Here is a 144,179-nt window from a genome sequence, read left to right on the forward strand (position 1 = left end):
GTCTCACTGCAAGTCTAGAAGGAACAGATGCCTTCTCTCTGTTGGCACAACTGAGGTCAGAGCTTCACAACACACTTGGAGCACCAGCTATCTTAACACGCTGTTTCACTTCCAGAACTTGTTCCTGCTACCACATATAAGCAGTTGCCTGTACAGTGTGTGTGCTACTTCACTCCTGGGCTCCCTTCTGGAATATACTTATCAGTGTCCTCAAACAAGAAACCCGAGTTGCCAGGACAGTTTGCTTATGGGTGTGCTGCAGATCAGAGAGAACAGATGTGCCTTGTTTGACACCCAGCACTTGGAATAATCCTGCCCTACTTCAGGCCAGAAACACTCAACCACCACAATGAGCCTTCATGCCATGCCCTAGATGTCACGTCAGGCTACAAAAACCTCCCTGCAGGCCGCCAAACAACCCTTATGTTACATCAGGCACTTTGAGCTGGAAAACACACACAGAAATAATCGTGTCTTTTGGCCACAGGAGTGGTCACTGAACCTTAGAGAAGAGAGGGACCAAGTATTATTGCAGTTGGGATACAGATGGACCCATCCGCAGGGCCCAAGTCAAGACAGGGTAGATGAGAGTCACACGTTCTACTTGATTCAGGGGCAATGGCCTATGGTGGCTGTTTTTAGCAGCATAGATGCTGCCATGAATGCCGAGTGCCCTGAAGGATCCACAGAAGTGGCAGCAGAGAGTAAATGGGTTGATGCCCTCATCTAGCTCCGTACCAAATGGCCCTGTTCAGCTTTAGTGTGCTACCTCCACCGTAGCAGTGTGCCACGTCACAGACACTGCACGCCCTTAGACATCTGTCACCTCCAGCAAGATCTGTGCCAGCAGTGTAGGCAATGATTCCCAGACATGCATGGTATGCTCATCACTGCGTTTTTGAAGTACTTTAGGTTCCTTCAAGGTGAAAAATACTTTCTATCTGCCTCTATGGGAGTATTTGAGAACTTACAAATGTAAGGTCATTAACATGAGAACGTAGTACAAAGCGATACTTTTGATTGAAATCGCATCTTTCTACAGTTGTATTGTAAAAAAATGTCTTTCCTAAGCGTTTTTCTCCTCTTTTGCCTCCCACAGACCTAACTTACTTATTTAGACACTGGAATCTGAGACAGTTGGGAAATATACCATATAAAAAACTTTCTTTAATGACAACTTCAGAGGTCTTCTGCCATTTTTTTCCCTTAGATTTTTTTTTCTGATAAATAAACAAGACTTGAATAGTGACCTGAAAACATCCCTAATGGTGAAACTGATGGTGAGATTATTTAACTGATACTACTTATTCCATTAATTGAAAAAGGATCCAATTCTTCCTGAGACAAAAAAAAACCACCAAAACAGGTACACACATACAAATATACTTCCCACTTGTGTACACACAGAGATACACATTACTTGGCTTTAGAATTGTAGGATATATTTGTCTTTTAAATTTTTGCAGTTTAACGTTTTACTTTTTCTCCACAACCAAGAAAAGCAATTCATTCGTTTATCTTCATGGTGGAAAGCAGCAATTTTATGAAAAAACTGGTCTGAAAACTAACAAACAGAAGCCATCAAAAATTACAAAGTAGGCAATAAATGAATGGCAGCTGCCAGAGCTGTAGAAACTATAAATGTGATCAAAAAAGTGACCAATTCAGACGGGAAAAGCTGGATAAGTGATAATATTTTTTTTTAAGTCATTTTAACATCATATGTGCAAAGGAATTTGTTAAATTAATTATATTTAAATTACATTTTGCACTCATGACACATGCCAGCTTGGCAGTGCTGGAAAGCAAAGGCTTCATTTTAGCGATACATAGTTCTAGGTCACAGCCTTCTCTAATTTCCTGATTGTTTTAGATAAAAAAGGAAGAAGAGACCTCCTGGTCACAGCACTGAAGGGGAAAAAAAAATGTTGATCTGAAATAGTCCTTCTTTCCTTAAAGAAGGGTTCTTCCCCTGCTTCCAGCTCTTCCCCCCATTGCTGCTGACCTGCAAGAGCAGAGGACTAGCTGATGACATGTCCTTGCACATCCACCTGTTAACAGTTCTTGCTGTGGAAATGGAGAGGCACATGCTAGTTCCAAACTACAATTATCTTTTTTTTTTTTTTTTTTTTTTTTAATATAAGCAGCGCATGCTGGGAGAGAGCATCTCCGTCTTGATGCTTCCTCAGGACTAGGGCTGCTGTACGTACAGCAAGCTACACCAAACCGGTGCTTCTTTACTGCTGTGTTCAGCAGCTCTGAGAAGTTTAGTGGCTGTGGTGGATCATAAAACACAAACCTCCTCTTTAGTCAGCCCTGGCTACTGTGCCTACATAGACAGAGTAAGCATAGGATAGTAATGATGTGTATATTTTTGTCACTTAGAAGTGCGTGCAATACTTACTGACCGTGAGGTTTGTTTAAAATCATACAATTATTTACAATATGTACGATGTGGGTGATTTTCTTGCCTGTGTCAGATGTAGAGTCATTCTATATTTAAACACACAATTTTATTTTCCGTTAGATCATCACTGATCACCTACTGCTGCTGACAGCTGAGGCTTCAGGAAAAACCTAACAAATGAGCAAAAACCACTCCCAAAGTAAGCATGGCGAGACTCGTGACAAAATCACCACGATGAATTCAGTGACTAACCTGTAATGTCCAGGTCCCGCACAGCATTTGCTGCACGGTGGCAGAAGGCAACCGCCATTTCTGCTCAGCCTCCTTCAGAGGCCTAAGTAACATAAGCGCAGAATGATTGACTCTAAAATTACCTGGTGTGCGACTGCCCCTGCACAAAGATGAAGCATACACTCTGAGTGCCTCACAGAAGCAGCACCTGACTGCCAGGGCACAGAAGAGTTTCAGAGGCAAAGAATTTGGCTCCAGCATGAAGAGTCACACCCGGAGGAGAGAGACGTTGAGAAATCCAGGTGCTGCCAGGCCTCCCGCCAGAAAACAGAGCAGGAGTCAGAACCTCGAAAACGGCAAGCACATCAGTCTGGTGGCAGCTCCCTCTGCCCTCAGGCGGGACAGCCACGTTTCTCGCACCGGTCTGGGTCGGCGGCCATGTTGCCATGCCTCTCATGGAAGCCGCCATCTTGCGTGCCGTACAGGCGGCGGCAGCCATAGTGCTGAGAGACAGACGTGGGCGCAACCATCTTGTGGCCGCCCACCCTGCTGACTGAGGCTGGCGGCCATCTTAGGAAGGGGCCATTCCAGCGCTCCTTCCTCCCTTAAGCAAGATGGCGGCGGCGGCGCATGCTCAGAGCGAGGCGGCGCACAGGCGGCGGGCGCTGATGGCTGCGGGGTGCTGTGGTGGAGGGGTCGGGTGCCGCTGAGGCGGCGGAGGAGGACTGGCGGCAGCCATGGGCGAGACCGAGAAGCTTTATTATGTTTATAGCTGCGACTTAGACATCAACGTGCAGCTGAAGATGTAAGTGAGGGGGGGCCGGGATTTGCAGCGTCCCCCTGCTCCGCCGCCGACGGCCGGGGCTGTGTGGGAAGCGGCCCGGCCCCTGAGGGTTTGGGGGAGGCTGGGCCGCTTGCCCGCTCACCGGAGCTGCGCCGGGTCCCGAAGCCCGGTTTCCCCGCGGGAGTCCGGGTACGCGGCGGTGCTGTCTCTGTCTCCCCTCGCCACCACCGGCAGCTCCTGGGTGCCGCCGCCGCTTGTTTCCCGGGGGGCTCCCTGTCCCTATCAGCGACCCCCGCCGCCGAGCCGTCCCGTGGGGAGGGGAGGGGACGGTCAGGGGGGCCGCGGCGGCAGCAGGGCCGGGGTTGTAAGCTTCGCTCTAAACGCGATACAGACGTTCGTGGCCTTGGGTCCCGCCGTGCAGGACGATGCTTTAAAGGCAAAGAGTGATGGTCGGTTCAGGGCTGATGTCTGAGAGAACCTTCCACCTGCTGGTGTCACAGCGCGCTCCTCGGAGTTAGGGGAAGGAGATAAACTGGCGACATTCTTTTTCCTACTTGTTTGCATGCTGCTTTGAAAGCGAGTTCCTCTTAATCGGGGTCTTTGTTGTAGGGAGATCCAGGTGCTGCAGCATGTAAGTATGTTCCTAACTGGGTATATGCGAGCACCCTGGTTGAAGCTGGCATTATCACATGCTGATGTATTTGCTTGTTCATTTTTAAAATTTTTTTAATATTTGAGTTTGGGATTTTTCTGCATCACAGCACTGGGATGTTTACGTTTGTGTAGGAGGGACGTGGCTGGCTCTGAAGTGTAGTACACCTGGTGTTACGGCGTTAAGGTATATCGCACTTTTTTGGAAGACTTGGGGAAGCTCTGTTCAGGGGTCGTATGCCAGATGCATGTGCCCTCTTTGCTAATTTATTCTGTCAAACAAAAATACAACTAGGATTTTTTTGTGCGTGGGAGTGTATGTCATCCTGGAATGTGCTATGCTACTTTCTTGCCAGAAAGTTGTTCATCTACTCTAAAGTGGTTTTGTGTGCTGATGGATTTTTGTTTGCTGGAAGATTTTTCCCATCACCACCACAATACCTTTTTTGTTTTCACATATGCATCCACAGTCAGATATTTCATATGAACGATTGTTTTCATGGTGGTGTCGCTGAGACCTGAGAAATTCCATCAATTTACTCTAACACTAGCATTCTGCAAACTGTTGCAGGGCTTTAAACAAGTTTAATTTGAACAGTCTGCTTAGTAGAGCTTTGATTTGTTGTTGATTTGAGAGACAACTGGCATCCAAAGCAAGCCACACATTTCATATTTCATACATCTTAAAACCAAGGCTTTTCTTATAATGTCTTTTTTTTCCCTCCCAAATAGTATTTTGAGCACATGTTATCTGATGTTTGTTTTAGTTCTTTAATATTGTCAGCGTATGTCATCTCACTGTTGCCCTGCTTAGGGTACCTCATTTGATGCTGCCTGGGAATCTACAGGTTGTACTAAAAGTTATCTCCGTTGAAAAGACAAGCAAGTAGTTCTTCCCTGCTTCCCCCCACCTCTAAATCAATATAGTAATAAATTCTGTATTTGTTCATCACTTCGCATCCTGTGTTCTTCCCTGATATTTGGATTTCACTGCGGGCTAGCACTGCAAAGTGAGGACAGCCTCAGTACTGGGCGATCTAAATATAAGCTATAGAAATAGAAAGGATTTTTACTGTGGACAAAATAAATCTTGGGGTTTTTTGTTCCCTCCCCCCCCCCTTTTTTTTTTCCCCTTTTCTTTTTTCCATCCCCATGTAGAGGAAGTCTGGAAGGGAAAAGAGAACAGAAGAGTTACAAAGCTCTCTTAGAAGATCCAATGCTGAAGTTCTCAGGACTCTATCAAGAAACTTGCTCTGACTTGTATGTAACTTGTCAGGTGTTCGCAGAAGGGAAGCCTCTTGCTCTTCCAGTCAGAACTTCCTACAAAGCTTTTAGCACTAGATGGAAGTAAGTGACTGCCTTTTATTTCTCATTCCTCTTAGTCACCGGGGCATCGAGTTATATAAATAAATCTATGGGGTTTTTATTTGTGTCAAAAAGATTTGTTTTCTATATCTTCTTCCAATAAGTTGTGTTTCTTCAAGTCTCTGTGTGGTTATTAAATATTGCTCTGATATCGCAAAACCAACCTTTTTGTGTAATGAGTAAGTAATAAAATTGTTACTTCTGTGTTTGGGCTCGGCTTATTACTTAAATAACTTCTGGGGCCTGAACTGGCACACTTTTGTAATGTTTACTGGACAGGCTGATCTTTGGTACTTTGTCATCTAGCTAGAGTATTTTTCGTTTGGTCTCTAGCCTTTTAATCATGCTCAAGACAAGTATGTGAATGGGTAAAGTGCAGAGGAAAATAGTCCATAGGCCCTTAGAAATTCATATTCTAAGGAGTATCTGTGTTGTATAAACTAATACAGATAACTTGAATTCTAAAGCTTTTTGACTAACAAAAAGTGTTTCTCTGCAGCTGGAATGAATGGCTGAAGCTGCCTGTGAAGTATCCAGACTTGCCTCGCAATGCACAAGTGGCTCTGACCATCTGGGATGTATATGGACCTGGTAAAGCAGTTCCTGTGGGAGGAACAACGGTCTCGCTCTTCGGGAAATACGGGTATACTGCTTTTTCTTCTACGGTGTAGATTTGAAGATCACTTGTAAGTAGTAAGGTAGCAGTGGTTGGGAGAAGTGGGTGGTTTTAAATTTTTTAAACCACATTGATAGTTCCATGTTTGAAATATCAGATACATAGATGATTTATTCTATTTCTTCCTGAGTGTAACTTAGTACATGCTACAGTGTTGTTAAAAAAAAAAAAGTCTTCTCTTGTATAACACCAAAACAAGCCTTTTTTTATTTAGATCTGTAAGTTTGGATTTTAAGGTAGCAAATGCTGAAATCAGTTCATATTTATACTTTTATATTACGTGGATGCCAGTACTTATTACTTAATGTAATTGATTTAATTGACTTGCAGTTGGGCTATTAATGTAGTATTATTTGTAAGGAATGAAGTGTAAGTCTGTAAATCGGGAGTTTTCAAAATTAATAACCTGATCCAGTGCAGGCTGCTTCAGTAAATTTCTGGATGGTAACACTAAGCTGGGAAGGGTTACAGGTGTGCTTGAAAGTAACGATACATCAAAAGGATCTTCACTAAGTGCAAAAGGGACTGAAAAAAAAGTAGGATGCAGGCAAAGTATGAGGCACTGGTACTTTTTGCAGTTTACTGTAGTCAAATACAGAATGGGGAGCAGCTGCCTGGGAAAACAGAGGGAAAGATGTGGGTTTTAGAGTGAACCTTAAGTTTTTATGATTCAGCATCAAGATGCTCTTGTGACATGTGCAAACAACATTGAATGTATGAGCAGTTTGCACGTTGTGTGTCACGGACAGTGTTGTATCCTCTTCCTCTGTACTCGTCCACTTGGCTGGGTTATGTTCAGTTCTATACAACTGACTTTAAGCAAATTGCTGACTACTGGGGGTCTAAGGGAGTCCATATCATTGATTGTCTAGCAAATAGGTGTGATGAAGGGGGAGGAAAGACTAGTGAGGCTGAAGAAAGGACTATAGGAACACTTTTCTAGTATGTAGGTGGTGTTGGAAAATGGGGAGAAGTTTTTTGTCTTGTCAGTGGGTAAGAAGTAATAAGGCTAAACTGAAGTGCAGGAAAAGCTGTTCTAGTGATACTTGAATGCAAAAAAGGTAGAGGTGGTATTTCTGTCATTGGAAATAGTGCTTTGACAAAAAGATTGACATTGTCTTAGGGCAGAAAATTGAATGGATCGATTGGACTGTGTCCCAAAGGCTGCTGGTAGTTTTTAAAGCATTATAGTCCCTGGAGAAAGACACCATTTATAAACGAAATTTACTTCCACCATATGAGGTCTGGGGGAAGTAGATGGACAGAAAGCGACAAATAACTTGGAAATTTTGTATTTGATTGTAAATGGAAGCACTTGTAGTAGTATTCCACAAAGTGATGTGTAGATTCAAAGTCAGATGGTACTTCTAGTCAGTATTTCTCATTTTTAATGGTTGACTTTTTAAAACATTCCTTCCGGTTGTATTTACCTGAAGTTATTAGAGTTAAGTGATCACCTCTTATTGGCAAAAGTAATGCACTTGATTTCTTGCTGCGTCTTTTATAGGTGAATCAGCACAAATACACAAGGGAAGCAGAGAAAAGGTGTGGTCAGTTGCCCTGCGAAGTTCTGTTCACAGTTTCAGTTGTCAGTTCAATTTCAGGCATTGATGGAGCAAATGGTGTGTTGAGGGTTGTGGGTTTTTTTTTTTATTTGGCAGCTCAGAAGACTGCTTTTTATCAGTCAGCTTTCAGATGAAACTTAGTTGTTTAGTTGAATTTTTTTCAGACTGGCAGACCTAGTCAGTATTATAATTTGCAAGTCAAGAGGAATACTTTCTGCTTTACTACAAGTAATGAAACTATGAAGGTCAAGCTCTGTCCTCAGTTTGCTTTTGTACCACCTCACTTACTTTGGGAATTACCCATTTTCTTTCACTTGCCAAATAACTTATCTCAGACTTACTCATTTTCCTCTAAACTCCGTGTGCCAATAAAAATGAAGGCCATAGAGGGCACAAGGCACCAGGCACTTTCAGTTAGATTATGCATGGCAGTGCAAGTTTCAAAGTTCCGCAAAGGAAGCTACTTTGTTTTCTTGCAGCTGCTGCTGTACTTTAGTTCCTGACAGCTGTATTATTTTGAATTTACTGAAGTGATTCTGCATTTTTCCCTGCAGTATGTTTCGTCAAGGAATGCATGATTTGAAAGTCTGGCCCAACGTAGAAGCCGATGGCTCAGAGCCCACCAGAACTCCTGGGAGAACCAGCAGCACAGTTTCTGAAGATCAGATGAGCCGCTTGGCAAAGGTAATGGAATAGAGAGTAACCTTTAAGATGTATGGGAAAAGCTTGCCCTTCCACTGGAGTGAAATGAAGACAGGCTTCAATGAAGACAGACTTCTCATGTTGTTTCTCATACAAAAGCTGTCGTCCTCTGATTGTTTAGATATTTCACAGGATTTATACAAATCGGTAAACTAGATCATACTCACTTGCTTCTGAAGTACTTTTTAAAAGGGCACATATAAATAAATACCTTTTAATATACATAGCATTCTGTTGTAACAACATCTTAGTTCTTTGTAAAGAATGAAAATGTGATCATGCCTTGAAGATGCTTGAAGCCAAAATTCTTCGTCAGGTTCAGTGACAGCAGTTCCTAACAGTAACTTGTGAGGACACTCTAATTTCTTTCAGTAGCCACCCTTTAGATTTAAGGCTGTCTGGTGTAGTGTTCAGATGTGTACAGCATACCTCCACGTTAGAAAGCATTTGAGTAGAACTGCAAAAATTAACCAAATTTTCATTCATTTATGCTCATGAATATGTGTGTATATTAGTATTCTCCTAGCTTGATGGCAGAGTGTTTTTTTGCCATCAAAATTACTTCTGGGATTGATCAGTAAATGTTAGTTCTTGAACTCTTCTACTAGCTGATCTCTCTCATTCTTCAGGTAACCTTACCCTGAGCTTGCCAGACTGCTCAGCCCTCTTACTCATAATATTCTTTAGTGTATTTTCTTAATCTTGATCTCCTGGTTTTCATCCTCACCTTTGTGCAACTCGCAGTGAAAGACACATTTAGTGCCCTAAATATATCCATTTTCTTATCTAGAGGTTTATCACAGCAATAAATTACTTTAATTTAGGGTCTGTCTTTTATTAGTCTTGTTCGGCTTGAATTTATAATGGAAAACTCAAAAGTTTTCTGCCAGTGGTGGTGCCTCATGTCTTGATCTTAGTAGAATACATCCCCTCTAGCCTAAGGAAGCTGTGTAGACAGACACTAAATATCAAGTGTTGTTTATAGTTCATCAGATGGTTACATGGTGTAGGCAGTGGGTTTCTGAGAAAGGATTATATTTTTTAAATTTTATTTTATTTGATTTTTTTAGGGTGTGGGCCTTCCCTTTCATGTTGGTTCTGTTATGCAAACGTGACCATACCCTACCAGTGTTTTTTTTTTCTCCTCTTCCCTTCACTCCTGTATGCTCGCTAGCTCAAGAAATACAAATAATGTAGAGTATTTCAGTCTTAAAACACCTGGGTCTGTTCTAGCCTGTACCTTTGGCATATGGAAGATGAGGGTTCAAAGCTGCTGAGGAAAAGGAGGGAATTCTCACATCCCAGTTGAGAGTTCTAGTTCATGGCCAATAACAACACTGCCCCCATTCTTCTCTTCTGAAAGATGTTTTGGAAGATACTAATTTCTGAAAGATGGGAGTGTTTTCACTGATATTTTGTTGTGTTCATTTATAAAAACACTTTACCATCAGACGGTAGTGAAGTGAGTAGGGTTTCTGGGTACTGTGTCTGTGACAGCTTTCATTTACACAGCTGTTTACACAGCAGATGAGGTTCTTGTGATTTATCATTCCTAAATAGCCATTGTTTGAGCACAGTCGGCTTCAGTTTTTCTATGATTTACTCATCAGTTGCTGATTGCCTCCTGATGCTACTGTATGTGAATATATACATAAATATGTATATATTTAAGTATAGGTAAGAGGAGTAGGAATAATTAAATACAAGATGACTTTGTGTGGACTTTGTTATTCTTAGTTTGGGTTGGGTTTTTTTCTGTTTATTAGAGAGACTTGCCATTTATAAGTGTCATGGTATTGACTGATGTCTGATACCAGAGGCCAAATTAGAGTCCTGCAAATGATAAGTAACTTGAGGAGAGCTTGCTGAAGGACCCTTTCGCCATCTAAAAAAATAACTTTTTATTTTCTTGCCATGCTTCTGAGTAGGTGTGTGTGTATGTGTGTGTTATTTATTATTATAGGGAATTTGTGTAAAATAAAGACTGGCTGCTGGGAGTTTGCATCCTTTTGCCTTAAATAATGGATACTGTGGCAAGTCTCTCACTTCATGTTAAGGTGCCATGTGGTTGTGCTGTTATAAGACACTTGATTGTTGCTTGTGAAATTGCTGCTGATGAAAAAGACATGACTTTGCATCCTGGAGATCTTTGTGAATGCAGATTTTTCCTCTACTAAGGAATATTAATGGGAAGACTGGAATACCTTAGCATGCTCAAATATTAATAACATTAAGATGTTTCTCCCATGAGTGGTGTGTTAATTTATTCTACTTACAACAAAAAGTACTCAAGTTCTTTTTGATCCATTCATTTCCCTCACACCTGCTGGCTGAATGAAATGAAATAACAATGCTGAGATAGTATCTGAAGGGATGCCTCTTATTTAGGAGCAGTTGATGAATGCTTCTTTCCCTGAAGGGAATGCACTTCTCTCTTGTTTTAAGGTTTAAATATTAATCCAAGAGAATGGTGTATCGTATGTGTGTGTGTGTGTATATATATATATGTATATATATATACCTACAGTTCTTCTGGGTCTTGTGTGCAGGTCTAACTAGTTGCTGGATTATAACCTTTTTCCTTTCTATAAGGGAGTTTTGCAGGTTTAAGAGATTAATAATTTTCCTTTAAAAGAAGGAATGACTTTTTTCTTTAGTGCAGTGAACAAGAAAATGAACTAAGAATTTGTGACCAAGGTATCTAAGTAACATTTTTTTTGCCAAGGCTTTGATAAGCGCTATCTTAAATCTGTGTATCTGGGTGGGAATACAGGGTATTCTGAAAATTTTAGTGCCTTGGTTTAAGGTAGTGGCAATAAGAAGGCTACCTTGAGTCATAAAAAAAGTAGGGAGTAATTTAGAACTGGCTAAAATGGTGGAAATGTAAGAGTAAGGAATTCCTTCATTGCTGAGAATGAGAAGACCTTTCCTGTGAACTAGGTAGGACATCTGTGAATGCACGAGGTGATCATGTCCAGCCTGCCTGAAACAACCTTTTGGGTTATAACTGGTCTGCATGCTGCTGGTTCTCTACCTTTGAAATATGTTACAAAGTCACATATGAGGCAAAGGCCAAGTCTTGTATTATCCTGTTAGTACAGTCCTGTACACTCTGTCTCTGTAATATTGCTGAGATAGAATTTGATGAACTTGCTGCAGAATATAACATAAGACAGCAAAAAATTGTTACTATTTTGTGCTCCTGTTTAGAATCCTGCTGATAAGTTGAAAGACCCCAAAGATTGTTTTTTCGTGCTTTGGTTGCATCCAGCATTCTGAAACGTTATCAAGGATTATGCTTTGCCCCCCTGCCCTTCCTTTTCCCTTTGTACTGCTAAGTTTCTGAAGTTTGTTGAAGCTAATCTGAAGATCAGATGTCCCAGAGTTTACTGGAGACAAATGAAAAAAAGCTCCTACTATAATCTGAGATAAAATTAATTCATAGAAATTGCAGTATTCTTTCAAAGTCTTCATCAAGGTCTTATTACTCCTGTCAAGCTATACTGTGGTCTAGAGCTTAAAGAAATGTTAGGTGAGTCAGCTGCTTTAAGTAAACAAACTCATAATTGTTACAGGGATTATATTTTTGTGTTTCATGGAATGAGTTCAGAACCAAGGGCATCAGATGCTTATTGATAATTTACTATTTAGTGCTTCTTGAAATGGCCAGTTCCTAGCAAATCTGGAATAAAAAAAAAAGAAAGCAGTATTTTCCTCACAACTGAATAGCTTTTTGACTACTTTTAAAATTGTGACGGCTTTTCATTAGTCCTTTACTGTGGTAGAGCCCATAACTATGGTTGAGAACGGATATTCAGTGGAAAATTTTAAACATCTCTAGTAGGTTTAGTAGGAACGGAGATTCAGAAAAGCTGAATTAGATAACATTTTTGTGAAATGAGTGCATTCGGAGTTAAATGTCATGCTTGCTTTCATAAGTAATCTGCCTTAAAATTTAATTCGTATCTTGAGAGGACACAGAGGCCATGATGTGGGCTGTAGTGTATTCCAGCTCTTTCTGATATAAAGTGTTTCCAAGAAATCTAAATTAATTGCAAGTTTTGGTTCCTGTTTAGAGGTAGGAACCAGTATCCAAAGTGTTGTTAGACCATAACACCAGATTAAACTCTGGGGAGGTGAACAAGAGGGGAAATTAAAAAAAACAATGAACTTGTCTTAAACAGCAGGAACTCACTCTGTGGAATGTGAACAAGCAAGATTGTCTGTTGTTGGATATGAAGGCGCAATTGATCAAGGTGTTAAGGATAAATACTTAGCAGCTGGTCTTTGACGGATCAGTTCCACTGATACAAGAACACCTGCAAGGAGACAGGAAAACACTGAAATTTTATTTCGTTAATGGTTTTAATGGCTGTTTACAGTCTTTTGGAGACTAGACAATTATTTGCCCATTATGTCAGTCTTGCTTCCTTAGGTGTAAAAAAAGCCTATCTGAATCTGAAGCCCGCATAATTTCTGAATTCTTAAGAATTTTTCATGTCATAAACTCTCCAGGTCTGTCAGGAGCTGTACCTGGACATGAAATCGATGCTCTTTTCGGAGTACATTGTGATGGGGTTTGTAATTAGCTCAGGTCATCCTAAAAGAATGTCCAGTAGGATATCTGTGCAATAATACTTGTGCCCCTACTGCTAAGACATCAGTTTACTGGGGGTTTGAGTAAGAATAATGGGACAGTACTACTGGTCCAAATTCTTAACTGTTTTTCTTCACAGTTGTCATGGTTTGAGCCCACCCAGCACCAAAAATCTCACGCAGCTGCTTGCTCACCCCTACCCAGTCCTCTGAAGGATGGGGAGGAGAAAATACAACCACAAGGCTTGAGGGTCCAGACAGAGGACAGGGAGGGCTCACTCACCAGTTATGGTCACGGGCAAAGGACAGACTCGGCTTGGGGATAACAACAGACATTTAATACGAACAACCACCACCGTCAAGGATAAGGACAGATACAAGGATAAGGAGAGGTCTTAAATACAACGCACCTTCACGCCCCAACCCCTCCGGCCTTCCCGGGCTCAGCTCTGCTCCCCCTTCCCCCCCAGCAGCGCAGGGGCAGGGAACGGGGGTCCCAGCCCGGCCGGCACAAGGGGTCTCCGCTGCTCCTTCCCCCGCAGGCAGAGGGGCCCTCGCAGCCCTCCCCTGCCCCACCGCGGGGTCCCTCTCCCGGCAGACATTCCTCCGCCAACCGCCCCCACGCGAGTCCTTCCCGCGGGGCCGCAGCTCCCCCACCCGCCCCAGCGCGGGGCCCTCCCGGGGCTGCCGCCCTCCCACCCACGGGCGGCTCCAGCGCGGCCGCAGGCGCGGCTGCTCCGGGCCCGGGCCCTGCTCCTCCGGCCCGGGGCCCTCCGCGGGCTGCAGGGCGACCTCTGGGCCCCCGCTGGGCTCCGGGGGCTGCAGGGGCTCAGCCGCCCCCCCCCCCCCCCCGCGGGCCGCAGGGGAACCCCTGCTCCGGCACAGCCGCCCCTCTCCTGCCTCACCCACCGGGCTGGCCGCAGGGCTGCCTCTCTCCCACCCCCTTCGCTCACCGGCACAGACAGACAGAACACACAGACGCGACCAGCGGCCTCTTTCACCCGGCCATAGTTATTGGCAGAGGCGCCATTGGCCTGGCCTTGGCCTGAGGGGGGTCCGAGGTTGGAGCCGGGGGAGCTTCTCGAAGCCTCTTCCAGGAGCCACCTCTGGAGCCCCTTCCCCCGCTGCCAAAATCCCGCCAGATACCAAACCACCACAGCAGTGATTTATTCTTTTGTATTTATAGTGGTGAGCTGCTGAAAATCTAGTGAGAAACTGTACTTGGAACATGGTTTTGGTCTTCGCCATGATTGGTGGTTTAGATAGTAAAATTATTTTTATGGCCTGGCTTATCTGTTTACAAGGACCTACTGTGTGTGTACTGGACAAGTATTTTTTCCAGTTCTTTTACTTTTTCCCCTGATTTTATGTTAGTGTCTCTAAATTATAATTTTGATACTCTTTTTCATGGTCCGAGCAAAGTGTTATCATTATATTCTTTTTCATGCAGCTCACCAAGTCTCATCGGCAAGGTCACATGGTGAAAGTGGACTGGCTGGACAGGCTAACCTTCAGAGAAATAGAAATGATCAATGAGGTAGGTCGTTGTACGTCAGATTTGTAATTTTTTTTTTTTTTTTTCTCTTGCTAGTATGGAACCTCCTGCTTGGGAGACTAAGTCTAAGCACTTGTCCTATTTTTCTTCAACTGCCAATGTGTATGATATGAGGAAAATGAATTCTTTAAGCTTCCAAAGTTGATTTTACTTCGGCAGTAATGAGAATCGGAAACTCAGAATGGTTTGGGTTGGAAGGGACCTTTGAAGGCCATCTAGTCCAACTCTCCCTTCAGTGAGCAGGGACACCTTCAGCTAGATCACGCTGCTGAGAGCCCCGACCAACCCGACCTTGAACGTTCCCAGGGACGGGGCATCCACCACCTCTCTGGGCAGCCTGTGCCAGCGCTTCACCACCCTCATCGTAGAAAAATTCTTCCTTATGTGCAGGCTAACTCTACTGTCCTTTAGTTTAAAACCATTACCCTTTGTCCTGTAGCTACAGGCATTATAAAAAAGTCTGTCCCCATCTTTCTCATAAGCCCTCTTGAAGTACTGAAAGGCCACAATAAGGTCGCTCTGGAGCCTTCTGTCCTCCAGGCTGGACAACCCCAACTCTCTCAGCCTGTCCTCATAGGGGAGGTGCTCCAGCCTGATCATCTTCATGGCTGCCTCTGGACTCACTCCAAGAAGTCCGTGTCTTTCTTGTCCTGAGAAATCTTGTTCTGAAAGTGAATGAGTTGCAAATCTAATCTTGTAGTCCAAGTTTAATTTGTCTCTGTCATGGCTCTATCTAGAACAGTGATTTCCCCCCCCCCCCATCTTCAGTTTTTTGACTTTGACATGCATCATTGTGTTTAATGATTTTTTTAAAAAAAAAAAAAAAACCAGCACAAAACCCCCCAGCTGTCAGGTTGTTATTCCTCATTGCCTTTTTGCAGACCTTTAGTCCAGAGTTGCAAGCCACTGATGAAAACAAGGTGTTAAATGTGGGTGATTATCATGAAGTGGGAACATAAGGCAGTAAGAATGTCAGGAAGAAGGTGATATGGTCTCAAGTAGTGCTATGAAATGATTAACTGAATAATTGCTACAACAACTGATAATCTAATTAATCAGTTACAGCATAAAGGAAGTAGGGTAATTGCTGTGCTGAGAATGTTGAAGATTGATGCACTTTAATATGTGATACACATCTGTGGTGGTTCTTTTCTCAGAGGGAAAAACGAAGTTCTAATTTTATGTACCTGATGATTGAATTCCGTTGCGTCAAGTGCGATGATAAAGAATATGGAATAGTTTACTACGAAAAGGTATGTGCCTTACAGGCTTTAGGGTCGTCTTTAAAAAGTAACATATGCATCTAAAGTGGATAGGTTTTTCGGCTGAGGTGAAATATTCTACGGCAGGATAGTGGCAGACAGCTGTCAGTGGCAACTGTTTATGTACATACAAATCAAATAGTATAGATGCAACAGGATGGCAGAAGTCAATCATTTGTGTAGTACAGTTGAAGACTATAGAATTTAGTAAGTGTGAATGATTAAAAAGTTTTTGATTTGTGATTCCTTCAGTCATCTAGCAGTACTTTCAGAGTAGCTGTATGTAAAAATATGTCTTATATCAGGAAGAAATACACCTGTATTGATTGGTAACTTTATAAAAGGTAAGTTATTAAAACTCTGCACAGGAGCCCTGCTGGCGAACATTTCCTCTAAAATGAACAAAGTTGAGCCTTTGCTGCAAAATGCTTTTGAAGTCAATTTAAGTAAAAAGACTTCTGAATTGGAATGTCTTGCATCTTTTCTGTCTTTTTTACAAAACAGATCTCCAAAGCAATGCCTTCAGTGTTTTTTGTACGTTGAAATTTAGTGGAACAAAGGATTAACAGTGAGCTTAACAGACATCAGTGTGGCTTTGGAAGGTATTATCAGTACTTTTATGGACCTCTGCACCGTAGAAAAACCCACTGAAACAGAAAAAGCAGTATATCTATAATCTCGTTTCAAAAATAAATTGTCAATATTTGCCTCTTAATTTTCAGCATGTTTAGATTCATAAGAAGTCATAAAGTTACCAACTACTGCAGGTTTATGGGAAAGAGAAAGAATATAGAAAAAGAGACTGGAGTCCTGTTGAGATCAGAGGGACTACCTTTAAGCAGCGTCTGTTCTGAGAATTAAAAGAAACAACTGTAGTTCAGTATATAAAATGTTAATACAATGGAAAATAGGTTGCAAGTATATCTGTGTATGTGACATCACCAGTTGATCTGAACAGAAGAACTGTGAATAACATAAGATTCTAGAAGAAGATAGTGAAAAATAGAGTAATAAATTGCAAAAAACAGGATTCCGTAGAAAAAATTCTCAGAAGGCACCGATCAGAATCTGCCTCACCTGTATGCTGTGTTGCAAGTTGAAGCTTAAGAACGTTTGAAAAAAGAACTGTTCAGACGCTATTAGTCTAGTTCTTTGAATTAAGGTGTTATTGAATATCTGAAGCTATTAACAACAGTAGTCTTAGAACTTAATTTTAACAGAAATGCCCCTATAGAAAGAAGAAGTTTTTAAGGCTGTTTTTCAGATTGCTGTAGCCATAACAAAAGTGAGTGCCTGTTTAAGAAATTTTCGAAGCCCTTATAAGAGTTGTATCTTGCAGACATGGTATAAAAACAATGGACGTGTATAGCCATGCTCTACCCATGTATGCCATATAGTGGTAGCTGCCTTTGTAATGCTTCTGGGGGAAATACCAGTTCCTCTTGGCACTTAGTGTCTCCTCCCATAGTCTGAGGCAAATATTCGGGGGTGTGTTTTGGAGGAGGGAGTTCCTTGGGGTTTTTGTGTGTTGCTTTTTTGGCGTTTTTTGTTTCTGTTTGTTTGTTTGTTTGTTTGTTTTAATTTGTTGGGTTTTTTTTGGGGGGAGGGGAAGGATGTTGTTCATTGGCAGTTTGGTTTTTGTAGGGTTTTTCTTTCGATGTGGTTTTGGGTTTTTTTAAGTTTTTTTGTTTGGTTGGGTTTTTTTTAAGTTTTTGGTGAATTTTGGTAATTTTGGTGAAACTGCCTTAGGCAGATGTCTAGGTTAGCTCTTTAGCGTTTTGTTTTGTGAACCATAGTTGATAATGGGTCCTCTCCCTACCTTTCCAAGTCTGTTTACCTTTAGAATGCCTTGTTTCATAGTGCTTCTATACCCTTATCCTAGAACTAGCTGTTGTAGTGGACTTGCTGTTAAAAAACTGCCTTATATTACAAATCAGGATGAAGCCTACAATGTGTCAGATTCCTCCATGAAACAACATAAAATCATTTACTTCTGTGTAAATCAAGGAAGATTTTTTTCTGGAGAGCATGACCAAAATACTGAAACATTTTACTAACCATTAACTTTTTGCCTTAGAATGTGCAGTACTTTTCATAGGTGCGAACTGATGGGCGCGGCTACTGTGTGGCTTTGTGTCTTTGGCTCTTTTATTTTTATAGCTGAATGTGACATTCCTAAAAATGATTTCTCTCACTCACCTCCCGAAACCAACCATTGTAGATGAATTACTCCCAATTTACACAGAACTTTTTTTGTCATCATTATGGTTTTACAGATGCAGGAAAGAAGAGTCTGACTTTGAGCATGCATCTCTCTTTTAACAGATGTTTCTGAAGCATATTAAAAGTACGTGGAACAAAATAACTATGAATTGGCTGCTCTTGTGGAAATAAAGTAATTGAATCTGTAATAGTACATGCTAAAGCTATAACTAACTGCAGTTTGAGGGATTTGTTGTTATGAAGTAGCTTTTCAACAAGTTCTTGACCCTTTTCTGGCAGCAGTAGGAAACGGTACATAAATTAGTGGCTGTCTCCTCGGTTTTGTCATGCTTCCAATTACAGCGTACAGTATACTATCCGGCATCACCGATCCCCTATACTGAGTCTAATGAAAGTAGGTTCTGTTGTCACCTGCCTGTGACCGATAGTCGAAGTGGAGATTACTTGTCACTGGTCTGTTGATAAATTTGTTTTCAAGTGTTTGCGAAGAACTACCCTGTTAAACAGTGGCTGATAGAATTTGAGATTCTTTGACTCAACATTCAATTACATTGACGTGGCAGTGGCTCTTTCCATGTTCTCTGTTAACTTAATTTCAATGCAGTGTTCAAGATGTGAAGGATAGCAGCCTGCTAGTAACGAGAGCATCGCTTCTGATTCTCTATTTAGGCAAAAATTCAGTGTGACTTTCCAAGTGCAAATAACACCAGCATTTATCATTAATGTGGTTTTGTGTAGGTTTCAAGTGAAACCTTTGAGTAAATAAATTGATTGCACTGCTGCATCCATTTTACTGGGAAAAAGAAAAAAGTAGTCTTACTGTCAGAGCCTTTTTCATGGCTTGAAAGAAAGAAAAAGTAGTGTCTACAGCATTGGGTGTCCATGTATTTTTGTGTGGGAGAAGTTGGATCCCATTGGTGTTCCTTGAAATGATGTTCTGACTAAAGAGTAAGATAAATAGAACCTCCTTATTTATTTGTGTGAAACTGATTTTCAGGAAAGTGCGGAAGAACCTTGCTCGTTCAGAAAATTCCGCAAGTTTTGTTTGCTTTCTTAAATGGACACTAATATTTATATGAAGTCACACACACTGACCGTAGTGTAGTGAAGTGCCTCTAAAGCTCTGTAACGTGGTAGTTTAAAGCAAGTGGTTTAAAGTAGTGTAAATGCTGTTTAGTATTGATGTTGCTTTTGTTTCCCAGGTCATCTCAGGTTCTGGCTGTGCTAGCCAAGTGACACAGCCAAGAGGAGCAGATTTACAGAGTGAGGAGGTCACTGCAGTGTGCTCTTATGCTTGGGACTAGCTTTAATCAAGTCCCACAGGCAGAATGACTGTTGGCAGCTGGAGGACATTAGGTATTTCTAGAACTTGAACTAAAGTGCACTGCATGGGGATGGTCAGGAGAGACAATTCAAAGGCACTTGACCAGATTCAGATGAGAGTTGACCCTCAGGCCTTGGTATATTTTCATTGGTCAGGGTCACAGTGATCCCTGTGATGCTCTCCAAACGTGACAGAGAATTAGAGCTGCAAGTTAATCTAATCGGAAGGCAAATTTAACAACTGACGTCCTTCACAGGCAAACTAATGGCATTGTGCTTTCTTGAGGATTTCATGAAACAGTCTGTTCTGAAAATGTTGTTCGTTCCTGACACACTGATTTGTCCCACAAATGCTTGGCAAAACTTTTTTTTGTAGCAAGTTTTGGTTGAAGCTTAAGAATTTGTTCTAAAATGCAATGAAACACTGAACAGATTTTTTTAGTGCTTGAGCTGAGTAAATAGAGCTTTTCCGCTTGGCTCTTTAGCATAATGTAACTGCATTTGAGAAGAGAAGAACAGTCATTATAGTATTTCTTTTGAAAACTTAAAGAAAGAGATGTCAGCAATGAGTTTAGAAATCTTTCTTTTAACACTAGTTTTGGAAAAAGTCCCCACTCTTTGTTTTAGAGCGTATTATAAACAATTTGACATGAGGCACTGGAAGGCTTTGCACATTTTTTAGTTTTGTAAGTAAGCAAATTTTAGGCAATTGAGCTTTTGGTAATAGCTGTCATAGGCTTTTGGTTGTGGGGTAGGTGCTCTATTTTTACCAGCCTAAAAGCTTTGTCAGATTCTTTCATTTTATAGCTGTTTTATCTGAATGTTTTTGCTGAGAGAAAGATGTAGTAGTATGGGTATTAGTACTACTACTTATCCCTAGAGAATCTACATGGGATATGGATGTTATAAATGCCTCGGTAAGGCAAGAACATTTATCTATATAAATAAATATAAAAAACCCCCCCTATATATAAAATATGTTTATTTATATAAATGAACATTTATTAGTTGCTAGTGAGTCCTGTGTCAGGTTTTTCCTACAGTACTTTTATGTGAAGGGTCTAAACAGAGTGGAAACTTGTTTGTCACTGGGGTGTTGGTAATCCTTTGTTGTTTTACAAAGGTCCAGTTGGGTTGCAGCCTTTTTGTGGTTTTGATTAGGAAGATCACCAATTAGTAGATGGAAATTGGTCTGTCATCTCTTGTCATCAGCTGCTTACTTTCAGAGGAATTTTCCCCTCCAAACAGTTTCATTGTTTTTTGTGTAATTTGACTTTGTAAAAGTAATGCAACATGATCTGAAAGTTCTGCCTGATGAGACAGCAGAGGTTTTAGTACAATGAGAGCGCTGCTCTGTCAGCATGGCTCTGACTCAGTCCAGTCTACTGTTAAAGTGATACTGTAGTATTGTGTTATAATGGAAGTGTTTTGGAAATGGTATTAATTCTATAGAATTAGGTTAACGCTAAGTTCATTATTATGGCAGTGGGGGTTTAAAACAGAGAAACTGTAAGCAACTGTGCTCTTTGTCCTCTTCAGTGTTTCCACGTGTACTTTTTAAAAGATTAATGGGAAAGGCAGTCCTACTCATGTTCTGGGACCATCATCAACCACAGCCAGGTTGATATGTGTATTTCTCTTACCTGGGAAGGATATGTGTGTTGTTACTGCCCTTCTTTTGACTGTAAAACTGTTACTTCAGAAATGCATAGGATACTAATAAGTGTAACAGAAGTGTCTGTCTTGAACATGCGTTTTAATAGTAAGAGATCTTTTGCTGTAGTCGGCAACACAAAATTTATGTAGCTGGGAAAAAATGTTTCTCCTGAAAGGTTACTGGCAATTTTAAGTCCTGTGTCTTGCTGGTGGTGAATGATTCTTTTCTTCGCCTTGGTAAAAGCTCCTCACTTCTTTGAAAATTAACTTTGAAAAGTATAAAAGCAAAGCCATCCCAAGAGGCATATGTGATTAGAAAAGCAGGAGAGAAGAAAAAAAAGGAGGGTGGGGGCAGAAGGAAACATGAGGAAGTTATCTCAAAACTTATATTATTGAGGGAAATGTTGATATGTCAAAAAAGCTTTGTTCTGAGCTGGAATTTACTCTAAAATAAATGTGAGCAAACTAAGTATAAATACAGCACAGCATGTATCATGGCAGTGTTGTCTTGGTTTGTTTTTTTTTTTTTTTTTATGTTTTACCATTTTATATTGTCTTCTAAATGAAATGTTCTTCTGTAGATCACGTCAACACTTAGTTACACTTCTAAGGTAAAAAAATGAATCCCGAACTGATGAGTGTGACTAGAAAAGAGAAACAGTTGCTGTTTTTGTCATGTGGTGGCAGGCTTTGTATTTTTACCTTCTGCCTGCTCAAACAGAAAACTTAAAGCTTCTCCCTTCCCTTATTTATGGAGCAGCAGGTTAGAGTCCTCCAGGGAAAACTAGTGTGCTCCTGTCGTACTGCTCCAGAGCAGTACAGCACAAGCTTCCAGAAGAGACTATCCCGTTCCATGTGGAACCTGTGATAGATAGGCACACGTCTTATCTTCCTTGAGTTTGTCTGTGTCAAACTATTAGGAGGTATTTTCTGCAACATGGTTGTTATTTCTAGGAAATGATTTGGTTTTGGTGGAAATGAGGACCCTGATTTGATTTCTCTTTGTGCTTCCAGAGGACGCATGTAACGATAATGGCAAATTTCTGCACTCACCTGTGCACCAGCATGGTAGTGAGTTGCCAAGCTGTGTTTCCCCGGATGAGCTTTCATCCGTCTTCCCACCTTGTTTGTCTAACTAGACTAACAAGAAAAAGAATAAATCTCCTATTTTCTGTTTTCCACTTTAAAACTATTGAAAGTCAGCAAGGTGCAGTTGCATCATTCTCTAACTGTAGTATCATTTACAATACATCAATATAACATGTTGGTTTTTTCCTAAAACTTGATATGTGTAATATGTCTTTAACTGTTTGTCATTCAGGATGGTGATGAGTCATCTCCAATTCTGACAAGTTCTGAAATTGTTAAGATTCCAGATCCCCAGATGTCTATGGTAAGCATGCTCTGTGTAAAGCAATCTGTATTATGGTATTTTTGTTGAAGTTTTCATAAATGGAAACAAAAGCTTGCCTATATAGCTATCTTCAGAATTTTAAAGTTCCTGTGGAAAGATGTACTTGACCAGTTGAGAAATATCAGTGGGTTTGACTTTTTAATCAGTTTTTTTTTCCTGCTGCTGCTAGATTAAAATAGAAGAATTGATTTAATGCTTAGGTTCATCTCCTCCTATCCATACCTGATGCGCTTGCTTCTGAGGTTTAGGAAAGGAGAGGAGGGGGATTGTTGGCAAAAGAGGTCAGAGGGTGGGAATAGAAGGTAAGAGGGAGCTGAAGAAGAGAAATTTGGAGGATGGTGCAGTAACTCTTAGTCACTTCGTCTGTTAAAATGTTTTCTCCCTACACTCTCTTGTATGTTGTCTTTCATGTAGACAGTGCCTAAGTATTCTAGAAAAGATTTCCATTATTGTGGATGCCAATTCAGTGGGACTGGTATTGGCAGCTTTGGGAACCTTAATGTAAGTGGGCTTCTACTGGCAACACTGTTTGAGCACTGTGTAACCTAACACTGCAAGAGCAAGTCTGACTGCTGAAAACTGCCTTGGCTGCTGAAATCTCGTTGACACTGTGGCTCCTATTGTGGCTCCTACTGTTGCTAACATGGTATTAACAGTGGGAAAACTTTTTGAGATGTTTCTTGCATACAGAGCTTTATACTGCAAACATCATCCTAAATAAATGTGTATGAAGTGGCTAGCACATTTGAGTGCTGTCGAAATCATGGATGTGTTGATTGAAACGCTTACATTTTGCAGCAATTCACCAAAAGGCAAGATAGGGTTTATAATTGTGTGAAGTAAAAAAACAAAACAAAAACTCAAAATCCCCAACAACCCTCCACATACTATTGAAGGAGTTTCTTCTAAAACAACAACAAAAAAAATCACGAAGACACTGTAGTTGTAGATGTGAATTTTAATTGCCATGCTTTATTCAAGATACTGGTGAGTCTTTGCTAGATGATTTAATTTCAATAGTAATTTTCTCCGGAGTTTAAGTATTTATAAATACTGACTTACCCTCTGCATTTAGGAGAACTTAGTAGAAAGCAAACATCATAAGCTTGCTCGAAGTTTAAGAAGTGGACCTTCTGATCATGATCTGAAGCCTAATGCAGCTACCCGAGATCAGCTTAATGTAAGTCAGTCATATGATGATTAAATTAAATTTTATTAGGTAGGTTGGTATTGATAGATGGTGACAATTTAAGGAAAATAAGGTTAATTTCAGTTTATGTATGAAGTCATTAATGAAGAAATATTGAATGTTTCTTCCAAGTGCTTAGTTGGATGGGACCAACTCAGAAAGGAGCAGAAGGTGCTTGCTCTTTTGTAAAACAGTTTTGGGGCAGTAAGAACACATATTGTGCACGTATCATCTAGGTATAAATTGTAGTCTTAGAGTAACTGTGTATGTTTGCCTGCGCTGCGCTGCCAGCTTAATCAACTTTGTAACTGAGGAACATCACCACCATAGCATAAGAACTTTCTGTCATTGGAAAGTTGTTTTTTTTTTTCCGCAGCTATTTTTATGTGTTGTCAGTGTTGTGCTTTGTCACAGTGTAGTCTGTTAACTTGTTGATTGTGTCTGTTCATGTTTTTTCATGTTTTTAAACTCATTTTCTCACTGTGTATCTAATAGATCATAGTGAGTTATCCACCGACAAAGCAGCTGACATATGAAGAACAGGATCTCGTTTGGAAATTCAGATATTACCTTACTAATCAGGAGAAGGTACGTTGTATGATTTGAGAGGACTTAGTAATGCAGGAGGTGCTTGATCTGACATTCTACAATAATCCTGTCCTTGCAGATAGACAGAGCTTCAGTGTCTTAGAAGCTAGTCAGGGTTATTTTAACTTTTTCTTACTGATTTTAAAATTAGTGACTGTAATTTTCTCTCTTAAATCATGTGAACTAGCTATTACTAGAGCAATCTTTTACAAACACTGACAAACAGCTTAAAATACCGCTGTTGCCAATTTTGTCTTCAGCAATGAAGGAGGATCTTCTTCATCCCGTTTGGACTAGGGTTAGCATTACCAGAATAAGTAGCAGCACACCAAAAGCCCAAACTAAATAACTAAATAATCCCCTGGCAGTGGGAATTTTTTGTGTAGTGGTAATTATGGTAGAGCATTAACCATTAACTTTACTTTTTACATAACTCATATGCAGTTTTTGGGTACATATTAAAACAATCCACTATTGTATTGTCACTTACATCAGTAAGGTTCCCCAGGTCTGTGCTGATGTAAATACAGTCTGAATATAGTTCTACCTTAATGTGAAAAATTAATTTCTGAAGTAATTTGTTTAGCCTGGCTTTTCACTGGTGAATTGTCCCATCTCTTTCTATTTAGGCCTTGACAAAATTCTTAAAATGTGTCAACTGGGACCTACCACAAGAGGCAAAGCAAGCACTGGAGCTGCTGGGCAGGTGGAAGCCCATGGATGTGGAAGACTCTCTAGAACTCCTGTCATCTCACTTCACCAACCCAACGGTTCGGCGCTATGCTGTTGCCAGGCTTCAGCAAGCTGATGATGAGGTATTCATTGGTCTGTGGGTACATGTGAAAGTCAGGTCCTGTCAGGATTTTTAGTCTCATTGAGTACTTGAAACGTTTGCTATTTTTTTTAAGGCATTTAAGTGAATAATAGTGATGGAAAACCAAAAAAAAAAAAAGAAATTCACTGGTGCTGTTTACTATAAAATCTTTATGGAGCAAAGTCTTCACATTATTAAGCGGCACTCATTGATGATAGTCTTAGTGTGAAGAGCCAGTGATAGCTGGTTTTGTCAAACAAAGTGAAACAACTGTATGTTCTCCACAGAAACCAGCAATAGATTTTGAATGTTAACCTGCATAGGAGTACTCTGAATTTAAATAGTCTACTAAAAGATTTCCAACAAATCCACCTGGTAAATTGAAGCAGTGTATTGTCATTCTCTTGCTGAAGAAAGTGAGTAGAAAAGCATCTGTGGAGATAAGGTATTTCTGATTGTATACGGATCAGAATATAATGAGCTGTGGCTTGTGAGTAGAGCCCGCTTAATAGATGCTAATCTGTTAAATTTTATTTATATGTTTTATTTTATTTTGACAGTAAAAATAATACTTTGAATATATTACCATAACTCTTGAATCTTTGGCAATCAGTAGAGTTCAAAATAGGGAGCACAAGTATATCAAGTTTTTGCAAGCTTACCTCAATAGCCAAGTTCATGCTGCTTTGACTTTGAAAGTACCATTTACAAAACATTTGAAGGGAACTAAACAGAGCAAGTGGAATAGTAGCAGGAACAAATTCATTACAAAGAGCAAGCGATTAAAAATCTATTCTTCAATCTGGCATAGATATGTGGGTGTTTTTTTGAATTGCCAGCTACACAAGGGGTCAGGAAAAAAAAAGACAGTGCAGAAGAGAGGAGAGAACCTGAATTCCTGGTACCAAGGTTTTATGCTTGAATTTTCTTCTTGGGAGCCACAAACTGAAAAGTTTCTTTTGTGGATGCTGGAAGCAAGTAGGGCATCTTAACGAAAGAGACCTTTAAAGTAGTAATTGCACTCAAATATTTACTTAATTAGCATTTAGTACCTTAGAGTAACAGAAAAATAGTACTGTGATAATTCAGTATCTGTGGGGAGTTAAACTTTATCCTACACCAGTATTTCTATTGTATATTGCTTGCCAGGGAGACCGCAGTTTCCATTTCTTTATAGGTCACTAAATCATGGCTAAGTTTTTCTATAAATTAGAATTCTGAAAACATATGGAGTCCTAGTTAGCTTCGACTGACCAGCTCAATTCATTTTCATTTTTTTCCTCCATGAGGATTTGCTGATGTACCTGCTACAGTTAGTCCAGGCATTGAAATATGAAAACTTTGATGACATAAAGAATGGTCTGGAACCTAGCAAGAGAGACAGTCAAGGTTCAATGTCAGAAAGTATGACAACATCTGGAACTAATGGTGCAGAAATAGACAGGTAAGAAGCTTAGATTTCCAGTAGAAAAGCAGAAACATGGAACATTGTAAGCCCTCAAATTCTTTCTCATTTTTAAGGACCATTGCCTAATCAACATCGTATTTTATAATCTGAAGCGGTGACATAAAAAGTAATAAAAAACTAACCCCTGAGCTTTCACGGAATGTATGGCATGACTACAGATAGTTTACAGAGCAAACTCTCTTAATCTTGAAGTTGTGGCCTTTGGCCTTTACTGCACAAAAGGAAGACAACTTCTGGAGAGCAGCAAAAACACTGGCATTGCTTCCTTCTGTCCTTGCAAAAGTTAGGATGCCTTCAGTGAAGTTGCATGAGGCTCTGTTTCCCACTTTCATCAAAGAATATGGATCTGAAAGTCTGAAATAAAAAGAAATTTGTTCCTGCTCCTGCAAAAGAAGGCGTTAAGGAGAGTCCTGTGAATCTAAAGGAGCTGAAGGAGCACACTTTTGATTCCTGCAGGCATCCAAAAGAAAGGCTGATGTACCTGATTAATACAGTATTAAGTAAGGTGCAAACAAACTTGGTTAACTGAAGTCTCCTGTGAATATTTAATACAAATTTCCAGGATTTTTAGTCTTAAGCTTCGACATCTAATCACTTGTATCACTAGGGTATACTTCTTGTATTACGTGTATGCTGCCTTGCTGCTAAGCTGTAGAGTGGGTGTCCTGGGATGCATGGTGTATTTTGAGGCTGCAATGACACTTAGGCATTAGTAGAGCTGTTTGATTACTTCCTTCCAGGTAAATTTACTGTCTCATAATTTTCCAATTGCAAGCATTGGGTTTGTCTACGTTGTTATGTGTAATTGCATTCCAGAGACGAGTGCTTGCAGGTGTTGAGTATTAGCAATTTCAGCTTAAGAACGTTTTTAAAAAAGCTTATCCTGAAAATGTGTCCTTGCTAAATTCCTATCTATGTCTGCTTATTTTTTATGGAGGATGAAACAAATGGCTAAGTTTGATTTTAAGTGAATGTCCTTCACAGCCATAAGCCCTATATCTATCCAGGCACAGATTTTTGCTGTTTTCAGGAACTGTGGCTGTCAAACTTGCTGTTCATGTAGTTTGTTCTGAAACACGGTTGAGATACTGCGTTCCAAGATACTTCGCTTCCATTTTTCTGAATTTATTATTCTGTGGAAGTGAAATGCATTGCTGTTTCCATGCATGCCCCCTGCTCCCCGACAAAGAGCTTTGAATCATGCCAGTTACATGCTTTCCTTTCTGTAGTTCTCAGATCATGAGTCCTATTCCACCTGTTTCCTCACCACCTCTTACTTGTAAAACAAAGGAGCTTGCAGACAGTGAAAACCTTGATGTAAGTCATGTGCTTTACCTTGTAATTTTTGATACTTTTTTAGTGAGCTGATACTGCTTTTAGTTTCTGTTTGTGAATATTTGAATCTTTCTACTGTATCTTGCCAAATACTTAAAGTACTCAAAGAATATAAATGTAAACTAAATGCTAAGAAACTAGCAGTAGCTTAACTGAATTGCTTTTTTTTTACAGGCCATCTATTTACATAGTCACATTATCCAAAACTGGGGGACTGGACATTGAATTAATAAAATTAAAGTACTCTCCTTTAAAGGAGAAAATTACTGGAAAGGTTATCACATGCTGACTAGATAATGACACTTGCATGTGTTTGAGGTGTTTTAAAGCAGGTTTTTTAATGAAAAACAGTTATCCAAATGTTTTAATCTCTGCAGTCTGTTCTTCCTGTAGCCATGTTCTTTGGCATGGATGTCATCTTTTTTTGAACCTCAATGAGGCACTGTGTTGATTTACATCTGCCAAGGATTATACTCAGTTTATACCACAAGTAGGAGAGTAATAAGTGTGGGACTGGAGGGAGGGAAAGATAGAAGGTAAAGACAGTTTGAGGGAATCTGATTTTAATCTGATGTGCAGTTAACTGGGCTTTGAACTAAAGATCTGTTCTCTATTACAAATATTCCTTTTTGAGTCTCAGTACTGCACAGAAAATAAGCCTCAATTTGAGTATATCAGTGAAGATACACGGATTTCTTATTAGTTGGAATATTAAACCTTGAAAAAGCAGCTAAGTGCTCTGTATCCTCTACAGATTTTTTTCTTTACGTTAAAATGAACATCTTAAAGAATTGTAGATGTTCTGGATGCAAAACAGGGTAGCAAATCCCTTTCAGGCTTGAAACTTATAGCAAGGGATAATTGCATAGGAGGAGAAGGGCAATATATTGTAAACAGAAACTTTACATTAAAAGGTTTGCAGTTGGTGAACATCATGCACTTTTGACACGTTAGTAAATATGTTACTGTAGTAGCACACCTTTTTTTACTTGTAGTGTTGCTGCTGGATTTGGAATAATACTAAAACTAATGTGATATATGTGTTAGGTTGGGTCGGATTCAGATTTTAGAAGGGAATGTATCTCTCAAAACTCCTTACAGTTATTTGGGTTTTTTATCTTAACTTCATCTCTCTCTCAAGTGCTTAGACTTCTTTATAACTTAATTTTGCTTATCTTAAATCCCTTCCAGCAAGACCTTTGCACTTTCTTGATATCACGAGCATGCAAAAATTCCACATTGGCAAACTACTTGTACTGGTAAGTTAGAAACTATTTATTCATACTGTATCAATGTCTAATTGAAATCAAAGCTATAATGCCCAGACGGATGCACAGCAAAGGACGACCTGTCTTGAGAACTTGAGAATCTCAGTTTCTCTCAGGGTGAAGTAGTAGACTTAAAACACTATGCATTTGAACAGAATAATAAGTAAGAGAAGGGCATTGGTTTTTAAAATGCACAAATATGCTTTACTGTTAGGCAAAGGAAGGTGATTTGTAGGCCATTAAATACAGTGGTCAAAACCAAAAAAGGCCTATATAGTTTCTAAGTTGTCGTTCAAATTGGTTATGGTGATGGGGAGGAGATAAAGTTCATCTTCTGATCTGCTTTTCTGTTTGTATTGTGTTTATAGTTTTTGACAATGTTGGTTAGGATATTGGAAGTTAGGCACTTCAGTATTAATCAAGAGTGTACTTTTTGAAGGTTCATAAAGCACCAATTTTTTTGTGTTAACCTTGTTATTTTTTAGATTCCGTTTGTGGTTATGTTATGAGCACAAATGAAATGTCATTGCTTTCTTAAGGGAGAGCTATGGTTATAAATAGTTCCTCTAGATAGTTGAGGTAAGACTACTTAGATAAGGATCTTGTCTCCCTTCAGTCATTTAGGAATTAAATTAGATGCCTAAACTAATTATCTGCATGCCTTCTGAGTAAGCATTTGCAGATAGGGGTTATCTCATTTGAAGAGTTGAGACGAATAGAGCTGTACTCTGTGAAAGTGTGGTATATGTATTAATGTACATATATACATATACACAACACATGTATTTTAAAATAGAGAGCCCAGATGCCTTTTGTGTGGCTAAATTTAAGTCAAATGTTTCTTTTTTGTGTCTTTTGTAGATCTATTTAATCTAATAATTAAAACTACTAATACACATGATCATGTGATCATGCCATGAGTATTAACAACACATAAATCGTGAGTTGGGAATGGAGTGTGACATGTGATGTAAACCTACCAAACTGTTCTGATAAAATTCTTAACCTGTCCTGAGAGTGATTCCATTTGTAAATGTCTTTTACATTTATTATTGTTTTTATTATTTCCTTGTTTTTTCAGTAGCTTGAATTCAAAATATTTAAATGTATGACTTAACTACAGTTACTTACTGTACATACTTCTGTTGCAGTGGTCAAAGATAGTATTTGGCTTCAGAAAAAAGTGGTGTTAAATTTAAATGATTAAAATAATTGCAGGCTGAACTGACGTCAGTAGAAACCAAATGGTTGACCTAATAAAATATTTTTCATTACAATCAAGTGTTAGTAGGTTAGCTTATTTCTATCATGTTGATAGAAACTGTGCACTTCGATATTGTCAACATTTCTGACATTCATTCTATAGAAAGTTCCAACATCCAGAACTCTGAAGTTTTTTTCTGACTAAAAAAAAAAAAAAATCCACCAAAAAAACCCAGCAAAAAACCACAACAAACCCACCCCAAACCCAGTCAATTTATTTTTTGTTTTCTTTCCAGACATCTCAATTTTTCAGTGACAAAATACAAATGTTGCAGTCACTGTTTGAGCTGATGTAGCCATAAATCCGCTTGGCTGCTGATCAATTACTTCTTTCAACCATCCAGACACAGCATGCACCTAAAATAATCAATGGAAAAAGTACAGTAACCCTTGAAAACCAAACCTCCTGCTGAGTCACTTGTCATTGTAAAGCTATCCTATCCTTACACATTAACAGTGGCTACAGAAGTCAGCGCTGCTTCTTTTTCGGTCTCTTGTTCGGACATATGAGACACCTATCCACGTATGAAGCATTACTCTTACTTTTTGTTCCAAGATAGTTTTGAGAAACTGTCTAGGGCTTTTTGACAAATGAAGATGAAAATGGCATGTTTCAATTCATTACTTCTTATTTTCCTTGAAGTTTTGGTGCATGGACTTTGTAAATACGCACTTATTCGTACGTGCATATTACTGCAATCTAATTTTGTCGTTTTAGTGAGGGAATGATTTAGAACAGTGTGTTGGCAAAGTTCTAGAGGTAATCTTTAGTTACAGTTTTCATTGAGATAATGCTCATGGAATAGGTTATGTGTGCCTTATTTTAATGTGTGTAATAGCACCTCCCCTGTGAGGACAGGCTGAGAGAGTTGGGGCTGTTCAGCCTGGAGGAGAGAAGGCTCTGGGGAGACCTTAGAGCGGCTTTTCGGTACTTAAAGGGGACCTACAGGAGAGGTGGGGAGGGACTCTTGAACAGGGAGGGTAGTGATAGGGTGAGGGGAAACAGTTTCAAACTGAAAGAGGGAAGATTTAGATGAGACATTAGGAAGAAATTCTTGACTGTGAGGGTGGTGAGACACTGGCACAGGCTGCCCAGAGCAGCTGTGGCTGCCCCCTCCCTGGCAGTGCTCAAGGCCAGGCTGGATGGGGCTGGGAGCAACCTGGTCTGGTGGAAGGTGTCCCTGCCCATGGCAGGGGGGTTGGAACTGGGTGGTCTTTAACGTCCCTTCCAGCACAAACCGTTCTATTATTCTGTATATGTTGTGTATTTATAAATAAGTAGTCAAATCTGATCAGCTTCAAATGACAGATGTGTAATCTTGTCCCATAATCATTCAGTTGCAAAGAGATTCTCCACAACTGAATAAGGAAGGGGTAATTCTAGCTGTCAGCATGAAGTACAACTGTATTTGTTGAATGTGTAGAGTCACTTTTGAATCCAAATGCAGTGTTTGAAAATAGACTGACTTGCTGATTTCTTCCGTTTTTTAATAGCAGGGTTATATGTTTTTACTGGGTAGTACTAAGAGATCAACAGAAAGAAAACGCTCTGTACATAGCTGCTTTTTGCTTGTCAGTGCTCTGAACAGAAAAAAGCACAAAAGCATTCGAAATGACTGGTTAACATGTCAAGAGAAAATTTCACTATAACTGTCCCAAATTGTACTGTTTAAATCTTGTACCTGAGTCATAATTTTAGAAATTTAACTTATTTTGGAATGTGGGCTTTGCAGTGCTGCTTCAGGAGCAATACCGTCCTTCCACCATTGCTAAAGGTAAAATAGGGAACAGGTAGGATGAGATTCCTCTTGTTTCTGCAGGTATACTTGAATAGCAAGTTCGCAGCCACTATGTTATGTAGAGAGCAGTAGCGCAGTGGAATGCTGACTCCTCCCACGTGTACTCCTTGCTTGGATTGTTTGTATGCTTTGGACTTCTGACTTATCCTGTTTGTGAGTGAAAGACCTCAGAAACTTTGATAGGCTGTCCTGATCCAAGTGGGAATTTGTGACTGTGCCATTTTGAAGAGTTCACCTGTTGGTTGAGGTGGAGATTTCCTTCAAAGATCGACTTTATTTGTAGCATATTATAGGCCTATAATACAGGGCTACTGTATTTCATTCAAATGGTGCAGCAGGAGAGTATGTCATAACTTGGGTTGCTTTTATGCTGCAGGTATGTGATAGTGGAATGTGAAGACCAAGACACTCAGCAGAGGGACCCAAAGACTCACGAAATGTACTTAAATGTGATGAGAAGATTTAGTCAGGCTTTGCTGAAGGTAATGCTTCTGTGTAAGGAAATATTAGTGTTTTGGGATAGTTATTCTTTAAAAAGGCACTGGTGTGTAGGAGGACAACAGTCTTTTGTCGTATGTATTGAAATGTTAAAAAAGCTTCCACTTTTACTTGAATTTTGAGCTAAATCAAAGAAATTACTGAAAAATAAAAAAGTAGTATTCAGAATTCTTAGCTCTATTTTATTGCTTGTTCCTGTTAGTAACATGCTGGACCTGAAATCCTCTGCCTTGTGTAATCAGTCTGTTTTATTTAACTGTTTCTTTATTTGGAAGCACTTGTACTTGTGGCGCAAATGGGGACGAGAGACCTACCTCTTGAATGAATTCATAAACAGTGTTGTTCTGTGTATCGGCAGCAGGGGATGCTGGAGCAGTGGGGAAAAAAATCAAAAACAACCCTAACTTTTGTGAACTTCAAGCTATGATCTATAGCAGATGTGCAGTCTTCCCTGATTTTCTTGTATCTCACACTTCATATTAATTCTGATTTTAAGGACGTTACTCAGATCTGTCTGTTGTGCTTCATAAGAATATTTCAGTGTGCTTATCCTTACTAACTGGCTTTGGCTGTGTGAATAGGTTTGTCATGCATGACTGTTCACCACTGAAATTGTTGATGCAAATTGAAGTGTTCTAGTGGGTCACCTAATTGATTGCCAGCTACAGTGACTCTGATTGTGTTTTACAGAAAATACCTTTCAAATTGACAGAAAATTGATCGTTATTCACTTACCTCTTAAAAGCCCGAAGGTCTAAGAATAAAAGAATAATTTCTAGATAAAATAATTACAGAACAAAGAACTAATTTTGTTTCTTTTGATTCACTTAGGGTGATAAGTCTGTCAGAGTTATGCGTTCGCTGTTGGCAGCCCAGCAGACATTTGTAGATCGGCTGGTTCATGTAATGAAAGCAGTGCAGCGTGAAAGTGGGAATCGTAAGAAGAAGGTAACTAAAGGATTTGAAAACTTATCTCTGGCTAGAATTTGACAGTAGGAATGTTAGCTTTTCACTAAAACTTCCTATCACTGAGGTTTACAACAGATTTTCTGTAATAATTTTTTATTACTTTAAACAAACTTTGGAGAGGTTTAGGTACGTCGAAGTTCCAAAGTGTTCTGAAAGTTTGTAGATGAAAAACAAGAGGCCCTTGAAAAAACTCGTTGGATATTTTGGGAAAAGGAAGATATGAGAATAACTGATCAGTTGATGATCTAACAGTGAACAAGTTGTGGGAGAGGTGGGAAGGTAGCAGAGATTGTGGTGTGAGAGTTATGCCAGGATAGATAGTGAAATTTGACTAGCAGCAAGGTTTTGTTTGTTCCAAGAGCAGCAAGACTATTCTTTTATAAAGTGTGTGTTTAGCAGAACTTTGCCTTCTATTGCAGCTTGAGGAGAAGGATTTCTATCATAGGTGTGTCTTAAGAAACTTTGTCCTTCTTAGTTAAAATAGTTTCAGTCAACTTGACAGATGAGTATGAGGAGGAAGCAGGAATGCCGGAGGGGTTGCTGTTTGTGTATTTTCCTCTGACACACATCAGTATTTTTAAACAGGGATTTTTCAGTGTAATAATTTTTGTCACTTTCTTTCTTTAAATCTGAGGGGGGTATTTGTGCAGGAAAATTAAAAACACTTGAAGCATAGCATCATTTTTATGAAATGTTGTGAATGTGCTGTGTATCTGTAATAAAGATGTAATCACTAAAAGAGGAGGGGGAGTTCAATTTGTAAGAATGTATTTCCTGGTTGTGCCATGTATTGGTAACGTTCTGTCATACAGTCTTTTATAATTGCCAGGATACTTCTGTAAAACTAAGAAATACATGGCTTTGATTTTTGGATCAAAATCTAGCTATCAGCAATGAACCACTAGAAGTATTCGTAACAGTAGTGGGCTACCTTGCTGTGTCTTTATGCCTGTTATATTCAGCAGGGGAAAAGACTAAACACTTTTATGTGTTTGACCTTTATTATGTAGGACACCAAGTGTATAGTACTCGAAGATTGACAAGTATTGTATTTCTGGTAACTACAGGTGTAGGAACATAGAGCAAGCTCTGAAATCAGATCTATGCAATCTGTTAGCAATTTGGTTCGTTGGTGGTAGGGGACCTCCAGTTTTGTTCAGGGATTTAAAGGATTGGAGCTAAAGACTTGAACCAACTTTCTGAAACAGAACTAACATTTGATACTGGTATGGAAAACATATCCTGCTACTTGTGCAGCCAATTTTAGAAATAAATTTTTGTAAGACTATTATATTTGGCACTTATAAAATTACTTGACTGTACTCAGACTACATGGAGTATTTGCTTCCTTATTCAGATTACTGCAAATAGAGAATTTTTATTTAGCTGGATTTTGAGAGTCAAACCTTGATTCTTTGGAAAAGTAAAGAATTGAGTAAATTGGATGGTTATTAATAACATATCTTTGTTAAAAGACTTTTTAACTGTTCCTATATACCTAGTATGTTTTATGGTGTTTGTGTATTTTTTTAAACAAGTTTTTATTTTATTCTTTTAGAATGAGAGGCTTCAGGCATTGTTAGCAGATAATGAAAAGATGAATTTAGCAGATATGGAACTTATTCCACTTCCGCTGGAACCTCAGGTGAAAATTAAAGGGATAATCCCTGAAAAAGCCACGCTTTTCAAGGTAAATGAGACCTGCATCACTGACGTACAAACAAATCTTATAAGCACTAAGCTTATGAGCATCAGTTGAATGATTTAAAGGGGCTGACATAGTCAAGGCAAGATGTAACTAACTGCAAGATGTACTGTGCTCTTAAAGTGGTTAAACAACTGTATTTTCTTTGTGAAACTTTTTTCCAGCTTAATACACAAACTTTAAAGCAGCTTGTATAAAACTGGTGAAGTTTATGAAGTCCCCAAGCTTAAGGCATGCTTCCTAGTTCAGGTTTCTTTGAACTTCAGTTAGACTGTGTTTAACAGGAATACCACTTATGACCAAAATCATACAAATCAAGTGCTGCATCTCAGGTAGAGGTATGCATCTATGGCGTTGCAAAATAAAAACATTAAACTGTTAGAGACAGGAAAGTGATAAGATGGTCCATTTCATGCTTTTGCAGTGCGCTGACAGGTGGATCCTGTATCCCTGTGGTTGATAAGTCCTTAAACTGATCTGTAGCAGTTGCTTGTGATCCTGTGGCCATCCCTGGATCTCGTTATTAAACAGTCAATACACTGTTGAAAGGGCTGGGGTTATTTTGCTTCCTGTACTGCTTGGAATGTAAGTTATTGCCTGTGTCCAGTGGGGTAGGACCTCTTTGTAAGTTTACTTTGAACTCGTCTAGGTGACTGTGATTTAATTTTAAGATGACCAAAATATGCTTTACAAGTCAGGCCTTGTCCAGGAGGCATTCTCTGCCGGTTAAAAAATGTACGAGCTGCCGTGACAACCAGTGTTAATCTGTCATCTCTACTAGGTCATCTCTACTAAGTCATAAATTTATTATACCCAGTAGATCCAAACTTTGACAGGCTGCTTGTTGACTGGTACGATTTGTGTCTACTTAAAATCAGAGAGGAACATTTTTGCATAGTTTTCTACCGTACTGTCTCTTGGTTTCCCAGCTTCCTCATATACCAGTTAGTCTTTTTGAAGAGTACGCTTCTTCCGTTGCACACACTTGCACCTCAGGTTAGAGGCAACATTGGAAAGATCTTGTCAGGAAAACAAGGTTTTGCAAACTTGAGTTAACTTTCAGCGTGAATATGACTTGAGGGTTGGGGGAAGAATGTTGACATGAAGACTGCTGGAACAGCAACTAAATATTTCCTATCAAGAATAATAGCTCAACTTGATCAGGACAATCTCAAGTCAGGTAGTCTTCTATGTAGTGATCTTCTGCAGTGGTGTTGAAAGTTTAGGACGAAAAATAGGAGATGTAACTTGTTTCAAAATCAGGGATGGTTTCAGTTCTCCTGATTCTGAAATGTTACAGATTTTGGTTTAATCTCTCGTTCTGTACTATGGGATAAAAAACAAAGGGAAGAATGACTAATTTTTGATGCTCTTGGACATCACATGGCAGCTTTTGTCGGACTATTTGGAGAACCATTTTTCCTTTATTTATGGGACTTAATAATTTTGAAACATTCATTGCATGTAAAAATCTAATGTAACTGCTCACATATTAGACTCTGTGTCCTTAATTTTTTTTTTTTTGGTTTGGTTTTGAGGGAGGTGACTTGGTCAGTTGCAATAGATCAAATCATTCATGTAGGTAATAGATCCCCTTCAAACCATTTTATGCAGAGAAATTACGAACAATTAAATTGGCTTTCTCAAACAACAATGTAAAAAGTCATTTTTGCTTTTACTAAATAGATTAAAGAAGCAATTAATTGGTTGAGATGTCTTGCTGCTAGCATTTCTTTGATGTTTATCCTATAATTGTGTCTCTTTTTGATCTAATCAGTTTAAATTTGTTTTGTTGTGACCTTTTGCATAGTGCTTCTATGTTTGTAGGAATTACATGCATACGAACAGAACTTGACTACTTCTGTCCTTTCTTCTGCTACTCTGGGGGGGTGCATAGGGGGGAACGTATCTTTCACACTCCTAGCTGAAAAAGAAGGAAAGCCTTAAGTTGTGGGGTTTTTTAAAAAACGTGCCTAGATCATGCTTTTGGTAACTGGTAATTATATATTCTACCCATTTAGTCCTAGACAGCGAGTAACTGCTTTAAGGAGCTTTGGAATTGCTTCTTTTCTACAAACTTGAGGAACATGAAAAGAGCTATGGTGCTTGCTGCCCTGCAGCTGGTATTCAAATGAAACTATTCTAAACCTTTTTGTAGGCGAATTTGATACTTGAATCCTATGACCTGGTACTTGCTTAATTCACTTATGATCTCCAATGCCATAAACGAAGATTTATGTTTAAGAACTGTAATTTAGCAACATGTTAATATGAACATTGCTAAAACCAACTTAGTAGAATGTTTCCTTTTCCAGAGTGCCTTAATGCCTGCTCAGTTATTCTTCAAGACAGAAGATGGAGGCAAATACCCTGTAATTTTTAAGCATGGTGATGATTTACGTCAAGATCAGCTTATTCTCCAGATTATTTCACTCATGGATAAGGTGAGAGTTGTTGATCCACATCGCTGTCCTTCTGTGTTCTTGGTTTTCCTTATAAAGAGCAAGACTGTTAAAAACTGTTAATGCAGCTTATGGTGTTAATACATTCCAGAGTTCTGAGACCTTAGGTGTGTCTTTTTTTTCCTTTTCTTTATAGGCATGCAATGATCCTGTGTAGATTTTAAAAAAAACAAACAAAAGAAAACCCACAAAACCCCCAAAATAAATTGACGAACAGGCTTTCACTCGTTACTAATTTCAATGGAGAGCAGTGGAGATCAGTATCCAATATGCATTCCTTTTAGAAATAGAAGCTGCCTTTCAATGCATTGATGTTTGCTTTTGTGTTGTTTTTTTCTTTTTTCCAGCTGTTAAGAAAAGAGAATCTGGATTTGAAGCTGACACCATATAAAGTGCTGGCAACTAGTACCAAACATGGTATGCATATTTTATTTCTTATAAATACAGTATTGGGAGGAATCTTCTCCCTCTGCTCATAGACTGTGTTGTGGCACACTGTTTTTGAGAGGTGTTTTGCTTAGTACAGCGTTTTAAAAGAAGCTGAAATGTGTAAGAAAATCTTGTTGCAATGTAAGTCATGGAAGTAAGCAACTTCTATGGCCACAGTATTCAATAGGTGACTCAAGTATCTTCATTTAAAAACAAAAAACTGGTTGTGGATTTTGGAGCGTGTGACAACAAGTAATCTTATCTTTGCTACTAGCTTTCTGTGTGATCTTGGACAAATGACTTAACACTCGTGTTTATAGATCTCTGCATAAAATGGAGAGAAAAAAACAAGACAAAACAAAATCAGACTTGCTATGGTTTTAGATACATTCTGGATAAACGTTTGGAAAGCCATTGATTTACATTCTCTTCTCATGAAAACTTGGAACAACAGATCTTTTGGAAGCTAATTTGCTGTTAATGACAAGTTGTTTGAAAACTACTGAAGGTCGAAAATTGGGACAAAACTTTTTTTTTTGCTGATGAGAAGCAGTTGAATGAAAATGTGTATTAGTGTTGTCCTTTAATAAACCTGCGTTACAGAGTAGCTTGAAAGTTCTATGCATTGGAGATTTTCTTTCTGGTTTCTGTCACAGGCTTCATGCAGTTTATTCAGTCAGTACCAGTTGCAGAAGTTCTTGCTACTGAGGAAAGTATACAGGTATGTGATGGGGAATTTTTAAGTTGTCTTCTGATCAAACAGGATAAATTGCAGGCTTAGTTTTCATACAAAAGTCTTTAGTCTCTCAACTGATTTTTGTATCTGTTGTTAGAAGGGAAATTACCCCTTACATAAGGGTATTTACAGGTATTTTAAAAAATTATACTTAAATCACCGCATGAGCAGCTCATGTCCTAAAAGTAGTACCATTTAAAAAATTAAAATGTAATTTAGTTGTGATACTGAAATTCTGGGCTTGCTGTCATGGTGAATGGAAGATGCATGACACTTTTCTGTACTGTTTTGTTTTGAAGTATTTCTGTCATTCCTTCCAACAGCTTTGGCTTGATACCTTGCAAAGTATGTTTTAATGATTTTTTTGATGGAACTACTAAATAGTTTGTTCATACAATGTCTGAAGCCTGTTTCCCTGCCATAGTGGATGTAATGGAATTGAGTAAGGATGCATAGTTGAATAGTGGCACACAAAATTCATGCTAGTTTCAAGCACAGCACACAAGCTGGGTAGCAGAGCTCAGATGGTTGAGATAAATATCGTTAGATAAAAACATACCAAATTGCCATGTGACATATGTACCTAATAAGTTTTTTAATGAAAACACAGCATGTTTTTGTTGGCTTCAGTTTGTCACAATACCTTTTTTCCCCCTTTTTGTAGTTGATCACTGAAGTTTGCATTTGTTCATAGCTCAGTTACTGGGAGCTTATCATTTGTCATTATTATTTGCTTAAGAAATAAGCATATCAGATGCTTGTCATTAATCAGACAATGACCAGCATCAAGTTGCATAAGTTTTTTTTGAGCTTTCCATTCTGTAAAGATTGTGATAGGGTACTTCTACATGTTCAGTAATCATACAGTTTTATAAAGTGTTTTCTTAGCAATCCTTTGTAATCTTGGAAATGTACTATTCATATCCTAGTCCATTATATGTTTTGTAAAATAATGCACTTAGAAATGCTTGTGAAATTGTCATTTTGCAATTACTTATAATAACATATTCCAATCTGAAATAGATGCCCCACTGCTTTAATTGCTGTGCAGACATGAGGAGCAATTCTTCCTGTGAATAACATATATCTAAATAGACAAGATGCCATAAGAATGTGATCTAAGGTTACTTCACAGATCAATGGCAAAATACATTATAGAGCCCAAATTTCCTGTGCCGAAGCACGATAAAATAGCTTGGCATTGTAGGGCAAGGAAATAAAAACTTAATGAACGTTTTTAGGTGTTGTAAACGTTTGGTTTATTCTGTTTGCAAATGTTCATTTTGGATATCACAGTTGTTTTAGTAAAAATGGATACTATATATAAATTCTAAAAAATGTTTCACTTCTGGAAAGATTACTGCCTGGTAATGCAGAACTGCAGGAAAGAAAAGGTGTTTTGATATTTGAGTGTTACTTACCTTCTACCAACAAACTTGAAATGACAGTTCATATTTTGGAGGTATTTCTGTTCCACACTCTGCAATTTAGCATTTGGATGATCCGAAGTCTTGTGTTGGGTGGTTGTTTTTTGGTTTAGTTTTGAGTGGCAATTTGTTTGGGTGTGTTTTTCAGTTTACGTACAGCATGTAAAATTCTGGAACAGTGGAAGTAGATTTCTATTACCTTGTTAACCAGTTAAAATTTTTCTTCCATATTTCACTTAGGGATTTCATTTAATAGAATCTTTCCACTCTATCAGCTTTTTTAACATCTCAGAAGGGCTTGTTTCTCTGTAAGCAATGGTAATTAAAGCTTTCTTCAGGCCTTGAAACTGATATGTGTTACAACATGACTGCTTTTCAAGCAAAGCTTTCTTGAATAGCCTGAAGGTACCTTTCTTCGGTACCATCTCCTTTTTTAAGATTCCCTTCATTTTTTCATTATGATTTTAGTCATTTATACGTCATCCAGATGCATACAAAGCTCCCTTTACAGTGCTTGCTTGGATTTATGTTTGCTTACTGGAAGAACTTTATGCTTAGGCTTGGATTTAATTTAGTTACCTTTTGTTTTGGTCAAGAAAAAAAAGTTTTTTTCTGAGTGGTGGGGGATGGACTGTTTTAGCCCTGTCCACATTTCACAGGAAATGTGAAGTTTCCCTTTGATGACTTAGATTTTCCTTTTAAATGCAGTAGCAGTTGGTTTTATTGAGGAATATGGAGACATACAATGATGATACAACCTTGTGAGAGTGTGTATCCCAAATGTAGTTACTAATGGACTATTAGCCCTGTTTTAGTTTTTTTGTTGTTCTGGCCTAAACAGTTTCCTGTGGAAGTATTTGCACTCGTAGTTATTCATTAGTGACTTTTCAATGCATTGTTAATTTTATGAAGCTGTATTAAAACACGCTCCTTTTCAATTTGAACTTCGGATCTGATTCTGTTGATGATTAAGACAGAAAATAAATAAAACAATATTAAATTAGATCTTAACTAGAATTTTTAGGAGTGGTTGTTAGTTTAACAGATTGTAATAATAGCCGTTTGTCTTGATTTAAATATTCTTTTCTACCAGTTCTAAAGATCCTGTTTCAGATCATGTGGAATAACAAAATCTGTTGATAACTTCCCTTCCAGAATTTCTTCAGAAAACACGCACCTAGTGAGACTGGCCCTCATGGAATAAGTGCAGAGGTGATGGACACATACGTTAAGAGCTGTGGTGAGTTACAGTCTTTCAGTTGGTAACTTCATATCTGAAGTATATAGGGGAGGGTAGGTGAGGTACTAAGACGTGTCAGTTAAGGTAACTGCAGATAGGGCACTATGCAAGTACTTGCTGTAGGAATCCCTATAAACAGAGTAGTTTTGGGCCTGGTATGTCATACACAATTCCTCTTCTCAGCCCTCTTTTTGTTCTACTTAAAGGTGACTAGAAGTTAAATTCTTTCTGCTTTCTAACAATAATCTTACCTCTGCCGTCTCCACATCACAAGTTAGATCTTTGTAATTCAGGGAGATATAAAACAGTTGTGTAATAAGTCATCTGTATTTGAGGTAGATAATCTCAATTTGTTTCTAAAACGTCAGGGCTTTTTGAGGGGTGAGGCTGCCTTCAACTTCTTACTCCATATGGATGGCAAGAAAAAGTGGTAGGGTAGTTCCTGTTCAGTAAACTGAGGGCAATGTTAAACGGTCTCAGTTGCTGTCCATTAAATTAAAAACAGTTTCATTCTACAAAAATAAAAATAAAATAATAATTCGGTTGTTGCTCTACAGTATCATCTTCTTTCCCCTTCTCTTTCTGGTGGTGCGGTCTTTATAACTGCTTTAAACTGTTCTGGTTAGTGGGTGAAGGTGACAGTTAAAACCTTTCACTGTTTATCACTGCGTGGCTGGCTGCCCAGCTTCTGAATGCTGCTGACATACACATTCGTGTCTAATCCTTGTTTACAGTTGCCTTTAAATATCTTCACTTCAAAATATGTACATTTATTTTGCTCTAAATGACTCTTCATCTTCCTTCGAAGTATCTTAATCCCAATAATGAATGAATTTAGGCTTTTAGAGTTAAGTGTATAATTGTATAGTAAGAAATTAAAATCTCAGCAGTACTGAGTAAAACTTCAGAGTTTTAATTTACTGCTTCAAATGTTCTTCATAGTGTGGATAATCTTGATTATTATTTACCAGCACCACCCCTGCCCCCTGTCTGTACTGTATTTATTACTAGTGAAAAAGAACTAAGATACTGTCATATGCTGTTGTTAATTGTGTGGAACCTGTTGAGCTGCAGGAAAGGTACTTATATTGATGTTTACAATTTACTTATTACAGCTGGTTATTGTGTAATTACTTACATCCTTGGAGTTGGAGATAGACATCTGGATAATCTTCTGCTAACAAAAACAGGTAATTCTTTTTAGCAGTACAATTTCATAACAGCAGTTGTTTAATTTCTAATGTGTTGGTACTGTTTTGCTCCGTTTTCCTTGTGAGTATAACCCACTGAGTATTGTAGGTTAGAATATTTTTTCAATGTAAAGTTATATTGCCTTATCTAAGGCAGTATTTGATCCAGTGAATCAAAGTTTAGGTTTAAACTGTTAGTAATGTGGAGTTGCAGTTGTAGAATAAGAAAGCAAGTAGATTGATTGCACTCTAAACAGCTTAGTAGTCAAGTTATGATATAATGTGTATCCGATATGTGGTTTTGATGTCAGTTTAAGAGCCATTTATACATCTGTAGGTAATGGAAGTCTAACATCACCTCAACACAGACTTGTTTTTAAACACTGGGGGTTTTTTATGGTTTTCACTTGTCTTATTTTACAGTCCTGTGTTCTTCTGTCACATTTTTTACATTGAAAGCTGGACCTGTAAGTTGTTTTTTGTTAAACACAAGAATTTTCCTGGATGGTGTTACCTTTTTTGAAAGTAATATGGACATAGTATATGGTAAAATTTGACTACCTTTACCTAAAACCAAGTATTTCACTGTTACCTTAAACTTGGCTAAAATCATAATTATGGTGGTTTTTTTCAGAACTCTTAGTGCAAAGCTGAATAAAAGATGTATTCATCAAAGTGATTGCAGTCCCAAGTACCTTAAACATTCTTTAGCAAACCATTTAATTTTTCATTAAATTGTTACATTCCTCTTTAGTAGCTTTTTCTAATGTGCTATCAGAAAGCAAACTCAGGATCTCCTAATTGGATGCCAATTGTATTTTAGCAGTTGTCAAAGAATTCTGCTTTTTTAACGTACGCTTTTCTAAATACAGTAGATATTTAGATAAGTAGTGTCAGTATAGTAGTGTATATTAATATATATTATGTTAGTGTGTTCTCCTGTTAGGCAGAGCTGTCACTGTCTGCCCAGGACTTCTACGTTCAGACTTGGATGGTATCCAAAGATCCTCACATTCTGGATGTGGAAGGGCTGGTGCTCTTTTAGGAGCAGCCTGCTAGGTGAACAGGGAGAATCATCTTGTTTAATCTGTCACACAGTCCACAGACAGGTTTTTACCTTGTCTTTCTTGCAGTAAAGTAAACGTTACTAAGCCAAATAGCTTCCGTCCCTACCTGTACTGAGATGGCAGACCAAAGGACCTCACTAGCACACTGTCCCCCAAACATGCCATCCCCAGGCTTATCTCTGGCTTTATCAGCCTGGTTTTATCCCTTTCCCCCTTCAAATCTAGTTCAAAGCTCTTTCAGAGAGCCCTGCTAGCCCCTGTGCAAAGATCCTGTTCCCCCTTTGAGATAGGTGCACCCTGTCTGTTGCCAGCAAGGCCTGGTGTTGTGCAAACTGACTCGTGATCAAAACACCCGGAATTCTGCCGGTGACACCAGGCTCAGAGCTTTAACATTTTTTGGTGTGATAATGTACGGCTGTAATACAGATGACAAAGGGCTGCAGGCACCTAGCAGAGGTGTTAAAGAGGAGCACGTTCACAGCTGCTCTCCAGTGACTGTGTAGGGTTTAGTAGCTTTGGGTAATAAGCAAGCTGAATATTTCAGCCCTCTAGTAAATGTCTAGCTATATTCAGATTGCCTGGCATCTAAGTTCACACCTTGCTGTTGGATGGAGAAATGCTGCTGGCTTTTGGTTTTGTGTTTGTGGTTTTTTTGTTGTTTGTTTTTTTTCCTCCACTTCCTTCTCCAGATTGTGTTCTGGAGCTGCTCTTCTCCTCAGAGAGCTGCTGCCCGAGCACTGGAGGATGCTGTCATGAATGCTTAGCTACCCAAGCTATCCTCTGTTCTGCTGTCGTCACTCGGGTACCAACAGTGGAACACCAGATTAGCTATCCCAGTCTGGGCAAAGCTGCTCCAAAACTAGACCAGAGGAACGGGGCTACTTAATGTAGTTAGTTGACAGAAGCCATCTCTTTGTCATCATCAGATCACTTATGTATCTAGTATATGAAGGAAACTTAAAGAGTTATTTTTGGCCTAGGATACGAAATGGAAGGTCTGGTATAGGTGCTTTGGAAAGGGTACAAAGGGATACCCTTAGTATGGGCTATCTTGGCATCATCTCTGTGAGGTGATGAAAATTACCTGTTTCGGAGACAGAATATAAGGGTCGTATGAAATTATGTGTAATCTTAACGACTTCATGGAGATGTCTTTGCAAATTCTTGTCTCATGTTTGACTTTCTTTTAAACAAAGTGGTTCTGTCCATATGTTTTTTGAAGAAATTTGCATGATATGTCCCAGAAGTGAGAATGTCGTGTGGGACCTATCAGAGTAGGATTCACTTCAGCATTTTCTATTCCTTATGAATCTTGTTTTCTTGATCAAAACACTTTACAGCAAAAATCCAAGTGTATCAGCATCAGCCTAACTGAGCTGCCTGGACCATTCAGCTCCAGTTGAGATTATATGTATTTTTTTTAAAGTTGTCTCTAAAAACAAAGATTGAAATAGGCTCTGTAGTGACCCACTCATTACAAATTTAGAGCTGGGGGAGAGAAAGTAGTAGAAGTTACTGTTTAATCAAGTACATCCTTTAGACTGCAGCAAAACCTGTGTATCTTGAAAGTTCAAAATAGCAAATACACATTTTGATTCTCCCTAACTTGTTTTAACTCTTTTAATGTTATTCTTTGTTGCCATCTGTATGGATTTATAACAGACCAGGTAGTGTGAATAATTGTAGTGATTCTAAATAAATAGAAGATCTCTCTAGTAGGTGAAATGAAGGATTTGAAAATTAAGCTACTTCAACTATTACAATCTATGCCTTGGGGTGGAGGGAAATGCAAGTGTTTTCGTTGGCAGTGAGTTCATGTGTAGCTGCATGAACTTCACAAAAGTTTTAACAAACAAAAATATTTGCTGTAGGGGGAAAATTTTTTGGACTTTTTTTATTTGTTTGTTTGCTGGGTTTTTGCTTACTTACTTTTGAACTGCATCTTCTGATAGGAGTTCTGATGCCTCAAATACCTTCATTATTGATGAAGAGTTAGAAATTGTGGTTAAGTATATTATAATAAAGTGAAATTTTTATTGAATGAGAAACATGTAAACAAAAAAATCTTATTTGGGGAAGAGAGACACATCCATGTGGAAGGCTTGTTAGTTTACAGATAGGGCTGAAGAATATATTACTTTGGATCAGCGTGAATTCAGTATGAAAGAGCAGAAAATTTACCATTCAGCCTTGATTAGGGTAAAAGGTCTTGCTCTAAGCACATGGGGGAACAGCTAAAGCAAGTGTGTTTTTCTTTATCTGCTTGGAAATGTACAAATGGGGATTTAAAAATCTGTCTTGAGAGGTGTCTATCATTCACCTAAGGTGACAGGTATAAACCTTTCCATAGCAGGCACTATTTTATTTAGTTTTGATTTGGGGTAAAGTGCATCTTAACCTGTCTATCTGTGTTAAAAAGCAGAATAGCTGTTAGGCTTAGTGGAAGAATTTAGGCAGTACAGCAGAGGGCAGCACACATCCATGGTACATGCTGCATCCGAAATTGTTTTCATCAGCTACCTATGCTCTGTCACATACAGCAAGAGGATTTTTGGGCTATCAAGAGAAATTCTTACATTCCAAATACAGCAAAGGCTTGTTTCTTGCTACTGAGAATCCCTTAGACTTAAGTTGGAAAAAGCTAACTTCATTCTTCTCATGAAGAATGGAGGCTGTGAGTACCTTCTTCAAAATTGTATGTCCCCATATGCATCCTTTCTTGATGATATTTAGTGAATTTAAGCTTTCCAGTAGGGTAAAGAATGCTGAGTACCAGCTGTGAGTTTTCTTGGATTTATATGGCAATATATATCGTTAACCTTTTTTGGCTCTGCCTTTTATTTTCATTGATGTAGCCACATCTGTGTTGGGACTCCTTTAAAGAGAATTGTTGCATCATCTTCTAACATACAGATGTCTATGCTTGTAATAGATGTGGTATAATTTAAATATTAAGCAATAGATACTGAAGTTCATAAAAACAAGTTGTTTCCCACCCAGCTGTTAGAAATGGGCTTTTTTTTTCCCTATAGAATGAGAATGTCTGTTGTCTGGGTAAAATAATTTCTGCTGTCTTTTATGTCTGATCTGTGCCTATAGTTCTAGAAATAGGATGACTTTTCTTTTAAGTAGTCTTAAACAGATACTTAGTTTTTCAGATTTTTTAAATGCTATACATTATACTTCAAGGACAGCTGTAGAACTTTGTTTTGAAAGAGATATAGGGAACCTTCAGTAAAGACATCCTCATGTATCAGTAATGTTAAAAATCACAAGAATACTTGCATCAGTTTCATAGATTTGCCTTAGCTTGTAACCTGAATATCTCATTATATAGTCAGTATTGCGTTACAGGAATACTTATTTTCTCTGGGAACTTTGAACTTCCTACTTCTGGAGATGAGACATGTTATCAGTGGTTGTACGTTTTAATTTCTTGTTTCCAGGCCTGTAACAGCAGATATTACTGTGACTTGCAAATAACAAGAGACTGTTTTGCAGCTGAATACCCATCTTTAACATCAGTTCCTCGTTGCAGGATTACAGAGTGTTTTGTATATTAATGCCAGCATCTGACCTAACAGCTTGTGTGCCCTTTTTTCCGTTTGGAAGGAAGAGCTGAATGATTGTGAAGCTGGATTGTGATAAGAGAGATGTAGCATGTTCGGTTAACTTACATGTCATATGTGTTATCCTGGCATGTTTCAATTATGTCATTATGTTTTCCCTTGAAAATACTTTTTTCTGCATTTGTTGCACTTCCTTTTTTGATTGCTGAGTTGGATCTGGTTATTGATATAACACTGTTCATGTTTGCTAAGGCTTGTAAAGTCTTGAGACAGTCAGTACAGTCATCATGAGAGCTTAGATATTGTTTGAGCTATGATAGACAAGTGAAGTCTCCTATCCTATTTGAGTTACCTTAGGAACTGCAGCTTGCTTTGTAGACAGACAAAGGTTTCACAAAGGTCCTGTCATGTTTGCAGGCTATGTGCAGATATCTTAGGGTATCCTAGACATTAAAATGGCATTCTTGAGTAGCGCTGCATGTGTATGTCTGAACAACAAACCTTCACCCTAGTGACTGGCCAGCTTAATCTTTCAATAACCTTTAGGGACCTGTATGTAAATTCAAGTTCCCATTACAGGTTCCCTCAATACAGGTGCTTTGATCTGAACTCTATGCCTGAAATTGCTCTGTAGCAGTAGAGGAAATTGCTAAGTGGAAAAAAATGGGTTATTAGTATCTGAGGGCAGGTCAGAGATTGAAGGCTCAGAATTTTAAAACCACGTTTGTTTTTAGCATCATGTGTAGATAGGTGAAAGAACTGGGCTGTGTTCTCATTTAATGCTTCGAGCTGTGGTCTGTCTTCAGTGTGAAGTGTACCAATTGACATCTGATTTATTCTAGTCTCAGGTAGAAAGTGTTGCCAGGTAAGACAGCAAAGATCTGAACAGTTCCATATGTGAGATGACACCTTGTGTTTGTGCTTTTAGTGCTTTTCAGTTAAAACGATGTATCCCAAAGCAAGTTTGAAGATGACAAAAATAGAAAAACTATAGAATTCAAAACCTCTTTCTATATCAGTGCTTAGATAAATACATTGATAAATACGTTTATTAATGTTGCAGACTAGTATGTAAAATACAGTGGCATTTTTAAATATGTTTAAATGTTACTGGGTTTGATAGAGGAACATCCTTTTTTTAAAAAAAATAAAAAATAAAAAATTAGCAAATACTGTTATTCTTTAATTTCTCTCTGCAACTTGGAATTTCTGTGATGCCCACCAAAAGGAATATAAACTTTTAGCTATTGGTCTGCTAAAACATTTTCTCTTATAGGTATCTCCAACATTATTTCTTATTTAACAATACATATCTGACATCTTTTTGTCTTACAATATGCCTGTATGGAGCATGTTTTGGGAATGGACAGCTTGAGGTGAGGGGGGAAAATTACAACGCTTAGCACAAGTTGGGCCCTTACCCATTATATGGATGATGATGATAAACTTTATCTCCAGCTGTTGCTGTGTACTGAGTTTAAAACCTGTGTCCTGAATAAGTCCTTAACAGTGCATGCTACTTTCTTCCATTTTTGTATAGTCTTAGAAAAGTTTACAACCTCTAGCTGATGAAAATGATGACAATAAATTAGGCATTTCTGATATTTTTTCAGCGTAGTAGTGCTCTGTTAGCAAAGGAGAAATTTTGACGGTAATATCAGAGTTTTCTGGGAAAGCCAGGAAACCACTCACACCGTCCATCCACTCATTTTCATCAGAGAAATTACTATCCTATTGCTTCAAGTTTAAAATGGGAATTCAGTTCAAATAGTCACTAAATTGTACCTTTTCTATATGAGCCACCTTAAAATAATAGTGGCAGTTCCAGTTTACAGAAAATACATTGAAACTCAGAGCTTGGGGGTTTTTGTGTTTTGGTTGGGATTTTTATTCCCCTCTTCCCAAAAGCAGGGACAGGTAAGTTTGAAATAATTTGTAAGGCTTTCTTACCTGTTAAAAGATAATTGCCACCAGACTTATTTTATTTCAGTAATTGCATCTAATTTTCTTTGGCTTCCACATTTGGTTTAACTATTTCAAGAGTCCTGTGCAGGTTTTCAGTAGATTTTTGTGACAGTCCTTTGGTAAAATAAAACTATTTCTGTGCTGCTATATGAGAACTTTCTCCTGTAGTAAAATCTAGGCATCAGCAGTAAAAGTGATGGAAAATCAGCCTCTACGGCTGCAGCTGGGTGTTATTGGCTACTGCAGGCACCAGGTATCAATTTTTAGTGTCTACAAGTCCATGCTGCACTTGATCAAAGATCACTTCACTCTCAAGGCTGAAAGGAACTCAGATGGACTTTCGAATCCCTCATGCCCTGACTGCTAGTCAGGGAAGCTTTCTACTTCTGATGCCATTTCCTTGAACTCTCCAAGGGCCTGTCCTCTTTATTCCCTGTGTTAGGAAACCAGGTGTTTAGTAGAAAAATGTAGTCAACCTCATAAAATCTAATTAAAAGAAAAAAAAAAGTTAAAAAGTACACAACAGCATCAGCTTTTAGGTTTTGAATGAAATAATTTTGTGTGTGCATGCTGTGCATTATTGCATGTTCTTGGAAACATCTCATCCTCTTCCAGTCAGTAAATGCCTTGTGTCTTGCTTTTTCTACAGTAAAATAGCTTAAATGGGGAGTGGAAAGTGATTATTAAGACACTGTTTTTTAAGGTGAGATAATCTATCTGAAGCTTTTCCAGCGGAATTTTTTCCTGCTTCCTGAAAGAGTGCTAATGTCATCTTTTAGACTTTGAGGAGTGTGCCACTTTAAACATCAGAAATGTTTGTCGAAAGCTGTGTATCTTGAACTATATGTAGGTGTTTACATATAGTGCTGCTCCCAGCCTTGAAACAGGGCAGGAAGTTCATGCGTACTTGTCTGTGGTCTCAAGGTATTTCCTGAATTGTTATGTATTTTTTCCCTCAGATGCCTAAAATCCCCCATTTTTTATAAGGAACTCAGATTTCTAAATAGGTGTCTAAAGATTTCACTGCCTAAATATTAGAAATCCAAGGCCTTTACGTCTAGCCCTACAAGAATGTAAGAGGCTTAGAGGCTGAAATCTGTTTCGACTGTTGTCTTAAGTAACTTTTCTTTTAGTTTAAAACATGAGTCAAACAAAAAAAAACCTCACCCATATGATTTAGCAGTCATTCAGGAACAGTAATAAATCAAAACTGGAAGTCCAGTTTTGTCCTTAATTTTTAAGCATGTCTAATAATTAAAAGCCCTTTAAATTAAGATGGAATCAATCTGAAGAAGAAGGATTAGAAGCTGAGGTAAAAACGTGATGGTCCATGAGATTGAAGTGTATGTGTTATGGCACTGACACTGTATATTCACAGAACCACAGAATGTCAGGGGCTGGAAGGGACCTCGAAAGATCCTCTAGTCCAACCCCCCTACCAGAGCAAAACCACCTAGAGCAGGTCGCACAGGAACGCATCCAAGTGGGTTTTGAACGTCTCCAGAGAAGGAGATTCCACAGCCCCCCTGGGCAGCCTGTTCTAGTGCCCTGTCATTCTCACAGTGAACAAGCTTTTCCTTATGTTAATGTGGAACCTCCTGTGCTCCAGCTTGCACCCATTGCCCCTTGTCCTGTCATTGGAGGAAGGAAATGTAATTGTTTTATAAAACATGGGAGTTCAAAGCCTTTAGAAGAGTGGTTGTTACACAAAGTTCACAAGCCGTCTAATTTACTGGGAGAATAGATGATAATGGTATATAAATTCCATGCTATGAGTATGGATTATTACTTACAGTGAGGGTGACAGAACACCGGCACAGGTTGCCCAGAGGGGTTGTGGAGTCTTCATCCTTGGAGATAGTCATAAACTGTCTGGGCATGGTCCTGGGCAAGGCTGCCGGCTCTAGGTGTCCCTGCTTGGCCAGGAGGTTGGACCAGATGTCCTCTAGAGGTCCCTTCTGACCTCAACCATTCTGTGATTCTGTGAAAGAGAGGTTTAAAAGAGTAATCTTCTAAATTCAGTTGAGAAGCTATGCTTTTATCAACTAGATTACATAACTTCCAGAACTTTCAAATACAAACCGCACGAGTTGAGTGACACTGCATAACTAAACTCTCTCAACACTGCCCAAATAAGGTGCAGATTCTCTTATAGAGTGTTTTTCAGTTATTGTCACTAGACAAGGTTATTTTTCAAGTATTGTCGTACCTGAAGCTGACAAATTTCAAATGAGTAGTGTTTTGAGGAGCTGTACTCTTGAAGAAAAAAAACATGTTTAAGTTGATGAAAAAATAATTCATAACTTGTTACTGGCAGCTTTTGCTTCCATCTTTACAGATGCTTATCAGGAGTGGTGGCTATGTTAGGAGACAATACGCTATTCACAGTGAAGCTCAATTCTTAGAGAATAAAACTTATTAAATTTATTTTCTGTCCTTTTAAAATTATATCTTGAGTACAGTAACTTCTAGATCAAAGTGATATTTTTTTGTTTGACGTTTGTAGAATCTACAGCAGTTGTTTATATAGAGCTGGAGTGTTCAGGTTCCTATTTTTATTCTACTCTTTCTGCTATTATTTAGTATTTTTTGGCACTACACCGTGTCAAAGAGGTACCAGAAACTTTCTCCAGCCTTGCAATAGAGCTTATACTGAGTGATAGTCTAATCATCACATTCGTTAATATAGTGACAGTGGAATTTTCAGTGTTATACCCTGATATGAATTTTACTTAGGGTGATCACTTGAGATATTTGCAACCTTTTATCTTGTTTTAAAAGATTTCAAATCATCAAATTTATTAATTTGATAAAATTATTATTTATTAACATAAATAATAATATACACTTCCCCTAATTTTCAGAATTAAATATACAACCAGTTTCACTTGTCCAAAGCAGACTTGTTCTTTGCTTGTTCCAATTGTAGTGAAGTCCTCGAGGAGAATATAAGCCAGGCTTCTCTGTAGAGGGGTCTAAAACTGCAGTCTTCCCTCAAGCTGGCTGGTTGGTCTTCACTGGTGTAGTGGCTTCAGGCAGGCACAAAGGGAGACTTCTGTCCATGTTCTGTAACATGGTATGCTGGTTTAACTGATCTTGGAGGACCCGCAGGAATGAAAATGAGTTAAGTCTGTGTTTAGTATATGGATTTGAAAACTATTAAATATTTTTATTAGGTACATTTAACGTATTTAAATGAAAGCTTTTGATGTTTTAAGTCAGCCTAAAAATCTGTATTTTGAAGTACAGTAGGGAAGCTATAAATGCATTAGCAGGATGACCTCATCTTATACTTTAGTTTCTATGAATGTCTATCAGTCAGCTATTCAAATGGTTTTGAATGTTTAGATGCATCTTTGTTACCAATTTCAATTATAAATTATCGCCTCTTATTCCCTATCCCCAGAGCAAACTGCAAGAAAATGATTTAATTACTGCCACAAGAGTTACTGTTTTATTCAGTGTTGTCTCTTGACTCTTCAAGGTGACAGGTTTGAAGAAGTGAACAGAAAACAGACCACCCCCCCTCCAACTTTTTAATTAAACATTTTTTGTAACTTAATGGTGGGAAGGGGTGTGTATATATCAAAGTGCCTACTTTGAAAAGTTAGTGTACAAAAATGAGCTTTTAAAGTAACTCCTGTTACAGCTTGAAAAAACTATTGAAGGAAGGGATGTTTTTTTGTAGCACAATTAGATATGCAGAATATAATAGTTGTGGCATTTATCAACTAGCGAAAACTCTGCCTGCTTATTAAGCATCCTTGTGATCTCCCTTAGAAAATTGGCTGTGATGGAGTTTGTTTCTTGGGTTGAAGAAGAATGCTTATGACAGATCTCAAGGAGCCTTCTCTAATGACAACATTATTATTCAATGAAGTTGGTCAAAGAGGGGTGACTTAATTGAAAAATGCTGACTGTTCCATTTTTTCAAGAGTGCTGGGCACCTAAGCTTGTGAAAATACTAAAACGAATACAGATGCTGCAGGTTAAAATACCCCTTGGCAAACAGATCTCTGTCCATAATGCTGTTCAGTTCCATAATTCTGAATCAAGACTGTGTGTGTTTTGTGCTGTGACTGTCTAGATAACAATCATGCTAATAATCTTCTATCTTCTTTTTTAAAAGATCTTCCATCTTGTATCTACGTTTCATTCACTTCTGTAAATTAGTCGTACAAAACTTAAATTTGTTAGTGTGACTGGGTAGCTTTGCTTTGGATACAAAGCTTAACCTACCTAGCAGCTCAAACACACATCACCTTTTTGTTCTTCTTAATTTATCCTGATTATTCATTACTGCAGTGTTCAGGAAGATGGTTTCTCTCTGTCCTAAGGAAATCGCTGAACACTTTTCATTTATATGTTTAGGTTTTTGTTCGTTGTTTTTTTTTTTTTAATATTTTATATAAATGTTTCCTGGCCTATCTGCTTTCGTACCATATTTTTGTAATGCAGCTCTGGTATGGCCCAGGTCGCTGTTTAAATTATGCATTTCAAACTGGAAATTTGTTTGCAGAACACTTTCAAAAACTTCTTTTTTGCTTTCTATGGTCAATATTTTCCACTTAAGGAGTGAGTCAAGAATGTTCCTAGAAACTGGCTTCCTAAGAATTGTGCTATTTTTATTTCTGTTGACAACATTTTTGTTGGGGTATTTGCGTAATATATGTACTCTTCAAATTATCTAAAACTTTTACTAAGTTGTGAGTTTTTTTTAAATTGCTGGTGTTTCAGTTGTTCATTTTGCTGCTTACTGTATCTCAGCTACGGTTCAGTACTGTTGAAAGGGGGGAATACAGTGAATGCTCCCCAATAAAGGTCTGAGCAATACTGTAAACAGTGTAGCTGCATGCAGGCTCTTGATAGGAAGGGAAGTTGCCTTGTGTGTTTGAAGCCAGAAGCGTACATAAGTCTTTGCCAAGTTAGCGCTGCAGAAACATTTTAAATGTAGTCAGTTGATCTGAGAAGGGAAAGATGGTGATCAAGTGATGTAACTCCTGTATTTTAGTACTGGAAAGGTGCAAGACAGACTTTGGCGCATTTGAAATACAGTTTCAGATTTGGAATTGCAGTGATGTTTCTTCAGTGTATTTGAAAACTGTTGATAAATTTTAACTTTACTCAACTCAAAGAATTTTGGAACAGCTCTGAAATCTTCTTTGGCGTTTAGCAGCTTCAAATAGTTGTTCTTAGGATCATGAGTCTTTTCTTCCCTTTTGTTAATTTTATGTGGAACCGAAATAACATATTTCATGCCACAGAGACCAAATGGGGAACTAAAAGCAATGCAGTGTGTAAATTAATATTTTAATTTGCTAACAAATTCTAAAGAAGGAGCAAAGAATTAGTAGTCTCTATTATATAACTGTGCGTTTATTGTCTACTGACCAGTGTGAACATCAATTCAGTCTTTATGAATATGCTCCGTATGCTTAAAAAAAAAAAAGGCAGAAGGACTCGTTTGTTAGGACGCTTAATGAATTTAAAATAGGCTTTACTTTTTTTTAAATGTATAATTTTTAAAATTTTCTTTTTTATACTCGTCATTTCTATTCTATTCCAATGGTTTATTTCATAAACCATTCTATTCTATGAATAATTTCAAATTGGCAGCTGAAGATTTAAAATACACAGTTCTCAACTTTACAGAAAACAGTGAATTATATTTTTTTGAGAGCTGCCTAGAATCTTCTAGAGATTGCACTTAAAGATTTATTTTTTTCCTAAGTTATGCATCAAGATTTGATACCATATGAAGTGTTTGCCTTTTCTTCTTCTGCAGGTAAACTATTTCACATTGACTTCGGTTATATTTTGGGTCGGGACCCGAAGCCACTGCCTCCCCCGATGAAGCTGAATAAGGAGATGGTGGAAGGTATGGGAGGCACGCAGAGCGAGCAGTACCAGGAGTTCCGTAAGCAGTGCTACACAGCCTTTCTCCATCTCCGCAGGTAACAATACTGGTTTTATTATAAAATTTATTAGAGCCACTGTAAAGCAGGAGAGGAGTAAATGAATCAGAGAAAGTATTTCTGTTGAAATTTCAAAACTTGTTTGAAGTCTGCATGTAGACACTAGAATTTGTATGAAACAAAGGAATGAAAACATCACATTTGTGTAACGTGACACTTGAATGTAATTGTCCTTCAAGTTAAAGGCCCCCAGTTTTGCTTGTTTAATAATCTAAATAGCTTTTTTCATTACTCCTGTGGGGTATTAACTTGTATCTTGCTTTTTAGATATGCATTTGCCCTTAAGCAACTTTTTCTCTGATTGATGATCAAGTAACTGTCCTTTTAGCTCTTAAGTCATTACTCATTTGATGCTTTATCCTACTCCAGCTTAGACTAGCGATGATCAGATTCTCTGGCTGGAAGATGGTGCATACATAAGCTTAGTTGGGTTCAGGTCCCGCGGGACAAAAATTAGCTGCTTGTAGTGGCGATCAAATATGTTAGCAGTTTCTGTAGATACTCAGAACTGTTAACAGCTGAAACCTCTTTAGACTGTATTTATTTACGGATGAACAGAGCTGCTCTTTAAACTTGGAATCAGCTTCATTTTTTTACAGTGACTGTATTACTTACCACCAACTTTCTAAGCCAAATAGCTCGGCTTCGTTCTGTTTGAACAGAACACAGGTAAGCAGTCTTGGCCTGTCCAGCAATTTGGTTTAGTACATCTTCAGTGGAGATGAAAGAATTTCACTCTAACATCAAGGTCACATAATGTAATCATCCAAATGGAAAAAAGTAAGTAATGTGAAAAGCGTATGTGAAAAGTACATGTAGTATGGAAAGTAGATAGTCAGTGAAATAAAAAGTGCTGCATGTAGTTTTCCACTCTTTAAGAGAAGAAAGAGTAAGGAGTTGGTTTATGAACTGACATTATTAATTGGTTAAAAGCAATTCAGCAGCCTGAAAAAACAGCAGCATGTTATTAGCGAACAATATTCATGACTTCAGAGAACAATCAGAAAGACTAATGTATATTCCACGTCTTAAATTTTGCTTAAAACTGTTTTGTAATACTGTATTTCTTATTTGTCAAGTACTTGATTTGTTTTGTTTAAACCTAACTGTTTCAATGGCAAGGTCTGTTGAGTCAGTGAAGGATTATCCATTGCAATAATTTATGCAATGATTTGCTACAAAGATCATCATTAAGTGTGGAGTATAGCAGTAATTTGGGTATAAAGCTAAACTGTAAATCAAGATGGTTTCATTTTGAATGTCTGGGATTGTAGTTGTAATTACAGCCTCTCCAATATTTGTTCAGTTTAATAGGAAAGTATTTTTAAATAGTTCTGGATAAATATCTTTAGGGCTTTCAACAAAGACAGCATAGGATAATGTTAGTATTATTATAACTATTACTTTAAGCAGCTAGAACTAAAAATGATTAAGATTACTTGCTTATTGAAAAAAGAGTAATTAGAGGTGGAATGGCTTAGTTCTAACAGTTCTGCATGTTGACACAAACCCGTTCACAGATAATTCTTCAGGCTAAGTAGTGTGAAATCATAACCTCTGATTGCTAAGACAAAATGGAAACTCTGTTTGTTATCTCTGTCAATTTGTGGTTTATTCCTCCTTCTTTATTTCCCTGGGGTATAGACAGTTCCCTACATCTTTCAAGTGCTGTATCTCAGTGTTTCCAGGATTCCTAGTGGAATGGGTGTTGCATAGTGAAAACAAAAACTATTCAAAACTTCTAAGTGGAAAAATACTGTTGTTCATTATTTTAGGTTGGAAGCAATTCTCTTATGATCATTGGTGTGTGGTTTTTTGTTTTTTTGGGGTTTTTCTCCTGGTGGGTGGGCAAGATGCTTTCCACTTTTTTTGAACAACAAAAGTAAGTCATGTGTGTTTGTCAGCGGTGCTGTGTAATGAAGGAGCATCCTCTGCCTTCTGAATATATTGCAGGGCAGACTGTGGCTGGCGGCAGAATCTGCATCCTCACTTGGGCAGTAGCAGCCTTTTAGACATTTGTTATACACATTGAGCCTATTTAAAGATGTTTGAGGCCTGTTCTGTGTCAGCGTTTCCTTTCCTCCGAGAACTCCCAGTTTACACATCCTCAGCAGGATCCAGCTGAGGAGAATCCAGCTGCAGCACTTGGGAATTTTTCCCAGGGTGAGGTTCTAGGTTGTATTGTCCTTCCCAAATAAGGGTTTTCCCTGTGATAGTCATGTAAGAAATTTGATGTTCAGTTTGAGTTAGTGGACGTAGGTAAGGACAAAGGAGTAGGAAATAACTAGGGAGAGAAGCTGGAGTCTGGGCTGAGGTTTTCTGTGTATGGATGAGGATATCCATCTGGCTGGACCAGAGTGTTTTTCCCCAGTCTGCTCTCAATGGTGTAGTGGATAGAGGAGGCTGTATAGGTCTGAATGAGAAACACTATAGGAAACAAGTGGAAAGCAGCGATGGCCCTTGGGAGGTGCTAGTTCTCTGGAAAAGTTGTAGCTAGGCAGTGCAGGATATAGATAGTCTTCTTAAAAGCTGAGGGCAGATGGTGAGGAGGGAAGAGCAAAGGTGAAACTGCATAGGATCAAGTCAGTATTGGTTGAGTCTGGACTGTGAGGAAATACTATTGGAAGAATAAATGCCATAATTTATTATAGCTAGCTGGGGCACGATGGTGAATATGGAGTATACGTAGCCTTGAGAAAAGAAGAAACAAGTCCCAGGGGGTGTCCCAAGTTATACTGCAGAAAAGGCGATCACATTTTATACTTAGGAATTTTTGAGTTAGACCATGTAAACAGGGCTTTAGTTTGGGACTGCAGATAACTGTATCCTTTCCTGTCCTGTCTTTCTAGTGGAAGTTTGTGTCTTCAAATTTGATAGAGTATTGTGATGGCAACAGCAATAATGGTTGATTTAGGACATCTGTATGCAAAGGGGCTGGTAAATATGGGCAACTCTTTCCTAATTTTTGTCTCTTGCCAGTCCATACTCCCCCCAAAATTACCTTTTCTTGATTTTTTTTTTTTTTTTTTAAATTTCATTTTTTTTAAATGGGGTTCTTCAGTTGATCTTATGCTTCCAGTGCTTTTACTTTAAGCACCAAGAACCAAAAGACTTCACTGTGAGGAACAGAACCAGCTCTTCACTGGCATCTAGCAATGATGCTTAGACCTTTGAAATCTCTTTTCCAGTCCTCCTTCACTTAAATAACCCCAGTAACCTGTAGGGCTCGTAAGCTCTTACCCTCAAGACCAAAAGTGACTCTGAGACTTTGGACTCACGGGTCAGTTCAAAGGGCGAACTACCAATGGAAGCTACCGGTGACCTAGAAGGAGACTTGAGATCCTTGTAGCTGTAAGATCTAAGCTTGTTTGAAGTGAGATTTGCTTGTTTCAGGCAAGTAGAAAAAATTGTCATTAAAACCTGTGGCGTCTGTTCCTGGCAGCAAAACAACTTGACTGCCAGATTTCTTAGCAGATCTGAAACAAGATGGTAGTGTAACTTTCCTTTCTTTCTTTTAATCTGTGATAAAAGTAATTTTCCTCACTCCAGCCCCTTGCCCCTGGGGAAGTGAAGCAGAACAGCTGAAACAAATTAGACGCTGAAGATTTCTGCCCAAACAGTCGTAACTGTGTTATAAAGAGTTAAAATTTCTATTGGAATGTGGTAGTTAGTAGTTCAAGATAATAATGAAATGGCAAGAATTTTTGATGGAGTTATGCTTTTCTAGAAATTTTTTGTTGTTGTTGAGCAGTATTTACTTTGTAAAACATGGCTATGAAGCAGTCCTTTTGTGTAGTTAAAATACTTTGTACTCCTTGCAATTGTCAGCTTATATATATTCACAAGCTTGCTAATAAACAAATTTTGCTGCTCAGATTTTAATTTTTATCGTCTGTGAAGCTCCTAGTGCTCCTAGCAAAGCAGTATTTCAGACTTTGAAGTCAGTTTACGTACTTTGTCTCTGAAAGGTGACTAGATCTCTTTACAGAGGAAGGGAAGTTTCAGTTTACGTTGAACAGCTTGAAAATTATCCTTTCAAAAAGCAACTTACAGCTCATTTCCTGCAAGGGCAAGATGGTGTTCTTTATAAGATTTGTGAGTACTTCCAATACCACGTTAAAACTGAAAACTATACTGTGCCTTGTCTTTTTTGATGGTTATAAATGACGTGTGTATTTCATGAGTGTAGCATACCTGCCAATGTTATTGCGGCTTAGCTGAGCAACTGCAGACTTGGATCTGGTTAAATCACTTAGATTCAACTTGTTATGGCAAAAATCCTTGCAGCAACTTGAAAAATCATTTCTTGAAATTGTGAAGACTTCAGCTGTTTGAGTGCTAATTTATATTATACTGCTATATCACGGATATAGTTTTCAATAAAAAATAACCTTTGAATCAATATTCTAGCATATGTTTTTCCTACTAGAGGTAGAAAGTAGCAGCAAATCTTACAACATGCAAAATCAGAGTTTATATTTGTGTCTTTGAGTAAATGTTCTGATGATTTTTAGGAAATTATAACAAAACCAGAGCAGTCTGTTCAGTTTTTGGCAGTTTGATACGGTCTGAGGGTTAAACTTTCACTGCTAATATCAGGTGTCTTTTGTTTCTAACATAAATATGTTCAGCTGAAGTGTTATGAATGTTGTCTCCTCTGAAGCATTACCAATTCGCACTAAGGTGATGATGTGTTCTTAAAGGTTTACAAAATGTCTTTTGTATAGTTTACAGAGCGTTTTACCTAATTTGCTCTTCTGCTTAGGTATTCCAACTTGATCTTGAACTTATTTTCCCTCATGGTGGATGCCAACATTCCAGATATTGCTCTCGAACCTGACAAGACTGTAAAAAAGGTAACTGGAAAGCTCCCCTTATCTTTCAGTAACCAAAGTTGTGATGTCATGAAACTTTCAGTCATTTGTGGTGACTTACTTGTAACTGACCTGAAAATAATTGCTCCTGTTTTGTAAGTTTTGAGCAATTTCTAGAATCATTGAAGTTAAAGGTGGGAGAATACACTTTTGAGATCACTTAGCACGCGTGCCCATGAGTACAGAATTGCTCTGTATTGTCCATGCAGTAGTGCACAGTCTGCTCTAGCACTCTGTTCCAAGTGGTATTTTGTCATTTTGCTAAGAACAATGATCCCACCTTACGAAACTTCTGATAAGTGAGGCAGTCAACACTGACTGTATGATGAAAGATTGTTTCTTCTAGTCTAGAACGCTGTAAGTCATGAATGGTTATATAGAACTGGTCTGCTGAAGATTTAAAACCGGTGGCCTAGTGTATCTTCATCAGCAAGAAATTTTTATTTATTGTGAAAACAAACTCATGTCCCGTAATTCTGACTTTATCCCTTTGCACCAGCCTGAGTCATTCTTCTCTATTTGACATTTCAGCAACAGTTCACATTAAAAATACTGGATAAATGTTCATCTAGATTTCGTTACGCTTACATTTTAGGCAAGTGTTGGCTTTTTTATAACCTGATTTATGGTGAAGGGCAATCTGTTTTAATTCCATAGAAACATTGTGGAGTCTGTGTATCCAATGGAAATCAGTTCAGTGTAATTTTTTTATTCAAGCAGTGGATTTTCTCTAAAATATGCCGTTCTTCAGTGTTTTCAATAAGCTATGAAAGCAGAGATTCAGAATCTTTAAATTAGTATTTCATGTTCTAATAAAATTCTCTTAAAGAAAACTAGAATGTGGTTCCAGCCAAAGTTTTCCTTTTGCCTGCCTTTCAAGCATTTCTGTTCAGAGTTTCTTGGTTTCAAATTGATAAAAAGAGTTCAGGTAGCTGTTCAACTTCATTTCCAGGAAGGCTGAGCTATTCAGAATTGCTGTATATTGTGGTAAAGGTGACACCCCTCCCTTGCCTAGCTTTTTTTTTTTCCTGAGAAACTGACAGCTAATTATTTTTCCATATCAGTATTTGAACCTCACCTCTGTCCCTAAGTGCTGTGCAAAGATGGAGTAGGTTACTCATGAATAACATGGGAGATGGAGGCTTAAAGTAGAAAACCAAAATGATTCAATAGCTACCAAATTTTGGCAGTAACTACATTTTTGTAGAGACCTTCTTTTGAAGGAAGAGACCTTCCTAACAGTATGCTTGCAGCACATGTCTACAGATTTCATCTTTATAAAGAAGACATTCTTAGTTCTGGCTGCCTACTGGAAAAGGAAAAATGGGGAGAAGTACTTTTTGGGTGTGGGTTTTTTTTTTTTTTTGTAGTTTTTGTTTGTTTGTCTGTTGGGGTTTTTTCTTGGTTTTTTTACTTCCATGATACAGTAAGGAGGGAAAAATGGTTTAGATTGCAAAGTCTACAAATAGATGTAAAATAAATCCTGGGAGAGATTGAAGTATGTATCTACAGGTAGTGCAGGGGCTAATTTTGAACAGTTTGTCGTTGACTGTCATCAAGAGATCAAACTGATGGTTTCACCGAATTCCAGAAGTGCTGATTCATTCATATTTGCAGCAGCAAGTTTAAGATTTGCTACGTATTTCAATCTTCCTCATCTCTGTCCAGAGTTCACTGTTGCTTGACGTGATAGTGTTCAGTCTTGCCTTGAATGCTCTTTTGTGAGCTCTGACATTTTTTATCAGTCTCTCAGTGTTCATTACAAATTAACATGTGCTACCGTTGTTTCTTATTAGTATCTTGTCATTGTATTTTATGTTGGTAAACTCTGTAGAAGTGCTGTCCAAGGCTATATTGCTTTCTGTAATTAATAAAAATAGGAGGTGAGATTCTGTAAAATATTTGTAAATAATTGTCTTAGTGTAGCAACATTTAAGTATTTCAGACACTTCTAAAACTCTTTTACTCTATGTAAATGTCCAGTACAATTTTCTTGAAATAACAAATCAAGGTACAGAACTGAAAGCTAAGTCTTTTCTACAGCTGCTAAGAATGTTACATTCATTGATGTTCAGCAGTTAACAGTCAAGATTATGTAAAGCGTGATTGTATTGTATCTGACTGGAGATCGTGGAAGGAAGCAACATCTGAAAGGAAGTTCTAAGAGCTATGAATTACATCAGTGTGGTTACTTCTGAGTTCCCTTACAAAGTATAGATATTAGTGCCTTCTCTGCACGAAAAGAACGTATGGTTAGTTGCTGTGACAGATCACTATTAGATCAAATGCAGCAATTAGTTACTCGGGTACTGAGCCCTGATGATGCTGCAGCTTGGTGAACTGTGACTTTTACCCTCATGGTAGGTCAAGTCTCTCTGTTCAAAGGGGCTTTAAAATGTGAAAAGAGCTAGAACTCAAGCAGTAAGGCAAGTATTTCTGATAAGGAATGCAAATCACTTTTACATTTTCAAAAGTTTTGAGACGAAAAGGTTTTACTTTCCCGAGTTCTGTAAGGTCATTTACAGAGTGTTTGTTCCTTTAAAAAACAAAACAAAACCCACACAGTAAGGTATTGTCAGAAAGGTAACCAAATTGTTTAGCTTGTTCATAAATGTTTTCTTTGTAATTCATAGACTTCTCAGCCCTCCTGCGAGCATTGTTATTTCATATACATTCTCATTTTTTCTGACAGCTCACCTGTTTTTAACACCTGTTAACTGTTCAGGTTTGGTCCTTCTGGTTCAAAAATTATCCTCTGAATATACTCCTGGATTTTGTGCAAAAATAATACATCATAATGAGTCCCTAAAGAGAGGTGAACAGAGGACCTTTCCATAAAGCAGTTGTTGACATTATGATCTACTGGATACATACAACTATGTTCAAAGCTCCTGTGACAGTAAGAGCAATTGCGGATAGCTCAGCCTTCCTGGAAATGAAATTGAACAGCTACATGAGCTCTTTGTATCAATTTTTGGTTTTATTTTTTTGCTTTAAAAAAGGCAGTTAGCAAATCTAACGGGCTAGGATCAGAATCATCTTAAACCCATTATGGAATGGTGCATAGGTCTTTATTGTTCTTTTAAATAATGTGTTAGAAAAATTGTTTTTTATGTTAAATACACATTAGCCTGTCTCAAATCAGTTATGAGCTTTGTTAGTACGAATAAAAAAAAGGAGCAAGGTGTCTGGTGTCTCGTGGCCTGAGTGGCAAGTTTGTTCAGTCATTTAACAAGATAATGCTGTACCTTGTTGTAGGAAAATTGAATAAATGCTTTCAGCATCTCAATTGATTTTTTTTTTTTTTTTCCTTAAAGCTTTAAACAAAAAAATCCATATATATTTCAACAGGCTTAAATTAGCTAAAGGTCCTTTTTGGACTGACCTGCAAAATTAAATTACCTTTGATGTGTGAGTGAAGTCAATAGCCATTTCAACCGTCATACCATGTTCATGGGAGACAAAGGTTGAGATTTACAAATGTTTCTGAATCTAAGAAGGTATCTTGCTTAATAGCATAGGTGGAAGTTCATAGCCAGCGTTTTCCTTATTTGTGCTGTAGTAATACTAATTCCCTGTTTCGTAGAGCTCCCATTTTTGCTTTAGGGGGCTGGTGAGCCACTGAGGCTGTTGTCTTATAGGCAGCTGAAGTCGTGTCACTGAGGTAACTAGCTTATCTCTAAGTTTGGTGATAACTCAGAATACCTGTTTATGATTAAACTACAAGAAAAATTATATAGTAGAAAAATAAAAGAGTTTTCTTGGTTTTAAACACAAGAATGATTACTGAAGGGAGTATTGTATTATACTTCAGTTATTTTGGCAGACAATTCGTTTGGCGTAGAGATCTTTGATACTGGAATTTTTCAGTCGATGCAGCTATACTGCTGTTACCAAGTAGGCATGAATTATTCTAAAGATTATTTCTAAAGAAAGTTTTTTCTTTCATGGTCATGGTTTTGATTCCTCAAAGTGAAAGCATTGTGATATTAGATGGTAGCTTAAGTTCCAGTCTAATCTTTAGCTTCACAAAATAACATAATGCGTCATCCTCACTTCAGACAGGCTGGGAGGTGCTTTATGCTGCAGGAAATATTTGCCCACTGGCAAATACAGTAAAATGTAAAATCATGCTAGTGAGTAAAGCCACCTTTGGAAATATTTTTGGTGTTCCCCTTTTCTAAACTCTCAGAAGGTAATCTACTGAGTTTTTACAGCCAGAATGAAGGCTTAATTTTTGTAAGCATGTGTATTCTAAATACAAATAAAATTTGCATATACCATATGATAGTGATGGCTAGAATAAAAAATAGAATGAAGAATATTACTGTCATTTTTTTTTTATGGCTTGATCCTTGTGCTTTCTTTTGTCACTTACTGTGATATGTGTGTTATAACAGGATGCTCGCTAGTTAGAAAAAGTGGTTGGAAGTCAGAGATCATTGGGCTTTATGTTCAGGCAAATAAGGAAAGATCATGAAAGAAACTATTGTGTGGAATATATCCTCTTCAGTGAGGCATCAGATGAATTGAATAGTGATTTTTTTAATTTATTTTTTAATATTTTTTTTTTGAGGAATTTCTGGCTGGTTTGTTAAGTCAGACTTTTTAGAAAAATCTGGGGGCAGAAATTACTATTGAGGAATATTATTACTAACCTGAGGAACAAAAGGGAAGGCAGTATATAGTTTGAGACTTTTTTTTTTTAATTTTGCTAAAATATCATCTGCCTTCCAGTACCAACATGACATCGCAGGGAACTAACTGGCAGAATGTGATTGTATAACCAAGCTTAAAATCTAAGCGAAACCATATTGTCCAGGTGTCGTTTCTGTCCAATAGTTGTGAAATGTCTTGGGAGAAACATGTTTCAAGTGAAGGCAAAATTGGAACAGCAGCTTGTGTCATGTACAGCTTTCTGTAAAATAAGTATAGATTACATCTATTTGATGTGGTTTATGGGACAGGATGGTGTAAGCAGAGTTGGGCATTCTGTTCCTGTCATCTGTGCAGGTACTTTCACATTCTTCTTGTTCCAAAGAGAGCAAGCTCTACACAAACTGATTTTACTTATTGGAGAAGGACAACAACATGGATATTTTCTTCCTGTTAGTGTGAAAAGAACCAGAAGTTCCCAATGACTTCAACTGGAGATGTGGATTTAAAGCATACCAAAATTTGACATTACCTTCACACTCACTTTGCATAACATTTGTTTTCAGAAATTAAATCGGTGCTGACCTTAATAATGCATTTTCACACCTAAAATTGGACTGAAAATTAGTGAGTCAGCATTGGCCTGAAAACAAAAAAAGCTCTGTTTGAAGTTTCACAGCTATTCTTTGAGAGTGTGTGAAAAAATGATCATTTTTTATTCAACCAGCTGTTCGCTTTCGGTGTGTACACCCATTATCACTAGACAAATTGCCTTTCAGTTGTAAGAAGAGCTTGTGTTAGTGACTCGCTTCTATCACTACAGTTTCAATCACTACTTTTCCACACAGAAAAACCCAGAGAACAGTGATTACCAACTACACAAAATTGTCCCCATCCTCAAAACCGTGGGAGCCCTCTTCAGAGTCTTGCTGTTTTGCTTAATAGTAAAGTGCTTGTCAATTTTTGACCAAGGAAAAGTAGCTGCAGAGCTTAAAATTAGTTGTCTTTTTGATCCTTTCATCTCCTTTTGTCCCCTCCATACTATTTATAAAGAAAACTGTCAGTCTAGTGTGCTTCATCTCATGGTTCATGACACCATCTCCTACTGCCACCCTCTGAAAACTCGCTTTGGCTCAAAAATGTCACAAAATGAAATTAAATTGAAAAGTAGCAGAAGATGCTCCCCAGTTTGCCTCTCCCTTTCTGTGGCCTCTGAGGTAATTGCCTTTAAATTTTCCACTCTTTGCTTAAGCTTTTCTGCTTCTCAGCTTTCAGGAAAAAGACTGGGCTGAAATCTCTTTATGTTGACTTGTCAGTGCATAACTGATAATACAACGAAGATTTCTGCCTGTGTGCCTTTTCTCTGCCAGTGCTACTTGCTTTTTCATTTCCAGTACAGCTGCAACACTAATTGCTAATTGTTGGGCTTTTTTAAATTGGCCAGTGCTATAAATTTAAATAGTAATGACTAAAATCTGGAGTCAATTATATAGCCAGTTTTATGTAAGGAGGAGGTAGACCGTCACTCCTCAGATGTAGCTAATGTATTCAGCTTTGTCACCTGCTCATGAAAAAAGCTTCTGATTTTTCTATAGGAAAGCCAGATGGTTTCTATCTGTCCTTCATAGCAAATTTGACCTTTAAATTAGAAAACATCAGGGACCAGTGATTCATTGGTGCACAAAGACCTCAGCAGGCATTAAAGGACAGTGTCCTAATGGACTGAGCTGTGTTTCAGATGCCCATTGATTAAAGAAGGTGCTGCAAAGATGCTGCAGCTATTTTCTTTACAGGTGAAGTGGTTGTGAACATGGATGGCACAAATACCTGGCTTCCAGCAAGCAATAGGTAACTGCTGTTTGTGAAAGCAGCCCCATTCAATTTTGATAGCGCCTTTGGGTAGGCACAGAAAAGGCTAAAATCAAACTGTTCATGAGAGCAGAGAATTTTCTTCCTATGGTGTGTGACACTGAGAGCACTCTCTGTGTTTCCAAGCCTATGCAAACATTGACTCTCATCAATGAGAGTCTCATCCCCCTTGATAAGAAAATGGGTAGTATAGTGGTTTGGAAACTAGCAAGAAGGGAGAGCAGACATGTTTTGTTCCTTTAACATTAGACATATCAAAGCAAAATTATTTTTGTTCTACAGGTATGAAAGCTGAAGCAGAGGTTCGATGTGTACTTGAGGTTCAGAAAGAGTTTCTGAGCTGGCTTGGTTCTAAGACTGAGCTAATTTTGCCAGTTTCTTCATCTGGGTTGTAGTAAAACTCCCTGTGCTCTTTTCCCCACCTCTGTCCTCCCCAGGATTCCTTCAACGGATAATTGAGAGTTGAGTTCACAACTTAGTGAAATTTGGTGCTTGACGTGCCTTTTTAGGCAATGAGTGTCTGTCCCTTCTCACCTGACAGAAAATAGAACTGGGTGAAAAGGTAGACTAGGAAACATTTATGCAATTTGTTAATGCTAAGAGGAAATTTACTTTTATAGGAGAAATAAAATCAGTTTTGTTTAGTTAGTCTGTTTCAGTATTTATATTTGCTTGCTGCTCTGGGGAGATTTATTCGTTGTAAAGTGTCGCATTGACAAGGAGCTTATTTTGCCTAGGCAGACGTTCGTCTTTTTGTCCATTTGGGTAATGACGCTGCAGGTGCACGCCCAGCTTTTCTGTTTCTAGGTTGTTGATTTTGCATGTATACGAATTAATTTCGAAATAAAATTTTAAAAAAAAAAAAAAGGAATAAACATCACAACATGAACCAAATGTGAGAACACTCCGGCATGAGAACACTCCGGCATGAGAACACTCCGGCACTCCTGTTGCTCTGTATCATGCTGTCTATTTGATTATAAGTTTTTGGCCAATATGATGAAATTCTGAGCTGGAACAGTATCATCTTTTTATACTCCAGCAGCTGAAACTCTGATTTTGGTGGAAGTTCAATTTAGAGATGTTCACTATCATCTTTACTGGCTTCTATTTAAAAGAAAAGGAAAAAAATAAAAAATTGGAGAAGCCTACACAGGCTTGTTTAGAAACTGCAGTTTGTTCAAACCAAAGCCTTGAGAACAAAAGCTGTTGTCAGTATAGTATTTCAAATACAATTGTTCATGCCAATAGAGCATCTGAATAGTTTGTGCTGTGAGTTGTTTCGACTGCAAGCAACTGAGAAAGCAAGAAAGTCTTTTGCTGAAAGGATGAAATGTGATAAGGGTTAAGCCAAGCATTTAATGCCAGTTTCTGCCACGTGAATGTTGGATGCTGACTGTTGGTAACAATTATAAGGCAAAACAGTAAAAATAATAACGAAAACTGCACTAAATACAGGTTTTCGTGTGTCGATTTTTATATGAGATTTTAGTAGTAGTCAGGGTGCTTACATCCAATGCATATTATGACCCCAACAAAAAAGCACACTGAATTTTCTATGAAATTAAAGCAGCTGACTTTACAGTGAGCAATCCCGTATTGGAGTGATAACGTAGCTAGTAGTCATAGAAAACACAAGCAGTGCTGCTTAATGTTGCTGGAAGAATAAAGACTAGAACAGCCACCAGTCTTCAGAATGGCTGACTTGCAGTTTGTCTGAAAACTAAACAGGACTGAGAAAGGTTTCTCATATGTATCTGTGATATGTTACCTCAAAATGCATTACTGCCTTCTTCAGTTATTATGAAAAACATAGCCACAAATGTTTTTGAAGTATGGATTTGGATACAGCTCTGAAATTGATAAAAGCTTCCTAAGAATTTCTGAAAAGTTTTTCTTAACCTGAAGCCTTAAGGTCCTAATCCATTTTAGGTAATATTTTTAGCAGCTAGAAGGTGCTTTCTAATGAAAAAGAAAAATTTCTGAGTTTAATACAAGAATAACTATCGCCTATACTGTACAGGAGGCCAAGCTTAAGGACAAAATAAAAAATCCATACATCTCTGCTCTTTGGTGAGGGGGAAAGGGCAGTCTTGTGGTAATAGAGCAAAAAGTGTTAAGTGAAAATCTTGGAACTTTGCAATGAAGTGCACTTACCTGCACTAGCACTATTCCCAACTGGGTTTGTGTATGATCTCTCAATCCTAAGCCTGCCATGTTCCCGAAAATACAAAATACCAAAACAGAGAAGGGTAACTTGGAGATTCAGTCAACTGAGTGAAGACACAGGCCTGCCATTCTCTCAGACCTTTAACTGCAATTTTTAATGTCATTATTGGGGTTTTCTTGAGGATTTCATCTCCTTTTTATTGCCACCCTGATTTTTATACAGTATGCAGCAATGATGGCCTGACTGGGAGTTTTCTATGAAATGAACTTCATACAACATGTTTGATACCATTTTCAAAACTGTGGTCTTTTTAGTTCTTCTTGAAGACACTTCAAGCAAAAATGAAGTGCGAGTTTACCAGCAGTTAGCCCTGCCCCTTATTCTGGTAGATGTTATGCTCTTTCCCTCTCAGTTAACTCTACAACTTCCCTTTTTCTAGTGAAATGTCACATGAAGTGTAAATACACATAAAGTTTACAGGTTTTGAGATTTCATGTCTTTTTTTTTTTTTTCATAGGAAGTATCACTGTTTTCAATGAAATGGTGTAATTTCTACAGCAGTCTTGTCTCTCATGATGTTCTACTTACCCGTAACATTTGTGCTATGGGAGTTCCTTTACTTACCGCAGAATTTAAGATGTGGGATTCTAGTTAGTGTTGTGATCAGGCTGTGAGTAGATGGATGAAGTGACCACTTGATTTTGGATTGAGGTGTTTTGTTCTGTTTCAGCAGGTAGAGGAAGAAAGGAAGTTAGTTCTGATTTTGACTGGGGTCTCACAGGTTGTTTGTATTAGGGTTGGGTTTTTTGGTGGGGGGTTTGGTGGTTTTGTTTGTTCAGGTTTTTCGGCAAAAGTGGAGTCAAAACTAATGTCTGATTTTGTTATTTCATCCCTAACCCTCCCATATCTTAGGTCCTTAATCATTACATTTAAACTATTCTAGAAGACATAATAATGTATCTGTAAACTGTGATCTGATGATAAATAAAATGTGTAAGTGCAACTTTAGACCATATTAAAAATAAATGCTGTACAAGTTCATCTTTGCTTAAAAAAGGAGAATCTTTTAGTTAATGCTTTAATCTGTAATCTCTACAGATACTGAGAAATTCATTGCATGGGGCAGCAGTAATGGAATGTGTGAAGACTGATATGTATCAGTTACAAAAAGTGAAACAAAAGTACACCTCCAACAAAACACTGCATCTGTTGCTGTATTGGCTTTGCACACTGTCCTGGAAAATGAAGGAGCTACTTAAATATCTGGCTCCTCCTCTGGTAGTGCTTTTCTCATGAGTTTGTTTCAAATGCAATTGATAAAACTGTAATTTTAGATGGAATAAGCATGGTGCAAAGTAGTATTTCTTGGTGGATTTACTGTATTTTTTTTTTTCCTTTTTTTGGCTTGTTACCTTGCAAAGTTCCCATCCTCTTGTGATTCTGCAGCAAGTGATGATCAGCTTTTTTTCTGTTCTCGTCATCAGTTCAGCTCCAAATAATTTATACTTAAATGCTTCTCCCCTCACCCACCCCCACCCCCCCGCCATCTTCTTCTGAACTGTCCCTCTGGTTTATGGCCTCTTCCCCTTTTAATTTTTATTTTCTTTGTCTTTTTGAAATTAAGAGTTCTATTGTGATAATTGACAGTAGCTTTCTTAGGACATTTAAAATTTAACTGGAGTATAATAAAATTTTTAGTCACAAAGATTCATGTAACTGTGCAATCCTGTTCTTTTACGCTTTATTACTAAACTGTCCGCTGTGCAGGGGGTTAGGAAGTGGGCAACTTGAAACCTTGAAGTTGAATGTCAGTATCTTCATGGACTCTCCTGTTCTTTATCCAACCTTTTCATTCTTAAACATTCGAATTCTAGTGGTGTAACCTGATGTTTAAAATCGATGTGTGTATACAGTCTGGGGTTTAAAACTTTCCTTTCTGGAAACAAAGCAAAAGTTTAACCAGATTCATCAATTATGTTTCTTTTCTCTTTGACAAATACTAATGACTAAACTAAAACAATTCACTTAATCTAAATGCTGAAGTGAGAACTCTTAAGTAAATAATTCAGGTGGAACGTTTTTGATGCCTTCACAGTGGCCATTCTTAAGTGTGTAGAATGAGATAATTGTATAGCTCACTGGAATTTGACACACCCCCCCCAATTCACTTTTTTTTTTCTTCACCATGCAAAAATCTCCCTCTCTGGGAGAAACTATTTGCTTTAAGAATACATGGTTTACTTCTGAACTCAGAGATTTCAAATAAAAATTACAATTTTTTGTTATAATAACTAAAAGTCAATATATATTAATCTTGTTGCTGCTCCTGCAGCTCAAGAGGTAATTTATCATCTTGCCATGTTTCTTCTTGGCTAAATTGCAGCAGTCAGTTTTAATTGCAGTGCTGAAGAACTTTCATGCAAAGATCTAGTGCTCGGCAGCATTTGATCCTACTGTTAATTGCAAACTGTTTTTAAGATCTAATTGTGGACAGATTTCTGTCCACATGTATCAGTGTGCCAGTTTGTTCCTGGGGAAGGTGAAAGGTGGGTTTAAATAGCCATTAATTCCACAGAATGAAGCTGCATCTTAACACAGAGTCACAGAATGGTTTGGGTTGGAAGGGACCTCTAAAGGCCATCTAGTCCAACCCCTCTACAATGAGCAAGGACATCTCTAACTATGTCAAGCCCCATCAAGCCTGACCTTGGATGTCTTCAGGGTTGGGGCTTCCACTATCTCCCTGGGCAACCTGTTCCAGTGATCCACCACCCTCATATTAAAGAACTTTTTCCTAGTGTCCAACCTAAATCTACCCTTTTCTAGCTTAAAACCGTTACCCTTCATCTTATCTCTACAAACCCCTGTGAACAGTCCCTCCCCTGCCTTCTTATAGGCCCCTTCCAGGTACTGGAAGGTCGCTATAAGGTCCCCCTGGAGCCTTCTCTTCTCTGGGCTGAACAACCTCAACTCTCTCAGCCTGTCCTCAGAGGGTAGGTGCTCCAGCCCCCTGATCGTCTTCGTGGCCTCCTCTGGACCCGCTCCAATAGGTCCACATCCTTCTTGTGGTGGGGGCTCAGAGCTAGATGCAGTACTCCAGGTGAGATCTCACCAGAGCAGAGCAGAGGGGCAGAATCACCTCCCTCGACCTGCCGGCCACGCTCCTTTTGATGCAGCCCAGGATGCGATTGGCCTTCTGGGCTGTGAGCACACATTGGTGGCCCACATCCAGCTTTTCATCCACCAGCACCCCCAAGTCTTGTTCCACAGGGCTGCTCTCTGGCATGTCTTCTCCCAGCCTGTACTGATACCGGCAGTTGCCCTCATCGAGGTGCAAGACCCTGCCCTTGGCCTTGTTGAAACCGATGAGGTTCACCTGGGCCCAGCTCTCCAGCCTGTCCAGGTCCCTCTGGATGGCCTCCCTTCCCTCCGGCATGTCGACTGCACCACCCAGCTTGGTGCCATCAGTGAACTTGCTGAGGGTGCACTCAAGGCCACTGTCAATATCATTGATGCAGATACTAAACAACACTGGTCCCAGTATGGACTGCTGAGAGACACCACTTGTCACCATTTTCCATCTGGACATCGAGCCATTGACCACTCCTCCCTGGATGCAACCATCCAGCCAATTCCTTGTCTGCTGAACAGTCCACCCATCAAACCTGTATCTCTCCAGCTTAGAGAGAAGGATGTTGTGGGGTAGTCTCAAAGGCCTTGCAGAAGTCCAGATAGATGACATCTGTAGCTCTTCCCTTGTCCACTGTTGCAGTTGCTCCATTGTAGAAAGCCACTAGGTTGGTCAGGCAGGACTTGGCCCTAGTAAAGCTGTGCTGACTGTCTTGAATAACCTTCCTGTCCTCCATGTGCCTTAGCATAGCTTCTAGGAGGATCTGTTCCATGATCTTCCCAGGCACAGAGGTGAGGCTGACAAGTTGGTAGTTCCCAGGGTCCTCCTTTCTACCGTTTTTAAAAATGGGCATAACATTTCCTTTCTGCCAGTCACTAGTGACTTCACCTGACTGCCATGACTTTTCAAATATCATGGAGAGTGGCTTGGCAACTGCGTCAGCCAGTTCCCTTAGGGCTCTGGGATGCATCTCATCAGGTCCCATGGACTTGTGTATGTTCAGGTTCTTCAGATAGTCATGAACCTTGTCTTCGCTTACAGTGAGAGGGGATTTTTCTCCCTGGTCCCCATCTTGTGGGCCATTAACTTGAGAGCTTTGAGAAGGGAGGTTGCCAGTGAAAACTGGGACAAAAAAGTTGTTGAGAACCTCAGCCTCCTCCTCGTCTGTTGTTAGTAGTTTGCTGTTGCTGTTCGTCAGGGGGGTACACTTTCTTTGACCTTCCTTTGGTTGAAATACCTGTAAAAGCTCTTATTGTTTTTCTTTTCATCCCTTGCCGTGTATACAGAATCACAGGATGTTAGGAGTTGGAAGGGACCTCTGGAGATCATCTAGTCCAACCCCCCTGCCAGAGCAGGACCACCTAGAGCAGGTCACACAGGAATGCATCCAGGCGGGTTTTGAATGTCTCCAGAGAAGGAGACTCCACAACCCCCCTGGGCAGCCTGTTCCAGGGCTCTGTCACCCTCACAGTGAAAAAGTTTTTCCTTATGTTAATGTGGAACCTCCTGTGCTCCAGCTTGCACCCATTGCCCCTTGTCCATTGGCCATCATTGAGAAGAGGTCAGCTCCATCCTCCTGACACTCACCCTTTATGTATTTATAAACATTAATGAGGTCACCCCTCAGCCTCCTCTTCTCCAAGCTAAACAGACCCAGCTCCCTCAGCCTTTCCTCCTAAGGGAGATGTTCCACCCCTTTCATCACCTTTGTGGCTCTGTGCTGGACTCTTTCCAGCAGTTCCCTGTCCTTCTTGAACTGAGGGGCCCAGAACTGGACACACTATTCCAGATGGGGTCTCACCAGGGCAGAGCAGAGGGGGAGGAGAACCTCTCTCGACCTACTGACCACACCACTCCTAATCCACCCCAGGATGCCATTGGCCTTCTTGGCCACGAGGGCACGTTACTGGCTCATGGCCATCCTGCTGCCCACCAGGAGCCCCAGGACCCTTTCCCCTACGCTACTCTCCAACAGCTCAGTCCCCAGCCTGTACTGGTCCGTGGGGTTGTTCTTTCCCAGATGCAAGACGCTGCACTTGCCTTTGTTGTATTTCATTACATTTCTCCCCACCCAGCTCTCCAGCCTGGCCAGGTCTCTCCGAATGGCAGCACAGCCTTCTGGTGTGTCAGCCACTCCTCCCAGTTCTGTGTCATCAGCAAACTTGCTGACAGTGCACTCTGTTCCCTCGTCCGGGTCACTGATGAATATATTGAACAGTACTGGTCCCAGTACCAACCCCTGAGGGACTCCACTAGATACAGGCCTCCAACTAGACTCTGTCCAATTGACAGTAACTCTCTGACTTTTTTCCGCATCTCGGCCTTCCTGACCTTGTCCCTACACAGCCCAGCGACGTCTTCATACTCTTCCCCCGCTGCCCGTCCCTGCTTCCACTACCTGTGCCGTTCCGTCTTGCCTTTTAGTTTGACCAGCAGGTCTTGACTCAGCCATGCTTGTCTCTTGCCCTCTTTGCCTGATTTCTTACACCTAGGGTTTGAGAGGTCTTGTGCTCTATGGAGAGAGTCCTTAAAGATCTTCCAGCTCTGCTCCCATGTCCCTGAAGGCCGTTTCCCAGGGGGTCCTGTTGACTAACTCCTTGAAGAGCTGGAATTTTGCTTTCCTAAAATTTGAGGTCCTGACTATGCTTTTCATCTGCCTCATACCCCTTAGGACAGTGAACTGCACTAGTGCAGGATCACTGCAGCCCAGGCTGCCTCCAATCTTGACATCCCTGAGGAGTTCACTTTCATTTGTGACCATCAGGTCCAATATTGCATCCTGTCGGGTAGGGCTATCTGTTTTTGCCTTAAGAAGTTGTCATCTGGACATGCCAGGAGTCTCCTGGATTGCCTACAGCTTGCTATTCCACTTTTCCAACAGATGTTGAGGTGATTGAAATCCCCCAGCAGGATGAGAGCCTGTGTGTGCGATGTCTTCTGGAGCTGGAGTAAGAAGGCTTCATCAATAGGTTTGCCATGATTGGGTGGCCTGTAGTAGAAACCAACCACAAGGCACCCTTTCTTGTCTTGATCCTTAATTCTTACCCATCAGCTTTCGGCCTTCTCATGGCTGTTCTTTAGTGACATCTCTTCACACTCTATCCATTTCTTAACATAAAGGACAACACCTCCACCCCTCCTTCCGCTCCTGTCCCTTCTGAACAGCTTGTAGCCAACAATAGTCATGCTCCAATCATGATTCATCCCACCAACTTTCAGTAATGGCCACTATGTCATAGCCTTCCTGCAGCATGGTGGCTTCCAGCTGCTCCTGTTTGTTGCCTATGCTGCATGCATTGGTGTAGAGGCACTTCAGCTGGGCTGCCGGCTGTGACACCTTCTTAGAGGGACACCGCTTTATCCCCCCAAGGTGTTTTATGGGTGCTACCCTGTTGGCTCCTATTTCCTCAGGAGCCTCTGGCTCATCTTTATGAGACTTTGTCTGTGCTGCAGTGTCCACAGCATGCCTCAGGGCAGCAGGTTGAAGGCCCTTATTGTCACCCCATCCCTCCAACCTTGGTGTGTCATCCTGCTGCTTATCACAGATAATGTTGGTATTATTATCGCCCTCCCCCTTCACATCTAGTTTAAAACCCTGTCAATCAATTCAGCAATCTCTTGGGCAAAGACCCTCTTCCCCCCTTGAAAATGGTGTCTCCCATTTGATGTCAGCTTTCCTGGTGCCGTATAGGTCATCCCATTATCAAAAAACCCAAAATTGTGGTGACACCAGCCGCGGAGCCATGTGTTGATAGATTGGATCCTCCTGTTCCTTCCAACGTCGCTGCTTTCAACTGGAAGGAGAGAAGGAAAAAATAAAGTGTGCCCCAGATTCTCTCCTTAGCCGTCCCAAGGCCCTGAAGTCTTTCTTGATCGTTCTTGGACTACTAGTTGCTGCTTCCTCTCCACCCACGTGGAAAATCAGTAGTGGGCAGTAATCTGTGGACCTCACTAAGCTAGGAAGTGTCCTAGTGATGTTCTTAACCCACAGACCTCCCTGGAGGAGGGTCTGCACAGTATATTGGATCCTCTGTTCCCCTCAGAACAGTCACCTGCAACTATAACCCTTCTTTTCTTCCTTTTGTGTGTGGTGGCAATAGGGGCAGTAGGCCTGTCTGACTGTGTAGACAACTCTGGTGTAGCTTGCCCACTGTCCCCATCCTCATGGAGCTGTTCTTCCTCAACCAGAGCCACATACCTGTTGCTCAGAGGCACCTGAGGGGGCCAGGTGGGCAAGAGGGGATTTCGCCTGCTGCCCCTACCATGAACTTGCCTCCACTCACTCGTTTCATTTGGGCTTCTGCCTTTGGCCTGGCAGGGGCAGGATACAGAGGCCCCTTGATCCTGGGTGCTCTCGTTTCTGTTTCAAGGAGGGCAGAGCCTGGCTCCACCAGTCTGTCTCCTGTTCCGCCTCCCTAACTCACCTCAACCTTTCAGCTACTTCATACAGCTCTGCCACCAGGCTGATCAGATCGTCCACGTGCTCACATCACTAACTGCGAGACTTTGAGAAGTTCTTCTATGTATAAATTAGAAGATTGCTGAAGTGCTTGATTGCTAGGATTGTGTAAAAGAGCGTTACTGTGATTTTTTAATTTTTTTTTTTTTTTTAAATGGAAGTTGGCAATTTTGCTCAACTCGCATTATATCACCTTTTTCTGTGAGCGTGAAAATAGATCTGATACAAGTCTGTGCTCTAATGCGGGGAGGTATTTAGGCTTGGGCATAGTTAGAAGCATGTGAGTAGTCCATTAAATTCAGTAGAATTCTACTGTGTGCTTCATGGGCTGTCAAACTACTAATATGTCTGTGGGAGATAATAAACTTCCTTCTCATCATGTTTGTTATGAAGATAAAAGTTCTGTAACACTAGCCTGAAATACCTTCTAAATCTCTCCCTGGTACTTGCTTTCTTGGGAGTTTGAACTTTTTGGGTTTAATCTATTCTTCCGCATTGATCAAAATTCTTTTTGAGGGGAAGTTGAGGAAAAACTGAATTTATGCTTACTTCAAACATATCAGCAAAAGAGTTATAACAGTATTTTGAGTGAAGCAGAATTATCTTTCCTTACTTGGCAGGCTACCTTATGCTTTTTATTGTGGTGTTGAAGGGCACTATTCTGGAATACATTGCCTTTGAAAAAAATGCAGAGTAATACTAAACAGAGATCTCTGAGTGTTTTGCTGTCATAAAGAGGGTGGTTGTATATGTGGTATCCTTGCTGTGTAGAAAGAATACAAAACGGAAAGATAAGGTAATATCTCACAAATACGACCTTATTGCGAATATCATTGAAATAATTTGGCTTGCGTTTTTGTCAACGCTTAAAAAAAAAAAAAAATGCATGAAAAATGTTAAGGAAAGACTTGATTCTGTCTTACAGTCAGTCTCCTTAGTCATAGCCAGAAGGTGGTTAAGAAGCAACTTAAGTCATTTTATATTTGCCTACATGAGAGAGATTTCTGATGGACAGTTCTTTAATGTGAAAAGTTTTAACGAGCTCAACTATATGAGATGGAAATTGGACAAATTCAGATAGGAGATAAGCCACAATTGTTAAATAGGGCAATTAATCATTGAAACAATTCACCTAGGATGTGAAGCATTCTGTCTCGGTATAAAGGCTCCGTAAAAGAGATTCTCACAGATAAACCAGAAGTTATGTACTCGATGCTGAAATTGCTTGATACTGTTTTACCTAGCTCATTATGCAAGAGACTGAATTAGATGAATATGATGGACTCCACAGGAGATGGCATCATTTGAAATTTATCTTTATGACAATAAAGCATGTGATTAGATGGCAGCAATTAACTTTCTGCAAGTAATGTGAGATTCTCTACTAAACTTGCATAACTGAAATCATTGTGTCTGCTACCGGATACTTCAGATAGAATAGTGTGGTTTAACTGTTGAATGAATTAATTTTTGTCATCTCCGCCCCCATTGCAGGTGCAGGACAAGTTTCGTTTGGACCTGTCTGATGAAGAAGCTGTCCATTATATGCAGAGTCTGATTGATGAAAGTGTCCATGCCCTCTTTGCAGCTGTGGTGGAGCAAATACACAAGTTTGCACAGGTGAGATATCTTCTCAGTAGGTCACTGAGAAAGCTGAGTAAGGTGAGAGGTTGCAAGTGGTAAGTACAAGACTTAACTTCATTGTTTATGGTGCTTTAATTCGTTTTCCAACAGGTTAAAAGTGTGTTCTTGCTGCCAGGACTGGAGAGCAAGCTCTAGTGGTCCTAGAAAATTTTTTAAATCACCTTACCAAACATGCTAAGTGGGATGTAACTGCTTGTATTACCAAGCGTAAGAAATGCAAATTAGAAAACTAATGAGTTCTGAGGGAAGGATCCAGAACTTCCTTAGGTTTCATTCCCGAAGTAAATGAGTGAAGATAAACTTTCCTACCTTTGCTACACTTCCTTAACTGTGCATTCCAGCTAGTTGTTTTGATCATGAGCAGACACAGCATCTTGCACAGGAGGGGCCAGGAACTCTGCTCATAACAGCATCCACATCTTCTGCAATGTGACACTGTACCCTAGAACATAGTCCCCAGCGGCTACGTCAACCGCTGTGTCAGAGGCCTCAGCACAGATGGCGCTCCTGAGGGATAATACAGTTTTTCAGATTTGAGGCTTTAGGGGGTGGCTGAGACCTCCTTCTGGGGCAGTGGGAATTGGACTCCTTGCTTGCAGGACGTGTGCGGTGGTGGCATGTCTGCACCACCAGTGAAAGAGCTGTGAGAGGAGGTCAGCATACTGCACAGTACCAGTGCTGACACGAAAGATTGACCGACTCTTCCCCAAGACATTAAGAGACAGAAGAGGCTGGACCTCCAGCTGCGCTGAAGGAGGAGCAAGAATATGTTGTGCTCATCGAGTTAGGAAATGGAGACCCCCAGGATGCTGATGGCTGGAACCTTGAGACCTCTGGTATTAGGAGGGATGGCTTTTCCTCTACCTGCAGATCTGCAGAATAGATTCAAGGTGGTTGGGAGTAGTTGGCATGGATTTACAAAAGGGAAATCATGCCTGACCAGCCTGATAGCAGCTTAAGATAAAATGACTAGCTCAGTGAAGTGGGTGAGAGCTGTAGGCATTCTCTATCTTGACTTGCGCAAGGCTTTGACACTGTCTTCCATAATACCCTTATAAACAAACCAGAGCAATATGGACTAGAGAACTGGACACTGATGAGGATTGGAAACTTCCTGGTGTGCTGGGATTAAAATGTTGTGGTCAGTGGCACAAACTCCACCTGCAGGCTGGTCACCAGTGGTGTACTCCGAGGGTCGATACTGTGTCCAGAATTGTTTTAACATCTTCATTTATGACCTGGATGATAGTATTAAGTGCACCCTCAGCAAGTTTGCAGACAAAACAAAACTGGGAGGAGTAGCTGATACACCAGAAATGTGTGGTGCCATTCTCAGGAACCTTGACAGGCTAGAGAAATGACCACAGAGGAACCTCGTGAGGTTCACCAAAAGGAAGTGCCAGGTGCCTCATCTGGTGCAGAATAACCCCATTTACAAGCACAGGCAAGGGGGCAGGTGATGAGGTGGGAAGCAGCTTTTCAGAGAAACCTCTGAAGGTTCTGGTGGGTGAGTGGCACATCATGCTGACCGCTAGTAGTGGTCAACAGCTTGATGTCTGGATGGAGGTCAGTGATGTGTGGTGTCCCTCAGGTGTCCATACTGGGACCAGTACTGTTTAACGTCTTCATCAGTGACATGGACAGTGGGATTGAGTGCACCTTCAGCAAATTTGCAGCCATGACCAAGCTGAATGGTGCGGTTGATGCAGCTGAGGGATGGGATGCTGTCCAGAGGGTCCTGGACAAACTGGAGAAGTAGGCCCATGGGAACCTCATAAGGTTCAACAAAGCCAAGTGCAAGGCCCTGCACCTGAGTCAGGGTAGTTGCTGGTATCAGTACCCCTGGGGGATGGAGGGATTGAGCACAGCCCTGCAGAGAAGGACTTGGGGGTACTGGTGGATGGAAAAACTGGATGTGAGCTGGCAATGTGCGCTCACAGCCCAGAAAGCCAACCATATCCTGGGCTACATAAAAAGAAGCATGGCCAGGAGGTTGAGGGAGGTGATTCTTCCCCTGTACTCTGCTCTCGTGAGACCCTACCTGCAGTGCTGTGTTTAGCTCAGGGGGCCCCCAGTGTAAGAAAGACATGGACCTGCTCAAGAGGGTCCAGAGGAGGCCACGAAGATGCTCAGGGGGCTGGAGCAGCTCCCTTGTGAGGACAGGCTGAGAGAGTTGGGGGTGTTCAGCCTGGAGAAGGGAAGGCTCCAGGGGGACCTTAATAGCGGCCTTCCAGTGCTGAAAGGGGGCTACAGGAAAGATGAGGGCGGAATTTTTAGCAGTGTCTGTAGCGATGGGACAAGGAGTAATGGTTTTAAACTAAAAGAGGGTAGATTTAGGCTAGATACAAGGAAGAATTTTTCTATGATGAGGGTGGTGAAGCGCTGGCACAGGCTGCCCAGAGAGGTGGTGGATGCCCCGTCCCTGGGAGCATTCAAGGTCGGGTTGGTCGGGGCTCTCAGCAACGTGATCTAGCTGAAGGTGTCCCTGCTCACTGCAGGGGGGTTGGACTAGATGGCCTTTAAAGGTCCCTTCCAACCCAACTCTTCTATGGTTCTACGCAAGATATGATCTCTTTGCGAAGAAGAGCCACCAGCTTCCTTGGCCCCATTAGCCAGAGTGTCGCTGTCAGGTAGAGGGAGGTGATCCTTCCCCTCTACCCAGTGCTACATGAGATGAATCTGGAGTGACATGCCCCTTTTGTGCTCCCCAATACAGCAGAGACATGAACATACTGGAGTGAGTCCAGTAAAGGGCCATGGAGATGATCATGAATGTGGAGCATCTGTCATACAAGGAGAGGCCGAGAACCGGGACTGTTCAGCCTGGAGAAGAGAAGGCTCAGGGGGTTCTTACCAATGCATATAAATGCGTGATAGAAGGGAGTAAAGAAGAAGATGGAGTCACTCTTTTCAGTGGTGCCTGGTGACAAGACAAGAGACAATGGGCACAAACTGAAAGACAGGAAACTTCATCTAAACATGAAGAACTTTTTTTTTACTGTGGGGGAAATCAAAACGCGGGGACACGTTTCCCAGAGAGGTGGTGGAGTCTTTATCTGTGGAGAACTTAATATCCAACAGCACAATGTCCTGAGCAACCTGTTGAGTTTGGTCCTCCTTGAGTGGAGCCATTGGACTCAATGATCTCCAGAGGTCCCATGTACCCTCACACATGATCTGATTCTTTCTAATGGTCTGGGGTGACAATAAATTATCATTCTTTACTATTTTTATTATTAAAATTTAGCCTTGCGCTAGTATGGAGAATTAAATGTTTAACCACATGTATGTGTGCTGTCTTACTGCAAGTCACAGTAAGACAGTAATATGTTTAATTCTCATGTTGAATAAAACTGTGTTCACAAAAGCTCTTCTTGGAATTTACAGTATCTTTTCCCTAAAACCATCTGACATATTTAGTTTGTGTTTATCAAGTATTTAAGATAATGCACTGTTTGCCTTAAGTATTAGACTTATGACAAGAAATGAAATTGAGAGGAAAAATGAAACCTATCTGAAAGGCCAGTCATTATCCCAGGTTTTTTTATTGATTCTTTCTTCAAAAGACTGATCAAATTCTGATATAAACTGAAGGGAACTGTTTTTATGGCTATCCATTTTGCTAAAGGTCTTCCAACTAAGCTGTTGTTCCCTGCAAACTTAATTTTTATTTTGAAGAACTGCACTATAGTGCAGTGTAAGAAGCAAAAATGTCATTTCCATCTGCATATATATTTAATAAAACTGGTATTTTACATGATGTGAAAAAAAAAGAGTGTGATTATATGAAAATGTTGCAAAATCTGTTGTCATTCATTATGGATTACTTTGACCGTAGGATGGAGGATGGCAATTTTCTAAGACAAAGTGAAAAATGCCTAGCATCTACCTTGAGGTTAAAAAAAAATATAAAAAAAAAGCTATTACAAAGATTCAAGATGAAAATTTTAAGTGCCTGCAGCATGTGTGTAGACCTTTCTTTTAATCACATACTGACAGTCACTTTCTTTAAGACATATCTTTTTACTTCATTGGTTTTAGGTGACTGTCAGGCTCTCCCAGATAATTGTTATTGCATTCGTGAAGCTGTATTAGTAAGTTAGAGTTTACAGGTTTGATTTAGGTGACCTTTTCTCTTTCCATTCAGACTTGTTCCTGCTTGACCTTTCTTCAGCACTTAAAACTGCTTTTAAAATCAGAAAACAGATTTGTTCAGAATATTTATAAGTTCGTAAGAATTTGAACCCCAGGCTTCTTGCTCTCAGGAGTGGTGATCTAAGACCAATACGTACAGCAGCAGGCAGCAGCTGCATCTTCCATTCCTGTTTCTGGGAATTAAAAAGCAAGCCCACAGTATGTGTCGCTCTTTGGATACCAAGTAAGCAGATGTGACAGCGGCTCATGCAGGTCTGATCCATTTGTCTCATTTTGGCTGCTGCTGGGTTCCAGTGTGGAGGCTTCGGGCTGTTTTGCCTGAGCTCACCTCACGCGCTGCAGAGCTTGCTACCTGTGTGCTTTTAGCTTTCCTTTCGACTTTTAGCTTTCCTTTCGGCTTTCAGGATCGGGTGCCTGAAAGGACAACACCATGTTGCCTTGTAAGCGCTTAAGGCATCTCTTGGTTCCATGTGGTGTCAGATTCTTCTGCTAGTTTTGGAGTTCAGATGATTGCCTTCATTCATGTTCCACAAACAACATTTAGAGGCTTCCTCCTACAAGAATACTGGATGCTTCTAAGTGTGAGGAGGATACAAAGAGAATAATCACAAATTAATCAGTAGTTGATGAGTCTTAAGAATCTGAGCTCTACTTATATATTTTTAAAAAAAAATACTTCAAAATAAAATGTAATTAATGTCTATTCTCTTTATATTGCAAGTGAGATAGGACACTTCTTAGTGATATTTAGTACTTCATTAGTCAAAATCATTATATTTCCTTTTTGTCTGAAGCAGTCTTAAGAATTTGCTGCTGGAGTCTTCACAGAGTCTGTAAATTGTTGAACAAATGAACAATTAATGTGCCATTGAATTAGCTGTAGAGGGGGCATCTTACACAATGGCCAACTGAAGCTTTCAATTTGTCCATGTGTGATGCTGCATTGAATTGCCAGTGGCCTTGCTCTTAATAGTGGTACATAAAATGTCTGAAAAAAACCAACAAAACAGCCAAAAATACTACATAGGTATTATGACGTGTGCTTAAACAGCAGATTTTGGCCTAGTGCCACACAATATTTCATTTGAAATAGCCTTCAACGTGGTTTTTTGTTTATCAATAGATACTCTCTTGCTGCCTCCAAAATAGGCCTACAAGGAATCTGTGCTGTCTACTGCAGCAGTTAAAAGCTTTTTAATAAGGTTGGTTATTATAGTAACCACTGTGTTTCAGCGTTCTATATGTCACTGTAGTAAGTAAAGCTCTTGGATAAGCAGTCTAGGTATTTTGGCATCAGCTTGGTGTTGTTCTTTTGTAGCAATATTGTAAATCGAGCTCACTTCAAAGCTGTGTTATGAAGACTTTAGTTTAGTTTCTGATGTATCCAATTTATTATCAGATATTTTACAGACCTTTTTATGTAGTACTTGTCTCATTAATGGTTATCAAGAACCTGTTGTCTCAAAAGTAAATAAGTTTAAGATTTAGAATAAGTGAATGGTGGTGTACAGTCATGCTCAAGAGGAGAAAAAGTGCGTACTAATTTTAGTTGATACTAATGAAGACTGGATCGCCATTTCTCCCTGAAGAATCATTTTCATTTTAGCAGCATTGTTTATTTCTGCAGAGGAAGGAAACAATCTCCAGTTGAAGCGACTAATTTCACGTTTTATTTCCTTTGTAAATTTACAAATCAAGTCAGTTGCATTCAGAGCTCACGTTAAGCAGTGATTAAAAAAGTGAAAGCTTGGGGGATGAGGGGTGTCCCACCTAAAACGTAGCTGTACGATTTGGGGTTGTACTAATACTTGGCCGCTCTCTGCTTAGGAACAAGCTCAGTTTAAGCCATGAATGTTACGTGGCTGTAGAATATGTCCTGTGGTCCCAGTGCTGCTGCATCCCCGAACGGAGCTGCAGTTCCTTTCCCTCAGGACAGGGCTTCTGTTTTCCTCCTGTGGAAAGCCGAAATGAAACAGGGAACATCTACCAGCAGGATTGTGTAGATAGGGTGAAACTATTTGTCAGGGGGCAGATGGAGTTGATTTCCATGCTGTTTGTTCTCCTGAAGGGTTGTGAAAACTGCCTGCCTTTAGGCATTTCACCATGTTTTTAAACACAGAGCTTAGTTTACGCATAACTTTCCTTCTTTGAGCATAATCCAAATTGAATAAATGCTGTGCTATCTGTTTTTTGTTTTCTTTTAGTATTGGAGAAAATAAGCCTTTTGCCTGCCTGTGGTGGAAAGAAGCAAATGCTCAAGAAAGAGACTTTCTCAAGCCCTTGTGGACTTCACCAAACAGTTTTAGAAGGGAAAAGCTGCAGGTTTGGTAGCATGCAGAATTGAAAGCTGATGAGGTAGAGAAGCTTTTTGAGTCTCTATTCACTGAAGGTTTAAAACCAACAGTTTTTAAAAGGAAAATGATTATTTATACCGTCGTTGGGGCTCAGATGCTATGGCACTTCTTTCCACTGAAAACATTTGAGCCTCAAAGGTTGAAGCAAGCAACTTCCTCTCACGCCAAAGATAACTGGAAGAGGCTGGATTTGATGGTAAATTCTTGTACCTGTTAATATATTTTCTTACTTAAAAATAGAAATGATTGCTCTACTGAACACAAGCATGTACAAAGTTACAGCAGCGAGGCTAAAGTTCCTCGGTGCAGAAAAAACGCAAAACTATGGCAATCTTGTCCCTTCCTTCCCACCAAATTTGTTCCTTGAGTAAGTTTTAAATGTAATTCGTGTAATCCTTTATTTCCCACCTTGGGCAATGTTATCATTTAGAAAGGACAATCATTTCTTCCCTGCTTACAAAAATGTTTTTATGTGCTGATAAGTTAGCCAGCTGTAGGTAGCCAATTAAATCATCACTAACAGGCTCAGCCATCGTAATGCACAGTGGGCGGTTCAGTATTTCACGCTTTAACTCTGAATGTTTTCTGTACAGTGATTATATATTCTTAACTCTAATAAATTCTTTGTTGTTGGAATCTTGAGGTGTTCTGTCTTTTTAATCTTACCTGCTGAGGCACGGCATACTAGAGGATTATGTTCGTAACTCTTGGTTTTTTGCAAGGATTTTCACTTCTCAGTCCGCTCGATGCAGGAATAAGGCCACTCATAAAATGACTTTTGTGCCACATGTTGAGTTCATAATGAATCTGTTTTGAATGATCAACAATGTAATTAGCTCTTTATAAATGTGTGGATCTCTTCAAAGCGTGCTTTTGTGCTCCTGTATCTTTTTTAATAACAGTTTAAGTCACGAAGAAATCCCTCCCAATTATAAAGATTAAGGGGGACTGATTTGAATCTGAATCTGACTGGTATTTGTCAGTCAGTCTTGCTTTGTGCTCCTTTAGCTAGCAAACACCAGAAGAGCTTTGGTGGAAAAAAATGGGCCCTTAGTTATTTCAGCATGTTACCTAAATTTGCTAGTTAAGCACAGTGTTGGTTCAGCCTCTCTTTCCCCTGTGTGTGCAACTTAGAGGAACTGTATTACCCTAGTTACTTACTGCTTGTGTTAGCTGGCAAAACACAGTGCCTCAGATGAGCCACAGCACTGCCCGCTATCTTCAGCTGACTCTTCTTTGGAGCAGAGAATTCTTTGTAGTAATTACCGTTTTCTTGTGGGTTTTGCTTCATCTACTGCCTCCACTTGCCATGAACTCATTCTACATACTACTGTATGTAGTATCTTCCAAGGATATTTCTGAAAGCATGGACTTTTCAGACATTCAGGGAAAATTCTGCAAAATAAATTGTCTTTGTTTTTTTTCTTTAATTTGTTTTGAAGGGGCATCCTACGTGCTCACACAGCTTTGATTTGTATAATGTAGCACACTTTATTTGACTGAGTTCTTGACTCCTGATCCTGAGCTCTTTCTATTGTATATATTCTAGGATTTTTCCACAATTTCTTTTGAAGAAAACTTCCTCTTCCCCCTGCCCAAGACTAATTATGAAGGATATGGGCATGAGCTGCTCTTTACCAGTTGGCCAGACAGGCCAAGAGTGACTCCTTGTTAAAATCCAAAAGACATCATCAACCTGATCCTACAGCACATTCCACTTTACAGAGAGTTTTATAAAGTGTTAAATATAACTTTTATAAACACGTCTCAAATTAATACATGGTTGTTCACTGCATCTTGTGGTTTAAAATTAATATAAAAACCTGTTCATATGCTGGACTATGCATCAGCCTATTAAAACTATTCACTAAGTCAGCTATATATGTTAGCATGTGAGCTCAAAGTGGAATCTGCATATGATAGGTAAGGCTTAGGAAGACCCTGACTTCGCTGTGAATCACTGACCACTTCATAAATGGAGAACATCAGGCACAGAAGTGGAAAAGCTTGCCTGAGTCAGTGGAGCGTAATCCAACCAGTGTTCTCGTCTGTGTTTCTGCTCGTTGAGTGACCCTGCATATATTTTCAATGTATTTTCCAAAGAATTTTTTAGAGCAGGTACCAGCTGAGCACTGACAAACTAACTGGATGTGTGGCTCTGATCCAACTAGTGACTTTTTTGGGCTGATCTGCATATTCTGTTCCCAGCTCTGTGAACCCTTACAGCATGAAGAATGGGACAGCACTGGGACTGCTACAACATGCTAGATGTAAGTAAATTTGTTACTTTATGCCTTGTGCTCTGAATACCAAATACTGTTGAAAATTGTTCTTAGAAGTCCACATATCAATAGATTTTTATAGAGTTTTTTTAATCATAGACAAAGTAAGTTCTGACTTTATTTTGTAAAACCTGATGGCTTTTAGCATTTTGTGCAGCATCATTTATTTAAGGTAAGACAAAACTGGGGGGAATAAGCTATTGTTTTAAATGAAGTGTTTTCTTTTTTGATATGTTAGTCTAAAGCTTTGACTTACTGGAGTAAGAATATTTAATAGGTTATCTATCATGGCTCAGTATCTCTGTGTAATCTAATACTGTGAGTATATTACATGTCTGTCTCTAATAAATTTTGAATCCCTTGAATAACTACTACCAATTTTGTCTTGAGGAGTACAAGCCTTAAAGGTAAAATTCCTACATGTTTTACAAAGGTACATCCACGGTTAGGCAAAGGTCAGTAGGGGAATGTGGGGCAGCAGTCTCACCCTGCCATGTGTATTTGTATTTACGCATATGTGGGGCTGCATAGACACAGAAAATTCTGCATAGAATGAGGCTGTGAGCTCCGTCATGTGTATCGAAGCATGATGCGGTGGTTGGTAGGAAACACGGCTGTACCAGTTGTGTTGCAGAATAACTTGTCACAAGTTACCCTGTTAAGTCTCTCCAGGAAGCACAGCAGAGAAGGAGAAGCAGAACAGTCAAAAAAAAAAATTTACAATGGGCTTGTTTTACCCAGTGGTTGCATATTGTGTGACTAGAGAAAAAGTGCTATAAAGCCAGCTTGTGGGTGGCCCTTCAACCTCCGTTATTTTCTGCTGGGATCTCCAGTGTTCTTTCTGTTGGGACTGAGGGTGAGGGAAGCAAAAGAAATTGTTCCATCTGTCTTTTTGTTCTTTTTCTTTTTTTTCCTTTTTTTCCTCCCCTCCCCTACCTATATGTTGTCATTGGTTGTTTTCAACTGCCAGTGATTCAGGAGCAAAAAGTGGCACGGTCGGTCGTCTTTTTTAGGGGGAAGAAGCAGTAATTGCTAAAATAGTAAATTTGGAGGAGCAGAGTAGGGGGTTGAGAAAGAGAGGCGTGGGCTCTCTGCTTTAATATGAAAGACATATATCCTTTTGGGAAGAAATATTCCTGTTCTTATAGAAGGTTACCTGGCTTTGTTCTTCTTGTGTGCAATCTTGTGTAAAAAGCACTTTTGCAAGGCTTTGGGGGAATAATGGCTTTGGAAATGGGAAGGAGGAACAGAGAATGGGAATCTTAATACCTCCTTACAGAGTGGGGGTAGCAGCAAAGAGAGGCAGTATGGCTAAATGGCCTGCCTTTTGTAGTCAGCAGAGGTTTTACTCACAAGACCTGGTGTCATCAGTGGATGGTAAAATACCGTGGTTATTATGAAGTATCTGAAGCGCACACATTTAAGGAGTCTTAAGGGAGTCATTGAGAACAGATTGCAGGTGGCTTGTGTTAAAATAGATTTTTGTAACCTCTTCAGCTGATGTGATGATTCTTGGTAATAGTGAAGCTACTTGAAGTGCAGTATTGGTGTCCTCCTGTCCTTCCAAACATCTGTGATTTAGAAGGGACTCAGCCGGAGGGGAAGAAATTTCACTTTGGAGGGTAAAACACCTAACCCATGTGGCTTCTGGAGTATCGAGCAGTGATGCAGGTCACCTGCATGGGTTCAAACATGAAATGGCAGGCGCATTGCGTGGAGAGGAGTTCATAGTTCATCTACATACAGACATTAGTCAGTCAAGCTGTGTGTGAGGTGGTCCTTTCCAAAGTGGATTAAACCGTACCACAGGGAAGTACTTAAATTCAGAATAAAACCTTGTCACAATTAAAAGTTGTGCAAAATGTAACAGAGCCACTTTGAACTCCTTCCTTTGGCAGAAACGTGTTTGTCCTAAATTTTTCCCAATCCCTCTAATCAATGGTGGGGGATCAGAAGATGGCAATTTTACAGACTTGCTCTGAGGCGGATGTTCAAGTCATAAACTACGGTGCATGGAAAGTAGAGCGATGTGAAGGGAAGGCTGCGCCAGTGTGGGAACTCTGGGGAGCTCTGGGATCAGTTCTTCCGTGGGCAGGCTGTTCGGGTTGTTCCAGCCTGTAGTCATCACAGCCACATAACGGTACTTTCCCCATCTTGCTGGGTGCTTAGGCATTAATAGGAATACGTAATGGGGAAATCATACAGATACACATTCCACAGTGTCAGACAAACTGCTTCATCTGTCCTTGATCTATAAAATAGGAAGACTTTTTGTGCAGTCCTTTTTTCAGTGCGTCTTCTTTCATTGGGAGTCAGATTGTGAAGTTAATTGTAACCAAAGGCTTTTTTCTCCCATGTCCTTTTAATGTAACATCTCTCACTGATTAGAGCCTGAAGAACCCATACTGCGAAAGAAAAATGGGTTGTTTTTTTTCTTTTTTGAGAGGTTTCTTTTCTGACACAGTCAAATATAAACAGTTTTCTAGCTAAAATGGAACTAATTAGGGAAAATCTCTGCTTTTAACAAACCATTCACAAACTACTGCTCTTTGAACATTAGATGGGATAACAGCTTCCATGGCTGCTTGCAGGTCTAGAGAGGTGCTTACTTACCTTGCCTAGGTAGTGATGTAGCAGCCTGTGACAGGGGCACCTGTGTCCTCAGGACAGGGACAGAGCTTTTTTTCTCTTCCATAAGTACTGTATTTGGTTTCTTTCCCCATAGCTGGTGTATTGGGGTTTTTTCCCCTGTGTATGGTGATGTCAACAGTACTCGTTCAGTCCCGTGAGCCGTTTGTTGCCTTTCTAATGCTGTATCAACTGACATACCAGGGAGAGATTTCTGACGAAAGCACAAGCGGTGTAGCAGCGGTGGCTATTCCCTGAGGTAGGCAGCTTCCATTTCGGCTTAAACTTGGGCTTTTTTTCCCTTTGGCTGTCCCTGCTGGGAGCCGTTCTTGTGTGAGTAACTGCTTCACTTCTGATGCTCAGGTCTGATCATGCAGTGACTGACGCGGGTACGAAGTTTTCTGACCCAGCAGAGGTGAAGGGGTTGGTTGGTGCTGTAATGATTATCTGATTCATTCATGAACCTCATGGGCGAGGACAGCAGCATGCGTGGCATGAAGCTCTTTCTTTAGAGGAGTGGTTCAGACGAGGTCTCTGAACAGGTTCTGCCAAGGCAGCATTACACTGAAAGCTTATTCAGTTTGTTTTCCAAGGGAGAGCACAGCAACAGCCCTTGGAATAAGAAATGAGTGCGTTTTAAAGTGAAATACATGGTAGAGAGCTGGCTACAGGAGCTGTACTTGTTGAAAACCTGAATGGGGAAAAAAAAATGTGGTTATTTAGTTCGAAGTCCACACAATTTACTGAAAACTGTAGGTGGTATCTTTTCAAGGGTATTGGGCTGTATTGCATTTATCTTTTCCAGGTTGCAAACAAGATGCCAATAAAAAGGTGCTGAGTGGCACCTTACTCTGCAACAAGGAGATGACAGGTCTTAGTTCTCATTCTACTTCGAAGTTTTGAAGTTCGAAGTAGTGAAGACACTACTTTTGAAATAATAGCTCAGAGACTTTGTGTAACAGTGCTGGCTGTGGCTTTCATTGTCCCTTGGCCTTGAAGATTTTTCACTTTTTGAACTTCCATTTCCCTCCCAGCTCGGTAAACTCAGTGGTGCAGGACCCGTTTTTAACTTGTCTCACACAAGAAGCATCGTAGCTTGGGGCTTTAATTTTAGATGGATCTGGGAAGTGCCATTGTAATCTGCCAAACAGCAATGCGTTTTGATTGCATTTTGCATTCAGCCTTAGTTTGTTGGCTTGCATTTGTTCCATGCGTTAGAGTTGAAAGATGCCTGAAGAAATGTATTTGCTGGAACTCCTCCTGTTCCTGTCAAACACCGTTCTGGCGGTTCTCTCCATCCTTCTGTCTTAGAAAGCTGTAGTAAAAATAGGGAGAATGAAAATGTTTTTTTCCTCTCATTAACTAGCCCTAAAGTTCTGTACCTACAAAAAGAAAGCTTAACTGAAATACAGCAAAATAAATGATCGATTTTTCAGCTTAAGCAGGCAATAGCCACAGGACACGTCGTCAGGCATTTTTATCAGTGTCCACGTATTCTGCATCTACGTCATCCAGCTTAATGGGTACCTGATCCTGATTTAATATGCTGCAACAGGTAAATTCTTTTATTCAATGAAGAGATATAGCCAGAAGGACAGCTAAAAGCTGTACTTTTTTTCTAGTTTTAACACCATATGGCTTGTAACTGGGTGTGTACAAGAACAACTGAGAATTACAAGTCCCAATGGTTATTTTCTCATTTACAGTTAGAACCATACAATAAGCAAGAAGACCCAACTCATTTAAGACTTGTAAATCAGACACTCACAGTTCAGTCTTATATCTCCATTATGTATGTAAACAAAAGGCTTACTTAGCGTATGTTTTTCCACTAGTTCATTGTTTTGTTGCCCATGTTAATATCCCTGGTTATGTACCTACTAATGCTCCTCAAGAGCATTTCTATTGTTGAGCCTTTTGTTCAGTCATAAAGATTGTTCTTTTTTGTTACTCATTTTTTTTGCAAATACAGTTCTAGTGCATAACTATCGTCTCTTGCCATTTTTCAGTTATGGTGTTGGTGCTAGTGCAAGGGCGAGAGTGCTGACCTTGGACTAGAATACCTCTGAAGATACGATCACTGCTCAAATACTTGACTACAGTTTACACAATGTAGATCCCATACTGTAGTACGGGAGCATGAAAAAGGAATCTGGGACCATTGCAGTCGGTGCTGTACAGACACAGATTTGGGGCAATTAATCCTACTAATTAAAGCTGCAAGGTGTATGCGTGTTCTAATCCTGTAGATTACAGTATCTGCAGGATCCTGTTCAGTTCTTTGCTGCCCTTGGATAACTATTGAATAGTCTTTTCCTTTGTATTTGTCTTGTCAGGCAAATGAGTAAGGATCATCAGCCTTAGCTTTATGTGGTGATATTTGTATCACAGATTAGGATTTCTAGAGGAAGTTTGTTTAAGGTAGGTCCCAGATGTAACCAGTATCCCCTTGGACTCTAGCTATTGCTCTAGAAGACCATGAGTTACTCATATTTTCCATGTTCTCCAGCCTGCCATGGAGGTCTCGGCTACCCCAGGCCCTTTGAAATAGCATTGTGTGCTTAGTTTTAGCCAAATTTAATCAAGTCTTATGTGCCTACCTTAGGACGAGCTGACTCTGAGACTATTAGATTTCACTAACTGTACTGAGTAGATTTCCACGGACCATGCTGGGAACTTAGATGCAGGTATTTATATGATGCTGAAATAAACACATGGCAGTTCTGTTTTCCAGTACTGGCATATTCCTCTCAAGGACAAACAGAGGGCATCCCTAACTGCATCTCCCAGTCATGGGAAGTTTGGATAATTTTAAGTGAGTCTGAGGTCCCCCTTGTTGGCAAGGGGAGAGGTTCAAGGCACCAGACTATCTGGCATGCAGACTTTATGTTACTCTCTGAGCAGTGGAATTCACTGTGAGATGTGGGTAAGTGTGCATCCAAATCACATTTAGGCTTTATTTGACTGTATAGTCACAGACTTGTTTTCTGAGGGGAATCATAGGTAGAGAAATGTTCAGAGAAAGGGTTAATCCCATCATGTTTTCATCCAGCTGGTTATCTTGAAAAGGTTGTTGTTTCCATGAGCCCAACTTCTGCAGAAGTTCAGAGCTTCACATGTAGTAAAGTATTAGGAGTGCAGCTCTGTCGCTGAACTGAGATACTTTTCACACATTGAAATGTCCTTAAACTTAATTAGAGTGAGAGGTCTGCCCCCCGGAATCGTAGGAGGTGGTGGTGTCCCAAGGAAACAGACTGCTTTTACCTAAATTTATTAGTGGAGGATGTTGCAGCAGAGTACCGCCTTTTAGAAATGCCATCTTCTCAGGAGCTGGAGCAGAGTCAAATGCATTTCGCACAACTAGGCACATCAACCAAGCTTAAATCACAGAGTAGATAATTACATTGCCCTAGGAAATCATCTAGCTGTTCGGTTATGCCCCACTTTGGGCTCTAAATCTTCATGTGGCATCCAATTGCCGTGGTAGCTAGGCTTCAGATGTGCTCACTCTGATCTCTGCTCTTTACCTGCTTTCAGGTGTTTTGTGAAGCTTGAAATAACAAACATGTTCAGGTCCTGGTAGTGGAAAGATGCCAGGTGAGGCATAAGTTATTAATGTTTATAAGGTATAGATTTGCATTAATTACCTGAAGTTAAACATGAATTTGTACTGAGTATGCAGTTTTTGATTGTCTCTTGAGGATTTTTTTTTAATATAATTCCCCTCCTGTTTTGTTTAATTCCATAAAATGCAGCATGATTGAGGGTGGGAAAGAGGCTACTTTTCGTAGACTTATGGAATCATTAGGTTGGAGGAGACCTCTAAGATCAGGTCCAACCATCTATTCTATTCTATTCTGTTTATTTATTTATTTATTTGTTTGATTGTTTTCAATCTGAATAATTTAAGAAAGGAGCTTTACTTGAATTTGAAATCATTACAGTGAATTTCTGCTGGCACAATAAAGGACAGACTTGATCCCAGTGCTGCATAAATATCATGCCAGCTATTTGCCATTTCATATGTATGAACAGTTTATCCAGTCTCCTTTAAGTCCTATATATCCAAGTGGTTCTTATTTCATCTGTTGCATCCATCTGTGTTGTCTTCTCTTGACCTTTTAAATTTGTAAGCTCTTCTAAGCAAGGATCATATCATTACGTTTGCATAGTGCTTCTCACCGTACGTCTGGAATCTCTGAGCATTCCTATAATACAAATAATTATGGAAGAAACCTGCTATCCAAGCCCAAATGAAAAGACACATGTAAATAACATAGCCAGATCTTCATAGTTTAGTTAACTGTAAAATGTGACAGGACATTGATAGCTGCATAGAAGACAGGAGGAGCCCTCTGAAGAAAATGTGTACTTTCTGCTGGAAATAACTCACCCATTTTCACTTTGGTCAACCTGCAAATATCAGAAAAAAAATCAGAGTTTTGCTTTCTAAATCAAAATGAGAAGAACTGTCAGCTGTTAAACCGAACTGTATAAGCACCCTGTGAAATCCTTCCAGTCAGCCTGCTGGACGGCGCCAAATAACTTCTGGTGGAGAACAAAACCGTTAATATATTTAGATAGCTTACCGTTATGTAGGATACAGCCAGGAAGAAATGTCTTGTCTAAAACTTCTGTCAGAAAAATCTTATTGTTAAGATGGCAGTAATGCATCCCTGTGAATTTCTGACTCCGCACCGTGAAGCTGTGTGTTGCATTGCAAAAACAGCCCAGCTTTGTCTGTAACAAAATCGTAGAATCATAGTTTGGGCTGGAAGGGACATTTAGAGGCCATCTAGTCCAACCCCCTGCAGCGAGCAGGGACATCTTCCACTGGATCAGGTTGCTCAGAGCCCCGTCCAGCCTGACCTGGGATGTTCCCAAGGATGGGACATCCACCACCTCTCTGGGCAGCCTGTGCCAGTGCTTCACCATCCACATTGTAAAAACTGTCTTCTTTGTACCTAGTCTAAATCTCCCCTCTTTTGAGTTTAAAACCATTGCCCGTCATCCTATCCCTACCCTCCCTGATCCAGAGTCCCTCCCCACCTCTCCTGCAGCCCCCTTTCAGCACTGGAAGGCTGCTCTAAGGTCTCCCCCAAGCCTTCTCTTCAGGCTGAACAGCCTCAGCTCTCTCAGCCTGTCCTCACAGGAGAAGTGTTCCATCCCTCTGATCAAAAAATAGTTGTGCCTTTGTCCCTGAGTGTATTTTGAGCGCTTCTCATTCTTTTTGAATGAAATCCTAAAATACTCCAAGTCTTACCTCATTCTTAGTGTAACACACCTCTTCTGCCCCTCAACGAACAGCCATTTCTGATCAAATCCCATGGGGTTTTGCATCTACTAATCTGCATGTCAGAAGGTAAACAAGACATTATTGGAAATATGGAAAGAAATAAAAACAGTGAAAATATTCACAATAAAGCAGTCTCTCTGCATGTCTGTCTTGTACAAGGAGATCCAACTACTTCAGACTCCTCCAAGCATCTAGTCATAGGTCATGGTAGCCAATTTGGCTTTGAAAAGCAAGTTACATAGAACAAGTAGGTGGTGAAAGCGTGGCTCTTCGGCTTCCTTCTCCGTTTCACAAGCCAGGAGTCTCCAGCCCTTGGACTGCTTACTTTGCGTATGTATAAAATCGCGCCCACAATGTTGATAGAGGTGTCTGAATTCGTCTGTCATTGCATAGACCAGCATGTGAGGGTAGAAGGCTTTCCCATATTCTATGCTGCAACTACCTCACAAAGAAAACCACTTGTAGGATCAATACATTTATCAACATTCCATCTTTACACATACATTTCTGTCCTTTTTATCCTTCTCTTTTTTTCCCCCCTGTCATTCACTTTCCTGTTTTGTCATAGGAAAATAATTGAAAGGGGTCAAAAATGCTAATGCAAAATAAATTTTTCTTTCAGTTTTTGTTTAAGAAACCAAAGCAAAAACTGATGGAAGAATAGGGGGAAGCATTTGAAAGTGATTCTAATAATAATGATACTACCATAAGGAAAAACTGGCATTATACAACCCCATCTGTTAAACGGCTTATTCAGGAACGAGATCTCAGAGTTCTAGTATGTAGTTTTAGGGAAACATCTTTTCATGCTCAGTAGCAGTCAAAGAGCAATTGAACATTAGGATTTGTTAGTAAAGGAACAGAGAATGTACAGAAAACATCCTCATACCACTGCGTGTGTGCATGGGCACCCACACGCTGAAAGCAGGCAAAGCTGTGTTTGTCCAGTCCCAAAAGGGATATATTGGATCTAGAGAATATGAAGATGAGTAAAAAGGATAAGCAAGGGAACAAAATGACTCGTATCACAGGATCAAAGCTGGACCAGGAAGCTTCAGCCTAGAAAGGAGATGGCTGAAGAAGGATGTGACAGAGGTCTTTAAAATCGGCAGTACTGTGTCCAATTCTGGCCTCCCCAGGACAAGAAAGACACAGACTTACTGAAGCAAGTCTGCGAAGGGCCACAAAGATGATTAAGTGTCTGATCCAGCGTTCCAAGGAGGAGAGGCTGAGAGAGCTGGGACTGTTCAGCCTGGAGAAGAGAAGGCTCTGGGGGGATCTTACCAGTGTGTATAAATACTTGGGGGCAGGAAACAAAGAAGAGGATGATAGACTTTTCTCAGTAGTGCCAGTGACAGGATGAGAGGCAATGGGCACAAATTAAAACACATGAAATTCAGGCTGAAAACGAGATTTTTTTTAATTTTTTTTTTTTTTGTCATGAGGCTGGTCAGACATGGGGACAGGTTGCCCAGAGAATCTCTAAAGTCTTTCTCAGGGAGTGTAGTGATAGGACAAGGGGTAACAGTCTCAAACTGGAAGAGGGGAGATTTAGATGAGATATTAGGAAGAAATTCTTGACTGTGAGGGTGGTGAGACACTGGAACCCATTGCCCAGAGAAGCTGTGGCTGCCCCCTCCCTGGCAGTGCTCAAGGCCAGGCTGGATGGGGCTTGGAGCAACCTGGTCTGGTGGGAGGTGTCCCTGCCCCATTGCAGGGGGTTGGAACTGGGTGGTCTTTGAGGTCCCTTCCACCCCAAACCATTCTGTGATTCTATGATTCATCATTGGACATGCACAAAACCCAACTGGGCGCAGTCCTGGGCAACACCTGCTCCAGGTGACCCTGCTCGAGCAGGAGGGTTGGGGTAGGAGATATCGAAACGCCCTGTCTATCCTAAGGTATTCTGTGGAAAATCCTGAGTAATGTGGAAAAAAGTGAACGAGAAAGGGTTGTTTTTTCTCTTTCTTAAAGAACAGATGGTATCAAAAGGAAATTAGCAAGAGACAGGTTTGAAACAAATAGAAGGAAGAGCTTTTTACATAGTGCGTAATTGTGAACTACAGAGCTCCTTGTAGTGTTTTGTGGATGCTAAACAGCAATTAGATAAATGCATGGAAGGAACATTCATCGAGGTCAGTTAAACACAGTATTACCCACGCTTCTTGAATTTCCTGAAACTGTAAGTCATTGGAAACTGAGAGAATACAACAGAGAAATATTAATATATTCTTAACCTTCTCCTCATTCTTCTTTTCACCTTTGTTACTGCTCACAGCTGAAGACATGACACAATACAGCTGACCTTGCATAGTTGGTTGCATGTTTAGAAGTATAATGCATGTGCACTTCGTGATCCATTTCATTGCAGATGCTCTGTGAAAAGAACATGAGAGAAATGGGTGACTATCTTAGAAAAAGAACACATGCCTTCAACAAAAAAATTATTTGCATGGAGGCCAGATTTGTTGAGCAAGAAAGTTCCATTCTTATGTCTGCTTTTGATGAATGCTGCATTTTGAGACTTTTTTTAATTGGTATTTAATGTATAATACAGGATTTTCCATACTGAAAACTGTTCAAGCACAAGTGAAAATTTAGTACGCTTTTCAGAGGCTTGGTGTAATTCTGAGGCATGTAAGTACAAATAAAATTACTTAAATAATTTAGAGTCAAATGGGAATTAGGAAATCTGTTCTTTTTGCAAAACACAGGAGTATAGCTGTGTATTAGGAGACTGAAGAGTTTCCCATTTTAAAAAGCAAATTGTACAGTTTTAGGAAAATCTGGAGCATATGCTAAAGAAATGGTTCATCATAATTGATTCTTAGGCAAAATAGCAAATAACTGGATTTGCACAAGACAGAGAACTGACAGTCTCTGTAATGGACTAAAATTGAGGAGACTGAGCCTTGGAGGGTATTTTTGGGTTTGATTATGACAAATAAAGCAAATCAAAAAGCAGCCACAGTCTTGTCTTACAGTGCAGGGAAGGAAAAGTCTGGGTAAGAGAGTTTTCTTATTTCTCTTTTGGCTGAAGACCTGTGTATTCAAGAGAAGAAAGAACAAGTGGAAGTGACAGGATTTTGTGCAAAAAAATCTGTACAAGGTTGAAAATGTTGAAAAATTAGACAGCGTGGGGATTAATTGAAGTCTGGGCAAGAAAGTTCTCGCTTGAAGATGAGAGCAGCTGTAGCTGCCTTTGAACTGATGTCAGTAGGACACTGTGATTAAATGCATCTTGTTTTTAAAGCTCTGCCGGTCCCTGTGGAGCCGTGATTAGGAATCCAGATCAATTATATGTCGGTATTGGTTTAAGACTGCTTTTTTCCTGCTGTTGCCTGCATTGCGAGCCTTTGGAATGCAATGATAAAAAGGAAGAACTCTGGGTTACTAACCTGGAAAGGCTGTTAGTTTTGTTTGGGTAGGAAGATCCCCATGGAATATCACACCTATTTCTTCCCCTAAGTTCATTCAGGATAGTCCAGCTCTTTGTTTTGGGGTTGTTTATTTTTTCCCCCACATCTGCCCAGGGTAAGTACTGGCCTGTTGCAGTCAGCAGCTGAGCCTGGTGTTTGCTGTGCCTTCAAGCTCTCGTGAGCTTCATCTGGAGGGCTGAACGCAGCTGTAAATGTTCCAAGTCCGTTTGTCTGTAGTGTGATTGCTTTGATAATATTCTTCCACCATGTGTGATGACAATTAAAGAACATTTAAAACATCGGGCACAAAAGAAACGTGAGGGAGCAGTGCTGGATGCAGGAAAAAAAAATACTTTCATTTGAATAGTGAGATCTCACAGGAAGACAAAGTAGGAACCTGAGTGCTTAAAATGGCTTTTAAGCAGAATTTGACTTTCTGTGGTGCTGACACCAACCACTGAGTCAGGCAGGACTTAGACAAATCTCTCAATTGCTCTCTTTAACGTTAAAGTTTGTGCCTCAGGATAAGCACAATATTATGCCTGGTTTTCTGGATTTAAACACTGAAACTTGAATCAGGACTCTCAGAGCAGGTGACCCTCTCAGTTTGTGACAGGCTCAATCCGATGGGTTTTCTCCAAGGAAATAGAAAAAAGTGCCCTTCAGGAAACTCAGGACACCATGCAGTCACACCAGCCGTGTCGCAGCGGTTGTCTGCTACTGATAAAAACTTCTCCAGAAAAAAGGAGGGCCAAAGGCTGTCCCCTTTCTGGGCTCCAGGCTGCAAACCAGGAGCTGAAGTCCTTTTCGTGAGCACTGCTTCTTTCCATAGGCTGTTCTGTGATTTCCCTCAGAAACCTTTCTACTGGGTGACTAAGTGAAAGTCCATCATTACTCAAGGGGCTAGAGCAAGGAGCTGGCCAGAACCCTCTGTCTGGCATCATCCACCAAGCTGTCGGACTCCTTGGTAATTAAAGCTCACAGAAGTAGCTAGTTTTGATGACTGATTGATATTAATTACCTTTAGGATATAATCCCTCCTGTCTCTGACTGTTCAAATACTTGCCTGAAAAGTCAAGAGAGAAAAAGAGGAAAAATCCCCTCTTGGAAACTGTTTCCATAACCATTATTCTTAGCCCATTGGCAGCTGATTATTCACTGTGTGTGAGCTCACATTATCGTACATTGCAGAAAAGACGCCATGAAAGATGTTATAGATAGCATTTATGAACACAAAGAGCTTTGAAAAACCAGTTTTAGTCTGTAACAGTCAAGTCAAGCCTACACTCCGGTGGGTCAATTGCCTCTCATACACTTTGGACAGACTTTTGTAAGACTCAGCATATTGTGATTTTGTTCTCTTTAATCATTCTTCCATGGAGGGACTTACTATGAAAGCAAACCCTGGCCATGCTGACAAGTGGAATAGAGGGTGTTGGGGTTTTCTGTCTGTCCCAAAAGAAGTCAAAACTACAGATATATTTGTACATGAATATTTAGTTCAGGTTTGTTTTCAGAGCAACATTTTTAACTGGTGGGGCTGTTCTGTTCAGCATATTAACTACGGTATGTGGCAATATATTTGCTACAGGAAAAAAATCCAGAGTGACACGGTGGTACATGAGAGGCTGCTCTGGGAGGAATAGTTTTCCACTGAAGGCAGTGGAATTCTGAGATTCCGCTATAATCGTGTGCTGTGGGCTTACAGTACGTAAAAGAGACCCTTGTCAAAAGGAAATTACTGTCTGCAGATCACATGGTCCGAGAGACATGAATAATGGTGCGCTGCTTCCCGGGGGAATGAGTTACTGGCTCAGCACAGGGGCCAAAGAAAAAGGACTGATTTAGTTCTGTTTCTTCCTAAAGCATGAGGAGAGGACACCTGTGCTGTGGCTCAGAATACCTGTTTTAAAACTTACTCACAGTGACCTTCCATGTGAGATTTTCTCGAGCAGCAAAACCAGTTTAGGATAGCCTTTTCTTTCCGTCGTTCCAAGGGCTTGTTCTTGCCTCTGTATGATATTGTAAGATTGTGTGTGATTAAATCATCCACATTAACATAAAGCACAATAAAAAAATCCATGACTCTTCCAAATTAAAAAAAAAAAAAAAAAAAAGTGACAGGAGAATGGATAAAGAAACGGGCTAAGAGAAGAATTTAACTCTGAGAGGTGAGAAACGTAGTTAAAGTATTTATGGTGGAAATGAAGACATGCCTTGTTAGCATTTAAATGCACATAAATCAATTCCTGTGCGCTGCTTAGAGCCCCCAGAAAGCTGTGATACGAGTGGAGAAGGCTCTCTGCCTGACAAGGAGCGCATGTTCCCCCTGAGCAGTGTTACGGGAGGAGAGGAATACCCCAGAGCTCCTCCTTCCCCAGCCCTTGGGGAATGTCTCTCCACTTTGGAATCATGTAGCTATTTCTGGTCACACATTGCTTCTTGTCAATAATAAGGATGTGTCTGCTCCTTCCATGCAGCAGCCTGCAAGCATCTGCTGTCTGTTGTGCCCAGCCCCTGAAGAGCACCATTGCTGGAGTTCTCCCTGCTCGTGCAAATGAAACTGAATGCAGCGCTGTGGTGCTTCCCTCCTCCAAAGACAGCTGATCTCTCCTTTTCCAAACAGGTCCAGCTCTTTCTCATTATCCTGCTGCCTTCTAAGGGCTTTCTGGCAGTGGCTGAAATGCTTTGCAGAAATCTCGTCGTGGGCTTAGAAAATCGGTGCCCATTCAGCTTGATGCTTAGTCATTTAATTTTAATTATCCAATAATCCAGTGGGACAACTCAAAGGCATAGAGTCGTTTAATGAGATGGATTAAACTTCCTGGGAACAAGGGGTTTAATTGCCATTAAAAGCCATTAGGCTTCTTTATTTGCCTCAGGCATGCCAGCAAAATTGTAGGAGACTGCTTTGGAGTTTGAGTTGGGTGAACTAAAGTTGTTTTCTATGAGATGTGCACATGTTGAGAAAGGTAAGCAAAATACCACAGAATCGGTCACAAAAGGAGGAAAAAAAAAAAAACAAAAAAAAAACACCACAACTGAGAAAAAAAGCGATGTAGAGGAGAGCCCAGAGAGAGTTCTTGGGTTAAATTGTGGCTTCAAGAGGCCTGTTTTGCATAAGCAGCCGTGCTACTGCTCTTTCTGGTTTGTGGAAGAAGAGACTTGATGTGTTTTTTGTGAATTCGAGGAAATAAAGCAGCCACAATAGAAGAAAATGGCAATAACAGCAAAAATGAATCAACAGCAGTAAACTCAATGTCTTATTCTAGCATCATCATGTTTTTTCCCCTAAGAATAGGAGAATATATGCCTAGGACACTTCACATGACCCCAGTGTTGGTTACGTCAGAAAGGGGTCACCATTTAGAAACCAGGTTACAGTGTGTTCAATGCTGATTCTTGGTGAATCCATTGCTGAGGTCTCGAGATATTGTAGTTCATGGCAATTTCTACAGTGTCTCATCACAGACTGGGTAGGTGGATAGACTGAGACAAACAAATTTAATGTAACACAGTGATCACCTCTCCTTTGCTTGCTTACAGCGTGAACTTTACATCCTTCTAAGTGCAAACCGAATCCAAGGGAGCATCTTTTGGACACCCAAAATAATGCACTGGATCAACTTGTTCTTCAACCAGTAGAACTGCTGAAGAACTGAAGAGACTGGTCTGTTTTGGAGTAGTCGCTCAGCTGAATTTTCTTGTGCTTGTTAAAGTGCAAATAGCAACACAGTTTCCTGGGTTTGTTCTGTTGGGTTTTGGGTTTTTTTTTTCCCCAAAGCTAGGAAGTTCATCAAAATTTCTGGTGCAGCTTCTCTGTTTAATGATTCTTGCTCTCAGATTACAGCTGGTTTTAATCAGTGGAGAAATTAATGAGGTCTCCCTTCTTGGTTAAAGATTCACTTCCATACAAACATACATTCATATAATATCTTTGAGACCACCCTGATCCACCACATATCATTGAAACTGGCCAACAGTTTCAGCAGTTATACTGTAAAGAATGGACAGATGGGTGAAAAATTATAACATAAACCCTCCAGCTTCAGTATAACATCACTAAAAATGTTATTCTTAGTTTTGATCTCTGTCAAACAGAATTATACTGGCTAATTTCTTCCCGGCCAATCCCCAAAATAAGGCCTATTAGGAGCTTGAATATTATAAAAAAATAATTTATGAACCCAACATGGTGACTTGTTGAAAAATGCTATTTTATTGTTTTGGATCCAGAAAGAAAGCCTTCATCTCTGATAGGAAGCATTAGCCCTCACTTCTCTTCACCTGCACTCAACAAACTATTTCATTCCACCTTCTGTTATTGTTAATGTTAAATTTAAAATAATCAGCATTGTCTGCAGTTTCGCCTTCTGAGGATGCCCTTTCCACTGTCCTTCAATGTCCTTTGAAGAGCATGGGGCAAAGCTGGCCAGTAGTTCCGTTGATGCAAATGTAAAAATATCTGTGATAAAGTCCAGACCTATCCCCTGAACATCCTGGACTGCAATTTACTGCGAACAACTTTAGCAGTCTGAGCCTGAGGAAGGTTTTAAAGTCCTGCTGTGCAGCTTGAGGAGCCTCTCAACTTTACAGCCAGCCCAAACAAGGCAAAGAGCTACGCTTCGCTGGGATTACAGAGAGTTCAATCAAGCTGCCACTGCTATGACAGCTCTACCCAGCTTTGCAATTCTGGTGCTGAGCATTCCGATAAATTACTGTTTCTGAAGCCTTGATGGTTTGTGATTTCACATCTCCCACAGAGGATTCATTTTTTCAAGGTTCAACATCTGCAGAGAGGCTGAGTGGCTGTATGTGAGGACATCGAGGAGACATAGAGACAAGGAGGCAGAGAATGATCCCTCCGGCTAAGGCAGGGATACAGTTACCGGCACAATAATCTCTTTCTCCCTGACAACTGATGGAAAAGCTCCATAATGGAGCAGACGTTCCCTGAACTGTACAGATGTCACATTAATGCCGTACCCAGGTGTACAATGGAAGCTAATTGAGGCAATCGAGCAAAAGATTGGTGCATTGCAAAAGATGTCAGTCCGGCACGCGGAACCCAGGTGTTCCGTGGGAACTAATTAGATCAGGGAGCGAAGGCGAGAGGAGGCTTTGACAGGGGAGGCAGGATCCTTGGGAGAGAGAAAAAGCAACAGAAAGGAATAATTAAATTAAGGAGTTTGGTACGGGAAGGAGGGGGGGGATAGTGCTGACAAAAATGCGCAGCGTGTGGCTTTGGGGCAGTTGGTAGGATTTGATGAAAATCCCAGCGATGATGTGCAGGGAGGGCTGTTCCTCGCTGAGTCTCCCCGGTGCCGCTGGCGTTGCTGCAGCAGCTGCTGGGTGGCAGCGTTGGCAAGAAAATTCTTCCTCGCGGAGCCTGGGAGTGCAGTCTGGGAGGGCTGGAAAGGACTTGGGAGGTCCAAGGATGTGTGCTCTACAATCCCCATCACCACCGGCTGAAAACTTCCTTGAGAAGACAGGCAGTAACAACAGTCCTTCTGATAGAGGCAGGGTTCTAAAGCGTTCCTTACTCCCCCGTTTTGAGGTTACTCTCCTCCGTGCACAAGCCAGTGTGAAGGCTGCTCTGAGGTGCTGCTGAAGTACAGACCTGTTGTCCATGGGGGATGTGGAGGTCTGGGCTCTTCCCACCTCCGGTGACAACCCAAGGACATGTGGAGTGAAGGTCTGCGGCTCTCTTTCTTTCTCCCTTGATTACCAAGGGGGGCCAAAACCCCTAAGGTGGTAGGTAAGGTGTCCCGGTTTTAGGCTTGCCAACTTAAGGTGAGATACGTCCTGACGCAGGGGTAGTACCTGTTTCTAATCAGATAAGTTTAGCAACCTGGAAGCTTTGCTGCATCGGGGTACCGTTGCTGTAGGATGTTGTAACACCTGCCTGGAGGATTTGTTTGGAGTCCATGGGGTTACCCACTAAGATTTTCAGCTGTTTGCAGGCTGAGGGTTTGCCCTATGTGTATTAAGCTGTTTTACTGCTTGTTCTTACTGATGTAACGTAACAATGGTGAGAAAATGGTGTCAGTTCTGTTTCCCATGGAATTTGGCTTGTTTTGCCACCATCTGTCTGTATTACTGACTTTGAAAACTGTAGGCTGTGAGATAAAGACTGATAGTTTGTCAAGCCACTTCTCTGGTGTTTAGCTTTTTTTTCAGGCAAACTAATGAAAACACATGTTGAATCCTAGTCATATCTTAGAGGCAGAGAGTAAGCCCTAAAGTAATCAAATAATAACTATTCTGTAATGCCCTAGAAAATGCTAGTGAAGTGGTTTAGACCTCTATGTGCTGGCTTTTGTGGGTTTTTTATCTTCTTCAATGAAGAAAGTTTTTTAAAAAAATCCAAAAGATATGGGGAGGAGTGCTTTATTTCTCTGGATGGTGGTTTGTGTGAAAAAAAAATTGTCTGTAGAGGGTATAATGACACTCTCTTTTGAATTGGAACTTTAAGTGTTTTCTGACACATAAATATCAAGAAATACATTTGGCTTCTCATTCATTGTAAGTGTCTGATGGTGCTGGAATGACTGGAGACCTGTGAAGTGCTCCGGACTCTGTATTTTTACTTTATAGAAGACCCTGACGAAGGTGAGTTCTGTGCTGGTTTATACACAAGTGGTCTTTATAGGGCAGGATGTCTAACCTGCTTTCTACTTTATTCTTTGGGGATGCACAAAAATGTTTCTGCTGTTTCCAGTGTGTCACAAATTGAGCTTTTATCTAATTCATAGTAATTTTCATGACACAGTGTCTTGGGTTTTTAGGTGACTCCTTGGACTTCCATTTTTCCTGTATAATTTCCTCTTATCCTCATTTAGATTCTGTAAAGTCACAATCAGATTAGAGACTCTAGTTTTAAAAGATCATTTATGTACATTAACTCAGGGAAAAAAACCAACACTTTGGCATTGAGCAAGGTCCTAACTGCCTTGCAATCACACTGAACTGAATCTGTCCTAAAGTTTATTCTCCCCAGGCAGAATGGGCACGGCAAACCATTTGACTGAACGGCTCCTCCGGGAGTAGTTAGGCGCTACATTTTTTCTGCAGCATGCAAAGTTCCTGCCGTCCCTTCAGCTGTGTTGAAACAGCTACGTGCGGGGTTGCAGTTTTAACCAGGTCTCTGAAATTATGTGCGTTAAAACAAACAGCACAACCTTGTTCTCTGATTTGTTTTGTCATTTTTGTACATTTTTGCCTTGCCCAGCCTCAGTGTAGACTCTGTTGTGGGCAGGGAGGGGTGCAGGCCGGAAGGAAGGGGAAGGGAAAGGGAAGGAAGGGAAGAGGGGAGGGAAGGGGAGGGAAGGGGAGGGAAGGGGAGGGAAGGGAAGGGAAGGGAAGGGAAGGGAAGGGAAGGGAAGGGAAGGGAAGGGAAGGGAAGGGAAGGGAAGGGAAGGGAAGGGAAGGGAAGGGAAGGGAAGGGAAGGGAAGGGAAGGGAAGGGAAGGGAAGGGAAGGGAAGGGAAGGGAAGGGAAGGGAAGGGAAGGGAAGGGAAGGGAAGGGAAGGGAAGGGAAGGGAAGGGAAGGGAAGGGAAGGGAAGGGAAGGGAAGGGAAGGGAAGGGAAGGGAAGGGAAGGGAAGGGAAGGGAAGGGAAGGGAAGGGAAGGGAAGGGAAGGGAAGGGAAGGGAAGGGAAGGGAAGGGAAGGGAAGGGAAGGGAAGGGAAGGGAAGGGAAGGGAAGGGAAGGGAAGGGAAGGGAAGGGAAGGGAAGGGAAGGGAAGGGAAGGGAAGGGAAGGGAAGGGAAGGGAAGGGAAGGGAAGGGAAGGGAAGGGAAGGGAAGGGAAGGGAAGGGAAGGGAAGGGAAGGGAAGGGAAGGGAAGGGAAGGGAAGGGAAGGGAAGGGAAGGGAAGGGAAGGGAAGGGAAGGGAAGGGAAGGGAAGGGAAGGGAAGGGAAGGGAAGGGAAGGGAAGGGAAGGGAAGGGAAGGGAAGGGAAGGGAAGGGAAGGGAAGGGAAGGGAAGGGAAGGGGCAATGCGAAAGTCTTTAGAGAAGGAAACTGAAGGACTGTGTGTAGTTTCACCCTTGCTTGCTGTGCTCTTTGCTTTCTTGATAGGCAAGGGTTTGAGCTGGGCACATCGGTAATAGCCAGTTCCCTTTGAAAGGAAAAAAAAGATGGACTGTGACTCCAAGTTAGAAAGGAAGGACCAGCACAGGAATGCTGTATAGCGCATTCATTTTCCTGGCACATATGATGGATTCCTTTTTAATACTCCCAGCACTTCGTAATTTGAACTGCTGCCTGCTATTTATTTTACTTTAATCTGTGTCATTTCTCTGTGTTTTTTATCTTCCTTCCCACTGTCCCTTAAGTTATGTATTTCTAGCCAGGCTTCTTTAAGGGGTCCTTTCAAGAAGGGAGGACTGGGTTTGTGGGGAGGGAATAGTTCAATAAATTATCCACACAATTTGTAACTGTCAGAGTACAAAATACAAAGTACTTAAAAAAAAAATAAAATAAAGCAAATGTTTGCATTTACATTCCATGCTAGGACCTTATATTTTAAACTAAAACTAAAGCTTTTATCTGAACTGTCAGTGTTATAGATGGTGCCTTTATATATATAAAGATTTGCATAGTTTTTATCAAAGTTATGCACTTAGCTGATTTAACATTCCAGCCTTTTATTTAGGAAGGGGGAAAAGATAATATTTTAAAAGAATATGAAAAATGAATCGCCTTTATTCAGGCCAGTCCATCAGTCTGCCTTGCATTAGTTCAGTTCGGACACAGGAGCCTTTTTTCGTGGTTGTTCAGGACATATTGTCTGTGAGACGGATTCTGGGTCTGGTCTTCCGTCTTGGTTTTCAGACTCTGTCTATAAAGTGTCACTCCTCCCATGCTCATTTGGTACCTGGAGTCCTGCACATGGTGGTGAATACCTTGACCGGTACTGAAGATTAATTTAGGAATCGCCAGTTGGAGCAATGAGGTTTGGTTTGGTTTGGCTTGGTTTTTTTGAAGCCCTACATTAAGTTCAGGATTACGTCTTCAGATCTGGAGATGAGCTGTAACCTACCAGTCACCGTGTGTTGTGTGACCGTGCTCCACAGATAGTGCGAATCTGCAGTGGTGCTCCCAACGTGCGAATTCATCACAGCCTAACTCGGTCTGTCAGAGCTGCCTTTCCCTGTCCCAGCACTGGGTAGGTAAGTCGTGTGTCTACCCAGTTCAGGGAGCAAGCCAGCTCAAACCTGATCCATTGCTTTTGTAGTATTGGATTTCTTAGGGCTGATCTCACTGAACTGATATACTCAGCAAGCTCAGGAACATGAGGGCTGGTGCAAATGGGGCAGGGTGTCTTTGTGGCAGTCCCAATTTATCTTGTCCTGCCATGGAGCAGCACCTTTGAACTATCTCAGACTGTTGACACAGAAGATTTTAGCACTGAAAGTGCTCATTTGTGTCCCTGGTGCCTCGCACGTGGTGGTTTATGTAACAGTCTTAACCAGGGAAATTATATTAAGGGGTATTCAATCCATGCACTGAAGCATAATAGAACTGGATAGCAGGAAGTTTAGGTCAAATAAATTCAAATGGAAAAGAATGAATTCTGTCAAGGTGTTTAAGCACATTGTAAGCTCACCGAAGAAGGTGGTAAATTCACTGTGGAGCGTTTACGCCGAGACTGGATGTCTTACTTAACGATAAGCTACAGTTCAGCCACCAGCAAGTTATTGGGCTTGATAGTGTTCAGTTAGGAAGAAAGAAAGAATAATTCCCTTTGCCATGGTGGGTGAAATCCTATGGCCTGTGTTAAACAGAAGGTCGTGCTTGCAGAGGGCTATGATCAATTCTCTTTTGAGATCTATGAATCTCTGCTGGTAGGAGTTTTAAGGTTGCCATTTGCTATATGTTTTGCTGAATATGTGAAGGGAAGTCCCAGACCTCTGTATTGGAAATTGGTTGCAGTTGTACTAATCTCTCAAAAATTATTTAGCCTTTGAAGACATTCACCTCGATACAAACATTAACAAAGTGCAGCGTCTTCTAGGCACTCCCAGGTTGCTAAAGCCCTAGAATTTGTGTTAGAGTATCGAATGGTTAAATCCTGTTTCCAAGAAGGAAGTGGCAATTGACACAGGCTCTTTCAAATTTAGGCTTTTGTCCCCCATTACCCAAATGGGCTCTGTAGCCTCAGCGTTAGGGAGCCTGGATTCCCTTCTGGGAGAATCCGATGACTGAGAAAGATGGGTCCGGCTCCTCTAAGTGGAGCAGAGAAGAACCCGTAATAGATGAGATGCATCTGAAAGCAGTGGGCATGCATGTCCATGGAAAGTTCAACTCTGGAGTCCTCTCTAGAGAGCAGGCACGATTTTTTTTTTTTTTTTTTTTTTTTTCCCCAAAAAAGTGACAGTTTCCACCCTTTTGGCTGATACTCTGAGTTAAGTTACTCAGTTAAGAATTGGAGTTCAAACTCTAGCTAGCTGGGTTGGTGGAGTTTATCTGAAGCAACAGGCTCTGCACAAGTATCAGATGACATCCATCCTTTCTGATGAAGGTCCAACTCTCTGCCACAGGAAAAAACCCCTAAAACAACAAAAAAAACAAACAAAAACACAACAATAAAACAACCCAGCCATGATCTTCTCCATTAAAAAATTAACTTCTCCAATATCTTCAGTCTTTATTGAAATCTGTGTTCTTCCTGAGTCCTCCCCAGAGGTTCAATATGAAGCTAGAATCAGGATTCAAAAGTTCTTCTGTCTGCTAAGTTGGTCTGCTACAATGGTCCACAGATTTCACTGGTCCATGGGGAAAAAATGCTAACCCAGTGAGTACATTCTTCTTCCTCTCTCTTTAGACTATACTGACAGTCCTATCAGCATTAGTAATGTTGGAGAGTCTTCTAGACAATGTATTGTCCACAAAAATGTGACGGAAGTGTTATGGGCTCCCATGCCCTTTGGTCCCACCGTATGTAAAGCACTTGCAGCTGGATCCAGCTTACTCATGTAAGAATCTTTGATTTATTTTCTAAAGACAAAAATATATCTCTCTCAGTTGCAGACAAGAGTTCGCGGTCTCCGTCTGAGATGAAGCTAAAGGCCACAAATCTCAAAGCAAAGGCTTTGTTTTCTTTTTGGATATTGTGATTCTTCGATTTGATCTCACAATTTTGGGGTTGGGAAGGGCAGACCAGTATTGTTATCCTGCTTTTCTCAAATGCTTATACCTCCCTGTATTTACTGCCACTCTGGAGAAAAACGAGTTTTACTACTTGTCATGACTATGTGAGTCTAATGCAATGGCAATTATGATGTGTTACGGCAGCTCTGGGCACAGGGCTGCAGTTCTAATGCAGGCAAAATCCCCAACTGCTGTCTCTTCCTAAGCATCAAGCATCTCATCCTTTTTCCTTGTTTCCTCTCTTTGATGTTCTTGCTGAAATTAATCACTTGACAGCAGCAGAGGCTTGCTACTGGCCTCCTGTGACTTAGCTATCTATCACGGATTTTATTTAATATAATAGTACAAAACCTTTTTGCATTCAAATCTGTTTTGATGTTTGTTTAGGAAGTTCGTGAGTTATCATCTCCCTCCCCGCACCCACTCAAGCCACAGAGAGCTTAGGAATTGCTGGTTGTCCTTTCACAGCCATGGTGGCCGTCTGAAGTGCTTGTGGCCATTGATATTAAAGTAACCTTGCCCTGCTCCTTAAGCTCACGTTGCTGCCTTCTTATCTCCTGGCAGAAATAAAGGAGAATCTCTGTGACATCTTTGCCTGTGAGACACACCAAGGACTTAGCAATTCTGTTATGCAGTGCACATTCTGGTTTGGGAATAATTCTCTCTTCTGCATGTTTGTTAGGCTGTGATCTTTCTAAAGCAAAAACCCTGGCAGAGACCTGAAATAAGTCTGGACCATAACTCTCCACTGAGAGACAGGGCTGTTTTTCAGGCAAAGGACGGAGAATCGAGGTGCATGTTAGCAGCCTTAAAAACTAGGAATTTAGTCAAAGTTACCATGCACTTGAGAAACGGGCATGTGGTCTTGAACAGATGTCAGATGGGAGCGCAAAGAACTCATTTGACTGGCTGGGACTAGATACTCATGTACCGAAGATAGAACTGTCAGTATAGTCTAAAGAGAGAGGAAGAAGAATGTACCGATGAGATGAATTGCAACTTGCGTGATCTACCCACGTTCACACAGTAATTGCAGGTTGTCTTGGAGAAACATGAAGGTCCTTGCCAGTGCCTGACCAAGGTGGTCATTGTCTCCTTCCCCATCCCACTGAAATCGGTGGCATCTTAAACTGCTCTAGTAACTGAATTCGTGAACAGTAAATGGAGACTGTGTGGGGATTTGTCTAAATATTGTGCTACAGCTCCAAAACAAATCACTGCAGATACTGTCAAAAACGAAATTTGGCAATCTTGTTCTCTTTTCTTACAGAAATATAGTGAAGGGCCATGTTGCTACAAGAGCCAGGCCCTGAACAAAACACCAAACCAGTGCTCTGTAATGTGGGATTGTCACTGCTCCCATTTCAAGACCATAATCTTGTCTGCTCTGTCCAATAATACCATGATGCAAAGAAGTGTGTGCTTCCTCTCTTTAGCCATTGGCTTCCTAAGCCAGATGTTTAACAATTGAAATAATATCCAAGCATTAATCCTGTGGTGCTGAGACACATTTTTTTTATTATTTTAATTTTATTTTTATATTTGTATTTCATATTTATATTTCTATATTTATTATGTTGTTAATTTATTATTATAAAGATAAATTGCATTTACCTTTTCTTTCTGAAGGTGTTTTAATAGGAAATACCTATTAGAACAGATGAAGTGGATCATTAATGGGATCAGTAACTGTGAAAAATAAAATTTAAAATAATTATAAGTGTTATTACCAAAACATTTCCATAATTTCTCTTAAAACAAGGTAAATCTCTTCAGTCAGCCAATGGAATGGAACTTTGGCACTATTTAATCCTTTGTCAAAACTTTGTCACTGGTTAAAGAGGGAAGGCTGCCTAGTGGTCAAGGAGTTTGGAAGTTAGGACCAGAGCTCTGAAGTGGTGAAAGATGGAAAGAATGGTATATATTTTAAGAGAACAGAGATGATATTTGGAGGATCAAGCTTCTCAGATTGACTGTGTCTTTTGGGTAAGTAGGTTAGGCTTGCCTAATGGAGACAGCCAAGTTAGACTGTAGTCATCCTCCTACAGTTAGTGGAGATAGGTGCCTTCAAAGGAAGACTACAACCACTAAGACTGCTTTTGGAACTCAATGTCTTTTTTGTTGACATTGTAGGGAGTGTAAGTGGAACAGGAGAGGAAGAGAAAGCCCTCCAAATGTTGCAATCATGTATAAAGCATATGTTGATAAAAATATAAAAGCTTTTGTATTTTGAGATCAAAAGCCATTAGAATTAGTCATTAATTTCTGTTCCTGAATTTTTATCTGAGGAAAAAAAATCCATAAAAAATTAGGAATTTCGAAAAAACACTGAGAGAACAGCCATGAAAAAAAAATTGAGTTTGAAATAATATATTGGTCTTATTGGTGTATATTTATTTACTTAATTTTTGAGATATCACGTCTGTTGCATTGGCTGAAATATTGGCACCATTTCTTTCTATCAAGGACCTTTCATTTCTTGTGGAGCATTATCTCTGCTGCAGCTGCTGTGTCAGACAGAAATGGATAAATTGATTCTTGAGTTTTCTTCCATAACACAAAACCTTAAAAATTAGCATGTATTGACTGAAGTACTGGACCATGTTGAATATTCAAAGTACTTGAGTCCACGTACTTTGAGCAAAGGTTCAGCGAATGAAAATAACCTTTGTGAAATCTAGTATTTTACATTAGAAGCATGGTTCTTGTGTTCTTTCATATTGCCAGTGGCTGCAGTTGGATTCCTTACTTTTTCTTCATTTAAAGAAGGGCCATATTCACAGGTATTTTAAATACCATTGTGAAAGTAGTATTGCTGACACCTCAATAATTCCCTAAAATAAACAGAAAAATTTTGATGATTTAGTGAGTGGATTCTTTTGTGTTAGAGAAAGACTGTTATCCCAAAGCCACAATTACATATGTCTAAATCATCAGTTCTCGTTTGAGTCCTTGGGGAGATTCTGTGTTGCGCCACGAAAACAGAGGGTGGTAACTGAGAACAACCACAGAAAAGTGTTAATAGTGGTGAGAGCTGAGGAGGCACTGCTAAAAATCACACAACAGGAACTACATTTTTTAATCTAAGCCAAGATTCCAGTATTACCTGTTAGATTTCTCCCAGGAAAAACTACCAAGAGTCTAGCAGACCTGCGTATATGGATATTTTCCTCCTTTACCTTCTGGGTCAACACCATGTTGGTACAACACCAGTGGGGTCTTGGAAGGAAACCGCCTCTGTTAAATTCAACCAAAGCCGAAGACTAGCATCTAGTAATTTAATCTGCTATCAACCTCGTAATTTGGTTTCATTAGGTATTGTATTAATGCAGTGATTTGATGATTCTGAGTCTATTGATTTACTGATTTAATTTTAATTGTGACCTCAATTTGACCATTGTGTTGTTCGGTCTTTCATTGTCCTAGTGAAACTGTAGTATATTAGCTCACTAATAGGCACTCTTAAGTGAACATCTGCTTGCTCATCCTTTTAAATAGATCCATTAAAAGTATACAGAACTGTTTTATTCTGTCTGCCTGCAATGTGGGTCATGCGTTCTGAAGATACAATTAACCTCAAATGAGAAATTTGCAAGCCACTAACTTATTGCATTGAAAAGTAAAACCAAGGTCTTTTCACCTTATTAAGTAAGACACTATAAAGCCTTCAGTTTCTTGCTGGGGAGAGAATTCCAGAGCAGAGATGAAAAGATAGGATGAAATGAACAGAAATGCTGAAGTTTGAGGTTTTCTTTTTCTTCACTGTTCCATTAGGCTATCACTCACAGAATACAGTACCACCAAGGGCCCATCTGGTGGCACTGTTAGCTGCAGTCTTTATTTCACAAATGGAAGGACAAATCTTACACATGAAAAAGAGAAGGAAAAGGACAATTCTTGCTAATGGAGCTATTCATGTTGCAGTGGTCAAGTGACATGTTCAAGCCTCATTTTATGTGCCTGTACCATCACGTTCTCAGGATTCCTACAGGCAGGAGTATCTGATTTTTTTATCCTTTTCTTTTTTTTTTTCAGTTGCAGAAAATATCAGAGAATAGAAAAATGTCCCTTGTTAAATAACTGCCCAAATGTGCGTTCATCTACGATATATATGTGTGTGTCTAGTTTTTTTCCTGTAGTGTCAGAAATTTGGTAATGCTGAGCCTGATAAACTCATTAACAATCCTAAACGGAAATTCAGAAATTTGAAATGCAGATGTGCTGAACACATAGGTGTACGAAGGAAATTTTTTATTTATTAGTTCTTATTTTATACCTTAAAAATCATTCAATATGCTCCTACTTTGAATGGCTTATGAAGATAATCTTGCTCTTTCACACTTTATGCATTAATGAAGAGTTAGTATATCTCCTTTTCTTGGACTAAATACACCCCTTTAAAGTTATTTGGATTACTGAATTTTTAGTGGCATGGCTTGAGGTCACTGATTGAGAGATTCAGGTGCCTAAACCTAAGTGTCTGGGGCCGTTTTAGATGCCACAGGGTATCCAAGACACCTCTGCTGTGCTGCAGAGAAGACACAGGAAATCTGGGGCAGCTACGTCCCGTTGGAAAGCGTATGGGCACCAAGTGGGAAACCACACGGGATTATCTCTGTCTGAGTGTTACAAGACCTTTGTAAGCTCAGCACGCCTCAGTCCCCTAGGCAGCAAATATAAAGGCTGCTCACATCAGTGTCTGCGTGTGGCACTGGGGTAGGAACTCCTTCCACCTTCCCCTTCTGGGTATCTTCTCCTGTCACTTGTTTGGTGCTGCCATTAGCATTCTTAGGACTTTCGCATGAGCTAGTTTACCTCACTAAAATGGCAGAAAATGTCTTAGGGGAGGGAAGAGTGGGTAGTTTTCTGCTATTTTATTTAATTAAATTAGTACAGCACAGGTCCAGAATCAGCTCGAGGGAGGGTGGGACCTCATGCCTGCGAGAGAGGGACCAGGAAGAAGGATGCAGACCTCCTCTTCTGGCAGCAGAAGTCCATTATGGCGTTTTCCTGCGTTCGAATCAGCACATCTGGTGTCTCACCTTGGAGGGCTTTGGCACTATCTCCACCAGGCCAGTGGGCTGCTTTCAGGCCCCAAGCCAGCAGCTCTCCCCCAGATTTGATGTGGGAGGATATTTGGCATCTCCCTCAGCATGGCGCATGCCCCCTGCGGGGCTGTTTACCTTACTTTGTCATGTGGCTTTTGAAGATGGGATTTAGCTGCAATTATAATAAAAGTATTCCACACCTAAAAATGCAAGTAGGTACCTTGGGGCATTTCTGAAAGTGACAGCAAATGGGGTACAGGTGAACACTTCTGAAAGTCTTGTGATAGTCTCCAACTTCTTGTTCAGAAAGAGACATCATAACTCAGTCCAGAGCTACGTACTTACACCTCTTGGGTAACATAGGTACATAATCCCTAAAATATTCCTAATTAAGTTAGGAGAGATAGTTTTCATTTGTGGTTGCTGTGAAAGTTTCACTGAGTTTAGGTCCCCCTCTTAATCAAGCCATTAACTGTTAAAGAAGCAGCAGAGAAGGGTACCCATGTAACAGCGATAAAAATAATTAGGGTTAGAAATAGATCTTTGTTGCTGTCTGGGAATTTGCAGAGAAAATCTGAGTTTTGACATACACTGTTATTGTCATGCTGCATTGATATTCAGACTGATGGTTGCTCAGTGAATCTCTCTCTCTCTTTTTTTCCAGTATAATGTGAGACAAATCTACACAAGATGAGAATATCTATGTGTTCAAAATGCAGACTTTCAACCTGATACAGTAAGAAAGGAAGTTTGTAATTGAAAATTAATTCATACTGGAAAGTGTAGTCAATAGACAATTACTGAGATACAGCTTGAGTTTATTGCTTGAGGAATTTTAAACAAGATTTATAACAACTAAAAGTAATTACCTTTACATGTAAAGAACAGTCTAAAAAGATGAAACTTAATTACTGTAGAAGCCTTCGAACATTTTTCATCTCATGTAAATAATCACCAACCAGACAGTAAAAAAAAAAAAAAATAGATGTGAAAGTGAGCATGTTATCCACGTCAAAAAAAGATTACAGAAAATTCCCCATATTGTCCATGATTCAGGTTCTATCAGTTTTACAGAAATGTGGCACTACTGTTTTACTCCAGATGTAAGAGGCGAAAAGCAGACGCAGTATTTGTGAAATTAAGTCAAGTAGGCACAGATTTTGTAGAAGTATTCAGGTGCACTGCTGCCTCTTCCATCCTCTATGCCCACTCTTTAGATCCTACTGATAATCTCAGAAGCATGGGAGTTGCATTCTCCATGTGCAGACTTCAGAAGGAGCTTTACTGGGTGTATAATTACCATTCATGGGAATGGAAACAATTATTTGAGTGCTGACTCAGGCCAGAATCAAGGGCTTGTTCAGAGCTCTGCCGGGTACGAAATTCCTAATGGCATCAAAATAGGATTCGCATACCAGGGGCCACTCTTTAGCCCCTTTTGCCTGACAACAGCAGGCATGTTCACGTTCATTGAAGATACTTCCTTGGGACAAGTTATAGTGGGGACAAAATGCCTGTATAGTGAAGACTATGTGCTGCCTTGGAAACTGAGATACTGAACGCACATCACGAATGCATTTTTAAAATGTCAAAGGTAAAGGATCTGTAAAGACCTAAAAGCACAGCAGCCACATACAGCTGAGAGACCCAACATCAAATACAGACGATGGTTCAGAGTGTGAAGACCTTAGCTTAGCAGGAAAGCAAGGGCGTTGGCCAATTTGGAATAGTATTGACGAATGGAAAGGTGAATCCTCTTTCTCCAGACTCCTGGGCTGTTTGTTGTCCACACACCCAGAATGAAACCCCTGCTGGATTCAGGTCTGGAAAGAGTTTCGCTCTAGGCTTTGTTTCTGGAAATCATGTTCTGGGGAGAGTATGGGTTCTTTCAAATTTTTTTTTTTTTTTTTTTTTTTTTCATTATGGTATGGCTCACATACCGAACAGATCTCGGTTCAGTAACCGATGGGCACTGGGCATTAGTACTATCTCTTGTCTTTCTTTTTTCTCTGTGATAGATGACAAATTAGACTCCCTTGAGAGACTGAAATGCCTAACTCTGAGGCATGGGATCAGGATAATATATGAAAGACACACGCAATGATCTGTAGGATATGAAAAGTCAGATAGGAGAAAGTAGTGGCTCCTTTTTTTTTCCATTGAAAATATGTTAAATTCAACTTGTGTACTGTAGTATTTTGTTGAGTTAATATTTTTATAGTATTTTCTTCTTGGTCCCAAAATCAGAATGGAACATCCAAAATGAGGGGTGTGAAAATTGTTCTTTTTCTAATTGTAATGAACACGATTACCTTTTAGATATGCGTTCTGTTTTATTTTTTTCTGGTTTTTTTTTCTGTTTTTTTTTTTATTATATTTTTTTTTTTAAATAAGACCAATAGGTGAATAAGTGTTTAATGCTTTATACTTAATTAAGATAATGAAGACCTCCAGTCTGAAACCCCATGAATACATTGTGATTGCAGGGGAGTTTTGATTCCATGCACAGGTGCAGGGAAGAGAAATGATAAGAATTGCAGTACGTTTTCACCCTGGAGTGAAAGGAAGCTGCAAATTGGTTATAGAAAAAGAAGTAAGTGTGTGTGAGTGGAAATTTTCCTCTGATCTTCTCTCTGCAAATTACTTCTGAGATTAAAAGAGTAATTAGAAAAAAAAAAAAAGCCACAAGAAGATTTATTACTCAATAAATAAAGTCTAAAGCTAGGGGTTTGTGCTGGTTTTGGTGGAGCTGCAGCAATCTTTTGGTTTATTTCAGATGCTGGGAAGGCATCTTTAGCAACTGCACGAAAACAGAAGGTAATACTGAAATGACCCAGGAGAGAGAAAAATATGCTCAGGGAACGTGCAAGGTCCTGTGATTGCCTTCACAGCAGCACGTCACCGGGCTCAGTGGGTTGAATTTTCCTTTGTGGGACCCAGACAGCATCCCCAGGTCTTCCTTGCTGAACAAGGGAGGTGTCCTCTCTGTCCCTTCCATGCTTGGCCTTCCTGAGTAAGGGTGGCAGTAGCCGTATTTAGCACCAGATAGACAGACAAACACTCTTCTGTTGCAGCCCCTTTGTGAGCTTCAGATCTGGAAGCTAAATGTAGTGATGTGCAATTACAGGGGAAGATTTTTCTGTTTATCTGATAGGGCGTAATCAGGGACTGCCATGGCTGGAGGGCCAGCAGTAGGACCTACCCTTGTGAAAGGGTAGAGCTATCCTATCCTAAAGCTGCTCCTTTTTTTCATGCGCAAGGCGGGAATCAGGACTTGGCGGCAGAACAGATTTAGTCCTTTGTGAGCGTGGCTTTGGCACAGAAGGCAAAACGTACGCGTGGGCTATTGTGCACAGACCTCCTGGGTGACTTCTCAGCACTTGATTACATTTTAATTATTTTTGTAGTGTGAAAGTGAGCCTGCTCTCCTGAGAAGAAAGAACTCTTCCTACTAATCTAACAGGTTATAGCAGAGGATCAGCAATCAGCCGTGTGCTGTTTATTATGCTACAATTATTAATAACGAGGGGCCTCCAGGAGGCCCATTTTCCATAGCCAATTCCATTTGAGCGAGTAGTCAGATGGTTCGTTTTGGTTTGACAGATGGATCAAAAGTGGTGTGAGCTGCGTTGAACTGAGCGGAGCCTGAGCAAGAATCTCTAGCTGATGTGTCCCGTGTAACGTGGTAGCACCACCAGCAGCAGTTCTGGATACTACACAAACAGGTTCAAAGAAAGTTCCCTGCAAAACACAACCCACAACCTGACCAAGGAGCTATCTTCCTACATTTCTGTTGTTGCTATTAGCAGCACAGATGGAGTCTCCAGCAGTTAAAGCTACCTTTACTGCCATTCAGTTGAAGGCAGACGGACAGCAGTTTGGGGGGTACATCAAAAATGCTGGTCCTGTAATTCTCTAGTCATCTGCAAACAGCCAGTCCTGGGTTTGAGAGTGCGATATGTACTCCGGTAGATATTATAACAGCATCTTTCAAGCTGCTTACGACTTGCCCAAAGTTTATTCAACCTCACATTTTCCAGGCCAGTTGTCTACAGCCATGTCTCAGGACAAACTCAGGGAGAATTATTTTTTGATTATTTCCTTTTCACACAGACAAAACCCATTCTTACCACTGTTTTACTGAAAACCCATAGTTACTCAGAATTTCTAAGAGGCCGAAGAGCTGGTGGGAAAGTAACTGTGGTATCAGAAACTGTACCTGTTGGGTCTGAAAAATGTCACATGTGCAAAAGAGATTTTGGAAACCGCATTTCTGAAACCTGCTATCTGCCCCACGGCTCGCTCTCCCTTGGATGCTGTCCTTCGGAGCTCCTTCCCAGGCTGGCTGAGGCTGAGAAGTAATTTTCCCTACCATGACTGTTGTTTGGTGTGAAAATCTAGTTTGTGGGAGAAAAAAAGCACGTATGACCAGATAACATGAACATACAGAGAAGACTGTGAACTAAACCCTCAGTTTTAGCTTATCTAAATTTTTCCTGTCTTGATACTGCAGCCTGATTGCTCTTCTAAGAGTGTTTTTGATGGTTGTTTCTGGACCTAGTAACTTCCTAGCAAAATGGAGAATTTAACAACTGTAATTTTATTAAGGAGTCCTGCTTCTATTTGATAGTTTCTGCTAGGAAAAAAGCTTTACAAGATTAGTGTCCCTCTGAGCAATTAAGTAGCAGGGTCCCCTAATCTCTGAAGTCATACACAAAACAAATAGAGTAGTAGATGTTGCTTCTCTGGGATCATAACAATTATTTATTGCTTTTAATAAGTCTGAGTTTGCTTGAATCTGTCAGGATATCCTTTTGTGCTAGTGTCAACAGGAGTAATTCTAACAGTCAGTGTTGCTGATAAGGTGAAATCAGAATTATGACCAATGTATTTTTTTATTTTTTTGCATGATGAAGGAAAAAGAGAGCCTAGAAATATTCTGGGGAACTTCAATCCCTGTGGTTTTCTCAGTCTTTCAGAAAAATCTGTTGTTTTAAAGTTTCAAATTTATAAAGCTTCCCTCACTTTTCCACTATAAAGAAGTTTTGTAGTGAACTTGCATTTTTCAAAGTATTACAGGACAGAAAACCACTCATGTTGATCTTCTTTCATGGTTTTATTTTGGTTTTCATCACCTGTAATGTAGTCAAGGTGCAGCTGTGATCAGGAGGGTAGGAAGGACCTAACACGGATCTTTGCCTCTCACACAAGTTAGGCTGGGTACCCGTAAGAAGGCGGACTATAACATCTTGCACCATTAGTTTATCATATGTTGCTGTGTTTGATCAGGAGAGGCACGCTCTAGTATGAGAGGGGAAGTCACCCCAGTAATTGCTGAATGTGTAAATAGAAGTGTAGTCTGAATGATGGAGGGGGTCATGAATACACGTTTTTGGAAACTAATGATCTTCCCTCCATGTTTTCAAGCAGGCAAGGAGACTCCAGCTCTGTGGTTTTTTGCCCTGGGCAGTTGCACCGCTATCTGTACCCAGTTTTACATGATCAAGATGCTTGATCACCTCATGTGCTCGGGCAGGAAAAGTGCTTGTGGTTGTTTTGGCTTGGTTGTGTTTGCCTCTCGGAGCCACTTGATGGCAGTCATTAGCGTAGCAAAATTACACATGCACCCATACGTGTTTACATGTACTCGTAATATACATAGAAAGTATAAATAATTTCTTAGGTTCAACAACCGTCTATTCTCTGCTTCATTGTGCTTAGTGTAGTAACTCTTCCATACGCACTTTTATGATTTTCCATCTATTTGCCTATATTTCTGTAGCGTTTACAAAGCATCCACTAGCTTCTCAAAGCTCTTCACCAAAAGCCAATTCCTCATCAGTCGTCACTCACTCTGGATGAAGCCAGGCTGTTACTGAAGAGTGGAAGAAAAGCTTGAAAACGTATTTTCACAGCCATCATGATAAATTGTATTCACGATACAGCCTTCAAAAGTTGTAAGTTTTACTTGTATGACACTTGGATAATACTTGAACGTAATGTACATCCTCCCATGCAAAATGTGTTCTCCTAGAAACAGTGTGTGCAGAAGCAGACAACCATTATGCACCAGCACAGGCTTCTAAGGATAATCAATAACAGACAGGAACATCAGGTTGTCAAGGAGAGGGGATTTCTCACTTTATAACCATTCCAGCTCTGGCCTCTCAGTCCTGAATCTCGAGGGAAACTACTCTACACCCCAATCCCTCCAAAATAAGCCACCCAAAATCCTTTCAAAAAATGAGTCTGTGAACTGGAATTCAAAACTGCACTGGATATAAAATTCCTGGACTCAGGAGAGATGGTGGCTTAAGATGTGTCTCAGTTTTCTTCTCCCTCCCCTTGCCACCTCCCACCTTTCCCAGAGGTGATAAATCGCCTGGAGGTGCTCTCCCCATAATCATGTCATCACCTTTTTGCCTGAAAACTCTTATTTTTGCTTTACAGATGCCAGCAACATTTTCTCTCGGATGATTTAACTAATTACCATATCAAGTTCAACTCAGAGCAGCTGTTCTCAACCTGAATTTAATACTGACTGTTGCCTCTCCTCTTTCAGATCAAAAGAAGAGCTTGTGTGTCAGAAAGCTTGACTATTTCTCAATCTACAGCAGATGTTACTTTTCCCTAAGCCCTCACTAGCCCTTAGGAACACACAAGAGCTCTAGGATTGTTCTTCCGAGGCCCATGTTTCATGTCCTGAGGATTATGGCAAGCATTTTAAATGCAATTACTTGATACTACAATTTCAAATGAATAAATTACCTTTCCCTATTTGAGTCCAGGCCAAATCTTGATGAAGGAAACAAAGACATTTGTTCCAAGGTGGCTCTGCTGACCCCGTGGGGCCTGCTGGACTGTGAGGTTGAACAGTTAAATAGTGCCTGTGGGGCAGCAGTCAGTAGATGTGGCTCACTCCCATCTGAGATCTAGACTGGCCTTTCATATTTGTACAGAGAGTGAACTCACTGTCCATGCTGCAAATACTCTCTTTCCACTGCAGATTTTCCATGTAATATTTGCAGTGAGAAGAAAATTTGAGGGTTTTTTTATTAAAGGTGAATGACGGTAAACAGAGATCTGCAGAGGATCAGGTGAAGTAGCCCAAAAAGCCCCCATAATTGGTGAAAACGGAGGAGATTGAATTGTTTACTCCTGAGACCATCAAAGGAGATTTAGCCGATTGTCCCTCCTGTGAACCCCGCCAAAGGGAGACGACTAAATAAATTCTCCCCCAAAACCTTTCAGGCTAAAGATTACAGGACTCTGTGTTGCCTTGTATTGCCTACAAGGGCATAAGACCTATTACAGGATGTGCAGAGAAGAGAAACCAGGGACTGAGTAAAATTTATGGTGACATGTTTTAAGGGGATTATGGGCATGATTTACTAATGGGATGTTTAGGGGAAGGACCAAAGGTAGAGAAACAGAGGTTCAAGGGAGATTAGGAGGAACAAAGCATGGGAAAATAAAAGGAAAAGGAGATAAAAGGAGCCAGTCAGGTGCAGACAGGTGACTGACCAGCACCCTTGCCCTGTGCTTGTCCTCTGTTCTTATCAAATGCTACTTCTGACTGAGTTTTGTACAGGCACGCTCTCAGAGGGTGCGTGTGACACTAGCCAGCTTCAGGCTGGACTAGGTATAGGTCTGAGTATAGATCCTGGTGCAGGACGACAAGTCTCAGGGGCTTGAGGGTCCAGGTGTCAGCAGTTGGCTGGGGACAGGGGACCATGGCAGCCCCAGAAACTGCCCTGTGTCCCATAGCCTGCCGAGTCAGCAACCTCTCAGCAACTTAGTTGCTCAGTAGTAGTTCCCTCCTTGCTTTTTTAAGGAAGAAAATTTACTGAGGAGAGACGCTTCTGGAAAAATGATGTCTTTGAGGCTGAATGGCTTTATTGACTGTGAGACAGCGGTTCTGAAACTGTGTCCCACCCATCCTGGAGAGGAATTTGCCTCTGCATTTGAAGTTTACTGAAAGGTTTATGCGCGGATGTGTGCTGTGATTTCTGTCAAGTTTAATGGTGTTTAAAATATAACTGTTCCAGTAGCGAGATGCTGCTCAGTGAATTTTATGCCGAGGGTTTCTATTAAATCCCTATAAACAGAAGTATTTGCAGTTGTTGTCACTGTCTTTCATGTCGTCAGCTTAAATACCAGCAAGATTAAAAATGCTGAAGAACTGAAAAAATCCGTGTGGGCTCATTTAGTTTTCTGGGCAGAGGGCTGGTCCAAGCTCCCCGAAGGGACTTGAAAATTCAGCTCAAGCATCTTCTGATGTAAAGTTGGGGAAGCTCGTACACACTAGCTGCACAGAAGACTTTTGACACTGAACTGTTGTGAATAGCAGATCCTCAAATCTGGAGAAGCCTCCTCTCCATGGGAAGTTTTTGCCAGTTCCTCAGTGCCTGAAGTTTTTCCTCTGGCCCTATTCAGGAGTGAGCGATGTGGTGTCTGAGCTGTGTCACCAGTGGTGTTCCTCCACCAGCACAGCCTGTGATGGTTGTTGTTTGCGTCCTTTCTGTATAACTCAGGATACTAGGCAGTGTCCTGGGCACATAAATAACATTTGGGAAATGTACTTGAACTCATCAACATGACCTACCTTGACACTGGGCATCATGACAAAAATTTGGTTCAGGAATATCTGTGGGACTCATAGATGAAAAAGATTTTATTTTGCTCTTGTTTTTTTTTTTTATTAGTAGTATTTCTAAGAAAAAAATACTCATAACTCTGTAGCAAGGGTGCAGGTTTATAATGTATCCTGTTTATCCTCTCTTTTGGCAGTCTTTGGGAAATTAACTCTTTCAGAGGATTCTGACCCGTATTAACAAAGAGAACTAGACTTGAAGCCAGCTCTACCCAAAACAAGCAATTCTAATGCTTTTTTGAGATTCTGATTGTGCATTCAGACTTCTTCAGAAAGAGCTGCCCAAAGTCAACACTTAGGTACTGGTTTGTAGATACACAGCTATGATTAATTTTAAATGGGAACTTAAGTCATGATTCTGATATCTCTATTTAGACACAAACCCAAACATTTAAAGAATGCTGAACACAAACCAGCTTATATAAAACCCAGCAATCAGCAGCTCTGAAAATCCATCACCTCTCTCTCTACAGTGCACACTATTCTCTACAGTGCACACTGATCTGCTTGTTTTTCAGATAGGAAAAGTAAATTGCACTTACTAGGACACCGTCACACACGTATGTCATGAAAGCCTACAAATAAAGACTAGAGGAGCGGATAAAGGGAACAGGAAATTTCAAGCAATTGTACAGAAGGATAGTCTGGAGTAATCGACTGACCACCCTCCCTCACATACCTCACTCTCGTGCATGTACACGACATACAGCACGGTCCAGCACAGCTGGGATTTATAATAAAATCTCAGAAACCTTATTCCAGATAAAAGACATAAGATGTCAGGAGAGGTGGTTGTGTCAGGAGCCTGTAACACTGTGGAGTTTGCCAGTTTAAATTTGGAGCTGGCAGTAAAGAATGTGTCATATCCCCAGGTGGGAAGGAAGGAAGAAGGCAACAAGGGAAGGAAAGAGTTTCTACCAGTTTTATCAAAAGAAAGCTTTCTGCTATGAATCTGGTGCTTGGTTCAGCTCTTAGAGCATGAAGAAGAGACGCAAACCAGTCAGCAGAAAGATCTGGACATCATGAGTGCCCATACCCCTGCAGCTCTGTAATGCAGCACTGCCATTGCTATGGGCTGAGTTTGCACAGCCCCAGGACACAGCCTTGTCCAGCCTGCTCTGTTTGAGCTTTTCTTGGCCTGCCTGCAGCTTTGTTTTACCTGGTTTACCTGAAACTGCAATTTTTTTAACTGGTGTTTATGGCTAATAGGTTTTACTTCTGTTTATATTTGTGTGGTGCAGCCATGGTTTTATGGCTTTATTGTTAGGAAATAGAGGTGGGGACACAAGGTGTGGCATTGGATGGACTGGCACTGGAGACCCCACATCTACAAACAACTCACCACCGGTGAGCTGCAGATGGACGAAGATGGGCTAAAAAAGAGAAGAGAGCAATAATGTATAACATATTGATCATATATGGCCATAACACCCACCACCACCACCAGAGAGAAACCACCAACCTTGGGACCCAAAGAAGCAGAAGAAAGGTGTGTGCAACAGCAGGAAAAAGGGTAAAAACCTAATAAGTGTATGTATAACATTTTTTACTTTATTAGTTTATTATTATTAATAATAATATTTTGTTATTATTAAAACTTTTTCTGTCTAGAATATTATCTCTCTTTCTGTAATAGTTAGATCTGGAATAATAATGATTCTAAAGTTAAACATTTAAGATTTCAGTTATACTAACAACAAACTCTTGCCTTTATATGTAAGGTGTGTTTGCTGTTTGCACACAAGCAAGATTTTAATCTAACATGCCCTGGGCAGCCCCTTCTGCTCCTCCCTACACCTACTAAATTTCTGATGTCACTAGGAATGCTGGAAAAAAAGTTATTTAGTGTTTCAGGTGATTGACAAAGTATGGAGATGTACCTACATGGCTATGTCTTGCTGATAAAATCCAAGCATCATCTTACTATTACCAAATGCAGCCCTGGTTGAATTTATGTTTCATGTCTGTTTGTCTAGCTTCTTTTTTGTGTTGCACTTTGTCTCGCTATCTTTGGCTCTCCTTTTTACTGAATTTTCCAGTTGACAATTAAATGACAGATATTGAGAATCATTAGACTCAGACGCGCATCATCTGTTTTTAGCTAAACTGCAAACAAGTTAAAGCCTAGAATTCAGGACTTTCTCAGTTCTCAAAACGTGGGGTTTTTTTGTTCCTTGATCGCATTCCAAGTTTTCACACCTATATATCTATTCCTTTATTCCCCTTTTCTTGTAGTCAAAGCAGGTGAAATGGAAGGTGACTTGTAGCCACGTTGTTCATCTCTCCAACCAAGGCAAATGTTTTCTTCTCCAATGGTACCTAAGCTGTGGTATGCAGACAAAAAAAATTACGCAGAAGGTGGTCCCTAATTAGTCTTAGAAACCATAATAAACCATACTTTTCCTTGTATATGATTTCCAGATATAAATTCTGACGCTAAGATGATGTGATGTTGCAGGAAAAATGTTGAACCTTAGCAGTAATCCACTGATTTGGAAGCTTTGGTAAAGCTGCCAATGGCTTGTTGCATCCCATGTACTATTACATAAATGAAAGCTGCTCTGTGCAATCCCTTCTCTATGGTATAATTCAGACTACATTTAAGATGGGTGATAAGTGTTATTTGAAATAATTTCAAAAAACAGCTTTAATGAGAAACTGATATATTTAATAATTTTCCACAAGAAGAACTAGGTGTTTTAAAATTGTCTTTTGTTCTTTACTGATATTCAGGTTCTGTGTGTGTGTTTATGTCTTGTGTGGATTTTTTTCTCTTTTCCTCATTATGTAATGTTTCAGGAGAGGAGAGGGGAAGATATCCTGCTGTAAAGATCATTCATTTGAAAGAAGATGTAAAATTAAAAAAAATGTAACAAGAAAGCTAGAATTTCTCATAAATGAAATAGTTTGTAAAAATGTTTATTTTCATTTTTCTTATCTTGCTTAAAATAATTAGTGATTAAGTTTATTCTGTTTATCCCAAATGATAAACATGGGGTCATACCTGTCAAAAAAACCCCAAACCCCAGGGATCTAATCTGATGGCTAATCCAGTTAGGTCAGCCAAGCTTTATCTAAAATCTCTGTGTCTTCAGAACATGCAGTGATTTCACCATTGCTCAGAGTTTGGATTAATTTAATCCATTTCTGTTTCTTCTGGGAATTTAACAATGCCACTTGTAGCAAAGCTGTTTTCATCTCAGTGGTGTTACTATATACATATTGGCCTTTGATAACACAATCTTGTTTCCTGGATGGTCTGCATCCCTTTGCAGGGGACTTTCTGATTTAATTTCAAACTGTGACTGTAGGTACCCTGAGTGGTTATAGAGTCACAGAATCACGGAATGGTTTGGGTTGGAAGGGACCTCAAAGACCACCCAGTTCCACCCCCCCTGCCATGGGCAGGGACACCTCCCACCAGACCAGGTTGCTCCAAGCCCCATCCAGCCTGGCCTTGAGCACTGCCAGGGAGGGGGCAGCCACAGCTTCTCTGGGCAACGGGTTCCAGTGTCTCACAGTCAAGAATTTCTTCCTAATATCTAATCTAAATCTCCCCTCTTTCAGTTTACAGCTATTATACCTCCTCCTATCGCTACGGTCACTGATCAAGAGTCCCTCCCCAGCTTTCCTGTAGGCTCCCTTTAAGTACTGAAGGTTGCTGAGAGGTCTCCCTGGAGCTTTCTCTTCTCCAGGCTGAACAACCCCAACTCTCTCAGCCTGTCCTCACAGGGGAGCTGCTCCAGCCCCCTTCATCTATCATGTCCAAAACCACAGAGCTCTGAGCTTCCGTCAATTCTCCCAAACTGAAACAGATTGTTTTTTGAGTTTGCAGGTTCAGGTGGAGCTCCCAGCTGTACAGCCGCATTGGCAGTTATCTTGTTGTCAGGAACCAGCTGGTGCCCCACTCTGAGCAGGGGTAAGGAGGGGCAGCACTGCTGCAGCACACCCCTTGAAGGAACATGAGACATCAGCTGGTGGCTGGGAGCCACACGAAATGTGGCATTGCCCTCTTGGCTGGGGTGGCGGGGAGAGGGTAGGAGGGAAAATCAATATATAGAAATTAATGTGCCTTTGTGAAGATTCAAAACAGATGGGGAAAAGGTCAAGGATTCTTTGTTGCTAAGTGCGTTTCTATGACAACTGCAATGTGTATGTTATGAGTGAGCAATCATTTGTTCCAGCTGCGGGAACATTAAAGGGGCAGCATTTCCCGCAGCACTGTGAATGTTATTCATGGCTTATTTACTTTTTCTTTACCCCTCTTTAAACCAAGGTTCAACAGGTAAGACTCAGTGAGTAGGTGAAACCTTCAGTCAATCACAGTACACTACACTGTAGTCCTGGGTGAGTCTGGGTAGCATAGTGACTACCTTAGAGGATGCTGGGGAACTTAGTAAGGAAATTAGGGAGATTAATTTACATCCAATCATGCAATTAAATCTGTACACTCGTGATGAGATATTCTCTATGATTCTATGATGCTGGGCTGTGGTGGATGTGTTTCTGTAGAACTTATGGCGTGACTTGAGAGACGCATGGGACTTGTCTCACATAGAATAATAGTATGTACAAAGACATAAAATATTTTGATATTGCCTTAGAAAAAGTTACTTAACTAGAATGATGGTAGAAAACTACTCTTTTCCTCAGGCACTGAAACAAAAGGACAAAGCTGTCATCATGGCTTTGCTGACCATTTCTTCAGCAGCATGGCAATCTTGTCCAAGAACTAGAAATTGTGTTGCTCATAGGAGTCAAATTTGTGAAACCTTTCTCTTCACCTCATTTTACTGATTTTTTTCCCCTAATGTTTTCATCTAAAAAAAACCCCACAAACAAACAATACTAGAACAGGGTTGATACGGGGTCAATGTCGATTGCCAGTGACATTGAAAAAACATGCTGGGTAATATTTCTGTTCCGCAAATTGTGTATCTGGAAAAGGTGACCACTTCAGTGTCTCTGAGCCAGTCACTTCTAGTGGCACATGCACCCCTCTGTCCTCCCTGCACTGGAGTGCAGTACTCCAGCCGACAGCCTTCTAGAAAATGGCTCTCTACCTTTCAGTACAACATCTTGTTGGTTTCTGGCTGCTTGTGCACTTTGCTGTTCACCAATGAGGATTTTTTTTTTTTTTTTTTTTCGTAACTCAGTGCAATGGAAAACATCAACTTCTACTTATTGATTAAAAGACAAGGGAAAAACAAACAGTCCCAAAGAAAATTCTGTGTCCACTGGGACTGACTGCTTCTCTAGACTGGTATCTGGCTTTTGATCCTGTCGAGGAATTTAAATGTCTTCCACTACTTAAGGCTTTATATGATTTTCTTTGGAAAACTCACTATGCAAACCCATTGCTCCTAAGAAACAAAATTTAAAGGTGATGAATGTTGGGGAAAAGCTTTATGCAAGAAGCATTAAGAATCTCTGAACCTGCACGTTGGTAGACATGACAGTCCAGTTGCCATCAAAAGACTCGTTGTAGCAGGAGAGAGAGAAATTGTTCTGTTGCTATAACTTGCTTTGGCCAGGCAGCAGAGTTAGTGTTATTTAGTTGAGAAGTGAAAGTGGCAATAAAACCAGGCCTTCAATATCAGAAAGCTAGGCAGTAGTATAGGCTTGGCTAACAACTCTTTTGTCTGTCTTCTGACAAATAGTCTTTCTTTTCTGCACAGATTTATTTTTTTTCCCCTCACACTTCCTTTGTTGCAGCTGGTGGAAGAACAAAGCAAAGCGTCTGCTCTATGTTTTGGATCCCGTCCATCTTGCCTTGCTTCACCATATGGAGTGATAATGGACTCTGCTATTCAGATCTTGTTTTGTTCTTTGACAAACATGGAGAGGGATGTATTTATTAAATTCAGTTGAGGGCGGCAGAAACAAGGCTAAGCATCCTGGAAACCGAGCATCCCTCAGTGATTTAGCATCTATGCGGCTGACTGTCTTTCTGGAAGACTGGGCTCAGCTGCCCTCTGCATCACAGCTCTTTATCTCTCAGTTTAGGCTTTTCACAGCCAGCCATAATGCAAATTTCTCCATGCCACTTCATATCATTTTACTTGGTGAAAGAAGAAATTATTCCCCACTTTGCTGCTGCAGCCTGGTGAAATAACTTATGACGTTGGTGTTTTCAGCTTGGTGTCTGTGGTTGTAGATACAAAGATCTGGACTCACATCTGCTCCAGACTGAGTACAGACAGGGCAGCTCAACAGCACAACGTAAGACTGACATGTCGCAAGGGTCGTTCCTATACTGGGTCACTTGCATTTGGGGAATGGGAACTAGGAGACGTGGGAAAATAAATTTGATGTAGGACGTGTCTGCCAGGAGTGCCCCTGAGGGGGAACTGGAACAAATCGTAGAAAGGTGCAGAGACGGGATGAAAATTGGTGCACTGCTATCTTAGTGCATCTTAGATTATTTGTCTCAGATTAGCTACTTGAGAAGAACGGCAAAGATGACTGGAGAAAATGAGACTAAAATTTCAGCTTTGGGAGAAAAAAAGCAGAATTGGGAGAATCCTCCAGATGATGCTGGTTTCCAGAGCCTTGAGGGTGAAGTCAAGTTCCTGAATCTTGTCATCTGCTGTTGTTAGAAAAAGAGTCTTGTTTTCGTGTGGGTATATCCAAAAAGATAAGACGACAGTTTATTATTGCTGCCACTTAGTCCTCTACCTGAAGCATCTTACGTGGCTCAGTCCTGTGAAAGAAGAAAATTTTGTCCCATTTTGGAGTTACTGAATTTGGCATTTGGCTTCCTTGAAAAATTTTGGAAGCACTTTTAAATTTCCTGTTCCTTTTACAAACTCTAATCACACAAACCCTTGATTAGAGTATGTGAATGTCTTCACTGTAATATCCAAATGCCTCACAAGTAGTGACCTCCTTCACCGCTTTATGCTTTAGGGTGGAGAAGAGCTAGGCAAAAAATAATATTTATATTGTTTCCAGTGTAGCCCAGATACATTTCAGCTACCTGGATATGAGTTGCTTGAGCCCCACACAGGCTACCCGCACTCCTGTAGCACAGTTCCCAAGGTGCTAAGCCTTAAAGTGTACTCATGTGGAGGACAGGACACAGGAATGACCTTCTCTAAAACCTTATTGTTAATGGTAAAAAGTTAAGGCTTAGGAAACCGTTCCTTTTAATTCTCTTACTGAATACCCCATTGCAACCCTTTCTGAAAATGTAGGTGTTGACCAGGAACCACTGATATTCACATACACTCTCTCACCCCATCTCTTTTCAATGATGGAGTGGCTCCTGTTGTCAGTCTGACCTGACCAAACATGAGTTGTAAAACTATTTCCTGACCTGCCGTTCTCACTTCCACAGACTTTTACAGTCCTGGATTTATCAAGGGATAGAAAAGACTCTCCTGAGTCCTGTGGTGTTCTCATTGCTGCCTGGCTTCCTTCTTCCTTCTGAGCCAGTCAAGGGATTTGGGCTCTGATCTTCTCATGCACCAGTGGTTCTCAGAGTATTTTGTGTGAATATATGTATGTACTGCAGCACATTGCAGATGCAATGTTGCTTGCAGATTAACACATTTGTGAGCTCTTTAGGAGAATGTTTCCTTAGTTAAACTTATCTTAATCTAAAAGGCTATTAGCTACGAAGAGAGCAGAAAAACGAAACACTAGTTAGAGCAATAATCAACATGTCTGGAGATGGAGCTAAGTAGTGTGTTCACAAATGTGAATATTAATAAGCGTTTGCAAGAAAACATCAGTTATTTTGTAAGGCATACGCTGTAAAATGAAAATTAATTCAGTTAAAAAAAAGAAACATGACCAGAAAAAAAACCTGCCCAAACCGAAGAAATACCATCAAAATATAACATGGCTTTAAATTATTTATTAGTTTATTTATTTTGCTTTTTTTTTACCCACTGCAAAATGTCAGGGGCTCAGATAGAAAGTTCTGACGAAATTCAAAGCTAAAAGAGCCGAACCTACCAACCGACAAAGGAGGCACACGCCTCTCCCCTGCAAGTTCCCTGGATGGCTCCAGTAGCTTCCAAAATGGTTAAAAAAATTAATTAAAACAGAGGAGATACAAGAGGAAGCTGTAGTAACAGCTAATTAATCCTCAAACGAGAGTGGACTGGCTCACAGTTCTCAGGGCCTTGCATAGCGGCACTGCTACAAGATGGTGTCTGAGCTCCTGGGGACGCCAGGAGGTACGCAGCTCCTCACCAGGCGATGCAAGGGCACCTGCCGCTCCGTCAGGCTAGGAAGCTGTGTCTGCAACACTGAAGGACAGCCCTGCCACTGGAAAAAGTGCCCGTCAGCGGCTCCAGGGATACTGGGCATAGTGTCAAACTCCCAAAGTGTTAGGCAGCTCTTTCAGAAGCCCCCAGAGCAAGATGCCCAAGGGTTGCACCAGCAGATTGGGAAATTGCAAGCTGCCAGCTTGACTGGAAGGTAACCTAAGGCAACATACTCTAAATGTCATAAACACCAGTCATGTTATTTGCCCTTAATCAGTTTTCATTGTTTGGTTTGTTGGGTTTTTTTTTTAAAAAGAGAGAAGTATCAGAGCTGAAAAGATTTACAGCATTTATTTTGTTAATTGCTGAAAATTTTTATTGATACTCAGCTCCAGGGTGCACCTTTCCTGATTTACTGTGTATCATAGTTGTGAAATACTTTGCTTAAATTCAATAACTTCAAAATAGCTCTCTAATGACAGGGTGTTTTCACTGCAATCAGTAATAAAATTCTCTTTAATTTAGGGAAATTGATAAGCAAATGCTCTGTGTGTTTCTCATATTTTCCTTGAAGAATTTTCTAATTCTAGTTCCAAGCTTGTATTTTTTGTTTAATAAAAGAAAAAAAAAATATTGCTGTAAGAAGGTCAAGTGAAGTTTCTCTGTTTTAGGACATCTAGCAGAGAATTCAAGAAGGCATAAGCTCAAAACAGCATGTAGGAAAGAATCCTTCTTAAATGAAGGATGATATCTCACTCTATAAAATTAAAACCGGAAGTTGTTTATTTCTGAGGAGCTGATCATTTTTTCATTAATCCAAACACTTCTCTTTTTCAAGACATTGTGAAAGTTAATTGTGCATTTCTGAGCTAGAATGTACTAGAGACGTGCAAACTGTCATTGATACTTGTTAACCATTTAGCCTGAGTCAATTATTTAGAGAGTAATTACTTACAAAAATACTGTAATCATAATCCTTACCTACCTCTGCTGATGTCAGTATGAATTTCGGCTCTCTAGGAGAGTTTTTATTCTGTATTATTTCCTTTGTCTCACAATTACCAATTCGTTTGACGTTAAGTTCAATGCATCTGCAAGCCACCAAGAAAAAAACCCCAGTGCGGTGATGGATCCCACAGATTTTTTCTTCACAACAGTCAAACTTTATGAGTCAAAAGTAAAATAATCTAATGCCATGGTCGGTCTCTGGTTTATTTTGCAGGCTGAACGTCTAAGGCGTATAAATACAAAGAGAAGCAGTTTGCGCTGATAGTACTGCTGATTTCAGTAACAGGCTTTCAAGCATGTGTGTGTGTGTACTTGTAGGGAAGTAGGCAATACACTTGCTACAAATACAATAACAAAAAAAAAGGGGGAAAATGTTTGACACAAGGACTAAATGTTGTTCATACTGAAGGAGTTAAGGGTTAAAGTACTATGGGGTAAGAATATGGCTGTGGAGAGCTAAGATAGTAAATAATGAATAACAAAACAGTATGATTGAATTGGAATACGGCTGACCTGGAAGTATGATAGTATAGCCAAGTACACTTAAGAAAGGAACCTAAAAAAGCTCAACCACTACTTTTGTTTCCACAAAATTACATGGTAGCTCATAGTTTTAGCTAATGTGCGTTGAAGACTGTATTTCTTTTAGAGTAATAAAAGAATTGCAAAAATATCCATTCGTGTTGTTACAATATTGGACACCCCAGGTACTGATGGGAAAATTTAGTGTGAGGAATATAAATATTGATTTTAACAAGTCTCAACAACAAAACAGATTTTATCAAGGAAATATGATGATTTTGATAATTGTTATTTTTCTACATTCTGTATCAGAATATTGCAATAGATTTGAAATTGCTACAGTTACATTCCCACATTAAGAGTCAGCATGCATACCAATATTAATGGGAGTAATGATTTTCAATGTTTAAAAAGTCAATATAATATGGTTTTCTCACTGACAAAGTAAAACACATTTCGGAGACACCGGTGATATTAAGCCACACAGCTCACCATCTGACTGTCAGGAGAGCTGGCTCTCCATTAGCTGCTGTTTAAATAGCTTCAATAATATTTAAAGAGATAGCTGATTAACCATCCAGCATCCTTTGACTTTTTGTGTAGAACAGGACCTAATGATTTCTCAAGTGTCAGTGGCTGAAGTCCTACAAGTTTAATGGGATGTATGCTACGTAATTTTTTACAGGCTTGATAAATTCAGGGGAAATGGCTATTGGCAGAGGTTTTTTGCTACAATCACTGGAAGGATGCAGGTGGCTGTCTAATAGGCGGCAGGAGGTGGTCTAGAACCACTGACCAGGAGTTTTGGCAAGAGGGAGGTGGAGTTAAGCTAAGACAGTGACAGGAAATTTCACTGAAAAACCTCCTTGGGAAAAAAGTCGAGTTCAGACTTGCTCAACAGTGTACTGATGTGGTAGACCAGGCGTAAGAGCAGTAGTTGGAGCCCTTCAAATGTGAAGGAAGCTCTAGGAGAGCGTGGGACAGAAGGCTAAGGGCTTTTAGCAGGTTGAGTAGCAAATAGATCTGTGGGGGTTTTGTTGAAAACACCTGCTCTTGATGGGCACTTTGATGCCTTGTGAAGTCCATGTCATACATTGCATCTTTGTATGTATAAAGGCATGTGTCTCCCGCATGCTACACTCAGTTTTTGAGCATTAGCAAACTTGTCATCTTCTGAAGCATTCTCAGCCTGCAACTGCAGCTAAAAGCAGATCTAAAATAAATCAAGTATCCTGAGTGAGCAGAGGTTTCACTACATGAAGGGGAACAAAAATTATCTGTGAGGCTCTCCCCTGTCTCATAAGTCACGACATGTTTTCCATCTCTCTTCTCTCACTCTCACATAACACTCCAGAGTGATATCTTACCCTTTCAGAAGAAAATCGGAGGTTTCACTTTGATTCCACTCAGCCAGAATTTAACCTTTTTGCTCTCTATTGCCTTTTGTGAGGTTGTTTTCCTTCCTTCCAGTCCTATCACAGCAAAAAACTGTACATTAAACGCATTTAACTCAATTGCAAAAAAAGGGTAGTTTAGGGATTCCAGTTTCACATTATTTTTTTAATGCAAGGAAGTCCCAACTGAGATTTGTGCTCCTTACTAGAGTAGGAATTGAAAGGGTAAATATGATGGCTGTGTTTTTTGGGATTGAACGTTCAGAAACAGACTCTTATCTATGACAGCTTTCTAGGTGGGTCTGCAAGGCAAGAGATATTATTGTGAAGGAACATTGCTATTTCTTGGCGTAGCTTAGATCCCCGTTTGGTGCAAACTGGCTTTTCACTCACTGTACTCAGCAAATTTATATATGTTTTAAATAAATTTGAGGGTTTCCCCTATTTACATTACTGCTGAACAATATTATGGGGAAGGACAAGAATTTAATTGGACTTCTGTTAGTTTCTGCATGAATTTGTACCATTTTGTTTGTAGCTAGAAAAAAGAAAAGGGACCTTAAAATTACAAATCAGAAGAAATATTTCTGTTCCTACCATCCAAATGAATGTCTTTTCACTGGTGGTTTAGTAACCCTTATACAAGTTGATCCATTATATTGATGTCTTTAAGGATACTTGTGTGAGTAAACCCTCCTTGTTGCAGACTGAAGCACTGAGCTGTGATGTATGTAAATAGCTTGTTGGCAGCACTCACAGTTTTATCTTGAATATTAGTGCTGGGTTATTTTTAAGTGCCTCAATTTCTTGGATAACACAGTGACTTGAGAATGCTATTTTTCTTTGAAAATCAAGTACAAAAATCAAACAGTCAGAAAGCGAAAGCAGAAGCCTGACCCTTGCCTGGGACCTCAGAGGAAATACAGAAGACACATGTTTAACTCAAACCTGGTGAGTGAAGAAGGCTGTTGCATGCCTTAGTAGATTAAAGGTACCTATCAAGGTTGTTTTCTGAAGTGTCAGGGTTTTACGATACAACCAATTTCCAATATGCTTGGCATCATTGTGATAACCCATCGAAAAGGCCCATTGTACCACAAATGCACAGGATTAAGCTTATGATTTTTACGTCTTAGGCTTTTTCAATTCCTGTAACTGGCCATGTTGTTCTTTTAGTTATAATCTTGCAATCACTTTTTGTTCCTTGGTTTTTGATTTTTTTTTTTTTCCCATGATGTTTTAGTTGGGAATGTCGTAATACTTTCAGAGTTTATTCAGCTGAAAAAAATGCGAGCACAGCTTTGGCTTATTTTTTCCGATACAAGATGTCATTACTGTGTGTTAAGAAGTGTGCAGACAAATTGATGTGCCCAGCTATTTCATTTCTGCTCTGTGCATAAGCTACTGAGAGCAAAAACTCTACTCTTGTTATTGCTTGCTTTAGGAGGAAACACAGTCAGCTTCCATTAGCCTATTAAAGTGGCTGATAGCTAATTCTGATGTCTGCAGAACTCTTCGAAGAACAACTAGCAGTTCATTGATGTGCTAATACAAGCAAATAGATAACACCTTCTGTGATTTTAGATACAGCTGGAAGGCACGATTAACCAACTGTGTCCTCTTTAAGTGTCTGGTGCCCCAACCCTGACTTGGAGAAATAGCTTAGGACCTGATTATGCACTGAATTGAATTCAATAGCTGAGGCATTACTAACAAAATAAGATGCTAGGTAAGTGTGAAAATACTATGCCATCTTACTGATCTTTCCTGATTTTAAGAAATACAATTTAGAATATTTTCCTATAATAAGCCCACGATGTGAATAAGCATTTTTCTTCCCCTCCCATCTCTGGAGTCTGTTGTTTATTTGTTGTGTTACAGCAATGCAGAGGCAAGGTGATCTTTCTATAGACACACATGAAAATATAATGCAGTTTGAAATACGGATGTACTTTTTCTGTTTGTTTCATGTGGTAGAAACACAGATCTTTGAATAAGCTGGCACACAAAGACATCTGCCCTTTGAAATGAAATGTTACCATCACCTTCATGTGGTCAGCTGGAGAAACCAAAATCAGAAAAGAGACAATGAGCAAAAAAGGTGTGTTATAAAGGAGAGTCACTGATGTGGAAATAAGAAGGGAGTTCCAGCTCTTTGGACACACCTGCTGGGTAAAAGATGGCTGGCTGTTAAAGACTGCTCTTTGGCCTGAGAAGAGACTGCAGTCACCATGGAGGAATCAGCTAAGTCATAAACCAGAAAAAAAACCAGGGATTTAAAAATACTGTAAGTCAAAGCACAAAGAGCAGCTCACTATGGAGCTAGTGGAATTTGTGAGCTTGATTCATCTACAGGAGGGGGGAGGAAGATTTATAACAGTGCTTGGGGTCTTCTCGCTTGATGTTGCACAAGCACATAGTGCGAAGCTGAGACAGCCTTACAAAGATTACAGTGTTGAAATTAAAAAGCCAAACCCTCAGAATCTCTACTTTATGGATAAGGAACTGAAAAACAGTGGTGACAACTAGATCCCTGTGTTTTCTTGGGCTTGGGCCTGAATTCAACATGTACACTCAGATGGTCTGACCTCCCAAAATTTTACTCATGTTCTGCTTTGGATGGAAAGCACGTAGAAGGAGCCTCAGAAAAAGGTGGAGATCGACTCCTGCTTTTGCTCTGCCTCTGCACACAACATAGATGTCATGATCTTGAGCCAGCTAACGTCTGAGGTATTTGATCCAATCTCAATGTACTTGAGCTGTGCACTCCCAAAAAAGCACAGATATAGCCAAAGAAACAAAATCCTTGTTCTTTATATTTTAGAAGACACCCTATTACCTGGGAAACTAAGGGCGTTTTTAACTAGCAAAGTAAGTGTTTTCTTACTTGATTAATTTTAATGAGCCAACTAGTACGAGAGTTAGCTTCACATTAAAAAAGCCGGTGTACATGTAGGTGTCCACACATAGCTCCTGTTATGGTCAATGGATATTTAGAGCTCCGTTGTTCGCACATAGGTATCCAGAGCTATCTGAGATGTCTTCAGGTGTTGTCTATCCGGCTTTCAAGTGCTGCTGAAAAATGGTGTAGCCTCCCACAGGTCCCATATAACAGCCATCATCCTCCACGAATGTTTTGTGTCACCAGAGACCTGCATGTAGGTAACTGAAGCCTGACACCAGTAGTTTGTTCAATAGCTCAAGCTCCAGTCACTGCACTAAATAGATTTCCATTGACCTGTGAACATCTGCATTTAGGTCTCTTAATCTTAAATTAATCTCATGCAGATTAGAATCAGTCTTTGAAAACAATAGGTAGCCTGTGAATTCATTAACATCTTAGTGTTAAAGACAAAGGATTTTGAAAAATGGGATGTGCTTATATATATATATATATATATATATATATATATATATATATGTATATATATATAAAAACCCAAGCTGTGTTTCATTACAGACTTGGATTTCAGCCTCTAATAAGTGTTGCTAGAGATATCCTGACAGTAATTCTCCTCTATAGGGAACTGCTTTTATCTTCGTAATAAATTTATGGCATAAGGTTACACCCATGTTGTTTCAAAAGCAGCCCTAAGGCCTAATTTGCCAGCTGTCCTCAATGTCTATTGTTACTTGGGTGCTAGTGGTTAGCTTTCGGATAACCACCTGGTGCAAGTGGAGGGAAAACTTTAAATTTGCCTGCTGAGTTAAACTGTTCTCTAGTGTACACTTAGCTACAACATCAATGGAGCTTCAGAAATTGAGATCTAGGTTGTCAAAAACTGTTAGTTCCCTAAATTGCCACAGTTAAGGATCTATTCCCATACAATATCAGCTGACTAGTTGATGGAGAAAAAGGATGCAATTCTCAATCTCAGACCCCTTATTATTCCTTTCTTCTCAACCCAGAGCAGACTCATAAGTAAATGGTAAGGTAAACAAAGCAGCTGTTACTACACAGACTTTCTTTTGGTAGGTTATTCACCACCACTGCAAGCCACAAATGAGTGGTTCATGTCTGTGAGAGATGACACAAAGCATAAAGGATTCTCTGTTTAACAATAACTCTGATCAAAATGTTAAAAGCTTATTCACTGCTCTGTGACAAACCTTGAAAATAATTGGCATTTTTGAAGAGAAGGCCACGCAACAGTGGTTGCCTGGGTGATTTCAGTGTCAAGCATGACCACCTCCGTGGAGTTTAAATACCTTTTCTTTAAAGACAGGTGAATATTTGCCGTGTTAGTCCACTGCTCCAATAAACTCAATCTTTGTTCTTTTCAACTCATTGCCAAGGCAATCCCAAAGCAAGACACATTTCTGCTTTGCAATGCTGCATGGCTGGCATGTTAAAGCTGTGTCCCCAGGGAAGTGTCACAGACATCGCAAAGAAAAGAACACATGGTGCATCCCAAAGTCCTAAATGATAGGGAGAAGAGAGAACAGTAAGATCACCTAGTCCTATCCCTCTGTTCTTGCAGGACTGCTTCTAGTGATATAGTCTCCAATCTAATTGAAATGGCACAAATGTGAGATCTCCACCTTTTCTCAGGGGGCAACTGTTGCACAGACTAAGCTGTTGTTAGGACACTGAGTGAAGATGTAATTTCAGTTTGGAACGGTGGAAAACAAGAAAAAAAGGAAAAAATTCCGCTGTGTTTTTCAGTGTACTGAACTGTCTTGTGAATATTTATAAGTAGTTTAATGGAAGTAGATGTTGCATCTGTCCTCTGTACATCCTACTTGTTTAAACAAAAAAATCCACCAAGTAACGTTGGTCACTCCTCTTCAACAATTAACTTACAGAGAATTAATTTTTTTTAGACTATCTGAGCTTGGTGCAGATGGATATAAAAATATGAAAGATACTAAGATGATAGTAAGGATTTGGGTTGATCAGGAACACAGACCTCTGTTGGACAACCAGCAGAGTGGGAAGGAGGAGAAATAAGAACCTTGCATGGACTGATTAGGAAAAAATCTACCAGAAAACTCCAAAGAATAGAACAAAACCAGTAAAAATCTGAATGAACACCAATCTGCAGAACTGAGTAAGAGATTGAGGAGGGAGAATTATTACTATTATTTGTTCAGCAAGGGATCATTAAAGCAACAGTAGAGAAAGATTCAGCGCAGGGAAAGTGCTGCAGCAATAACATCAGCAGAGCTTCCTGATGCAGAGAAGCTTCAATGACCGTAGATATTGTTTTCCGTGAGTTTAAAGGTGAGTGAAGTAGGCAGATGGCTAGAGAAGGAGAATGATTCTTTACTTTTCCCATGAGGCTGGAAAGAATAACTGAATATACTTGTATTTATTATGAAGAAAAAACAAGTGTGGTGCATTGACCCTGGCTGGACACCAGGTGTCCACCAAGCTGCTCTATTGCTCCCCTCCTCAGAAGGACAGGGGGTAAGAAAATAGGGTGGAAAAACCCTCATGGGTCAAGATAAAGGCAGTTTGACAGAGCAAAAGCAAAGGCCGTGTGTGGAAGCCAAGGAAAACAAAATGTTACTTCTCTACTTCCCATCAGCAGGAGATGTCCAGCCACTTCCCAAGAACTGGGGCTTCAGTACGTGTAACAGTTGCTCCAGAAGACAAACGTTATAATAACAAATGTGCCCCCTACCCCTCCTTCCTCTTAGCTTTCACTGCTGAGCAGGTGTCACATGGTGTGGAATATCCCTTTGCTCAGTTTGGGTCAGCTGTCCTGGCTGTGTCCCCTCCCGAGATCTTGCCCACCCCCAGCGTACCGGTGAGGGGGGATGTCAGAGAGAGACAGCCTTGGTGCTGTGCGAGCACTGCTCAGCAGTGGCCGAAACACTCGTGTGTTATCGACACCTTTGTAGCTACCAATACAAACCACAGCACCATGAGGGCTGCTATGGGGGAAATAAACTCCAGCCAGACCCAATACAACAGGTTAGACAGAAAATTAAGGAGAAAGGTGGAAGCACAGTCCACTAAGTTGAGAAAAACTGGAGGAACTGGACTCAGTGAAGCCAATGACAGTCAAGAAACAATGGTGCTGGTAGAGAAGGAAAGGAAGGTCTTGTGTACCTGTAATCACAGGTACACAGACAAAAACCCTTCAAAGTGTGCTTTTGAATACCAAAATGCTATAGGAGAAGAGTGTCTCAACTTAATTCTCAGCAAAAGACAACTGACATTTCATAACTTGAGGGATGTGAAAACTAAGGCAGATAATTCCTGACACAATTTATTTCACTGCAGGTTTTTAAGAACAAGATATATGAAGTGAGATTTCTGTTGTGGAATTTCACAGGGGCCTGTGCTGTGGCTCGTGTGACTCCCCTATGACCATTGCGAGTCTTGCGCAGTTGTGGGGACGTGCCTACCTAGGTGATAGGAGAGCTTTGGATGATGTGACTGGTGTTGCTTACATGTCATGTACAATGTCCAGAGCTCATGACAGGGACTTGAGGAAAGAAAGCCTTCAAGATGACAGATACGATGCTTGTGTTTTAAATTATGTGTTGGGAGAACATGAGAATCATTTCTTGGGAGAACTATTTAAGGGCACCTTGATGCAGCACTACATGACCTGAGCAATAACCAAACCTCATATTCACAAAAAAAATTACTGATGAAGGGATCAGCCCTCATGAAGTAATTGACACATTTGTGAAATTGAAGGAAAACAACCCATTGATCCTGATTCCACTTACATCCACAAGGCAGTGAGAAGTCAAGTTGCAGACTGCTGTATTAGCTGATGAAGAGCTTGATTTGCCTTCATATCCGTTTTGGAATAATTATTCCTGTTGGAATTCTGTCTGACTGTGCAAGGTGAGACAGTTCAATTATTTAATCGTGCCATCACTCTCAATTTGAAAGGCCAGTGCTAGAGCAAATGTGCTTTCTGTTTAATTTATACCAATACTTAACCTAGTTGGTCTGTTCCCTGTTTGCGCGTCTTCAGTAATGTATCAGAATATAATGAATATTTCTTCCATTTTTATATCTGTCAAATTTTATGAGTCTCACATTCAGCGGGTGGCTCTGAATATGAAAGCTTTGTTCATCTGCACGTGCATTTCCACAGCTGCAAGGAAGCTGGGGGGGTGATGGGAAAAGAGAGACCACCTTAAGCCTGTCCTGTTATATATCGAGAGGCAAAGCTTTGCAATTTTAGTGTATATCTGCAAGTAAATTATAAATGCTTATACCTGCTGATTACTTCTGTAGTCCTTTGTTTCATTGGCAAATCATTTGTTTCAAGGCAAATGTAGGGTCCTGCACCTGGGGAGGAATAACCCCCCGCACCAGTACAGGCTGGGGGCTGACCTGCTAGAGGGCAGCTCTGCGGAGAAGGACCTGGGAGTTGTGGTAGACAACAAGTTAACGATGAGCCAGCAGTGTGCCCTTGTGGCCAAGAAGGCCAATGACATCCTGGGGTGCATGAAGAAGAGTGTGGCCAGCAGGTCGGGGGAGTTTCTCCTCGCCCTCTACTCTGCCCTGGTGAGGCCACACCTGGAGTGCTGTGTCCAGTTCTGGGCCCCCCAGTTCAAGAGGGACAGGGAACTCCTGGAGAGAGTCCAGCAGAAGGCCACAAAGATGATGAGGGGACTGGAACATCTCTCCTACGAGGACAGGCTGAGAGACCTGGGGCTTTTTAGCCTGGAGAAGAGAAGGATGAGAGGGGACCTCATCAATGCTTATAGATATCTAAAGGGTGGGTGTCAGGAGGATGGGCCAAGCTCTTCTCAGTGGTGCCCAGTGACAGGACAAGGGGCAACAGGCACAAACTCGAGCACAGGAAAATCTGCTTGAACATGAGGAAAAACTTCTTTACTCTGAGGGTGGCAGAGCACTGGAACAGGCTGCCCAGGCAGGTTGTGGAGTCTTCTTCCCTGGAGATATTCAAAACCTGCCTGGACGCCATCCTGGGCAACCCGCTCTAGGTGAACCTGCTTTAGCAGGGGGGTTGGACTAGATGATCTCCAGAGGTCCCTTCCAACCCCCGCTATTCTGTGATTCTCTGATTCTTTGATTGTCTTTGGACTCCTTTTGCAGGTATGTTAGCTTTCTGTCAACATTCTAGTGTCTATAAGCCTTTCAAATACATGCTTTCTCAGCCGGTGTTATACAGTTTAACATTTTCAGATTTTGCTATACTCTTTCTAAGAATTGTTCTAAGGTCACTTAAAGTTTGCCTCTTCTTATAGATGGTAAAATGTTAAGAGCAGAAATCAGGACAAGGAAAGGTGGTTGGGTTTTTTGCTAGAGGATACACTTTACTTAAAGCCTACTTAATCAAATGCTGCCCAGATAAACTGAACAACCAAGGTAGAATTAGGAGGTGTTTCGAGAAACCTCATACGTGAGATTAAAGACTTTGTCAGGCTACTATATATAGCCATGAGGATCCAAGCATAATCATGCAGTAACATGAACTTTAGGGTGATTATGGAGTTACACTTAATTATCCTTGAGAACACACACAGACTTGAGGACAGTTGGGAATTTACTCTTTTTAATAAACACCTATGGAAACTTTCAATATAGAGTACATTCTACAGAAATAATATAGAGTGTATTCTACAAAGGTTCAGCTGTTGTGGGTGGACTGACGTACTTCACTCATGAAAGAAAAGTAGCAATATATTTATTGATATAAAACAGTAATTCAAGAAATTTTTGTAGTAAATGCAACAGTGGCTTAACCAGATTTGATGGTGAGGTACACTTGGTTATTTACTGCATAGAGGACAGGGTCAGACAAATCTGTTAGGGACACCCTCCCGTTGAGTCACGAGGTTCAGAAAGGACCCCCTTGCTTTCTAAACTCCTTCTCGGAGAGGAGCCTAGATGAGGCTAGATCCGATCTTAGTCCCAGACATGGTCAGAGGTTTATGTCTAAAGGATAATATATGCACCATCAATCCTTTAGATCACTTAGACAAGGTTTCAAAGTTTAGCATGCTATTAATCACTTACTGAGAATCCGTTGTGGCAAGGAATCTCTCAACCTCAAGGAGTAACCTTGAGTGTCATCCCTGCTCAAGGGGAGATCATGCAGCCCGCTGCCATGCAGGAATGCTCAATGGACCTTGGGCTGTCCACTACCAATGGAGTAAGATGATTGACTTGTACTTATATTTACATACCGACCACAGAAGTTAGTTTCTTCCAAATTTAGCTTGACTTGGACACCAGCCAGCACTGTAGGTGGGTACATTGCTTAAATTAGCTCTTGGTTATTCTGTTGTTATCTGGAAATAAAGGTCAGACTGGGGGGACACAGGGGAGCACACTGCCACAGCTGTACATTTTTGTAAATTGTAAGTCCAAGAGGTTCTGGTTTCTAAAAGACAAAAAAAAAAATCTAATTAGAAAAAAATCCTCCTACATTTTCTAAAAATATCTTAAATAAAGGGTCTCTTTAGAGAAAAAACAAGATACATCAATGTCTCAATAAAAAAAAATAAATGGTGTAGATGGTAAAATATATGCTTTAACTTTTCATGGTTTTGAAATAATCTTGGAATTTTACAGAACTGGCTTTGTACACAGTCTGGAACAACTTTGAACAACCAATCTCATATTGTTCATTTCGGTGGGATGTTAAAGCTTCCTGAAATATTGTTCCCAGAAATCATGGTTAAAAAAATTAGTGGAACATTTTCTGCAGCAAACTGCAGTTCCACTGAAAACACAACGTGTCTTCACGTTATGAGAACACTGTTTCAGAGAAACTGCAAGGAAGGAGTTGGGTGAAGGGATGAAACTCCGACAATATTTTGTCATCCTCTTTAGACATGTTGGAGTGAAGTGTTTTGAGCATGTTTTTGAAGGAACTGCTTTTTTAAGCTATGCTTCTTCCTCTATGTTATAATTTTAAAATGAATGTTGAAATCTAAAC

General features: G+C 40.1%; 1 protein-coding gene across 1 annotated transcript; it reads left to right on the forward strand.

The window, feature by feature from the left end:
- The first annotated feature begins 3,375 nt into the window (after nucleotides 1-3,375).
- On the forward strand, nucleotides 3,376-85,266 carry PIK3C3 (phosphatidylinositol 3-kinase catalytic subunit type 3). Its single transcript, XM_086479092.1, has 26 exons — nucleotides 3,376-3,443; nucleotides 5,232-5,420; nucleotides 5,938-6,081; nucleotides 8,234-8,363; nucleotides 14,428-14,514; nucleotides 15,690-15,785; nucleotides 22,318-22,389; nucleotides 22,825-22,911; nucleotides 23,486-23,590; nucleotides 24,095-24,187; nucleotides 24,817-25,002; nucleotides 26,291-26,445; nucleotides 27,699-27,786; nucleotides 28,996-29,063; nucleotides 32,511-32,616; nucleotides 33,464-33,580; nucleotides 35,160-35,291; nucleotides 37,622-37,750; nucleotides 38,116-38,185; nucleotides 38,854-38,918; nucleotides 41,516-41,600; nucleotides 42,716-42,790; nucleotides 55,177-55,345; nucleotides 60,132-60,222; nucleotides 78,019-78,144; nucleotides 84,528-85,266. The coding sequence occupies exons 1-26, from the start codon at nucleotides 3,376-3,378 to the stop codon at nucleotides 84,540-84,542; spliced, it is 2,748 nt and encodes a 915-aa protein (XP_086335218.1). The 3' UTR covers nucleotides 84,543-85,266.
- Nucleotides 85,267-144,179: the final 58,913 nt, after the last annotated feature.

This window comes from Leptosomus discolor, chromosome Z, assembly GCF_034619465.1.
Source record: "Leptosomus discolor isolate bLepDis1 chromosome Z, bLepDis1.hap2, whole genome shotgun sequence".
In the NCBI taxonomy this organism is placed as follows: domain Eukaryota; kingdom Metazoa; phylum Chordata; class Aves; order Leptosomiformes; family Leptosomidae; genus Leptosomus; species Leptosomus discolor.

Bases quoted from the DNA above. Each gene is read 5' to 3' on its own strand.
- PIK3C3 (XM_086479092.1), top strand. From the start codon at position 3,376: ATGGGCGAGACCGAGAAGCTTTATTATGTTTATAGCTGCGACTTAGAC. The intron at 22,912-23,485 runs GTAAGTGGGCTT...CTCTGCATTTAG, and splicing joins GCAGCTTTGGGAACCTTAAT to GAGAACTTAGTAGAAAGCAA. The intron at 38,186-38,853 runs GTATGCATATTT...TTTCTGTCACAG, and splicing joins GGCAACTAGTACCAAACATG to GCTTCATGCAGTTTATTCAG.